Source organism: Chlamydotis macqueenii, chromosome Z, assembly GCF_036417535.1.
Source record: "Chlamydotis macqueenii isolate bChlMac1 chromosome Z, bChlMac1.mat, whole genome shotgun sequence".
Lineage (NCBI taxonomy): Eukaryota > Metazoa > Chordata > Aves > Otidiformes > Otididae > Chlamydotis > Chlamydotis macqueenii.
The window spans coordinates 732,652-844,639 of record NC_141593.1 but is presented as its reverse complement, the minus strand read 5'-3'; the positions used below and the strand labels follow the sequence as shown (position 1 = coordinate 844,639).

At 45.0% G+C, this 111,988-nt stretch overlaps 4 protein-coding genes across 13 annotated transcripts; 3 read left to right on the top strand and 1 right to left on the bottom strand.

Annotated features, from left to right (window-relative positions):
- The first annotated feature begins 10,493 nt into the window (after positions 1-10,493).
- Positions 10,494-45,990, top strand: ME2 (malic enzyme 2). Of its 4 annotated transcripts, XM_086771520.1 has the most exons (17): positions 10,494-10,600; positions 13,215-13,352; positions 17,488-17,611; positions 27,213-27,346; positions 28,690-28,839; positions 30,769-30,844; positions 31,593-31,754; positions 32,283-32,386; positions 32,733-32,842; positions 32,954-33,051; positions 33,930-34,043; positions 34,141-34,255; positions 35,217-35,359; positions 39,073-39,175; positions 39,802-39,872; positions 40,592-40,690; positions 41,057-43,577. In XM_086771520.1, the coding sequence occupies exons 2-17, from the start codon at positions 13,246-13,248 to the stop codon at positions 41,204-41,206; spliced, it is 1,860 nt and encodes a 619-aa protein (XP_086627646.1). In that variant the 5' UTR covers positions 10,494-10,600; positions 13,215-13,245; the 3' UTR covers positions 41,207-43,577. The 4 variants fall into 4 exon arrangements, with proteins under 4 accessions (XP_086627646.1, XP_086627648.1, XP_086627647.1 ...); XM_086771522.1 differs by lacking the exon at positions 13,215-13,352 and having other exon boundaries at positions 17,482-17,611; XM_086771521.1 differs by lacking the exons at positions 10,494-10,600; positions 13,215-13,352; positions 41,057-43,577 and adding an exon at positions 45,519-45,990 and having other exon boundaries at positions 16,933-17,611.
- A 724-nt stretch (positions 45,991-46,714) lies between these two features.
- ELAC1 (elaC ribonuclease Z 1) lies at positions 46,715-51,639 on the top strand. Of its 5 annotated transcripts, none has more exons than XM_086770597.1 (5): positions 46,715-46,779; positions 47,270-47,505; positions 48,191-48,369; positions 49,637-50,104; positions 50,688-51,639. In XM_086770597.1, exons 3-5 carry the CDS (start codon positions 48,213-48,215, stop codon positions 51,155-51,157), a joined length of 1,095 nt encoding a protein of 364 aa, XP_086626723.1. In that variant the 5' UTR covers positions 46,715-46,779; positions 47,270-47,505; positions 48,191-48,212; the 3' UTR covers positions 51,158-51,639. The 5 variants fall into 5 exon arrangements, with proteins under 5 accessions (XP_086626723.1, XP_086626726.1, XP_086626727.1 ...); XM_086770600.1 differs by lacking the exon at positions 46,715-46,779 and adding an exon at positions 46,821-46,935; XM_086770601.1 differs by lacking the exon at positions 46,715-46,779 and adding an exon at positions 46,997-47,133 and having other exon boundaries at positions 50,691-51,639.
- Positions 51,640-56,798: 5,159 nt separating this feature from the next.
- SMAD4 (SMAD family member 4) lies at positions 56,799-85,313 on the top strand. 3 transcript variants are annotated; one of them, XM_086770509.1, is made up of 13 exons: positions 56,799-57,154; positions 63,626-63,764; positions 66,773-67,138; positions 68,047-68,221; positions 68,635-68,664; positions 70,271-70,486; positions 72,278-72,397; positions 72,529-72,639; positions 74,469-74,519; positions 76,643-76,826; positions 77,832-78,000; positions 78,846-78,984; positions 80,185-85,313. In XM_086770509.1, the coding sequence occupies exons 3-13, from the start codon at positions 66,890-66,892 to the stop codon at positions 80,394-80,396; spliced, it is 1,656 nt and encodes a 551-aa protein (XP_086626635.1). In that variant the 5' UTR covers positions 56,799-57,154; positions 63,626-63,764; positions 66,773-66,889; the 3' UTR covers positions 80,397-85,313. The 3 variants fall into 3 exon arrangements, with proteins under 3 accessions (XP_086626635.1, XP_086626636.1, XP_086626637.1); XM_086770510.1 differs by lacking the exon at positions 63,626-63,764; XM_086770511.1 differs by lacking the exon at positions 72,278-72,397 and having other exon boundaries at positions 56,800-57,154.
- Positions 85,314-91,917: 6,604 nt separating this feature from the next.
- Positions 91,918-107,889, bottom strand: MEX3C (mex-3 RNA binding family member C). The gene is made up of 2 exons (XM_086770508.1): positions 107,113-107,889; positions 91,918-93,236 (listed from the first exon to the last, which is right to left on the bottom strand). The coding sequence occupies exons 1-2, from the start codon at positions 107,765-107,767 to the stop codon at positions 92,011-92,013; spliced, it is 1,881 nt and encodes a 626-aa protein (XP_086626634.1). The 5' UTR covers positions 107,768-107,889; the 3' UTR covers positions 91,918-92,010.
- Between the last annotated feature and the right edge of the window lie 4,099 nt (positions 107,890-111,988).

Here is a 111,988-nt window from a genome sequence, read left to right as displayed (position 1 = left end):
AGTATGTCCACATACAAAATCATCTGCCTTTTCAGCTTGCTGGAGGTGGTTAATACTTGAGTTATTCCATCCTTGAGGAAGTAGCCCATATTTTTAGGAGTTTGATGAGCCTAACCGGGTTTGTGGATGGATGGCATTCGCATCACTGCTGGGGAGGAGGACACCTTCAGCTGAGAAGGTCTCCTCAGGCTCATGGGTCAGTCATTTGGCACAGCCAGGGGTGAGGAAGGCCAGGCAAGGCAAGAGGGATGTGCGGGGTCCTGCTGACTGCCCGACGTGCATATACAGTCTCCAAGAAGGTCTAGAAACAAGAAACAACCCTCCTGGAAACAATTCAAAACAATTCGGAGGGGGCTCTACATTTTCCTTGTGTAATCTCATGCAACCCTCAGCTGTGGAAGGAAGGAATAAGAGAAGCCTCTCTCCAGAGAAGGTGGTGTATGTTGGTTCTTTGCCTGGTCTGGGTGAGCTTCTTCACCCTCCCGCAGCAGTGGGACAGGCTGGAGCAGAGACGGCGCTGGCATGTGGAGTGCCACCTGAACAGTGAGAGCCTTAGTGTCTTCTTTTGGCTGTGACTCTGTCTCCAGAGGCACCAACTGACCTTTCACACTGAACTGGCTCATTAAAAAACAGACATGGGCAAGACCTGTTCGTCATCCCTCCACCGGGCGAGGATCCCTTCCCGCAGCAGGTTGTTGCTCTAAATGATGTTCCTCAAGCCCACAAACACAGTAGCCGCCAGTAAATGCTAAGATCTTCCATCCTTTCGCCTGCCACTTTGCGTTGTTCCCCCAGGAGCTGTGTGGTCTCTCCGCGCTGCTGCATCTTCAGACGGGCGTCACTGTGCGCATACTGGGCTTCCGCTGGCCAGCTCTTGTTTCCCGACGTGGTGGTTAGCGTCCCTGGTCTGCTGCGTGCCTGGGGGTAAAATCACCGCAGCCCTGTGTGTGTGTGTGTGTCCTTAACCTCATCTGTAAAATGGGTTGGTACAAAAAACTGCAAAACCCCACCCTGGGCTGCACCTCCAGCAGCGTGGGCAGCAGGGCGAGGGAGGGGATTCTGCCCCTCTGCTCCGCTCTGGTGAGACCCCCCTGCAGCGCTGCGTCCGGCTCTGGAGCCCCCAACAGCAGAAGGACGTGGAGCTGGTGGAGAGGGTCCAGAGGAGGCCACGCAGATGCTGAGAGGGCTGGAGCAGCTCTGCTGTGAGGCCAGGCTGAGAGAGCTGGGGCTGTTCAGCCTGGAGAAGAGGAGGCTCCGGGGAGAGCTGAGAGCGGCTCCCAGTGCCCAAAGGGGGCTGCAGGAAAGGTGGGGAGAGACTCTTCAGCAGGGCCTGCTGTGATAGGACAAGGGGTCATGGTTTTAAACTGTAAGAGAGGAGATTTAGACGAGATCTAAGGAAGAATTTCTTCACTGTGAGGGTGGTGAGGCACTGTCCCAGGCTGCCCAGAAAGGCTGTAGATGCCCCATCCCTGGAAACATTCCAGGCCAGGTTGGCCGGGGCTCTGAGCAACCTGATCTGGTTGGAGATGTCCCTGTTCCTTGCAGGGCGGTTGGAACTGGATGATCTTGAAGGTCCCTTCCAACCCAAACCATTCTGTGACTCTTTGATGCTATGACAATTTGAGGCTGATTGATGAAAAGAGTGAGGTATCCTCTAGTTTTCTTCTCCAGTCATTAAGCTTTTAGAGAACCATAGAATGGTTCGGGTAGGAAGGGACCTTTAAAGATCATCTAGCGTAGGGCAATGAAGTTATCATGAGTGGGCTGAGCATCAGCCTGCAGGAAACCCACGTCCTGCACCAGCTCACCCAGCGGAAGGGCAGACACCGAGCCCACATGCTCCAGCCCCTGTGACTCCCTTTCTGGCTGAGGTTCTTGTTGAGATGTTTGCTTATCAGCAGTCATAAAAGAGCTGGGATCTGCTCTTTGAGGTGATGGGCCAAGAAAAGAGGGAGTGGAGAGAGAAACCCTGGGAGATAGGAAGGCATGGGTAGGGAGCTGAGCAGGCAGATGGAAGAAGTGGAGCTGAGCGGTGGATTCAGGGACTCCCACCAGGTACTGGAGACCTGTTTGAATCTGGGGTGCACAACTGCAGCCAGGCAAAGGTCTCCTTTGGGAGGATGTCCCCAGGCCATGGCTGTCGCTCTGGAGGGAAGCTCTTTCCCACCCACTGGGCATGTGGGAAGAATTGTGTTTCCTGCTTAAAAGCCTGTTTGACTTCAGACTCGTGCAGCTCTTGGAGCTGCGAGGATGGACTGCCCTCTGCAGAGGAGCTGACGAAAGCGGGGTTCCTGGCCTCCGTAATTCACTGCCCGGATTAAACCCTCCAGATCGACCCCACAGGGGACTCAAACTGGTGACAGCAGCCAGGGCGAGAGACCCGCCATGGGCTTACCTCCTCCGGCCAGCTTCCGTTTTCAGTCCCCGTGATGTGCAGAAGAGCTGCGGGGCAAGGGTGTACTGGCGGTCGGCGATTTGACACCAAGCTTTTCCCTCCCGCAGGGGGAAATAATGGGATCACACTTCTTCGGGATACGTGTGAGCAGCGAGGAGCGGCTGTCGGTCTGGGCTTGCAGGGCGGCAAGCGCTCCCCGCTCCTGTGAATGAACCCAGGAGGTGCTTTCTCTTGCTGGATCGCATCTGGGAGGTTTTTTTTTCCAGCGAAGGATTTAAGCACATCGTCATCGAGCAGGTCAGTGGAGTCACTCAAGTCAATGGGGATTACTCTTGCGCTTCGTTATGTGCATGCACGTGGCTTTGTTCACCTGGTTTGGTATTTAAGTAATTTTAAGTATTTAAGAGGTTAGAATAGAAAATGAAATTACACTATTTGTGCTGACCTGAGTCCACGCCACGCATTGAGACCACCTGGATTGCATCTGTGTCTCTAAAAAAATATAAATTCCCATCTTCAGCTTTGACAGCACGTTCACGGCAAGGAAGGCAGAAGGGAGGAACCTCTTCCCACGTGGGATGGAATGGAGAGGTGCACCTGCTGAATTAGGCGGCTTTTAAGTCCCCAAGAGGCTCATGCTTTGTAGCAATATTTAAAAAATTAGGTTGGAGACTGCTTTTTCTCTCAGAGAGAAGCATGTCATCTACTGGGGGAGCTCAAAATAAGAAGTCCAGATCTTTCCAAACAGTAACCTGGTGCTGCCACTGGTTTGCTCATCAACTCTGCACCCCTCCCCAGATATTTGGGACAGGGGTAACGTACAGCTCACACCCACACGAGTTTATCAGCAGTTGAAAAAGTACAGTGTCTTGTTGTTCAGGCCGTTGTATGCACTGCTGGACAGTAAAACATCCAAAAAGCAACACATGCAGCTTCTGTCCCTCTGAGTGCTCTCCGACGGCTGCGATGTGCAGCCTGCAAGAGCTGTGGGGAACAACGGAGACCATGAACTGACTCTCCTGGGCTCAATCATGCAGAAAATACGCGCTGACGGCAGTCTCGCGTGCCCGCTTCCAGGCCTGGCTGCACACTTTCCCTGGGGACTGCTGAGGCGAGGTATGGCATCTGGAGGCTTTTGGTTCTGACAGCATCTAACAGCTTCTGCCGGCAGTTTCCCAATTAAAGACTGCCAGCATCTTTTGTCTTCAACTGAGTCCCGGAGCGGTGGAGGAGCAGCCCTGGGAGTGCGTTAAAATGGGGAGATTATATAACAGCAGGGGTGCAAAGGGATCCCCAAACTCTCCTCAGGACAGAAGGGACTGCTCGAGCCCACAGGTCCTGCGAAGAAAAAGGAGCAAATCCTCCTGGATACCGTTTCCGAGCGCCTGGAGTGGGTAAAGGTGGTGGGGAACAAGCAATATGGATTTACCAAGGGTAAATTGTTCCTAACAGCTCCCTGTGACAGCTCTCTGATGGCTTTCTTCTTCCAGCACGCTGCCTTTAGCAGGCTCAGGGCAGAGGTAAGAGCTCTGGCTTCTGCGGCTCTGTGTCATGCCATCTTTTATCATAGAATCATAGAATCGTGGAATCTTTGAGGTTGGAAAAGAACTCCAGGATCACCAAGTCCAACCACCAACCCAACACCACCATGTCCACTAAACCATGTCTTGAAGACATCCTCAAATGCCTTTCGGCAGTGGCTTCATTCAGCCTCAGCCCGCCCGATCCTTACATTGAGGAAAATAATCCTAAACTGGAAAAAAACCTTGTGAGCTAAATAGGTCTGGATTTTCAAGAGACTCAAGTGTCCTCGCTCTCAGAAAAGAGAAAAATCTTGTTTGTGAAAGCGGTCAAGAATCGGAGACTTCCATTCACAGCAGTGCTGATGAAATCTTGATGGAGTCGGGTTCTCTGTAATTCAAACTGCAGAGGAGCTTCTGAGTAAGCGCCAAAGCTCGCTTTATAGCAGGGGTTTTGTAGCTGCCTCGTAACTCTCTATCTGGATGCCTCATAACAAAGACATCTGACACTGTTCCAAATCCAGATGTCTGTGTGTTCTGGAGAGTGATGTGATGCCCAATCAATGTGAACAATTTATGGCTTTTATTGCTTATTGAGATACAAAAACTCACCATGTAATTCTTTCTCCTTGATGATGTTTTTAATACCAGCCTCATTCTGCGGTAGGAGCTAGATTTGATGATTCAGCTGGCAATCTGTGGCCAGTGAGAGTACGGCGGATGACTTGAAATGCAAAGGCGTGCAAGCAGAACACGGCTGTGACGTTGTGGGTCAGCAGCTGTAACACTGCTTTAGCATGGTCCCATGGACCACTTTGCCTTCAACAATGTCCAGCGGGCAAACTGAAGCTCCAAAAGCCAAAGCTGTTTCTCCTTAGTGCCAAGATGGTGCTCTGCTTATCATCTCGTGGTCTCTTTTCTCACTTTTTCCGTAGGAAACTAAGCTGATCTGCACTGGTTAGGATGCTATTCTTCGTTAGCTTTGTAGAGAAGTCAGGGTGGAGGTGATGATGTTGTGCTAAGAAGTACAGAAAATTCACTCTTTGGCCTCTCAAGCCAGTATAATTTGGAGACCCATGGATCTTTGTTGGCAGGTTTCTCTATTATTTGTCTCTGTCACTGCCATATGGAGACAAAAGCACGCTGTTTCAAGAGAGTTTCAAGCCTGAGACACCAGTGTAATTGCCTAAGGCTGAGCGTGGGTGTCCGCCGGTCCCAAGCAGAACCAAGAGTCATCGAGTGTGCATACACTGATGGGACTCATCCTTCCACTTTCAAGCCCTGACACTGGCCCTGACTGGTCCCCATGAGGTTCGTGCTCGTTCTGCAGTATGCTGTATTACACATGCCGTATTAGATGAGAGACAGATGGAAAAGCGCTACATGCTGATTTCAAGATCTTAAACTCAGATGCAGTGTCACCAAACCCTTACTGGTGGGGTTAGACTGTCCCCTGAGATGTCTGAGTGACACCTCTTTCCAAGTTTGACAGAAGTCAACAGGATTTTAGGACTTCTGAATTCATAGCAAGTTTAGTGTTAAGTTTTTGGTGCTTTTTATACTCGGTTTGGTCAACTAACAGCAAGATAATCCCAACTTGATATATACAGAGCTATCAGAAGAGGGCAGTCCTTCCCCTCTGCTTCATGCTGGAATTAACAATCTCAAAGCTGCAACTCGATGCCGCAGGCTTGTGCTGATGCGGTGACAGCCGCAACCCCTGAACGACACTGCTGTGCTGGCGTAGGGCCCACCGCCAACACCGTTCTACCAACAAAGCCACTTTCACCTGGCTTGCTATTTTCACTGCGGAGCTGCAAGTATGGAGTATCTGCGAGGGTTACGCAGAAAGGTAAGAAATGTGATGTCAAGGACGATGATCTCTGGAAGAAAGCTCGCCGTTACGAGGATGGCGTAGGAAAAGGTCGCTGCGTGTCTGCGGCAGAGCTGAGAGTTGAGACCGCAGCACATACAAATCTACTTGGTTTTAATGCAACGACAACAACCGGCAGCAATGGAGAAGAGGAAGGGGTTTACCCCGATTTCCAGCAGAAAAGTAGATTTATTAGGGAAGGAAGGCACCAAAAAGGCTGTGGCCTCCCCCCATGAAGGGTGCTCTGTGTGGTGCCTGTGATCTTTGCCCTGAGGGGTGAGGCAGGAGCTGAGCAGTGTTTCCTCGGTGGTGCCCTTGCTTCTGGCCCCACCACGGTGGCCAGATCAGCTCCAGTACAGATAAGTCAAGAGGAAACGGCCTCAAGTTGTGGCAGAGGACATTTAGGTTGGTTATTAGGAAACACTTCTGTACTGGAAGAGTGGTCAGGCACTGGAACAGGCTGCCCAGGGCAGTGGTGGAGTCACCATCCCTGGAGGTGTTCAAAGATCACGTGGGCGAGGCACTCCAGGACATGGTTTAGCGGGCATGGTGGTGTTGGGTTGATGGTTGGCCTTGATGATCTTGGAGGTCTCTTCCAACCTTAAAGATTCTGTGATTCTTTGATGATTCTAAGTTTGTGCCAACTGCAACCCTACCTTCTTGCTGTGTGGCTGTAGTAACGGAGCAAAAATGAGGAGGGAGGAGATAGGCATTGGTGAGGATAAGTAAAGTAGTGTGAAGGTGGGCTGAAGAAACGGAAAACTGAAGGAAGTGGAGGAAGAGCCAGAGAACCAGGATGAAATACCAGCTGGTTAGACCATCTCAGGTTTTGTCACCATGTCCCTGGTTGTTCAGGAGCTCAGCAGAGCAAAAGCAACAGATGATCTGAGGTCAAACATCTCACCAGCCTAAAAAGAGGCTCCAGGCCAAAAGCAGAGAAAGTAAAATATAAATTAGGAAGCAGCAGATGCCAGACCTGTTAACGTATGATGGCGGTTATATGAGTCACAGACAAAGGAATTAATCAGAAACGGGGAGGGGAGGGGGGCTTGTATCCACGCACGCCACAGCTGCCTAACCGGGAAGACCTACAGACATGTATGGATATACATTTAGGCAACATCATCCCTAATCAAGGCAGATTTAACATGGCCACAAAATGTCCCCAGGAGCTGGAGCTTTGTCATCGACACTGTTAAATCATTAGCACGATTTAGCTACGTTAGCGCAGCTCTGGATCAGGCCAGCTAGCATGTTCCCAAAAAATTGCTGGAGGCAGTGTGGGAACTGGCACAGGAGAGGCTATTCTCAAAATACTGACTGCACGTGAATGTTGGTTTGGATGGGAAAACATTTTAATAGCATGGATGTGGGCTGTTCCCACGCGAGCCGGTCTCGAAGCCAGAGAATAGTCTGGACACATTTGATTGTAAAAACACTAAATGAGAAATTTTAAGCAGAGTAACTCTGAAAGATAGCACAAAATCACTAGGCAGAAGTAGAATCAAAATAATGGAAACAGTGTAGAGGTAATTAGCAGTGTCGCTCTAAAGACAGAAAAGAGGCAAGGTTTGCGGAGATAAGTAGTATCTTTTAGTGGAATGGGTCTAAAAAAAAAGTTACTATTTTTCTTCACGAACCTTGCCTTGAGGTAATGATCATCGTTACAGCCTAGTTTGTGCTATAGTCTCATAATGTAAATGAAAAGAGTCACTAGGGTCATCTCTCTATACAGGATTAGTCCAACCATGTAGTTAACCCTCAGCGCTCTTTAACAGAAATACAGGCTGGAAGGTGAAGATGCCAGTTTTTACCAAGCCGCGGAAACTTTCTTCCTGAGAGTTGGCTTGCCTGCCAGTCTGTCCTGAAAAATTTCTGAGATTGGAGGTAGATAAAAACTCACATGACTGCTTAAATAATTATTTGTTCAGTAGCTGTGTACATATACTGACATTATCAGCGTATTTCTGGGAGTGACAGTGTAGGTGTTGAGGCAGCACTGTGAAGGGAAGGAAAAAAGCCCTGCATCTAGGTGAGTAGAAGAGAGAAGTTTTTTTTTTTTTAAACTCACATTAAGAATCAGTGATATAAACAACAAGAACACCGGGTTAAGCTCTGGTGGTGTTGCTTTAAACAGGATATTTGAAAAACCGGAATCATTACAGAAAAGAGAGATAAAATTATCTCAAGGATGGGCAACAAAAGTCTTCTGTTTGATTTATCAGATGGATTGGGTTACAATCAGTAAGGTTTAGCATGAGAAAAATGAAGTATCTGACACTGTGATTTAGCAAAGAGAGGCAGAACCAGCAGCAAATGATCAAAAATCCAGGAAAACTCAAATAGGGAACACAGCGTGGTTTTAGGAGAGTGGAAGTGATTTAAGAAAACCACCTTGATCTATAACTTCAAACTGTGATCGGATGCCCTTTGGGAGATACATTTCACTTTGGCACAAGCAGAGAGCTTCCTCCGGAGGGGTACCCCAGTAAAAGGCAACGGCTTGTACGTGTGGGAAATACGCTATGATAATCAAATAGTCTCCTGTTGTCTTAAAAATTTCTGAATGGATTTGCGCCCTGTAGCGAGCAAGCTGTAAAACTGCCTGAGGCTGGTCCTGTACAGCCAAGAGAGAGGGCAGAGCCGTCACAGTTGGCTTTAAAGGGCTGAGGAATGCCAAGGGCTCCCAGTTGTTCTCTTGGCAACAGCAAAGCAACAACATCACGTGCGCCAAAAGAAACTCTTCCGTGGCCAGGACCAAATACGGCGATAAAAGTCCTCAGGAGGAAGAAGAAACAATTGCTTCTCTCATTCTGTAGCACAGGCGGTTGCATTAATTAGTTATGAGTGTAACAGTGAAAAACAGGCTTGAGAAAGCAGGGTCCCATGTTAGACGGGATTGCTCCCCGTATGGATCAGACGTAAAGCACCCCTGATGTCTTAGGACAAGCCAGGGTTGGGTTACCAGGAAGCAGGTGTCACTCCAGGATGCCCCTGCCCATCGGTACAAGACTGGGGTTGCGTTAAGGCATGAAGCACGGTCCAGACCTCCTGGCCACAACGACCTGTCACTCGGAAAAAAAGCTTTAGTGGATGGGAGTCTGGGTTTGAGAACGAATGTAACCAATACCAAAGAGCTGCTGGAAGAAAGCGCCGGTACGAAAGCAGTGGGTGGGAAGTCTAGAAGGGAAAGCGCGCCCTCCCATTAAAAATTGTTGCTGGGAGATTCAGATCCTGCAGCCCTGCCAAATCGTGTTCTTTGGGGTGGAGGTTTTTGTCTTCTGGGACTAATTACAAGACAGCTCTCAAGACAGTCGTTCTTTCCCAAGGAAGTATGGATTTCAGCAAGGCGTTAACCGTTGGCTGGAGATTGGTCAAGATCCCAGTCTAAAATGACACAGGCTTGCAGCAATACTGATTTATGTTATTTGGGTAAGTCTGGCGTTTTTAAATGCCTTTAATTTGGGCTATTTTTAGCCAGGCACAAAGTCGTGACCTTGCATGTTATTTTAGCAATCTCCTTTATTTATAGGTGCAGCACCACGTTATTCAGAAATGTTTCAAAGCCATGCTGATGGGGGGGAAGCAGCAGAGTATGCACTTCATGACAGGCCCCAAAATCATGATCAGAAGAGGAGGTTTTGATTAAGTGCCTTTACGTATTTATTGTTACAGTCACTATAGCAACTCTGCTTCTTTTAATGGCACGGTGCTCATTCGCACATCGAAGGATTTAAATCACGTGAAGTGCCAGCAGAGAATTAACGACCTCACCATTTGCCACGCTGGAAGACAGCATCTCGGCGTTCCGGCTGGAGAGGAGACGAAGTCTTCAGGCGAGCCGAGCGGTCAGCATTCTTGCCATCGTTACCTTCCCTCTCCAACACCGTGAAAGCTTAGCTGGGGAACGGTATAATTTATATTAAGAAGGTGAGAGCAGGGTTTGGACAAACAGCCCTACGTTGTTATGAAAAGTGATGGTTTTTCAGCCCACCATTCTTTTCTGGGCCTGGCAATTTTGGCACTGGCCTGCAGCATTAGCTGCGTCAAACTTTTGTTTTGATCTGTTTTTGCTGTATGTGATGGGTGTTCCAGCCCTCTGAGACAGAGGTGGTGCTTTGAGGAGGGTGCAGGGGATCCATCACGGCTGCCCCGGCCGTTGGGCAGCGTCCATCTTATTTCAGGTAACTGTACCCAGCGGGGACCCCACTTCCCCACCACCAAGATATGGAAGATACTGGCTTTCTGCCACCTTCCTCCCGCCCTGCCCTTCCTCCCTCATCCTCCTCCCCAGTGGGCTGCCCCTTGGGAGCCGCGGTGCCACCCGGCCCCACCATGGCACCCAGTCCCATCATGGCGCCCATTCCCCTCATGGCGCCCACCCCCCCATGGCCCCCATCCCCTCACGGCCCCTCGCCCCGCCCCCTCGCTAGAACACCGCCCCCCGCGGCTGCGGGCACTTCGCCCCGCCTCTCCGCGCTGATTGGCCAAGACGCCCGCCCTCATTAACATACAACGGGCCGCGCCGGGCCCTCTTTCCCCTCTGCCGGGGTGGGGAGCCGCGAGAGAGAAAGCTCATTGGCTGAGCGCGGTAGTCGCCGGCGAGCTGGCTTCGTTTCCATTGGCTGCGTCGGTTATCAGTCCCGCGGAACGCCCCACCCCCCGGGGTGCCCCTCCCTGGTAGCTCCCCTTTGGCTCCATTCAGTGTCGGGTTCCGCAGCGGTCGGAGCTCCGGCGGAGGGGAGCTGCTGTGGCACAATAGAAACGGGTCCTCGGCCAGCACCGCTCAGAGGGCAGCAGCCGCAGGAGGAGGTAGATCCCGTTCTGGTAACAATTTTGCAATTGCAATGGCGTACGAAAGGCCTCTGTCTCTTTACAAATCCGTGTCTGGGGGGCGTTTTCTCCAGAGCCTCTACCCTTGCTGCCTTCCCTCCTCCAGTGCCTCCTCCCCCCCACCATCCTTTTAAATCTCTCCCCCGGCCCTGCCGGGGGTGAGGAGGTGGCGTTCGCTCCGCGCCCAGGCCGAGGGTAGCACGGAGCTGTGCGGTGGACAGGACGGGGAGGGTCTGGGGCCCAGCCCCCCGCCACCCATTCCGTCAGGGCGGCACGGAGCCCACCTGGGAGCGGGGAGAGGGGATGGAGGCAGCTCCCTGTCCCTCGGTCGGCTCCCCTGGGCCCGGCTGAAGTCGCACCAAAGCAGCAGCTCGGCCCCCGTCCCCGCTTTCCACCATCACCCTCGTTTGCTGGGAGGCACCGAGGCTGGGCCTGCAGCGGGGAGACCCCCGGGGGGCAGCGGGGGCCCCGGGATCGCAGGTGGGAGACACCGCGGGCGGGAGTTTCCCTTCGAAGGAAACAAGGAGATGAGCAGCCCTGGCCGTGCAGGGGCGCGTGTTTACCCGGCTGTCAAAATGGGGGACAAATTTCACCTCCCGAGAACACACCCTCCACCCGCTCGTTGGGTAGCAGCTCCTCAGGGCCCAGCCTGGGAGGACGCACCCCCAAAACTCCCCAAATTCAGCGGCTTCTGCAGCGCCTCAGCGTTGGCCCACGGTCCCCTTGCCGATGACTTTGAACCTGCCATGAACTTTTATGGCGTGGGCCCTAAAAACGTAAAAGTTGGGAAGTAGCAGAGCTGCTGGTGCGGTGTCGGAAGAGGAAACGCTGTCAAGCTGCCTGGTGTTTTTAAAGGTAGTCTCTGCGCTCCTTGAGTTTTTCCTCTTGGCTCTTTGTTAAATAATAGAAATAAATAAAATGTGTTTAAAAGAAACAGCTGTTTGAAATGCCACCGTCGCAGGTCCCACGCTCCTCTTGGCTTCACTGCACCGTAACGTTAACTCGTGCAAGAAATATGCTGTGGTCTCCAAGCAACTTGGTGTGTTATGCCGTGGCACGAATGTCTGCCTGCTCGCAGAAACCCAGAAACATGCAGCAGTGTTGATAACGGGCTGATAAGAAAGGAGGATCATGTAGCCAAGCAAGCTGTTAACTATTTGGCATCTTTGTGGTCTCAATTCCAAAAAGTTAGTAGTGAACAGTGAAGGGAAATTTTGTGTATATATCTCTATACACATGGGTAATAGAGCTAGGCAGAATATGAAACTCTGCAAGGAATCTATGCGTGCGTGCAGCCAGCAGTGTCTAACGTCGTGTTGGCTCTGTTAGACATTACCAGCTCTATAGACATTTAGTTGGCGCGTGTATTTTAAGAGAAAATGTGTGTTCAAGTCCCGGGACAAAACTTCTGATAATCCTGTGCGGTAGCATTTGTGAGTCAGCAGCGTGAGCGCAGTCAAGATTTGAAGCTTTTTCTCCTGCAAACTGAGAAAGACGCTGTCAAAATGCGTGGTAGGGTGGCGTGCTTGAGTGAGTACTGGTTGAATGCTCATCCTTACTACTGGTGGCAACCACTTTATTGCAACAGAAGGAACACGTTGCTGTTGCTTGGGCCGGTAACTAATTGTGTATGGATAGTTTTTCAGATTTTTCAGTGATTTAAGCACGACATTTTTTTAGGAGCCCACACTTCTTTGTACACCAAGGTTTGTAAGCAGTTGACAGGCTTATACTTTGGGTGATCTCCACTAAAGGTAATTCTGAATTAGCTGCCAACTCACTTTCTCTGTGCTTATGGCTCAGTTATTCTCCAGGGAAGAACTCACTCTTTTAAGTGTGCAGCAGTTGTTGAGAACATCCTTGTTTCTCTCTTTCTTACATCCAAAAAAATCGGTATTTTTGAACTGAAGAAAACAGCTCTCATATACAGCTGTGTACCAGTTCTCCAAAATAAAACAACAGTGGCTTTCTGTTGTTTTCTGCAATCTTCCTGAGAATTCTGCAGGATAAGGCCTTTGTCCCGCATATGTAGATGTGCTTACCTAACCCTCCCAGTTAAACAAATGGAATAAAATGAAGAATGTGAATACATCTTGTTGGAGTAGGCCAAAAATGCTGCTACTGTGGTTTCCGCAGTACAAGATAATGGACTTTCTGATGCTTCTGATGTGTCGGATCCATTAATGTGTAAAAAATAGCTCCCTGATGCTGCGTGGTAATAGCTTTTATGAACAAAAACTGCAGCACCAAACAATTTAGTCCTGCTTTCTAGTTGTGCTGTGAGAAGTTTGCTAAGATTGTAAGGTGAAGTAATGCAGAGAACATAGGCTCTTTTTACAAAGATGTTTTGAAGTTAGTCTCATTTTAATTCACCTAAGCATGCTTTATTTGCTGAATGCCTTGAGCCTTGAGTTGTGAGCTTACTTCCTGTGCTTGAATGCTTTACACCTACCTTTTCTCCTTGTTGAAGTGGTTGCCTCAGAATAAGAGGGAAGAAAAGTCATTTCAGCATGCTTCCAAAATAACCTGCTCGCTGCTGCTGAGCCTTTTATGAGTAACACCTCCTCATGTGATTGTTCCTTTTAATTTGCAGATCTCAAGGTACCTTAGAAGTGAAACTTAAAATGACAGCTCAGGACTTTGCTGGAAGGAACCCGAAATACTGTTACCACCATTTTCTGCTAACTTCCCCCAAGAGCTTCTGGTCGGCTCGGGGAGTCAGAGGTGCTGAGTTGCTGTGCAGAGCTGCGTCCGCCAGCCTCGTCTCTCTGCTCCTTCCTCCGCGCATGTATGCGCCGGCGTGCTCCCCGTGCAGAATGAAAGTGCCTCCCTTCCCCTTTCCTCTGCAAAGCACCCACTGCAGCGCTGCAGGGTGGCGGGTGCGGGGAAAGCTTGCTTGCTCTACGTACAGCTCTCACCAGGAGACGCATTTATAGTTGGTGCTTGCCTAATGTAGTGATTTTAGACTACTTTATCATTACTGAAGTGATGAAGCCAGCTAGTGCGTGCCTGCTTTGTGTCATGCTGGGGTAGGCAAGGCTTATCTGTTTATTAAAAAAAAAAAAAAAAAAGAGAGAGAGAAGAGAGTGCAATGGTGCATCCACACCAGACTCAGGATGGTGCAGCCTCACAGGATAGATTGCTGTGGTTGTGTAAGAGGAAGTGTTTGTTGGCCCCAGAGCGGTGGTGCTTAAAAAACCAAAACCAGCTGAGGCTGGAAGGATTGGAAACTGTGTGGTCTTGAATTAATAGTCCCAGCTTGTGTTATCAAAAACAAGTTTCTGTCAGCACACAGGTTTTGGTAATTTCTGTACAGGAAAGAAAGACTGGAACTGCTAATGTATGCAGGATTTCAGGATTACTTGAAGTATATTGGCGCTTAGCCATCCTTCAAACTGAAGGAAGACTGCAAAGTCATCAAGCACAAGTTGCTGGCCACTGAGAGATACTCCTTAGGACTAAGGAATAATCCACAAGTCAGCCAGCCTGTGCTAAAGCAGGCCTTGCTTTAATTGACACTGAGCTTCCTGGCTCTCTGAGCGGTCCAGTTGTACCTTTTAGAAGTATGGTGAACCTTTCCCTTAAAAGTAGCTTTTGCAGTTTAACAAATCCATAATTACAGTAGTGAAAGTTTGCTCCCAGATAAGGGCACTTGTGCAGTACTGGTAATGAGTTTGACCTGGCCAGATGCCTCCTGATAAGGCACAGCAGAGACCTGTCATCTGGTGTGCTGAAGAATTTAATTCTCTTAAATTGTGACACAGCATGTATGTGGTAATAAGTAAAAAATTATCAGTTGTATTTGATTAAGTCTAGTGGTGCACCGCAGTTTAGTCCTTACCACTGTCAAGTACTGAAAGAAGAAAAGAAATCCTTGTTCTGGTTGTGCTGACATGTGTTTTAGCAGGAATTTTATTCCTCTTTCAATTCCTCTGCTTTCTTCCTAATTCCTCCTCACAGGACATCGCACAACCTCAGTTCTCTCTGTATCTGTTCTCACATCATTGCAACCCCCTCAACCTTCCTTCAGTTGACATCCTTCCCCCTTCTCTGTCGGCCTCTACTGTCAAAACCATCTCTCCTTTTTTTGTTACGGTTAAAGTACCACCGTCTCAAGCCTGACCTCTTTTTAGATACCACAAAACCTGTCATAACCTTCCTTTAGAAACCTTCCCCTAAAGCAGCACGACCCAGCCTTTTCACGTCCTTGAAACCAGGTATCGCTCTGGGAACCTTTCTTGCAGACCTGTCCTTGCAGCTTGAAAGGAATTTTTTAATCATAAGGGTTACTGGATTGTCCTGTGCATGTGTTCTTGAGGAGGAATTAGGACTTTTAAAGCGGAAGGACCTGGGCAGATGGGTGGCTTGTTCTTGCCAGGCTGGTGGCCAGCAGAGCTGGGAGGAGAGGGTGGGCGAGTCACGGACGGCCATGGCCACGTGGGCAATGCGCAGAGCTCTTGGCCGTCCTGCAGACGAGTACGGGCAGGGCGTGGGGAAGGATGCTTGCTTTGAGGCTTCAAGGTGAGTCATGTTATGGTGAGGTCTGGAGGCAGACTCTTGCTAAAACACACTTAAAAGTCTGCAACAAAAGGCGTTGGAGGAGATGTGTGAGATGGGAGATGAAACAGAAATAGGAAACAGTTAGAAGAGCAGGGCAAGGAGAGCTCAGGACTGAGTAACCGATCAGGTTTTACGCTGGATATAAATTAACTGAGGTTGTATATCTTGGATCTAAACAGAGGGACTGAGAGGGAGACAGAGCCTGATGTGCCCATCTGAGATACCTCCACCGAGAGAATAATTTTAGGTGCCTGCATGGCACCTCAGAGGAGAGGAGCAAGTCTCATCTCTCACAGAGGAGAGAAGAAAGTGAGATTTAAATGACACCCCTGAAAAGCCCCTCTCCCTCTTGCTGATAGGAGAGTTAATGGATCAAGTTAGGAGAAATCTGGGCCACAATCTTGTTTGGTTCTTCAATGTGCATCAATTCCGGCGAAGTAATTTAAATTTAATTAGAGTAAGCTAAAGTGTGGTGTTCGGCCTACTTCATAATTCCTTGTTTAAGGTATTCACTCATGACAGATTGAAGCCAGCCTAACACCAGACCGATGGGCTGCGGGCTGAGGTTTGCTGGGACGCTGTAATCACGGATCATTTTTAGCCCCATGTGCATGAGGAGATGGACTGGCAATTGGTTAACGATGGCAAATGAGCATTCAGAATTAAGAACAGTTAAGGCTGAATTTGCTGTTCCGAAAGGCTGGTTGTTTTGCAGCACAAATTTAATTTTGCTTATGTGATCCTGATTTTCAGCTGCCCTGAGTTCTGGCAAACCAGCTGTGTTTAGTCCACCGCTAGCTGGTTTACGGAGGAATTATCATGTTAAGAGCAACATTTGTTTGTAGTGCTGGCAAGGCTTCCATTTGTGCTGTCTCCACACAGTAAATTTATGTTCTTTAGCACTAAGCAACTAAACACATGGGTTTTGAGTGGAATTTTTTTTCAATTGCAAAGCCTAAACAAACAAGTAAAGGATGAGAGAAAGTGATCCTGCTGAATGTCAGCGCTGCTTTCCCCTGTGCTTTGTAATGGGTAGAAGAGAAACTTGGATATAACTGATGATGAAAAATATTCAATGTTTGCATGTCCTTTTAATGCTTGGAAAGATTTTGAAGGAAATCCTCAGATTGTAATGTGTAAGATCAGTCTGCCATCTTAAAAGCTGATTATGTGTAAATTTGATTATAGAGAGGTCTTCTGAAGTATTCAGGCCCTATTTAAGGTAATGAAGTTTTGGTCCTTAATCTAATTTTGCCTTCCATCTGGAAGAAATTAAAAATCCAAGCAGTGCATCATTTTCATTCCATAAAAACGCCTCATACCTGCTTTTACTGCCCTTGCATGTGTCTTGGACGTGAAGGTATACAGCTGGGACAGGGGATGACCGAGCACTGGCTGCAAACGGAAAGGGAGAAGGCTTCCCCGCCGTGCTGACCCCAGGTCTCTGCCTTCCCCCACTGACTGGACAGGCTTACTGCTAAAGGGATCTGGTTTTTTCCTCTCCCCGTGTCAGTAGTGCTGTGTACACATTCCCTGGTGGTACTGCATTATGCAAGCATGTAATAAATTATAAGTCCTGCTCCGAAGAGCTTGCAATTAATAGTTGAGTAAAATGGGCTTGAGAGTGGTTATCACCTGCCGAGTTTAAGTGCTAAGGTTTTGAGTAGGGCTAACAATTTTTTTTTATTTTGTTAGGGAAACATATCCTTTATTGAAAAGGATATATTATCTCTGAAAAGAACCTTTTTTAGGTTTGGAATTAAAAAAAAAATCTAAGGCTGGAATCCAGAGTTCAGTGAATTTTTGACCATTTTAATACTACGTTTTATTCTAATCTAGTTTTGATGTGCCAACAGACATATATTCTTTCCTTTCTGGTGTCCAGGCCACAAGATTTGTCAGAAAGCTGTTGGAGAAACAGCTTTTATTTCTTGCTGCGCTAGCCCAAGCCATTCTGTCCCTCACCCCAGAAGGTTCATCTTCACTTACGGCAATTCTGCGCTGAGTTTCTGGTGCAGCTGTAAGACAATCCCTAGTGAATGCTGGCTGACTGCAGCCCACAGCACAGTGCTGGCTTACACTGGTGTCCCTGTATGCGATCTCCTCTCATTCATGCACTCTCGTTGTTGTAAAGCCTTCCTTTCTCTTCCTCCTAGCTGCCACAAGGCAATTTTGGGTTATTATCAGGGTGTTAGAGCAAAGAATCTTGTCTGTGTACCTGTTTCTTTTACAACAGATGGCCTACAGATACAAACGTTACTGCTGCTGCCTCTGAGTGATTTTTCTTTTCCCTTTCCCAGGTACAGTATAAAACAAATAAAAATGTTCTCCCGACTACGAGTAGCTGCCACTCCCTGTGCGATGGCATGTCGCAGCGCACACACGAAGGAAAAAGGCAAACCGCTGATGTTAAACCCACGAACAAACAAGGTTGGTAGCGTGTGATTATCAACTATCTTATCTTCATCCGGTAATGGTCCCGTGGACCTTGTTCCAGGGTTAAACCACCTCCAGGAGGTGTACTGGGCCACAGCCAAAAAAGGGTACAGAGGATGGCGGAATTGGTGATCCCTTCAAGTTTACCACATGGATGCAAGGAATGCCAGGAACACCTCCTGCTTCGGTCAGCCTGCGCTTTCCCTGGTTTGCTGCGGTTTACACAATCTATGCTGCTGCTTCCTTCTACCAGATGAAGAGTTGCTGGTTCTTGCTGATCACTGGCTTAGTTTTTTGGGCTGGCTGGATTGAAATAAAGCTTTTGCAGATAGAGTGTCTCATTTCATAGTTTGCAGAAGTTAATTCTGAATGTTAATTCCATGCATCGTGAGGAACTTCACCTAAGAAAGTAGCTTTTTTTTACCCTCCACAAAAAAAAATTTGCTATTTTTTCCCCTATTTTCCACCTTCCCATCCCCTCTATCTTTTTTTCCCCCCTCCAGATTAATAGTAGCTTTCAGAAATACTGAAACAATTAATGTAAACTTAAATTAGTAAGAAGTGAGAGTTTGCTATTTGATCGAAGGTGTCTAAAGTGGCCAAGGAAGGTGACAAATCCAGCTTGCCTCTGACAGGGTATTTCCTGAGCAATGGAGCTGTGGAAGCTGGACTTCCACAGTTTTGTCCTAACATTTTAATGCCTGGCTTTTCTTCTCTTCCTCATTCTCTGATTTATTTTTTTTCCCTTCCTGTAATGCCTTGTCTTTCCCCTTCACTGTAAATTTCCTTCCCTTCCTTTTCTGCCCATGGCCCTGGCTCCTTCTCTGCCCCTGTATTCTTAGCTCCTTCCCATGTCCCCTTTGCCTGGACACAAAGAAGCATGTGCTGCTATAAATTTGCCAGCTGGCAAGCCAAACAGATAGCCCCAAGCCTTTCTCTCAGCAGAAGGGCTAGGCTGTCTCCTTCCTCTGCACAGAAAAATATCTTTCTTTTTTTTTTTCCTCCCTTTTATTTTCTTTGTCCCTCTCTTTTTTGTCAGAATTACAAATTCGCCAGTGGGCTCAAAATATCTGGGGGGGATATCAAGCTAGGAACTGCAAACTGCATCTCCTTGTGCCGTGCCCATAACTACAGGGGAGAATTGCTCATGTTTCTTTTGGCAAAATTGATTCCTGAGTGTCCTGAAAGAAAGGAAGGAGCCACAATGTAGACCTGTAGCTGAGTTTCTTGCTGTTTCTTTCATAGTATAGCATCGTGTGAGATGCCTTGATGCCACTGAATGCAGGTTGCGTAGATAAGCTGTAGAAGTTAGAGACTGGCTGACTGCAAAAATGAAATGGGGATTGCTGTGTTGGGGAAGGAGAAAAGTATAGGTTGGTGTGATTTGCCAGGATCAGATTGTCTCAAGCTATAAACACTTTGACGTGCCAGTGGAAATTATTTCAAGCCATGTAAGCTTTTCCAAGTGCTGATTATGCAACACTGTTCAGAAACAAAAACAACAGGTCATTTCTCATTGTTTTTCTAGTGATAATTGTTTTTTTTTTTTAAGCCTGGAGCTCTCTAGTGGGCTGAGCACAATGCAGTATTTTTTCCGGGTTTTCTTGAGGAGAGGGAAGAGCAGAGAGCTGCTTATTAAAAGCAGTTGATTTTTTTAAAAGTGTTTTAATGTCTCCACTTGTGAGAGGAAAAAACTTTCCACATTTGTTCAGCTCTGTCGTTAAGGCCGACACGTGTTTGAATGGATCTGTGAGGTAGTTCAGTGATACTGCTTGGTGGTGGGGTGCAGTGTCTGTATAGAAATGTATTTTGGAAATTCAGCAGAGAAAGAAATGACTGAATTTGCAAAGTACTTGACCCTTTGCGCTTTCCTTGCCCACAGTGCCTGATGTGTGTTTGTATATCATATACATACAGGCACAAGATAAAGGGCTTTATCTCTTGCTGACAGCTTGTTGAGATTGTAATTTCGTGACTTGTGTTTTAGTTGCTTGTGTTTAATTTTTACAGTCCCTATCAACTCTACAGAACATTTGGTCTCCTTTAACATACGCGTGCCCCAAAATAAGAACGGCGGGATAGCAGCATCACTGACGAAAACCACTCCTTCCCCTTGTGCAAGTTAATCTGCTCCTGCTCTTTGCCATTGGAACAGGTTTTTCTCTTGCCATTTGTTTTTTTTTCTTGTCTTTCCCATCCTTACCTGTCTCCTGCAGCTGCATACTACACCTACTTCAGCTGGTTTAGGTTTTCGTGTTTGAAGGCCAGCTTTCAAGTGTTTATTGTCAGGGCGACTCAGAAAAGGTCATGAGCTATATCAGTAATGCCCTTGCTGTTGCAGCCAGACAATTACAGAACATACTGTAACTGCATTGCTGGCATCCGTGTGTATTTGCGGCCTTCCATGATGCTGGATTTCTGCTCTGTGACAGGGATTCAAATTACAGTTAATTGGCTTCAGGACCTTTTATTCTGTTGGAGATTCCTTCTGTGCCAGTGCAGCATTTTAAGCTTGTTGGGCGTTTAGAACAGTTAGGACAACCTCATTCATTTAGTACTGGCAGTTAAATTGTTATTTATCTTGTGGTAATGCTTCAGGCTCTCCCTCAAGGACCAGAACTTCTTCCAGCACAGAACGGACCATGCATGAGTAGGTGATCTCTGACTTTGGTGAGGTCCATTCCGCCATGTAGAGTGGGATCAGTATGCCTTTATCTTCACTCAGAATATGTGACTTATAACACAATTTGTATGTTTGCTTTCTGTGTAATAGCAGGAAATTTGTGACTCTGAATAATTTATGACACTTTCTGTATTTTAGTTGGTGATTTTTCTACCTTGTGGCATCAGTTCTTCTTGTTACTCTCTAAGTGCATGACTGTGTTTTGCCCATTTGGTTCCATTGCCCCTTTTTCTATTACTCTATTCCTCAATATTGTTTAGTTATTTCATTCTTTAATATCGTTCTCCTGTACTGACAGTGCCTCCCAAATTTTTAGTTTTGGCAAGTGTCTTCAGGACATTGCATTAAGCACACACACGCATGCATACATGTTTGTATGTGTGTGTATGCCTGGGCACATGTGTGTGGGAATACCTGGTAAATTTAAAAAAATAATTCACTGACAGTGTCACAAGTGGCAGTTTAATCCCAGACCGATTCCTGAGGAACTGCCCTAGCCCCTACCTTCCATGTGGGTGGTTCATCTTCTCATATACTGTATTTAGCTAGACCATTAATTACCGTTTCATTGTATTCATTCCCAGCTCTTTCTGCCCAATTTATTTTCATCTATGCCTTACTGAATGGAATCATAGAATCATAGAATGGTTTGGGTTGGAAGGGACCTTCAGAGGTCATCTAGTTCAGCCCCCCTGCAAGGAGCAGGGACATCTCCAGCCAGATCAGGTTGCTCAGAGCCCCGGCCAACCTGGCCTGGAATGTTTCCAGGGATGGGGCATCCACCACCTCTCTGGGCAACCTGGGACAGTGTTCTACAGAATACTTTGAGAAACTCTGATAAGATTACCTTTGTTTAAAGAACCAGTTCTCTTAACAAAGATGTTACATGACCTCACTGACTTCTGGCAAATAGCTGAACGGTGTGTTTCCAATTCAGAATAAAAACAAAAAAAACCCAACCCAAAGTTAAAGCTGGTTGGACAAAATAAATAAGGTAGGACAAGAAAAGGTGAAGAAAGATTGTATGGACTTTAAGATCCAAAAGCAGATGCTCCCTTTTCCCTTCCCCTACCCTTTCTCACCATGCTGGTTTTTGACAAGTTTGATTTCTTTTGTTTTAGTATTTTTTTTTAAGACTGTGTCAGTTGAGTTGAGCAGCCAGGGTGTAAAATACGCAATGCTCTTCTGCCTTTCTGGCAAAACCAGGATAAACAGCATGTGAGAGGTACTGCAAATGGTAGTTGTCATGTCGCTAAGAAATGCAGTCCTTGAAATACTACCAGCACTTCCTGATCACTTGTGAAGAAAGATCATAGAAGGCAGGAAACTGACAGAAACTGCTAGTTTCCGCGCACACACACACCAAGCCCAACAGTCCCGCCACAAGTCTTTTGTCCTGCCCAAGTGATTTGGAAATGAAGGGATTGCTGGATGGAGGTTGCATGGCTGTGCATCTGCAACTTTTATCATCTTCCTTGAGATCTGCATGCTTTTACAGGGAATTAAATGTGGAAAGATGGAACTGTTTAGTCTGTAACCAGCTTTTATCATCTGTCTGAGAAGGTGCTGTAAGTGCCAAAGGTGGGAGGTAGCATTGCACCTCATTTAGCTTAGATCAGCTATTCTGCTCAGGACTCGTGAACTGCTGGGGTGCTGGGTGGAGGATGGAAGGAAGCTGTTGTTTTTTAAACTTTTTAGTTTCTTTTTTTTTATTATAGGATAAGTGCCATTAAAGGAGAACAAAACCAGTGACATCTGCTGAGTTAGAAAAATAGCAATTTAATTAAGTATCTCTGAGGTGTTCAGTGATGCTATATGGTGTAGGTGCACCTTTTGGTCATCAAGCTCATGATTTGCGATCTGCAGCTTTACCATAAACCATTGGTGCTTGGAAACAAACCCCAGAGAGGCTGGCTCCTTTCTTGCTGGTTTGTGAAGGCTTTCTGTTTCTGACTTTTTCCCCTCTTCTGCAGCAGAATGCTTTTAGTTGAAGCTACGTCGTTAGTAAATGAGAGCTACTGCAGGTTAGCTAAGTCTGGTTCAGCAACCAGAGTGATTTACGTCTGGTTCCACACATACAGAGGTGGTACATCAACTGCTGGCATCTTTCCCTGCAGAGAGGTGTAAGGTCTTTAAAGGCTTAGTAGCCTGGGGAAGGTCTGGGGCATTTCACCATTCAGCAGGGAGGAGATTGCTGTGCTGTCCCAGCCGTGCCTTCCAGTATATATACTCTGCTGGTTTTGGAAGAATAAAGATAGGAAAGTGAGTTTAGAAAATGAAGGAGGAGAGGAAAAAAAAGGGAAATTTCCATGTTCTACACTATGCTCATAAACTCAGAGAAACTTTGAATCTGTGGTTGAGATAGCAAATACACCTTTGATTCATATGAGTGAGCTGTATTAATTTGCAGTGGAGACATGTTGTGCAATAGTGAACTTTGTGATTTAGAAAAAGGAAGCGGGGTGAAGACAAGCAGCCCACAATCCAATGTAAGATATACTTTATTTGAAAAAAGTTTATGATGCTGCTTCAAAGCCTGCAATATACTGCTGGATATGTTAGAACAGTGATTAGAAGTGACCTGAAAACCATTTGATTAAGTCTTCCGTGCGAAGCAGGCTAACTCATTTTCCAAACACCGGCATGTTTGGACGTAGTCTGCCTTTATGTCTTTATCAGAGACTTTGAATGGTTTTTTTGGGATCAACTACAAGTTTCCTATTTGTAAGCTTGCAAGACTTTGCAGGTGGAGAAGTAAGTATCCCAGCTAATACTCCTGTGCTTAGAAACCTCTCAGTGTTACTCAGTGGTGCTGTAAAAGTCACGCTTGCAGGGTTCAGGTCTCCCGGTCACCTTCCTGCAAAGCAGGCAACCAGAATTTTTGCATGCTGATATTTATAGCACCGCTCGCTTTGTGTAGTAGAGCCCAGCTGTTAGGGCTGCAGCAAGGTCCAAGTGCCAGCTAGTTTGTGGATTAAAGGCACAGTACATGGTGATTCAATGACGAGCTTGTCTTAACTAAAAAACTGTCAACACTTCATTGTACTTGCCTTTTTTTTTTTTTTTTTTACCACAGCAGTACGTTGGTTTTGTTGCAATGAATTTGTCCATGTGTATTAATTCATTTGTGGTGTTTGAAGTGTGCTGGGTTTTCTCCTAGATGCTCTCCCTGCTTTGCCTGTGCTGTCTTCGAAAGGACACCTGGTTTTTCTGAGCTGTAAAGAGGATTAAGGAAACTAATCCAAGTGAAAGTCAGTGGATAACACTCGGAGAAAGGACACCTAGTGCTGCGGGTCAAAGGAAACCAAAGAACGATCCCTTGTGACTTAAACCCAAGTCGTTCCAGTATGTAGTCGTTTAATCCCAGTGGAAAACCAGAGAGAATTTGGCCCTTGACTAGATTCTGGAACGTTAAGTACCTTTGAGAACATCAGTCCCGGTGCTGTGAATTGCTGAATGCCTCCTCTGTCACTGGCACCTGGTCGCTGGTTCTGTCAGACTGTCCTGGGGTTTATAAAACGAGGGAAGTGGCAAGGAAACGGGTAATACTGCAGCTCCTAGGCTAAGGAAAATCACCGTCCCGCGAGGTGCTTACGGGGAGCAAACCGCAATCGCGAATCCAAGCCAAGAGGCAGCTGATGGTCACGGGCAAAGATAATGGGAGTACAGCAAGTGTTGGGAGGGCTCTGGGTTTTTTATAGTGCCGCTCTGGGCTAAACTAGTTCTGTTCTAGTTGGAACGAGGATTAAGTTTCTGCATGGAGGCTGATGGCATTCAGGTTCCTGAGTCAGGCTTGGGCAAAAAGTAAAGCGTCTTTTAATGTGTTAAGATCTAATTGTCACGTAAATAAGCAGCTGGAAGTACTTAGTACCACTTAGAGAGTTCACTGTGTTTGGTGTTACTGTAACTCCAGACACTCTGAGAAACTAGGTTGTCTCTAGGCTGGAAAAAAATGTGAATAAACTGAATAAAGATGGGTAGCTGTTCTGCTTCGTAGTAACCTCAGGGCACGCTTGATGTTACTAAGGACCCAGGTAGTTTAAGGTCACTGGTTTCACTGTACAGGGAAGTTAGGGAAAAGCCGTGTCCCGGTGTCATGCTAATAATGGAACTCAGAAATTAGGTAGACTTTATTTTTTCAGGGACTGGAGAGTTTCTAAGATGTAGGTTTTTCTAGTGAGTGTTTCAGCTAGTTTAGAGAAAAATGTCAGTGTAGCCAGTACGGCACCACTGAGGGGGTTCTGGCCTTTGACATGCCTTAAACTGGTGACATTCGTGGCTTTACCGACCAGTGTTTATATATAATTTTCTGAAAAGAGACTACGCTGTTTTTTTTTTTTCTTCTTCGTATCTGGAATCTTTTGGCATCATTTTTGTTTTTGTAGTGCCTAAAGCAACAGTCAAAATATTACAGAAGTTTCCCAGCTGTACTCAGCTTCCTATCTTATATCGGTTGCTCTGCAAGTACAGTGTGTGTGCTGAGAAATGGTTGTTTTAGAACAGCAGAAACAGCTGATGGTAACAGATTTAGGGGCTAGGTAGGGAAAAGGAGAAGGTAAGTGATATGAGTTTGCGTGGTTTGCTTCCATGCAGCTTTGGAAGATGCATTTACGTTCCCAGAGCATCTTTCAGTATTTGTTGTGAAGTATGTAGAAGTGAAACTGAAGCAGATTCTTTGCACTGTAGGAAAAAAAGTATGGCATGCAGTGTGTATTCCTCGTGTTGGTTTTTTTTTTTCTTGTGATGGTGGTGCTTATAGGTTATGTTCTCAGCGGAAATTTTGGATTATACAAACTGGTTTTCAGAAAAAAATAGTCATGTGGGTAAAGTGACTGTTACACTCGGCAAAAGACCAGCAGCAAGGGTAAAAAGTTCAGGAATAAGCTGTCAGCTGAAATTCATTTACAGACGGTATTGGAAGAATACTTGAGAACAGCAAGTACATTAGGAAAGAAAAAAATGGTTTGCGAGTACTCACAAATAGTAGAAAAAGGTATAGCAGAAAAACTAAATTGAGTCTGGTATTTGATGTCAAATCTACATGGAGGATTGTCAGAAATTTGAGGCTTTGATCTGTTTTAGGGTTAAATACTTACACTTTTCTGCAATAAAGCATTTTGAAGTATTTTTTTTTGCAAAATACTGAAGCTTTTTTTTTTCTTTTCTTTCTTTTTTTTTTTTCTGTAAGTACTGTAGTTTGCTTTTTAACTCTTCAGTTATTTTATGACTTTAGAACATAGTGTGGATTTGCTACAGAAAAGCAGGTGGCCTGCTTAAATCAGTGTAGTCCAAACAGCTGATACTAAATGTGATTTAAATGAGCAAAGAGAAAAAAAATGTTAAGGTATTAATTATTTTAATTATGTTTTTTTTTCCTAAGGAGTTGTTATGTTGGTTCTAAACTCTTCGTGTGCTACATTACACTGAGTATAGACTCTAGAGATTTTTTTTTGTTAATGGACAAACTTTCTACGTATAGCTGTGAAAGTCTATTCAGACATAAGCAGAGGTGAAAAAATATGTATTCTAATCTCAATTTGCATCTTTTATTCTGAAGTGGGAAAATATTATTTTTTTCTCTTGTGATTTTTCTGATTGTAGGAGGAATTTGGAGTGTGATTACAAGGCATAAAAGAAACTTTAGAAAGCTTTTTTAAACTTTTTTTTTTTTAACTTGGGAGTAAGAAGCTGCTTCCAGCCTGGGGAAATTTGAGAGAATGTGCTCTTGTTTTTTAATCTGGCTGCTTTAGTAAACAAAGGAAGTGTTGTTTGTGAGCAGAACTGATGTTTCTTGTTTCCCTCTCTTTCAAAACGTTGCTACTAGCAGACCTTTCCCTTTCCAGTTCGGCTTTTGCTCACGTTGATGCACAGCCTTGGCACAGCAAAGGCTTTCCTGGGTTTTCAGCTCCTGCGTCCGCAAATATTGATTTAATCATTCACTGAACTGACCCAGTTGGATAAATTCAAATAAGGAAAATTTATCGTTGCTCTCTTGGAAGGGGCAGACTTACAGTGGGGTCAGTTGTTGTCGGAAGTGGGATCAGCACTTTGAGCCAGGTTGGCTGGGAACCTGGACTCAGATGGTCTGGTGTTTCGCGAAGTTACGCGGAGGAGTTAACTGCCCTGGGAAGCTTCCTGTCTGTCTGTCTGCACTAGCAGGGAGCTCACAGCTGGCTGTTACGTCTCTTACTGAATGTGATTCTTCAATAATTCAAGTTGGTGTTTAAATAACAATAAATGAAACTCTTAATCCACTTTGGAACAGGAAAGAATGGAAGTCACGGCATTTTTTTGTGGTTTGACTCTTCTGAAACTTAATTTGTTACAAATTAGGCCTTTTGGTGGTGCACCACTAGAGTTGAAAACAAGAGATAAGTTCTAGCCGTAAGTAAAAATGAAGGACTTGGGTTGAATTCTGATCTCAATAGAAGCGTTAGGGCAATTCACTCCCTTTGGAGTCTGGCTGGGTTACTGAAAGTGTGTAGAAAAAAAGCAGCAAATGGAGCAATTCGGGTAAACTTCTGTGGACTAAATGTTACTGTCTGTGATTGTTGGGACCAGATTGGGTGACCCACATGTTCCTGGTCAATCTTGTGTTCCTATGAAATAATTCAAGAAGCAGCTGTTCTTTTACTTTTAAACCTTAGCCTGTCTACAGTGGGATATCTTAGTTATTCTCCAGTTTCACAGAGGGAAATGAAATCTCAAATATCTCAGAGATGTGGAAAAGCTGTGGTCAAAAGGAATACCCGCAAAGGATGAGGAGAACCCCAGCAGAGGCAAATACATCCAAACCCTGCCTGCTGTGGCACCTGCCATGAGAAAAGGATGCAGTAGATAGTCAGAAATGGTAAAGAGAAATATATTATACATGAAATGCTGCTAATTATTTCTCACCTCTCTTGTTTTCAGGGTATGGCCTTTACATTACTTGAACGACAAATGCTGGGGTTGCAAGGACTTCTGCCTCCTAAAATAGAGACACAAGACATTCAAGCTTTACGCTTCCATAAGAATTTGGCAAAAATGACTGACCCCTTGGAAAAGTAAGGACTCTGCTGGCCTTGTTTTGTCATGCAAGTAAATGGAAGTTGCTGTAAAGTACTGCATGGGGATAACCAAACGACGTTTCTGTGCCTCCACTGGGTTATTTTCACTTTTGCACAGAAATCTGCTTTCACCAATTATGCATTCACCACATGACTAAATGAGGTTGGGGAGCTTTTTTCTTATATATCACAAGGTAACAAAAAAGAACGTGCACAAGTTACCCAGTAACAAAGCTGCAAACCTTGCTGTAATATGTATTTATGTAATATGTAAGATTTGGTTGGCAGGTTGTTAGAGCACAGAACTCGTAGAGGGGAGGAGGGTGCAGCTAGCGCATGCTAGAAAAGTATGAGAGAATGAAGGTAAATTGAGGGTTTGCTAATTAGATATGATATTCATAGACAGTAATTACTGCTAGAAAGGAATTACAGGGTTAGAATTTTGACTCTTATAATGTGTAATTTTTTAATATTAGTCTTTTTTTTTGTTTAACCCACTGGTTTGGTGAAAAAAAAAAGTGTGAAGGATTTTGATTTGGCTTCTTTAGAATGGTGTGTTTTTAGCATCCTAGTGCTGTTTTCATATAAGCCTATGTATATCTGAATGTGAAAATATGCAGTCTCCTAAAGGCAAGAGGAGTGCTGGAGGGGTTTGAGGCTTACTGGACCACATCAAAACTCTTTTGTCCTCATGAAAACCAAAATATGACTTCTAAATCCACATCATGTCACTTGCTGATCTGAAACACTCATGTCATCTGTACTGGCCAAGTGCCCAGCTGCTCTAGCCTAAGAGAAATCGCTAATTAATTTTGTTGGGTCAGCAAGAGTGAGTATGAATTGATACGGGGTGGGTTGGTAGGTAAATTTGCGAAAATGCAGGTTTCGTTTACACACCTAGGTAAGTCCTTCACAATGAACTTTTGGTTAGAAGTTAATTTGTTTTATGACTGTGTTAATGTTAGGATTAACGAGACCTTACTTTTTTTGGATGAAAAATGCTTTCACTGATAATTTTTTTTGTTTAATAGCAATGAGACTTCCAGCTGCATCCTGTAATAAATCTGTGGGTTATCTTTTATCACAATACATTAAGTCTATTAACTTGTTAGCATGCATGGTATGTCATATCCAGTATTTTTACTTCAGCTTTTTAGTACTGCTGCTCTCTCTTTTCCAACTTTGTTTAGTGCTCAAAGCCCAGCTTGAGTGGAAGCAGGAATTTCATGAAGAAATATGAAGCAAGTTTGTGTTTTGCTTTTACATTTTTCACACTGTTTTAAGTAAGCATAAATGTGAAACAATAAGAGTGTTTTTTTTTTTCTTTTTCTTCATTTCAGGTACATCTACATAATGGGAATCCAAGAGAGAAATGAAAAATTATTCTACAGGGTATTACAAGATGATATTGAGCGGTTAATGCCAATTGTGTACACACCAACAGTAGGCCTTGCCTGCTCCCAGTATGGACACATCTTCAGGAGACCAAAGTAAGAACAATAGATACATATATTGCTGCTGCTTTTATTATAATTTTCACTGTATACTTGTCTGAAATTTGGAAATGTTTTACTTCATTTTTGTTTGGATTCAGCTACACAAGAATTGCACCAATTCAGGGCAGTAAAAGTTCATTAAATAATATCTAAAGACCCAGTTTATACTGGAAAACAGAACATTTGAAAACAGAAGTGGTAACGTGTCATGTCAATACCACAAGTGCAGGGCTTCAGCCCCATTTCCAGCTCTTCCTAGATGCCATACAGCTCTTTAATTCTGAGGAGAGTGCTGTGGCTTTCTCCAGCTCTCAAAATGACATCTGTGAGTCTGGGGATCTGTATCAGGACAGAGCTGTATAATCCTCCTAGACGGGAGGAAAGTGTAGATTGAAAGGGATTTCTGGAGGTCATCTGGTCTCACCCTCTGTTCAGGAGGGGTAACTTCAGGTAGATTCATTTGATAGATTCCCCTGCACAGAGACAGAAACACGAGCACACGCACACCCGTGCAGCAGGTTTGCTGGAGGAAGCTCAGGCTAACTGTGGCTCTGGCAGAATCGAAGCTGTGGCCAACATGTTCCTGCTGGCGGTGAAGGGTCCCAGTGCTGGAGAGATTCTCAGGATGCTTTGCGGAGCAGCACAGCATGATGCCTTGGGCACAGGAGCGGAGGCCAGCGAGCTGTGTGTGAGAAGAGATGTTGGCAAAGCAGGAAGAGAGAGGCTTGACTTACAGGAGCTCAGCAGACCCCGTTGGGTGCAGATAGTCCCCGTATTAGAGCTGTGCTACTGGGAGTCCGCCTTCAGTTATTCTGACACAGTAAACAGGCTTGGCTGGGGTCTGGTTTGGGTTCAGCAGTGACTCCAGAACAACTGTTCAGGTTCTTAGCTCTGTGTTGAAGAAACCAGTTCAGACTGGCAGCCATTTCAGCTAATTTCCATGATAGCCTCACTGCAATTCAAAGTGTATTTCTGGAGCCCTCTCGCTTGAGGGCTTTAGCGCTGTGTGGAGGAAGGGCTCATCCTTCACTGCCATGAGCGCTCAGCTCTGTAGTGCAGCTGCTGTGATAAAGACAGTAAGAAACTCATGGTTTTGCTCCTGATCTGCGGTGGGGGATATGAAGGATGTACTCTTCTTTCTCACAAACTTCCTTTCCTCTTCCACATCTCTCTGTGTATTAGAGACCAGTCTAAAGACTGTCCTCCTTTAGAAGTTGTGCAAGAAACAGCAGCATGGACAGGAGCTGAGGAGTGCCCCGTTCTTTCCCAGAACCAGCACTTTCCAAGTGTTGGTACTTTATCTGTTACCACCTCTGCTAAGCCTTTAGTGCCCCCTTTCCTCCTAACAACAGAGGGCTTGCTCAGGCAGAAGAAATACAGACACTTCTCTTCACCTCTGCTCCTTTCTGCTCCTTTGCTTCCCATCCCACCTTCCTGCAGAGTCGCACTCAGCAATGGGAAGCACTGTTCTCCTCCTGCTCTTGGAGAAGACAGTATGCTCAGTCCCTGTCTTTCTCTTTCCTTTTTTTTTTCCTCCCCTCTCCTTGTGAACTGACATTCACTAAGGTAGAGCTAGGCTTAGGATCATCTTCCCTTCTCATGTCCTTACGGAGGAGCGTAGGTTGTGTCATGTCTGATGCTAACACCAGAGGTGTTTTACCCTAGAGGAGTATTAAAGGTGAATATTTGTAGTTGTATAAAATCCAGGTGATATCATGAAAAGTATTTTCTGTGTTCTTATCTTAGAGTGTCAAAGTAGCAATAGACTTGTGTATTAGAAATTGTCCTTTGAGTGGTTTATGTCAGTGATTGCAACTCTTTCAGTTTTAAGAAAATTGTACTGTTTGACTTGAGTTTTACAAAGCAAGGTGAAATTTGTAATTGCTACTTCTAAAATATTTCTGCTGTGTTTTTTTCTTCCAGAGGATTATTTATTTCTATCTCGGACAGAGGCCATATAAGGTCAATTGTGAACAACTGGCCAGAGAATGATGTTAAGGTAGCACCACTGTGTATTTTTTTTCCTAGTTGTTATTTAATCTCAATTCATCTTCTTAAGATTTGTAAGTATTTGATGGAATGCTAAGTAATGCATCCGTGGCTGTTCGACAATGATGGCAAAATGCAGATAGTGAAGAGAATATGTACCTTGAAGAGCACTGTTTTATCCTAAATATGAGGGTTATAGTTCGAATAAATAGTGATGATGGGAACTAGACTTGCCAAACTTTTTTTTTTAGTTCCTTGTTCCACCTTTTGGGGAGATATTTTGGGGTGTGTCAACTTACTGTGTTACATAGCAGTAGGAGAGGTGATATTGGCCTCAGATTAGGGTGCAGAAGTAGTAGTTGGGAGGCCCAAATTTTGCCGTTAAAACCTGTGTGACCCAGTTGGGTCATGAATCAGAAGGGGAGATAAGGTGAGTGACACTTACCTTAACTTTTTGGTGTCTGGATTTACAAGTGGAAATCATAAACCCAAGTTAGAAGCTGCAGTTCCATACAGTGGGTTGGATCCTTCCCACTTAGCTTTCAGGGATTTGGGCAGTGGATTTCAGCAAAGAAAAAGGAGCATAGCAGATTCTAACATTAAGCATTATTGCTTCAAGCAAAATATTCCTTGTAATCTATTCTTTGACTGTACAAACATACCTGAATTTTTGCTTGGAAAAAAAGCCACAATAGGTATCGCTCTGAAGTTTATAAATTTCAATAATCATATATAACTGCACCTGCTTTTGTTTTCAGGCTGTTGTCGTCACTGATGGCGAAAGAATATTGGGTCTTGGAGACCTCGGTGTGTATGGCATGGGAATTCCGGTAGGAAAACTGTGTTTGTATACAGCCTGTGCAGGAATACATCCAGATAAGTGCTTGCCTGTGTGCATTGACGTTGGAACTGATAATACAGTGAGTATGACAGAACTTTGCCTGCCATAAGCTATCCCTGTGAAAAGTATTTATTTAGGAGTATTTGGTACTATAAGCTAAGATTTTTATTTGAGCACCTTTATTGAGGATAAACCTAAACGTTTTATGTAAGGGTAAATTATTTGGAATTCACTATACAGTTACGTATCAGTGATTGAAAAATGCCAGTTAATTTCTCAGTGAAATGGTGTGTTTGGAAGTAATTTGAATGCTGGAACACTGTAAAACAGACAGTCAGGTTGACCTGACCGTAAGAAGCTGAAAATGTGAATCAGATTTATTAAAGCAGTTTATTGTTCGTGGTATTGATTTGTTGCATTTTAAAAGCAGACAGCACCAACCTCAAGTGCCAGCTGAAATTACGGAACATTGATATAGACTGGAGGCAGTTACAGTGGCTATATTAATGCAGTATCTTTAGTGTGAAATGTGTTACTGTGAACTCTGGGAAGTGTATATTAAGGAAGTGATTCATCCAGCTGCTATCTCTGATTTATTCTTTTTCAGACACTCCTGAAAGATCCATTTTATATGGGCCTGTACCAAAAAAGGGATCGCTCACAGGTCTACGATGACCTAATTGATGAATTTATGGAAGCCATTACAGACAGGTATGAGACTGAATATTCTGCACGGAAATATGGCCAAAACTGATGGCAAAAAAAAACTCCATAACACGCTGTCCTTGAAACAGTCATTTAAGGAATAAGAATAAGACTAGAAGTCAAGAGACATGGCTGTATTTCTGATTCCGTAATGATTTTTCTCTGTGACCTGGAACATGCTGCTTGTAGTTGTCTGTTAAATACGCACAGAACGGAGATGGAACTGTTTTAAGCAGTGAAAGGCCTGAGGACATCTTGTTTCCAAAGATAATTGATTACATGCAGGATTTCTTTTAGAAGGATTGTATTTCGTTATGTGCCCTGTGATAGGAATATTTGCCATGTTCTGTAGGTATGGCCAGAACACCCTTATCCAGTTTGAAGACTTTGGAAACCACAATGCTTTTCGCTTTTTAAGAAAATACAGAGAGAAATATTGCACCTTCAATGACGATATTCAAGGTATAGCCTTTGTTTATATTCCTTAATATATATGCAAAAAAACCTTGCCTAAACCCATAATCTGCCATGTCGATCTGTTCAGCTCACCTTCTATTTGTACTGCTTTTACAGGGACAGCTTCAGTGGCCTTGGCAGGACTGCTGGCAGCACAGAAGGCCACTGGTAAGCCACTTGCAGAGCAGAAAGTGCTGTTCCTTGGAGCAGGAGAGGTGAGTTCTCTTAAGGGCCCTAGAGCAATGAGAGATTTAACTGTGTATTTTCTGGTTCTGTAGGACTTGTGGAGATTCACTGAGTTCTCTGAGTTCCGTCGCAGAACATTTTAGATAAGACCAGTTGAAATACATTAGCAGAAGGGACTGCTTGCGTAAAGATGACTATCTGAAAGGTGTTTAACATTTGCAAGGACTTAAATTTTTCACTTTCTTACACAGACTTGAAAAAAGCATCAGAGACTTGTTTGTAGTTGAAGGGGAATTTACCATAAAATTATGATTTAGTAAGGAGGGGAGAAAGAACATCTTGTTCATTTTTATAGCGTTGGAGAGAAGTGCACAGTGGTTTTCTTAGCAAGTCAAATCAGTGTCTGTTTGCAGCAGACTCTAGTTATTTACTGGGGCAGCAGTGTCAGGACCAGCACCATGCTGCTTGGTATATCAACAAAATTGCTTCCATGGTGCTGACAAAATAACTTAATTAGCTGAAAATTTCTCCAGCTGGGGAAGGTCCTAATTGCAGTAATTGGTTGATGTTGTGTTGTTGCCTGAGCACTGAGCCCTGCTCTGTACTTCTCCCTACCTTATTTCTCCTGCCAGGCTTACCCCCTACCTTATTTCTCCTGCCAGGCTTAGCAGCATGTGCAGTGAGCCAAGAGAAGGGATGTGGTGGGCAGCACTGCCAGCATCCGCTTTCTGCCCTCTGTCTGTCTGCACTGTTGATGCAGGCAGACATCTGTCTGTCTAGGCAAACATTGCTTGCGTTTCGAAGCTGACTTAAAAATTATTTTTGTGGGGATCTTGAACGGGGTGGTTTTTGTGATGACAGACCTCTTTTGTGACTTGTTAAAAACTGAAGTACTTTTATCCACAAGGCTGCCCTGGGCATTGCAAACCTCATTGTGATGGCGATGATGGAAAGCGGTGTTTCTGCTGAGGAAGCCTACAAGAGAATATGGATGTTTGACAAATATGGTTTACTGGTTCAGGTAGGGGTGCATCATGCCTTGAAATATGACAATACAGATGGCCAGTGCTTTCCATGTTCTCCTCACAAAAAAAAAAAAATCAACTTTTTCTCTATAGGGCCGAGAACAAAAGGTCGATTCCAATCAAGAACCGTTTACGCATCAGGCTCCAGAGCAGATACCAACGACATTTGTAGAGGCAGTGAACGTGCTTCGGCCTTCAGCTATCATTGGTAAGTAAGGTTATTTTTGTTTCTGTGTTCCCATAATTTGGTTATTTGCTGCATTTAATTTGCTAACATGGCTCCAAGGAAGTTGGTGACAGTGATCTGTATTTCTGCTGGTGTAAATAAGATGAAAATATGAGATCAGTTTTCTGCTTGAAAATGTACTGAGCTGCAGATTGTCTCTCAGTACATCCTCCATTGCAGCTCTGGTGCTCCTTCTGCATCTTGTGTCTCTGTTAGGTGCTTCCTCTAGTCCTTGTCCAGCTGGTGCTGGACCTTTCTTAGAAAACTCGGAGCATGTTCTCAGGCACTGCATGGCCACAGTGAACTGAAACTGTAATGAAGGGCACTAAGAGTCAGGAAGACAAAAATATGTGTGTCTTTTTCCCAGACACATTTGCAGCAGGAGCAGCCAGTGAGAGAGCAGAGGTCAAATGGGATTACAGGTATTTCCTGGTACAATGCTGCAATTTCCTTTCCATATGATTTATTTGGAAAATAGAAGTTTTTTGGCTGGGTAGCTATCCTGAAGTTTGTAGCTGGGGTACAAATGTACACCTTTTTAATGTATTTGTACCCGTGTGTCTGGGTGTGGTCAGAAATAGCAGTATCAAGGAAACGTGCATTGCACAGTTGACACCCAGCTAGGATGAATCATCTGTGGAGAGCCTGGAGTTCCTGCTTGCTTATCCAGGGCGGTGATAAGTGTTCTTTACATAGATCAATACAAAAAAAAAAATCATGTAAAATAGGCTTTTGGAGCACATCAATTAGATGTTCCTGTGAAAACAAGAATTTTAAGCAGCTGCTAACAGAGCAGTGCCTGGTTTCCATCTCCTGCTGTTAGAAAAGCCTGCGACGCTTTGCTCTGTGTAGGAGGCTTCAGGGGTGACATGAACTTAATCCACAGTCCCTGTCATCTGCCCTGAGGCAGCCAAGTATTGATTCTATTTTTATGTATCTCCAGGAGTTGCAGGAGCTGGGCGGCTCTTCTCTCAGGATGTGATCAAAGCAATGGCCTCTATCAATGAGCGACCCGTAATATTTGCACTGAGTAACCCTACAGTGAAAGCTGAATGCACAGCAGAGGAAGCATATACGCTAACAGAGGTATGTAATGTTTGAAACTTAGTGATAGAACTCTTCACTGACTGTGAGAATGCAAGAACTCAGATTATTGTATTGTTCTTTGGATTTATTGCTCTAATAGTACAGATCTTTCTTGTTTTCTGGCAAAACTAAATGGAGATGATTTGAAAAGAAGTCTTGATTTTTTAAAATAATGACGTTTTGCAAAGCTTAAAGTAGCCTAAATCTTGTTACTGCTTTTTAAAAGAAGGAGCACTAGGTACTGTTTCATAGCTGTGATCAATTAACTGTTTCCCACCATGCTTTTAAATTATTTTGTTTTTTAAAGCAACATCTTGTGGTAACATCATGATAGAGACTAGGTGCAGCCTTTAAAATGTGATAGTTGAGTAAAATCCTTAAAGCAAGTAATGTCCTTGCATCAATCTGGGAATTCTGCTTTGCTTTCAGCCATGTCCTCGTGTCTGCAGGTCAGAACGCGTATCATTGACGGCCACGGTGGTGGCCCTCTGTCCTCCCGTTCCCCTCTCACAACGCCTGTCTCTCGTACACTGGCACCACCAAAGGTTGAAATGAGTGAACCAAGAATAAACACACCTCGTCCTGCACCGTTACCTCAAAGCCATGACGCTGTGGGGTGCTTGGGGAGGGGTTGAGGTGGGGGTTTTGGAGTGAGGTTTTTTTAATAACACTGTCGCCAGCACATCCAGACCTTGATTTTGCCTTTAATGAAGCAAGTCTTTTATCCTTCTGCACAACTTTTTGTATAAAACTAATCATCTTTGAAGAGAGCCTGAGGGGAAGGTGGTGGGGCAAGGGAGCATCAGGCAGAGCGTGAGCTTTAACACTTTGAGCTGGCTGGTAATGCCTTGCCTTTATGTTGTGGACTCAGCTCGCTGCCACCTCTCCCCTGTCCACAGGGCCTGCCTGTGGACTTCAGGGGAGGAGCTTGTGCAAAGATGTCTTTTATTTTCTTACTTTTTTTAAAAAAAATATCTGTTCTAAGTGAAGTGACTCATATATGGCAATGAGGAGGTGGAGCTCTTTCCTTGTTTCTGGATGCAGAACAATGAACGCCTTCCTTCCACTGTTAGTGTGGCTTGGTTTCCAGCATTACAACCTCAGCAGTGTTCGCTTCACGGGGTAGAACTCCATCGTCTCCAGTTGGCATCCAGATTCTCTTCCGTGTTACTGGGCCTGTCAGCTCAGAGGGGACAGGAAGGATGGGGAGAGGCTCCTCAGCAGGGCCTGTTGTGACAGGACAAGGGGTGATGGCTTCAAAATAGAGGGAGGTAGATTCAGATCAGATATTGGGAAAAAATTTTTTACACTGAGGGTGGTGTCACACTGTCCCAGGTTGCCCAGAGAGGCGGTGGATGCCCCATCCCTGGAGACGTTCAAGGCCAGGTTGGCCGGGGCTGTGAGCAACCTGATCTGGTTGGAGATGTCCCTGCTCCTGGCAGGGGGTTGGACTGGATAGGCTTTGAAGGTCCCTTCCCACCCAAACCACCCTGGGATTCTGTGATCCTATGACTCTTGCTACAGAGTTTTGCAGGTCCTGAGTGAGTCTTAGGCAGGAATAATATCCTCTGGACAAAATCTAGAGCTTAGCTTTTAATAGTAAATGAGAACACTTTTAAATTAAGATAATTTAATATCTTTCAGGTAGCTTGCATTAGCCAGGATAGTGAGTTGGACAGTGTTCCAGTATATAAAATTAAATTCCAATATCTTGGATAGAAAGTAAACAAGAGCTAGTTATACAGCCAGGCTTTAGCTGGCATAAATAAATGTAACAACTACAGGCATCTCTGATGGCTGCAGGAGGCCAGCAACACTGTCAGAGGGAGACCCAGCCTAACTTTTGCTTGCACTTCTTATAGAGTGTCAGCAGAGCAACAGATGTTTTAAGGGAGGAGGCTCACTTGTTCCCCACGGCTGTGTGTTGAGTCCCAAGGAGCTGGACCTCAGGGTAGCTGTTGCTATCAGACGCAGAAGCAAGACAGTGCTGGTTAGATTCAGGTGTCGTAACATGTCTCCAGTGAAGGAGCTGTGTGAGCGTAGTGCTATTTTAAAGGTTTGTGCTAAATGGAGAGAGCATCTTTCATTTTCTCCTGTATTGGATCCATATGTCCTTTTAGTCATTATTTTCCGTAAGTTACAATTTATAGACATGGGTTATTTGGACATTTAAATATTACTGGTCAGTAAATGAACAGGTGTAATTTTGTTCCAGTCCTCATTAATAAATTTAGTAAAGTATCTGACTTTTTAGACTTTTCTCCATATCTAATGTTTGTTTTCATAACGCTCTTCAGTTCTCTGAAACGTACTTGGCTTACCTATAGTTTCCCCTTCAAAATGTATAATACTTTTTCCTTTCAAGATACAGCAATTACCTAGAAAACCCTCTCTGACTTTAGTTACTTTGTCGCTTAACTCACAAAGTTTGTCGTGCAATCAAAGGAACAGAGCTGTCAGCCCCATGCGTCCCCTGGCCTCGGGAACAGACTGATCCTGGCTGGTGTGAAATCTGAGGCTAGACTAGGATGAGGATATCATCACTAACCTTTTATTCCTTGTTCTTTTCCCACTAGGTGGCACCTGTAAAAGCCTGAGGATGCTTTAGTACCTCTGCCACTGCCTACTGCGTGGGCTTTTCTTGTGTTTTAATTTTCATTGTCCTTTGGTTCTGTCCTTGAATGTGTCTGTATGTTTTGTTCCCTACACAAGGTTATTGTCATGGGTATGCCCTAGCATTCAAACGCAGTTCCTGAGTCTTCAGCTTCTTTGGTAATTTGTTCTCAAATGTCGTGGTCCTGGGGAGCTTTAAATACTTCAAAGTAATGTTATTAAATCTGTTACTCAAAAGAAAGTCAAGATTTTTCACTTATAGGGGTTTTACTGCTTGAGGAAAGGCTCATTCATCTGGAGGGTATATTTCACACTCCAAACTCTGGATTTGTTTTAATATTTTTTGCTGATTAAAATCCTTTTCAAAGAAAGGATAAGCAAACTGCATTATTGACTCCTCAGAGCACTCGGCGATAGAAATGTGGTACAGCAGTCCCTCCATTCACCCTCCTCGCCATCAGTAACCAAGTGACCCTTTCTTACTGTACTTCTACTCCAGTCTCCTTTTGGAAGTGAGCGCTGTTCAGCTGTCTTTGTACAGTCCCTGTGGTGGTGGGTCCTGGCTGGGGGCCATGGTTCCTGATACACGGTTATGATTCTAATAATGGGTAACACACGAGTGCTTTATTTTGTGTGTGAGTAGTTCCTCTCAGTCTTTGCTGTCTTAAAGAACAGTGGATGATAAAACAAATGGATTGCTTCCGTTCCTTAGAAAGCTGCGTAATTCAATGTGTGTGCTTTCCTCTTTTGCTTTCCAGATGTTTGCTGTAAAAACGTTGCATGTTCTGCAGCTGCAGAAACAGGCAGATGCTTACTGATTCTTGTCTCCCTTCCAGGTTCTGCTGGGAAGGGCGGGTTTAGTTCTCGTCCTTCTGGGATTATAGGAATTGAGTCAGCAAGGGATTTAAGTATGTGCTTGTATCCAGTTGCACTCAGTAAGGCCTTCTGCATTTGGCTGTGTGCTCCCGTACCTTCCTCGTTCGTAGATCCAACTGGGAGCTGTACGACTCTGGTGTCCCTGTATTTCATGACGACTGCATTGCTCCATGGTGTCGGCTCTTTAGAAGTTGCCTGACTGTGATTATTCCGCTGTTTAACAGGGCCGTTGCTTATTTGCCAGTGGCAGTCCCTTCGAGCTGGTGACTCTGAAAGATGGAAGAACTTTCAAACCAGGTCAAGGAAACAATGCTTACATTTTTCCAGGTAATAAATAAAATCGTCTTCTTTTAATCTTTAAGACTAGGCTATTAACACCGCTCCTTGGGTTCCCTTGCTACATTAGGCACAGTTAGTGAGGCAGCAGGAAGAGGTGTTACCAGCATTTGAGGCTGAGAACTCCATCAGAAAATGAATGAAAGAAAATCAGTTAAGGATGGATATTAGGCGTGTGCAGCTACATGTGTGGTATGCACACTGTGAGCTCACCCAACTGGTTATTTCTAAGAAAACACACGGGTGTTATTAAAGGCTTTGAAAGCTGCTGTATTATGGGTTCTTCTGCTTGTTTTGGGGGGGGAGGAGAAAATAATTGTCAATATGCTCCTCTTGAAGTTAGGTCTGCGCAAGTGAGGGTACAAAAGAAGCACTAGGAATATTTCCCTGCCTTCCCCTTTTCTCTCTTTCCTCCCTGAGCTGCTAAGCTCCAACTCCTTGTCAAAAGCCACACATTATGGTAAATGACTAGCACGTATGGTAATAGTTTCACAAATGTGTGTGGAAAGCAATGGGAATATTTTTTAAAATAACATTCTAGATGACTCGCAGCTTCTTGGCAGCAGGCTGCATATTTTAAAATGATGTGACTCTAATGGGCAATAATTTTATTGTAGGTGTGGCTCTCGCCGTGATCCTCAGCAGTGTTCGACATATTAGTGATAAGGTTTTCCTAGAGGCTGCTAAGGTAAGGGTGGAAGCAGAACAGGCTGTGGCTTCTGACGGTGGATGGGCAATTTCCCAAATCTTGCTGAAACTCCCTGGTTTCCTGTTTGGTTTCTGTTGGTTTTATCTCTCGCCAATGGAAAAGAAATGGATTTTGATCAAACAAAATTGTGAGAAGTATGAGCTTCCATTGCAATTTCAATTTTTTTTCACCCAGGAACCAGGCACCCAAATAGGAAATCTGTCTATGTGTAAATTGCCTTCCAGCCTCTTAGGCCTGGCAGCAGGCCTGCCTCTTCTTCCCGCCCCGCTCTGCGTGCCACAGGTGATGGTGTGGTTGGGGATGCACGTGGCCCCCCAGGCTCCCACCCTCTCCAGCCTTTCCACTCTGGAGCAGAAGTGCCTACCCCATGGGAGTAGCCGGTGAAGCAACTGGCCAAACACATGGGCAGTCCTGCAGACATGTTGCACGCTTAGAACTTCCGTGGTTATGGGTAGTTCACCCTTCGAAAAAAAATAGGGTCTTATTTTGCTGAATGCTTACAAGCAGAACTTGCCGATATGGGCTCAGATCGCAGAGTTGATCTCTGAGAAATTTGAGATTTTGAGACTGCCTTATTCTAGTGCTTTGGGAACACTCTAGTAGTAAGAGCTTGGCAATTTGTTTCTCTCAGGTGTTTTAGCATGTTGTTGGTCCCCTTTGGGATGCAGTACATAGAACTTGTTTGTTTTCTGACTCAGGCGTTGGCAGAACAGTTGACCGATGAAGAACTTGCGCAAGGAAGACTTTATCCTCCGCTGTCTAATATCAGGGAAGTTTCTATTTATATTGCTGTCAAGGTGAGTATGAAGCATAAAAGTGGACTGTACTAAAAGTGTTTCATGTGGACATTAACTTGCTGAATTGCACATGACCCCTGAACACTAGGTGCTTGGGCACAAAATACCCTGTTCTTTGTGCCTTTAATAAGAGGCACTTATAAAAATCTTGAGCTTGTTGGATGCTTCAGTTTGGCAGTGGTGATGGGCCGAAATTATGCTCCTTCGATTTCTGAAATTAAATTTTCAGATCCCTGAAGGTAAGGCACTTGGGAATTGTAAAAAGGCTTTGGGGTTTGTCTTTATCCTAAACATACTGCAGGGGAAGCGTGGGAGTTATGTGAATGTAGTAAAAGGAACAAACTGCATGGTGGTTTAACTTTCCAGGTTATGGAATTTTTGTACGCAAACAACATGGCTTTCCATTACCCTGAGCCTGCAGACAAGAACCGCTACATTCGATCAAAGGTTTGGACATACGAGTACGAATCCTTCATGCCAGATGTGTATGACTGGCCTGAATCTAAGGTTCACTGATGCATCAGAAGATCGCACTCCTCAGGCAGTATCTTCTACTCTGCAGGGATCCCTTTTTCAGACCAATTTAAATCATGATCTTTGAGTCTTGTAATTTATTCTTGCTCATTTTGTTGTCTTTTTTTTTTTCCCTTCCACCCTGTTTTTCACTTGATAAAGATTTCTCCACACTCTCCCAAGCACCTGATAAACTATACAGATGATGGCATCCATCACAGGAATCAGAGAGCTCTCCAAAATTAATTTAAATAATGTCATTGCATTTCTAGCTTAGAGCCAGCACCACACTAAAGAATTCCATAAATGAAGTTTTAGCTACGTGCGTTTGATGATGAACTGTAGCTCTCTCATCACTGCTCATTTCCAGAATGATTTATTTCTGCTTTTAATAATCAGTCTTCTAATTGTCTTGGTCTTGTCACACTGCATTATCTGTGACATCACCAGAGAGCATTTGTCCAAAAAAAAGAGGTGGCTTAAGACAAATCTGACCGTCTTAACAGGCTTTCTCTTGTCTGGTGTTCAAAGATGCCCGTGTCCAGACTTTCTTGTGGCATTGGCTGCTGTGTTTCTTTGAATGTGCTTTAAGGAGCAGCGTAGTGTGCAGCAGTGTTTGTATTTTGTGTTTTCCTCGTTGTGTGAAATCTGTTATCGGGAAAAATGTGATCTAGTTAAAATTATCCTTGGAAAGCCTGAAGATAATATTAATCACTTGATAGCTTTTAAAAGCAAAGCTAGGCTGTTGCATAATAAATTGTATCATGTAAAGGCAGGATCCGTTCTAATCTACGGAAATCCTTCAGAGATTTATACAAGGAGATTTCCTGCAGTGCACTCCAAGGTGATGTACCAGAGGATTTTTGTTTCCTTTGTTAATTTTTTTCAAGGTTCTGTTTCTTCTGAGCTACACTGGTTTCTCCCTTGCATACCCTTCTTCTCACAAAAAGACTTGTGTGTGGTGTTTTCGTGACATCGCTGACTCAGAAACTCCTCAGTGGACTCACTGGCCACTTTGAACAAACCCCTCGCGTGCAGTCGAGGAAGCTGAAACAGAAGGTGTTACAGGCAGCTATTGACACGCACATTTACAGAGGATTGAACACTTCTTGTAGTCTCGGTCCAGTATATTCAGCTTAGTTTGAACACAGGACTCGAAAGACCTAATGCTTAGAAGCTCTAAGTTGATCTAGATCAGGAACTAGATGATCTCTAAGGCCCCTTCTAACCCAAACCATTCTGTGGTTCTACAATCACTTCATCTTCCTCACTCTGTTTACAGGTTTAATTTGTCAGGGATTTTGTGTGAAAACAAAAATTGCGAGTTGAATTTTTCCTTGCAATGAGTAGTACTGCACATTTGATACAGATACCACAATGTGCATTCCTTTTTGTTCTGCTCATATCAGGTTTGAGTTATTTTGTATTAGCAGGCAAGGACACACGGCGATAGTTACAGTCCGTGACTTCTCTAAATCTGGTCTGTGTAACAAGAACAATGGTATATCAGGAACAGAAGCTGTTCCACAGCTTGCTGCATCAAGACAAAAAAAAAAGGAGAACAATAAACAGATAGATGTTCAAGTGCTATACTGGCAAACTTGAATCCAAAGAGATAAGGAAAGCTTGCTCAAGATTTAGCCAAGGCAAGCGCCTCTCTCATATCCTCATTTGTATTGGAAAATGCAGAATAGGTCCAGAATGGAACAGGGAAAATAGTTTCCGTACCCCCTTGGACATGGTGTCTGGCACTTACTGCCTAGCATCTGATTTTAAAATTATGGTCATGTATTAGATAAAAAGAACGGTACCCTTTGGGAAGGCTTTACCTAAGTGAGGAAAGAAGACTGATTATATAAATACAGAAAATAGTGATGTGGGGAAAAGATGGCGTAATCAAACTGTGGCGAAGTGCGGTTTGGTGGGGTTCGAAACGCTGCGTTGCCAGGTTGGGTGACATAGGCGATTTGCGGCTTGTATATGTAAGTAGGTGTACAAAAAAGACCAACACACAGATATCATGTTTTTACAAAGAATGCTTTTTTTCATCTATTTTTGCTATGCCTGGTTTTTATTGTATTTAAATTTGTGATCTGAGAAATAATTTATTTAGTGTACAAATTATTTTTACCTTCTGAAAATCCAACTCTAGCTGAAGCCTGTCACAGTGTGTCAGTGGAGTTCTGCATCATTGGATTCACGTATATTGGGAACGCACGCTTCCTCACTTCTGCCGACATACTAATTAGGCAGATGAGTAACTATAATATCCCATGCACTGATCTTGTGTCCCGGCTGACAGTGATCACAGAGGCAGGGCAGTCGGTCCGTAAATACAACTCTCTCTTACACAATAAAGATCTGCATCCATCTATTCAGTCTGATTTTTTTTTTTTTTTTTTCCAGGCAAGAAGTGCAGTCAGTCATGGCTCACGATCAGTGGGCACTGATAGTACGCAGGAAAACCTAGCGCTGGGGAAAATAGCATTACCTGCGCACAGCAGGAGTCTTGCTCTGGGCAAGAGTGGTTTTGGTTCCCAGAGGGAGCTCCTGTGAAGGAAATGCATGATGGCCGCTGTCAAGCGGAGGGAAGATGCCTGTTTTGTGAAGTGCAGTCCTTTCCCTTCCTGACACAGGCTCCCTGCTGCCTGTCAGCTGATGCTGAGAGGGATTGTTCAGAACGGGCCGGCAGTGGGATTTTTGCAAGTACAGATATTCCTGAATAGTTTTTCTGGAAATCCCACTGCACAGATGAGGAAAAAACAATCTTTTAAATGATCCAGAGGCTTCAGTCACAATACAACCCTGATGGGGCTGCAGGTGGGTCGGAGCTCTAGAGGGAGAAGGCCTGACTGTGTGTCTCTAACCTGTCCCAGACAGAGCAGCTAAGTGGTACCAGTTAGGTGCCATCTATGCATATGCACCTGTGGACTTTGTTAAATCAGGTTCTGTGGATCAGCGATGGCTTGCAATATGGACACGGCGTAATTTTACCTTTAATATATAGCCACTGTTTTCAGTTAGCAACAGGTAACGTGTCAGCTCACAAAGTTTTAAGTGCATTTTACTCTCCCTTTCATCTTCATTTTAATTTTTTTTTTTTATAAAATATACAGATTCATTTTTGGTTTTGTGTATTCTTCAGATCTAATTAGTCTTTGAATTAATTACAACTGCTGATCTTGCCGCTTAGTAAAGAACCACACTGTCCTTTTTTGTATTCTCCTTAACCTGATTTTTTTTTCTATTTGCTGGCTTATTCAGAAGCATTTACTGATCTTTATCTACACAGAAAATTCCCTTACACAGTTAAGCTTATACTGTTCTTTAAAAAAAATGTTACCTAAAGGATGACGAGTGTTCTAGCCACACAGCTCTGATGACTTTTGCCCACCGAATGGTATTGGAGTCTTTCTGTCTTCTGTGAGGATACTATTGGGGATATATGGAACGCTTCGGAGAGGATCAGAAACTCCCACTGAGGTCAGTAGCTCAGTCTTTTCCAGGACTGGTCCAAGACTTGCTTCCTTAAAATCAGCATGAGCAGGGCTCAGCCAGCCTCTTGGCAGTAATGTATAGAATCGTTTAGGGGAGGAGAAGAAAGGTAGCTAAGGGAGCGCAGCCTGTCTTCTATGAAATATGTGTGTTCTTGCTCAAAGATGTTACAAAAGTTCGTTCCTGAAGCATACGCCCATGTGCCAAAAATTGATATATAGAGGAAGATTATTAAAATGTTGTGTATGATAGATTTTTAAAACCCAAATGTGACTCCTGGCATAAATTCTTGGTTATGTGTATGAACACTGATGTTTCATGATGTTGTGTTTGTTTTCCAAGCCTAAAAATGAAGCGACACTTGCAGATCGGTGTTTAACAGGTTTCCTGTGTCTTCATACTGTTTTGCAGGAGGGAGTAAGTAGCCCTTTGTCACACTCCTCCGGTAGTAACTGTAAAGATAAATGATATGCCTTTTAGTTTTTCATTAGCAGCCCTATTTAGTGAGTGCTCCTGTAGGAGAGTGGGGATAACTATTGTACAGCTACAACTGTGAATTTTAGTTCAGCTGACTCTGGCCTAAGTAAATCAAAGTTGTTGTCTTTCATTTGCTCCGGGTCTTCTTGACTTCAGAGGTGCAGATTTGAGCACCTCTGTCATTCGGATAAAGGTATCTACGAGGCTCCTGGATCGGACTGTGAGAACAGTACAGTTTGGACTCCTGTCTCAGCTATCAGTGCTGTTTCCGAGTTTAAGAAAACCACTGTTATTTTTGGACTCTTTTTAAGATGATGCATACTGCTATCCTATTTCTTCACAGCTGTACAGAATAGGCAAGGGACTGGTGTTACACTGAATACTGGAGCAAGGAGAAAATCTAGAGTAAAGCTCTAATTGCACCCATGTGACAGCTGAATTTGAGCGATGTAATTCAGTTGCGGCTGATGAAGAGACATCTAATTCTGTATGAATCTACCTTGACCTACCTACCTACTCCCAAATACACGTTAACCATGGTCTCAGAAAGCCTGCAGATGTTCTGGGTGAACTGCGAGGAAAATTCATCGCGCTTTAGACCTCTGCTTCCTGCCGTCGCTTCCTGAACCGCAGCACTCGGTGAGGACGCAGCTTACTCGTGCCTTCTCTGGAGGAACGTGTGCTAACACCTAGATGGTAAATGCGGAGATACGGTACCTGGTGGCACGGTGCTCCATGGCTGCAGCTCATGTAAAAGGCACTCTCGCAACAGATGTTTTGCTTGCGGTGCAGGAACGCTACGGTGTGTGTGTATATTCCACTGGACTGAACTGAACTCTCCGAGCACCTTTGACTTTGACTTACCCATCCTTTAAGGAGTTCCTTTCTAATGAAAACGGAAATAAGAATACTTTCAGGGCTAGATGGCCAGTTTGTCAAGAAATAAAATGTCAAAATAATTTACATTGGTTTCTATCTTAAACATACCTACCTTACAGAAATAAAAGTTTGGGGGTGTTTGTGAGAGCAGTTGTAGCCTCATCCATCTGGGGCTGACTTCACCTGGGACGGCTGTTGTTCAGCTGAAACTAAAATTGTATTTAAATGTGAACTGGTTGGGGATTTTTTTTCCTGCTTTATAATGTTGTAACTCTATTGAATAATGTGTGTTCTGGTCTTCTATTTTCTTAGTAAAATGCATTCCCTTTGCCTAAACTACATTTGATTTTGTTTTTTTTCTGAAACAATAACACTCGATCTACACAGACTTGGTAAGGAATTGCCTCAATCACCGACATTATTTACCTTTTTTTCCTTTTGTCCCTTGCAAATGATCGGCAAACAAATCAGCCTGCAGGTAAAGGAATTAAAATTTTAGCTCAAAACTGGTTTTGTAGAACACCTGGCCTGACAGCCCGGATGAAGAGGTCCTTTGTGAGGGCACGGAGGGACCTACATCCCTCTTTTAACAAAAAAAAAAAAACAAAACCAAACGAGTTTGACGGCAGCTCCCGGTCCCGGCGGGGCCCGCCCCGCGCCGCCGCCCGCCCTTTTCCCGCCCCGCAGCGCCGCGCGGGGAGGCGGGCCCGGGCCCGCGGGAGGAGGTAGGCCCGGGCGGCGGGCCTGGGCCCTGCGCTTTTCCTAACCGAGCCCCTGCGTCCCCGGGAGCATCTCCCCTCGGCCTTACCCCCGCCGCGGGCCCGGGGTTGGGGGCGGGGCGGGGGGGTGGTGGAGGCGGCGGGGCCGGGCCCGGCGGGGCGGTGAGTGCGGGTGGCCGGGCGGGCGGGAGGGGTTGGAGCCGACCTGGCTGGCCCTCAGGGACACAGATCCACGGCCGAGGCCGGGTCAGCTGATAAGTTGTTCCATCTGCTTTTACACCGAGACAAAAGAGGCAAAATATTTGTTTCTGCCTTTTCGGGGTGTGATGGACCTTTATCACCCTCCCCCCGCCCCCCAAGGTCAGATAATTACTTGTGGCACCCCGGTGTGCTTGGCAGGACCCCGCTAGCACACTGGGGAAAGGACTGCCCTCCTTTGGAGTGCCTCTAAACGCAACTAAACCTGAAAAGAAATGGTATTTCTTTCACTTGAAAGGTATCTGAAGCTGTTGAGGCACCTGGAGTTTGAAATGAGATGGAAGTACATCTGAGGTAGGAACTAAGTCTAGGAAGACCAAGGCTGGAGAAGGCACACCCTGCAAGGCCAGACCACCTCAAAGAGTCGTGCAGGTGGAGGTTCCGCTCCTAACCTGGCTTTTGGAAGGTTGTCCTGCTCCTGAGGACCCGCCAGGCTCCTTGTCTGGACAGGACAGCGGATGCATAAACCACAGGGTATGGCTGCTGATTGTATAGATCCTCAACCACAACAGGTGTCCTGTGAACTAGCACAGCCTTCGGGCTACATAAAAGATCTGGTAGTGTTTAATTCTTCACTTTAGACTGATGAGGAGTGAAAGAGGGGTCTTTTTCAAGGATGCCGTTAGAAAGGTAAAGTAAATGAGGTCGCTCCTGCCTCTTGCGGTCTCTGAAGTTGTTTTGAGGGGAGTGAATCTTTCCCCTCTGCCGTGCTGCACTACCCACTCCTGACATCCCGTAACGGCATTTAAATGTCAGCAGTGGCTGTTTGGTGGTAGTCATTCTGAAAAGGCTTTTAGAGGAAAGCGCATGTAGAAAAATTCAAAGTTTAAATAAGATGAAGAAGAAAGAAATAACTCTGGGTTTAAAGATTAGAGCATTTCCAACCGGATAGGGCTATTTCCATAGGTAACGAACAAGGTCTTAGATTTGGGCTGCGCGTTCACAACCTTCTGTTGATCTAAAAAGGACATCTGCTGCTTGTAAATATTGTGTTGTCTGAGAGTCAGGTCCTGCTCCAGGGAGGTTTTATTTTTATTTTTTGGAGGGAACGGGAATTTGATCCTCGTGCTGAAGTACACAGAATGCCTTCATTTAAAGTAAAAATGTGTCTTTCCCAGCATAAATACATACGTTTAGCGGCTCAAAATCTCTCTTTCAGGTGGCGTACCAACATAATTAAGATGTCGATGGATATAACTTTCCTCGGCACAGGCTCAGCGTATCCCTCTCCAACAAGAGGAGCATCGGCATTAGTGCTTCGCAGGGAAGGAGAGTGCTGGCTCTTTGACTGCGGGGAGGGAACTCAAACACAATTCATGAAGAGCCATCTCAAAGCAGGTTTGTGCTGTTGAAAGGTATTGTGATGAGGGAAGGGGAAAAGTTTCCTGAGATCTAAACAAAACTCTTTGTCCTCGTGCTCGTGGTATTTGAATACACGCTAAACATGCATGAGCATCTGAAGGTGCTGCGTATGGGTTGCAGTTGCTGAACCTGCTGTGCAGTAAGCCTTGATTACCCTTTGGTAAAGAATTGTGTTCGAGAACCAGACTCTCCTGAGTTAATTTATTGGGCTTTGTAATTTCAAACGTGGACCACAGACCAGCTTTAAACTGGCACAGTTTAAACTGCTGCGAGTCTTCCTGTCCACAGATATTGGACAGACTTGCCTTCAGTTGCTACAGCAGCCAGAGCAGACTTCTGACTCTCGAGTTACAAAGATGGAATTCTCAGTTATAAACAGAAAAGCAACCTCCTCCTCCCCCAAAATCTGAAGCTATCAGAGGGTTTAATGACCAAGTGAATAGACTACTTTTTACTAAATTTACTGAGTTTTACTAGATTGTTCTTAAAACAAAGAGATTCTGTCCCTCCTGTTGCTCGGTCCTAACAGGTGCTGGAGAAAATGCCTTGCCATGAGGAAGTGGAAGCTCAGCTAGCAGAGGAGACTGAGTACACGTGTCTGTAGTGAGAGAAAATTCTGGGCTTTTTTAATCGAGGAAGGGCAGTGCGCAGTGCCTGAGAGCTGGAGTGAGACAAACTCGGACACAAAACAAAGCCCAAATCTTTAAGTGCAGTCTTTCACCTGTTCAAAACAAACTGGTCAGGAACGGTGGGTTCTTGCCTTTAAAAAAACCTTGAAATCAAAACTGAATGCTTTTGTTGTTTAAATTAAGGTCACTTCATGTGCTGAATTAAAAACTAGGAACATGACAGATTCCACTTCGTGTTTCTCATTAAGCTGTAGTTTCCATGCAGTGTATGAAAGCACAACCACTTTCCAGCACTTCTTTGCGTTTTAATGTGGCAGATGTCACCGCTTGATTCTGCTTCATGCTTGTAGCACGTTTTGCTTAGAAGCAACTGAAACTTCTGTCTTGGCAGTCTTTTCCTGAGAAATCCTTGGGGGGAAACTTTATCGCTACTGTGGAAAAAAAACCCACGTTGTGGTTTGGGATTTATTTCTTATACATTGGTTTTATTTTAATTTCTCTCCTTATTTGCTACCTCTTGACAAAAAGTGATCATTTTTGGCTTGCTACAGTGTTCATTTATTTCCCTGTCTTTTCCTGGTTTGTTTTTCTTTTCCTGTTATTCTAATCCGTAGGCAGAATTACCAAGATTTTCATAACTCATCTTCACGGTGACCACTTTTTTGGACTTCCTGGCCTGCTGTGTACGCTTAGCCTCCAAAGCAGCCCTGACCCAAACAAACCAGCTGTTGATATTTATGGACCATTAGGACTGCGAAACTTCATATGGAGGAGCATGGAGCTCTCCCACTCACAACTTCTCTTTCCCTACGCTGTTCATGAACTGGTACCGACACGGGACCAGTGCCCTGCAGAAGAATTCCGAGAGTTTTCTTTCTTGGACAGAGATGAGGTCTCTCCCCAGGGAACACAAGGAAGAATACTCCACTTGGATCCAGTAGAAAACTCCTACTTGCTGGTTGAGGATGAGCAGCTGGTTCTGAAAGCGTTTCGCCTATTTCACCGCATTCCTTCCTTTGGCTTTGTGGTAGAAGAGAAGCCCCGTGCCGGTAAACTCAATGTACAGAAACTGAAAGACCTTGGTAACTACTTTGACTTATTTTTCCTCTTTTTATTTTTTTAAATGCCTAAATGCATGTGTTCAAGCTGTCCAGTTTTCAGCAAATGGAACAAAATCGGGTTCACAGGTAGCTGCAATCTTTTTGATGACCGCCTTTCTAGGGATTCTAGCTGCTGTCTCTCTCTCTGATCCATTTGAATTCAATTTTCCGTTTTTTCTTAAAGACATTTTAATACTTCGTACCCACGCAGCAGTCTGAATTGGTGTGTAATGCTAGCCCAATGAGTATTGCAGACTATTCTCAAACTGAGAAGAGCAAACAAGTTCGGATGTTACGGTTTAAAAAGCATAACGCGGCTCTCAGAGAAACGTATGGACAGTTTATTTGCATGACTTTATTGACTTTAATATGCAGAATGTAGCTTTTCTTCAAACACACTTCCTGCTGACATTACAGACTCTTTATTTGTATGAAGGATGTGAAATATCAATTGCTATTTATATTGAGGTTGTATTTTTTTTTCAGTGAGACAGTTCTCTCTATATAGTGTATCTTTTCTTAAGTGATCATAATCCTTAGGGACTTTTTTACCTTTATTTACCAGGAGTTCAGCCAGGTCCTTTATATGGGAAACTGAAGAATGGGACCGCAATTGTTCTAGAAAATGGAGCAACGATTTCTCCGTCAGACGTCTTGGAAGACCCTATCCCTGGAAGAAAAATTTGCATTTTGGGGGATTGCTCAGGGGTGGTTGGAGATGCGGCCACGAAGCTTTGCTGTGAGGCAGATATACTGATACACGAAGCCACTTTAGATGATACCCAAGAGGAAAAGGCCAGAGAGCATGGTCACAGCACTCCAAAAATGGCATCGGATTTTGCAAAATTGTGTAAAGTTAAGAAACTGGTTTTGACTCACTTCAGTCAGCGGTATAAACCGGCTGCTCAGAGAGGTGAGGGAGATACGGACGTCACCGAACTGAAGAGACAGGCAGAGGCAGTGTTAGATGGTCAAGAAGTAACACTGGCTGAGGATTTTATGACAATAGAAATTCCAATGAAAAAGCAAAAATAGTAGTGTTAACAAGCTCTGTATGAAGACGTGAAGGAGGATGGTGTTGGATAGCACTTAAAAATAACGGTAGAGTTTCTGATACACAAATTTTCTCTTCTGTGTCACATTGCAAACTGGAGAGAGTACCAGCTGCAGTTAGTGTTGCTTTTGTAAAGCCAGAACAAAAAAGGACACCCAGACATCTGGAACTTAGAATAAGTTCCTAAGTGATGGTTTCCTACACTTCGCTTCCCCAGAAACCGAACGTGTAGCGTGACGCAAGCCTTCCGAGCCCGGGGGTTTTTCTTGGACCGGAGCAGAGCACTGAATCATTTGTCTCAATACAGCCCTCGAGAAGGTTTGTGCTCTGCACTAGAATTTAAGATCTCTTGCCTGTTTGAATAGCATCTATTTCAAACCTGCATACAGCATTTTGGCATCGTTACGCAATTTCTATGTAAGAGGACTATTACACTGAAACTAATAAAGTATTTATAACTCTGCCAAGTGTTTATGATTAGGGATGTTGCTGCGCTCAAATCGAGGAGATCTTAAAGTTCTCCTTTTGCATGTGAAGTTTTCTTATAAATAAATATAGCTTGGTCTTCCTGTCAGCAATGAATCGCTCTTCACAACGTGATTCATTTGAAGTTCTGAAGCGTGAGTGCTAAGTTTGCATACCTGTTCCCCGCATTAGAAAAGTTTTGGAGGTACGCTCGGGAAGTCGTCAGGCAGATGACAAGTGTTCTTTCCTAAAGTGTTCCTCCAGAGTGCATTTTCAAAGGCAAATTTTCCTGATGAGAGCGTATTTGTGTTTGTAGAAATACTCCAACGGGAGGAACTTGAGCCAGTCTGTTTCTGCAATGACGTTATTATTTCAGTTAAGGCACATGTACACCAACTTTTATCTCCTTTTCTTCCCACCTCAAAACAAGCTAGAAGTTGGAGTGTCCCAAATTTTAACTCGATTTTCTCATCAAAAGTAAAATCAGTGTTTTTGAAAAATCTGCCCTAAATATGTTCCCCGTAGCAGGGCTTCCTGAAAGCTGAAACACTTCCTCGCTTTCTAATAAACACTGAAAATTCTGGCAGGTTTAAGTACAGCTGCTAGAGTTTGTGCTTGTACTTTTGTTGAGTTGGAATTGAAAAATTCCTATTTCTAAGCCATTCACAGTTTTGATACGAAGTTTAGGGAACAACTTCAAGGCTTTGTGGAAATTCACTGGATACCACCTGCAAATGACAAAATCAAAGGCTGGAAGTAATAAGAAGGGACAACCCAGAATCCTACGCAACCTGAAATGTGCGCACCCACCGCTGCAGCTCATCTCCCCACGGTGGGATCATGCCGCTCCAGAACCGGGTTATCCGTCCCAGCGGTAAATGCATTTTTGCATTCGTGTGGTTAGTTAATTGCTGTGAATTCAGGAATATCTTCAGTTCCCATTCAAATTAGAGAGGGTGTGGGCAGATGGGCGAGATGAATCGATGGCGCAGGCTCTCGGCGCGGAGGGAGCATCGCTCCTCCGTGCCCCTGACTAACCAACCGCTTGGTTCTTGCTAGCCTGCAAGAAAACAGCCTCTGGGCTGATTTTTGGCCGCGTTACCAAGTGAAGCTGTTCTGTTGTGTGACTTATACAAGGGCTGAACAAAGAAGTGCTTGGCCAGAAATGGGGAGCTGCTTGGGACCCGCCTTTTTGGCAGCAGTGAGCTGATAACACTGGCTCAACCCTACCACATAGCTACATCCTACCTGTGTTTTAGGATCTAAATCCTAAATAAGAACGGGTCGATTTGGATAAAGAACAGCAAGGGGAAGCGTTACCGAATCAAAGCGGCAGGCCAGGTCCTCTCCAGGCATTAGATCTGGGGATTTTGTTCCGTGGAGTTGATGTGTTAGTGCATTTTTAATGGAAGTTTATTCTGTAGGGACCATCGAGGATGGAAACGCTTGTTTCGTCTAAGCTGAGAAGAAAAGCTGCGAGTTGCCTAGTCGGTACTGAAGGCCAGATTAATTACAGAGCTGTCATTTTAAAAAAGAGTTTCCTTTTGGTATGTTGGTGAAAGAGGGCAGGTTCAGTGCTGGAGCTAGGTGAAATTCCTATCTTTTCAGTTTAATATGTTTTAGTATTTGTAAGCGTTACAGTTGTCCCCTTCATAGCAGACCCATGTGTCTTCGCTTGCCGTGGTCTGCTCCTCTCTAGGTCTGGATACGAAATTACGTCATAAATCTGACTGCCAGTGAGACCTGAGTTAAATTAGTGGGAACATGTGCGCCAGTAAGGACAGAGAAATTTGGACCATAAATTGTCTGTTTTCTCAGTGAGTTTATCTTGCCATTAACCGTTTGTTAGTTACCAGAGAACAAAATTCCTTTGCATTAAAATATATTTGCCTGAGAGTATCTTGGCTGACAGCAGGTAAAGGACTCTGGTCTCGTCAGGACCGGGAGGGTGTTTTAACAAGCTCTGGGTATGTAAATGAAGACTTTTTTCTTTTTTTTTTTTTTTTAGCTTTGAACAACTTATTTTAAAAATTCTTCTGCTTTCCTGGCAGAGTTCCTCTAAATCTGGTTCCTTTTTTAGCTGGTACCAGCGGAGGGACTCGATAAACTGCGAAAGAAGTTTTTTATGTTATGGGAAAGAGGAGGAAGGAGGAAATAAGATGTGAAGAGTTTTGTAACAGCGGCGATGTTCCTGTGTTTTACGTGTAGCTGCTAACTGAATGGATGAGCACTGCTTGAAGGGGGAGAGGGAAGGAGATTTTCCTTCTTCTGAGATCTGCATGAGCTTGCAAAAAGGTTGAGGAGTAGGTTACCTACATGCTCTCAGCATGGTGCAGGCTGTGTGGAGGATGGAGAGCCCGAGATGGAGGCTGGGCTCTGAATCCCGCTGGGATCCTTGATGCTAGAGGAGGTTCCGCCACTCCCCGCGGTGCGACTCTTCATCTGTGTAGGAAAAACATAATATTCATTTGGGAGCATTTTTTATTTTTTTTTTTTTAAAACAGACTTTTAAAATAATTTGCACTTACTGAATTACGTTCATTTATAAGGAAAAGGATATTAATTATTTACCTCGGATGGTTTCACTCTAGAAATCAAATTTCTGGCCGGGTGGTAGGACTGATCCAGGTCTCATGAAAATCGGTGGCTTGGCACGAAGTCACTAGAACAACTTAATGCATTTTTTATTAATAATAAAAACATATTGATCGGGATCTTGAGGTAGAACAAGTTGCAGAAATTCGAGCAAAGTAACATTTTGGGGAGGGAGACAGGGATGGATGCTAAACCACAACATGTTACATTGATCCTGCTAGTACCAGTATTTGATATTTGAAAAATGGTTTGAATTCAAAGGAGCTTAGGTGGCTGGGAAAAGCACTGTTTCGTTGGACGTGGTATCTCTGCAGCCTTTCAAAATCACCTTAATGGCCTACAAAGGTCCTTGCTACGACTAATTATTGCTGGAGCTGTTTGGGTTTGGATAACTATGAGGTGGTCACCCCAGTCCCTTTACAGCTCCAGGACAGCCCTTTCCTTGAGTGCTGGATGCTGCGGGAATTGCCGCGCGTCCCCAACAGCCGTGGAGGCTCGTGGACACCATGCCGAGCTTGGAGCACCAGAGACCAACCGTGGCACCGGCTCAGCAGCGGGCACAACCCCAAATTCCACGTTTTGCCATCCAGTTGAGTAGGACATCGTGACGATTGATTTCTGAACCTCGGAACAGAGATGCGTATAAACACAGAGGGTTACCACAACGCGCACAGTACTTTTAAGATAATTCCGATCCTGTCAGATTTAATACACGCTATCGAAGTGAGTTACTCACGCTGCCCCGTAACCCAGCTACAGTGTCATCGCTGGGGATTTCCTTGTTGAATTTGCAGCGTCTTCGCACCTGCTTGTGAAATAAGGTGCAAGATTGCACTGAATTTCCCAATACCCCTTCACCTCCGCTCTTAAAAACCAAAATTTCTGCCTCTAAAGATGGCTGCCTGTTGAAGAGGTGTTGGTAACAGCAGTTTGCTGCATCCCAATGCGATGTGGTGCATGGAATGCCTTGCAAGTAAACTAGGGCTACTGCCAGCAGAAGGAGATTTAATATATTATATTTAGACTTATTATTTGCCATTATACAGCCAACGGGGAATCCCAAAATTCACATTTTGCAGCTTTCATCCCCATATTTGAGCACACCATCTCCCGTGATAAGGGGCTGCAGCTGGTTCTGCAAGCCCAAGAGGCGAGAGACTGTCCTTACAAATTGCAAATTATTTACCGACTTGTTGTTTTTTAAATGCTCTGTGTTGGAGAGGGAGGGTAAGTGCTGCTGCGTAACCTGCCGGCACAGAGGCTGGCGTAGGCGGCCTCTGAGGACATGGATTTGCGGCGCCGTGCTCCCTGAGTCCTGCAGGAGGGCTCTCGTCTCCCACCCGTCGCGCTTCAAAAACCTCCAGAAATAGATAATTTGCAACGCACTCAGCAAATCCTTCTGTGAAGAGGCCTCAATTACACCTACCCAGGAAAAGACGACAAATACCGCATCATTTTACATCACTTTTCATCCTTAAGTTCTTCCTAAGGATGGGGAAGTGACTATACATGACTTAGTCACGTGAGCAAGACATTTCAGTATGGCACTGGAACAATTTCTATAAATTTCCACCGTTCTTGGTTCTTCATATGAGAGGAGCTGCGGTAGCACACCAGCCCCTGCCCAAACACCCCGCTTGGTGTTTTGCTGTGGGTACAGTATTTTGTGCACCTTTTCCCTTCTACTTTATATTTCAGTGGTGGCCCAGCACCACAAAGCTGGAAAGATGTAACCTGATGGTTTTTTTAAAAAATTAATCTTTTCCTTTTCTGCAGGATTCCTTCGGAGAGCTTGCTTTTGCTGGATGAGGTGACGAGGAATGGGAAAAGCAGTTGCATTTGCGGCCCGGTGCATTTGTGGGGGTTGGATTTGTGGGGCTCTGCACTTCGGGGGGTTGCGTTTGCAGTGCTGTGAGGTTTTTGGGGTTGCATTTGCAGGCCTTGCAGCTTCTGGGGGTTGCAATTGTGGGGTTTTGCAATTGTGGGGGTTGCATTTGCAGGGCTTTGCACTGGTGGGGGTTGTGTTGCTGCGGCCATACATTTATGGGGGGTTCAGTTGCAGGGCTCTGCACTTTCGGAGGCTGCATTTGCGGGTTTACTGGGGTTGCATTTGCAGGGCCTTCAACTTCTGGGGGTTGCATTTGTGGGGTTTTACAGTTACGGGGGTTGCATTTACCTGTAAAATGTGTAAATCTGCATTTATGAGGACTGCATTTTCGTGTTTTTGCACTTACAGGGGGTGCGTTTGCGGAGCCGCGCACGCGTTGAGGGTGCATTTTTGGAGCTGTACCTTTTTGGGGCCGTGCTGGCGGTCCCAGGAGCACTGCCCGCCGCGCCGCCGCCGGACGCCAACCGCAAAAATAAACCCCGAACGCGCCCGCCCGCCTCGCTCTCCGGCTGCCGGCCGCCCCACAACCGCGGGGCGGCGGGCGCGCAGGCGCAGTAGCGGCCGGGCGGCGGCGGCGCGGAGGCGCTCGGCTGTAGCCGCGGCAGCGGCGGCGGCGGCGGGGGGGGTGGTGGTGGTGTTACCCGGATGTCGCGCATGCGCGGGGGCGGCTGGACGTGTCGGCGGCGGCCGCGGAGTGCGAGCGGCCGGAGCCGCGGCAACAACAACAACAACAACAACAGCAACAAGAAGGCGGCGGCGGCCGGCACCGGGCGGCCGGGTCCCCCCCTCCCCTATCCCGCGGGCCTGTGAGCTCCGCCCCGCCAGCCCGGCCGGGCCGCAGCCCGGGGAGGGGAGGGCGGGGGGGCGGAGGCCTGGCCCGCTCCGCCGCACCGGGGCCGGCTGAGGCGAGGGGCAGGCTCCCCGCCCTCCCCCCCCCGCCACACTCCGCCCGCCGCCGCCGCCGCCACCCCTCACCACAGCCGCAGGCCGCGCCCGGAGAGCAGCCGCTCCGCCGCCGCCCGCGGCCCAGGTAACATCCGCTCTCGGCTCCCGCCCGCCCGCCGAGGCCGCCCGCAGCGCGAACCCCTCCCCCGCCCCCCCAATCCTGCCCCCTTCCCCGCCGCCTATGGGCCCCGGCGGGTCCCCGTCGGCTTTCGCTGCGGGGAGCCGGGGCACCCCCCTCCCTTACCCCCTCCCCGGGAGCTTCTCGGCCCCACCGCGCCGGGTTCCCCTCCCCGGCTCCTTCCCCGCTTTCCCTGAGCGAGAAGAAAACCCAAACCTGATCCCTCCTCACGCCCCCAAACTTTTAGTAGTATTATTTTTTAAAAATCTTAGTGCCCTCTCGTACAGGCCGTCCTGTCCTCAGTTAAACTTTCCACTGGTGCAGACTGCTCTCTTCGTGCTGTGTCCTGCACGCTGGAAAATGCCCTAGATGGTTTTATTTGAGCTGCTTCGCGTTTAGTTCTCCAAAATCTGCCATCTTCTTTGCACTAACAGAGAACCGTGCTTTTAGCTGATTTTCAGGTACCACAGGCCTGCTCGGCGCAAGGGGTGTTAATTCAAGACTATTCCTTCTTTACTGCTTTTCCCTCCCATCCCCGTTTCTGGGGGTGTGGGTTTTTGGGGGGAGGTTTGTGACTTGCTGCATAGTTCTGTCGTACAGGTTTTTTGCCGCGGAAGGCGGGTTAATTCCTGGGGTAACCTAGCTGTGGGTTAGATGTGTTATTACGTAGAGCCCAGATTGTCCTACTGCAAACCAAGCCTTGTCAAACACATACGGCCCGAGTAGGATCGCGGTGTCTTTTACCACCGCTTCCCAAGTTGTCCTGGTTAAGAATGGTGTTCCACTGTCAGCAGGCAAGAGTGATTTCAGGCTCAGCTGTCATCTTTTACATTGTGAGACTCTTGTTACTTCGTGCAGTAGCGCAGGTAATTCCGTGCGAGGTCGTTAAAATAGCTATACTGCCCTGTAAAACTAAACGTGTTTTCACGCTCCCAACGTCATGATAAGTAGGCAACTTGTCCTTCTGGCCCTCTTCTTCTTATCTCAGCCAGATTGCTCCTGGAAGGAGTTTCTTCTCGCTTTGCATTCATGAACCTCTTTTGATTTGCTTATTGCATAAGCATGCGTGTTTAATATTGATACAGAATCTTTATTTCAAAGAGCTGGAGCCTAAAGAGAAGCAAAGTGTCTCGAGCTGATTAGAATTCCCTTTTTTAGTAGATAGCTCTTTACATAATGCACTCAAGTGCAGCGAACACAATAGGGATGTGAGTTTTGCGCGGTATCAACAGATTGAGTGGAGAACAAAGGTGCTGAGGGCAGATCGGTGGATCCTGGTGAGGAGCAGCCTTCGCCGTGCTGTTGTTAAGGTCCTGCTGGAATTTTAGGACTCTGTTTTCCTATGTTGTTAACCTTGTGAAAAACTGTCCTTTTGGTTGGGGCTGGAATTTTCCATGCTTGCTTTGCCTAGAGGTGATTTTTTTTTTTAATTTTAATTTTTTTTTTTAGCTCGGACAAATGCAGAGAACATTATCCCTGTGCAGATTACAACAAAGAACAGATGTTATCTAATACACCTATTGCTAGGGTATCAAAACGTTATGTATAAGTGAAAAATCACACCGCTTCTGCCTGAGCAAGGTTTGACTCTTCCTTTTATTGCTTGGCGTAGCCACAATTGTTTCCTCTGTTGGTGAGGTTTTGACAAATTACTGTTTGTCCTTGTTGAAGGAAGCCTTCTGCAAGAAGATGGGTCTTGCAGAACTCCTTCCTCTCTGAGGAAGAGTTCTGTTCAGGTTCGCTCTGGTGTTCTACGGCAAGGGCTTCCACCGCTTGCCCCTTTCTGAGCGTGGTCTGTCCTGCCATTCCCAGGTTTTCATCCCCTTCTTACCCCCGGGTGCTGGGATGAGGAGGGAATGGCCTCTTGTTCGGTGGGATAGACAGACACCAAGGGTGCCCTGTCGGAGGTCAGGGTGGTGCGAGGTGCTGTTGGATCCGTGTGGTGGAAATAGATCCAGCTGCAGTAGGGCAGTGTAACGTACAGTGGTCTTCCTTCTCTGACCATACAGAAGCCTGTATTGAAAAGAGGAGTTTTTTTTCAGCTGTATGCTTTCTCAAAAAGAAAAAGTAGAGAGAAGGAAAGGGAACCAAAATGAAAACACAACTTTCTAGGATTTAAAACCTGTGCATATGTAGCTACATCAGCATAGCAGCGCTACCTTTTTCATCGTCTCCAGTCCCCCCCCGCCGCTTTCAGGGGCAAGGTAAGGGTTAGGATGGGATTTTTACTGTTGTGTTAGTTTCTTGAACAAGGTGAAAAAACCTAGAACCTTGTGCAGCACAGATGTTTGCTCCGTTCGCAGGATCAGTCTGTTGCATTTCTAAAGTGCTTTTGAAAGCAGTTGGAGTGCGCAGGTGGAAGCTGAGAGGAGTGAAGACGCTGAGGGCTGCACTTGGGCAGCTACGTCTGATCGGTTTCTTCCACAGAGAAATGGCTGCTCATACTTTTTAACCTTAGATTTATGTTAAGATGAAAGAGTTGCCACTCAGCGTTGCCTTAAAAGTCTTCTCCGGCACCTTTCATGCTGTCATGTGTCTTAAATTTTTGTAGCTCCTGACAGTGAGATGAGCAGAATTGATACTGATGATTCAGATACCCGCACAAAACCGTATTCTGGGGAATGTTAGCTCTTACTGTGCAGAGCAGCGCGAGTGTGCTACCTTCTCCGTGCTCTTTCTCACGCTCTTTAATGCTAATTGTTCTTATGTCTACAGACATTTTGTTCCTGTTCACCCTTTGGGCAAGTAGATAATAGTCTAATGTGCTGGAAAGTATCTGCAGTTTAATCACTTATTCATATCTTCATCAAATCATGAGCTGCCTTTTGTTTTATCGGTTTATGGATTTTTCTTTATCGTGTTTATCATAAAACTTCTACCACTGCATTATTAAACAGCAAAACTCTGTAGTAATGTTTCGGTGGTTAAAAGCTATCAAATGCGTGTGCCGCTTCTCTGACATCTCTGTCTAATTTTGGAGGCAACAGCTTATGCAAGAGCCTTTCTTGTCCTTTATTCGTGTGAAATGTTCTAGCGAGATGTCAATTTGTGCGCTATTCTCGTTATCCTGTTCGTTAACATTGCGTTGCTGCCTGGTCGCAGAATGCTGGAAGTCTGTGACTGGGACGGCTGTTACTGGTAAATCGTGCACCCAGAGCATCAGTGGCAGCTTCAAGCAAACAGGTTTTATTTTTGCTTAGGTATGTTTTTCCAAAAATTACCTTCATATTCACAACTTGGAAATACATTTTTGGTCGTTAGGATATTTTTTGCGTTAATTCATTTCTCTCCTTGCCCTAGCGTGTGACTCCCTGGAATTGCAGGCTGTACATCTTTCTCTTTGACATCATACATGACTCTGCTCTTTCTTTGCTACTGCAATATACGTATTTTTATTTTTTTTTTACTTGGAAGCTCAGATGTTAGGAGCTTTTTTTTTGAAGACGATGGTGGTAATATCAGTTAAGTCATGTCTCATCACAAAGGATATTCTGCCTGCAGATTTGCTGACTTGCGTAGACAGTATGTTACGATGGATAATGGCCAAGATCTTAAGATTTATAGTGTAGATAGAAATGCTGTATTGTACCTGGTGAGGTTGTTAGACACACTTACTTGCCTTACGTGATAGTCTTTAGCATCCCTGTACACGCTCGTAGCCATTACACAGATACACCAGTACTAAACATTCTCGGACTTGGATATTTACGTGCATCGTAGAGCATTTCTGCGTAACTCCCGCTAAAAATCTGTGTTTGTATTATTTAGAATAGAATAGGTCAGTTGGAAGGGACCTACAGCGATCGTGTACTGACGATCATTTGGAATGCTCTAAGGTGACACCGAGCTGATCAGTGTGTACTAAAAGACGGCAAATCTCTCTCCACCGTGCATTTAGAGGCTTCCTAAGCCCCAAATGTGTCATCTGGTACTTGGCACGTGTAAAATGTATTTTTTTTTCTTTGATTTTAAATTTGCAGGCTGGTTGGATTTCCATCACAACTGTTTATTTCAGGCTTCTTGTGCATGCAGTTGCATATCCATCTTGCATTCTTCGCTCGTTCCTGATGTGTGAGTGCATGCTGCACGCACGTTCCCCTGCCTCCCCCGTTTGCCATGTCTGTCAGCCTTCCCCACCAGCATCTCTGGACCTTCACCACCGTGTCTGTACCTAGGACCTCTTTTCTGAGCTGCTTTGCAAGACTCTGCTCCCCTTTCCCCATCAAAACCTTTTCAAAGGGCTGTTTCTGCCCTGACACCTGCAGGAACTATTTTTCCAGTTGCGCCAAGGCTGTACTATATTTTTAAACTTTTGTTTGTTTAAATACAGCACTTCACAATTCTTAGCATCTTAGTTTTCAAACCAGAGTGTTACTTCTCCAGTCCTAGCTACTTCTCAATTTGTCCTGCAAAAAATGAAGTCTCCAAGAGTCTCAAGCTGTCTCTTGTTTGGAAATTATCTAGTTTGTTGTAGAATCTTAATGAATAAAATACATCCTAAGAAAGTGACGCGGGGGGCAGGGTTTGGCCTTTTGCCCGTGTCTTAAAGTAATTATCCAGTGGCATTTGGACTGCCACATTTTTAGACCGAGTTTCTTGGTGAATTTGATCCCTCTGCAGCTGCGATTGGCTTAAGCCCTACTGTAAATGAATAGGGTAGTGTATCATATCAGCGTCGGACCCGGATTAACCGTCTTGCCCAAGCTGTTGGATTCCTGATTGCCGGGATCGTATTCCTTTGGGTTGCATCCCTGACTTCCAGCTCCATCTGTAACCGCCTGGTTTCTCTGCGTAAGCGTATTATTTCCTTTTCTTGTTTGGGGTTGATCTTTCTCCCCAAATTGCCAAGTGTGGCTTTTGTGGGAGGAGAGGGGGAAGATAAGAGACTGGTGAATGTAAAAAGTATTTGTTTAAGGTTGTTCTTTGTATGTAGAAAAAGAACGTGAGTTGTTTTTAAGAAGACTGGATTTGTAACTTCTCAGCAGATTTCAACCACCTTAGAGAACTGGAAAGGGGAATTGTTTGCAGGAAGGGATTTTTCAGATAAGTCACAAAATTTGTTTGCCTGAAGGGCTAAGACACATTGACAGCTGTTTAGGTAACTTCTCAGCAAATTTCAACTACATTAGAGAATTGGGAAGGGGAATTGTTTGGAGGAAGGCATTTGACGGGATTTTTCAGGTAAGTTGCAAAATTTGCTTGCCTGAAGGGCTGGGGCACATTGACAAGTGTTTAGGTGAAGTCTTCTTATTTTTTAGCAACCTCTGCCCCTGCATCTCAGTTGAGCTTCTGTACAACTACAGTAATACCTCTCTAAAACCAAGGGAATCGAATCTATGTGTTTTTTCTAGCCATCAAAAGCAGAAAAACTTTCTCGTTTTTCTGAAACCCCTTGTGCCTTCTTCAGACTGTGTCCGTCTGTATGTGTCTGCATGCGTTTTTTTGGTGAAGAGTTTCAAACTGAAGTATACTTCAGCAACTCTTGGGCCTCGCTTGAAGCCTTCCAAATGATCTTATCTCTTAAATACCTAGTGTGCTGCCTGAAGGGTTGCTACAATTATTTGGAAGTCATGGGTCATGCTGTTTTTGGCATGTAAAAGCACTTGTTTCTTAAGCCATGCTGGCTTATAGTATTATCTTGCTGGAGCAGCTGAAGAGACACTGGCAAACAAGGTGGAATATTAATTTTCTCTTCCATAACTGCATTGATTATCCCTTTGGGCGAGATCTCATTTGCTTTTTGTACTTTGCTCCATTTTGTCCAGTTAATCAGGAGCACCTTGCTTTCACAAACGGGAATGCTCTCCTGGAGCTCTGAGCTAGCTTTTGCAGAAGGTGCTGAGTGTTGAACTTGGTCGCTGTTTTCTGGTCACGCTAGTAAAATGATCACTGTTTTGAGAGAAGGAATGTAGCAGTTGATCTGAGAACAGTGGAATAGTTTGGGTTAGTACGGTGCTTATCTTGCTTTCCTGCCCGTAAGATAAATAACTGCAGTGAGGGCACTAGTGTGACAGCTCAGTAATGTTACTTCCACGTAGATAAGTCAATAACATGTTTGATTTTGGTTATATATGAGGTAGCATGCTGTTATAGGTGCCTGCGTTAGAGTATTTAAATTGTTCAGGTAACCATTTCTGGCAGAATTATCCACAGACATGAAAATGAGGCATGTGGCACCAGTGTTGCATTTTTAATTTTAGGCAGCTGCTTCATGTTTTGCATTTCATTGCACAGGCTAAAAAGATCCATCACCCTTCAGCGAGGCAGCCGTGGGGAAGTAGGACGTATGGAAGAATTATGGTGTTTGCTCAAGTCTGCATCAGTCTCGAAGGAAGAATTTCAGTTAATGGTTACTTATCAGTGCAAGAGTAGCTTGTTTGCTACAGATCATCGGAGCTGTTTTTAATTACCTGGCAATCTTTTTTTTTTGTCTTTCAGATATATCTCCTCTCCAGAGGATCTTGCTCTTGTTCCAATACTTAGACTATTGCAGGACACTAGTTGTCGTTCGCTTGATCTGTAACGTGCCTGTTAATGCTTAGTCGCTGACATAAATTACTTTCTATAACGTAACGAGGTACTCCTTGATAACTTTTAACTTGTTAACATTTATGTTAGCCTGACCCATTTTTTTTTTTGTCTTCTGTGTTCTGCTGGCCTCACACTATAGCAAAAGGGAGAGAAATACCTTTCTGTTCCTTGGTAGGTGAAGCTGAGAGCTGACTCCTCCTGCTGCTTTTCTTGTGTTCCCTGTCTCTTCTCCCTACCCCTTTCCCCCCGAAGCACTCTCTTGGCCATTGCTGTTTCCATGAAATTGCTGGGTAGAGGAAAGTAAGATCTTTGCTCAATGTATTTGGCACTACCTATTCCACTCTAAATCTAAGCTTGAGCTGTAGCGTGGGGTCGCCTCCTTGGGCGAGGAGCCTGCGAAGGAACCAATTTGAAGTTTCGTGCTCACATCAAGTAAACGTTGAATTACACAAGCACACTGTTGTTTTGCAGAACATTTAGCACTCCGTGTCTGAGGGCATGCTGGAACTTTATCTTCAAAGGCTATCTTCTAAAAATACAGCGCATTAAGATTGCATTTTGCTTTTATTTGCACACATGGAAGTAATATAGTAAGAAGGTGCTAAGGCACCACTTGAATGTGTGACTCAGTCAAAGATAGGCTTGTAGAGCTGTTTTGTGAAAAACTAAATTTGTAGGGTGTAAAAACTTGGCTTATCTGCAAAATATACTAATGCTTCTGGTGCTTCAGTAGAAATACATCACAGCATTTACCTATGTGTGCCAGCTTGATAGCCGCTGACCTCACCCCCTTTTTCTGGGGATCGAAATTGTGAGATTAAATACAGGATTTCTGTAGAGGGGACTTCTAAAGGGAGGCTCCTGAATTGCCCTGCGATTACGCACCGGCAGTGCGTAACAGTATTCAAAATCCCAAACAAGTGGCCGGCTTTCAAAAGTGCTGAACAGTCAAAAGCTCCTATTGAGCGCAGCGGCAGCTGAGGGGTGACTCAACATTTCTAGAGATCATTCCACTTAAATAAGGATTTATTTGCTTGGTCTTAGTCTTCTGAAAGGTAGCAAGTGAAGTTCTCATTCATAGTTTTAGGGGTGAGGAAGATAGAGCTGCATGTCTAATTTTAAGCATCCCTTTATTTAAAGCTCTTTTGGCTAATAGCTTTATCTAGTCACTTATTTATGATTACTTATGCATATCTATCTGGGATGCTGTTTTGTATTTAAGGAAAATGATGTTCTATTCTGTTTTAGCTGGCAAGCTTTTATGGATTTATGCGAGTGCGGGTTGCCATGGAGAATGACTGGCAGGTTAAGCTTGACTTTAAAAAGAGGCTTATTGAGTTGAAGCACAAAAAAACCTAGCGTAGAGGGAGAAACTTTAATAGCTAGATAAAGTGATCTTACTCAAACTTTTAGGTAATTGTTTTCCTTTGCGAGAAATTAGGTCCAAAAGCATCCTTACAAAAGAAGAAAACTATTGAAAATGGAGCAGGGGGAAGATCTGTGATGTATTTTCTCCAAGTATACCCAAGCATGCTGAATTGAAGTTGGAGAAAATATTAAATAGGGAAGACTTTGTTTCCTTTTATAATTCTGCTGTGTTTGTGTTACAATATTCCTGTAACAAGAAGGGAAGCCCTGCATTCACACTGTAATTTGTGTGATGTGTTAACTTTTTAAATGAGCATCCCACTCTTATTTTTGTGCAACGCATTTGTTTCCAATGAATAGCTGCTAGTACTGTACCTCTAATAACATGGAAAATTCCAGTGCAGTAACAGATCTTTGACTGGATGTGTTCCTCAGATAATGTGAGCAAACCTTTTTCCTTAACTATCAAAATCAAATATGTTTTATGTACATTGCTGAGAACAACATGTTAGTTTCAGAAAGGCTTATATTTTAAGCTTACTTAGAAAATGTACATGTAGTAAAATAACTTCTGTGTGTTTGGTACTGGTGTCTTAAGGGAGTCAGACCATGCAGTTGGTAGAATGGTGTTAGTGGATGGCTGCCTGAAGCCAGAGCTGCTTGAAGAAAAGCAGCTTTTTGACAGCGTTGTCCTCTTTCTGTGAGTGCACAAACCCTGCCGTCCTATGTTTCTGGCTAAAGCAAGTGTAGGAAGTAGCTCATTCAGAATTGAGAAAATCAGGCTAGCTCTTTTTCTCGTTTGTCAATTAAAAGAAACTTCAAAAGGATGAGGTCTGCTGGCTTTGAGAGGAATGACTTCATGGCCAGAAACCACTGCAGGGTCTTAACAAATGGAGTTTAAAGGCCAAATGTGTTAGGACAGACTTGCTCCTTATCTTGTATGTACTGTGATTAAGGCAGTTCTGCTTGAGACAACTTCGAAGTGCTTTTTTAAGTGACTTCAGTTGGTTTGTCTTGATCCAGAAGAAGCTGGATCTGAACAAGTAGAGACAAATGTGCCAGCTGGGATTTTCATGTATAAAGGTAGATGCAATACTAACTCACATAAATGTGTATTAAGCTAATGGCCAGGTACGGTTTCTGCCTTTCTGATTAGCAAAGAGAAATAGAGTTAGTCTGAGATCAGAACATAGCTGAGCTATTTGAGCAGGATTATCAGATAAAGATGACCGATGATTCTGGTGTGCGTTCATGCTTCTTCACTATTCAAATTTTGTTTAAATCAATGCCCCTTGATTCCCAGTCAGTGTTTTCACTTCGTTTCATCCTACCAGTACAAAACATAGGAAATCATTGTCACTGTTCTCCTTTTCCTGATTCAGAGCCTGTTCATCTAATAATCCCTCCCTTTCTATATGTACATACTATGTGTACATGTATATAAACTATAATCTTTATTTAAATATTGTTACTAGGGGAAAAAAAAATCTTATATCTAAAACTGTGCAAGCAGTGTCTTAAGCATGTTTTAGCTATCACGGGACAAGCAATGCAGTTTTTTTCATGTGCTTTTAATATCCTGCACTTAGCTTGAAAATAAAAGAAGCAAAAAGCCACAGACTTCCTTAGAAACATGATCTGCAATTTGTTAAAAACAATTCTAATGTAGATATTTTTTCCTCCTAGGTTTTACCAAGAGACAGTACATCTAACACTTAACTTGGATCATCTCTTGTTCATCAGCTTGAAAATCATAACAGCCCCCAAAACTGACATTTGATCTGAAAGAAAAAGCTGTGACAAATGGACAATATGTCTATTACTAACACGCCAACAAGTAATGATGCTTGTCTGAGCATTGTTCACAGCTTGATGTGCCATCGACAAGGTGGAGAGAGTGAAACTTTTGCAAAACGCGCAATTGAAAGTTTAGTTAAAAAGCTAAAGGAGAAAAAAGATGAATTGGATTCTTTGATTACAGCTATAACCACAAATGGAGCTCATCCTAGCAAGTGTGTTACAATACAGAGAACGCTGGATGGGAGGCTTCAGGTTAGTACAAGTGCAAATCAGATGTTTTCCTCCTAGTGAAGCTGGAGCAAAAGTGAGTGATGCAGGATCCTAGAGTGTTGAGGAAGAGTAGCTCTTCTCTTGCATCCCCTCTCACCCCCGTTTGTAGGCATGTTTTCTGGCTGGAGCTCTGGACTGCTGCAGTAGTTGATAATTTTTTTTTTTCAAAAGGAGCAGAAGGCATGGGATCACCATAATAAATGAGCGTGTGTGTGGCAGTAAAAAGCAGGGTCATGTAACAAATTTGGCTGTTTATCCTGGTATTTTCACTACAAGCTTCTGTTAGCTCTGTGTTGGTCAGCAGTGTGAAGAAAGACCTATGATCCCTTGCTAAGGTACTCCAAGGAGTCTGCACTGAGGATTTATGTTAGCCTTACATCGTCAGTACTCAGTACCTGTACAGCTTGGGTTGCGATTTCCTTGTTCCAGGACAGATGTCGTGTTTGCTGGCTAGCTTTCTGTCTACCCTAGAAGCATTTTTTTTTTTTTTTTTTTTCAGTATAATGGATTGGCATTCTTCTACTTGTAAATTCCTTACAGTGTAGCTTAGTGCCTTGTTCCTCTTCTTCTGGGGCAAAGGTCCTTCATCATCCATGGTGGGGAAGGTGACCATACATACTACATTAAGCACAAATTCTGCTTCTGCCATTTTATATCCAGTATTTTTTCTTAAGAGTCACAGTGTTGACTTAACTGTAGCAAAACTCTAGTAGAAATTTATTTCTGTTGAGTACAGAACTTGGGTAAACTGTAAACCACCTTTTTTTTTTCATATTTTGATAATGGAGAGAGGTTGCGTTGTTGTTTGTCCTCTTCCAGCTTTGCTCCTCACCAAGTAAAGTGAAATGTCTTGCTACTTTCCCAATCAACTTTTGTGTCTGACTTTTTAGGTGGCTGGTCGCAAGGGATTCCCTCATGTGATTTACGCTCGTCTTTGGAGGTGGCCTGATCTTCATAAAAATGAACTCAAGCATGTTAAATATTGTCAGTATGCTTTTGACTTAAAATGTGACAGTGTCTGTGTAAATCCTTACCATTATGAGCGTGTAGTATCGCCTGGCATTGGTAAGTAGACTCTTGATTTAAAATGGAACAGTGGGAATTAAATGTAAAATGTTTTCCTTTTCAGTGTAGAAAATACAGGCCTAAATTAGAAACATTAACTTTTAATGATCTAATTGTAAATTACTCTCATATGCTCTTGTCTGTCTTCTTAATGGAATTATTGTTTTACCTTTCTTCCAAATTTGAAAGAACAGTTTGTGGCTTTTGTTTAAACCTTTCCGTTGGCTTTACACGCAGTTCTTAACGTGTATCCTAGGAATAACTTAGCATCGAGACTTGTGTCGTGATGGGGGGGTGATAGATATGTAGAGTCTGTAGTACTAGTTTGTAAAGGCTTGTAAAGTTAATGTTCGAACATTGTTGGAGATTTCTGTGTGTATAATCGTCCACGCCTCTTTTTCTTCTTTTTAAAGATCTGTCAGGACTGACACTACAGAGTTCTGGTGAGTAGTTCTGTTTACTGTTGCACTTCTGTGGGCACAAACTGTGTTAAACTCTGCGGTGTGTACACGGTTTATTCCTGTGTATCTCCTTGGGAGGGAGGGTAGAGAGCAGATGGAAACGCGTTTGTCTCTCCGGTTTTGGAAAACCAGCTAAGTAGCGTGTGAGAGGCAACTCTTGGTTAGCTCTTTAAATTGAGGCTTCCACTCAGCTTGTAGGTGTGTTCTGATTTCATTGCCTGCAACTTATAAACCCCAACAAAAAATAAAAACAAAGACTTCACGGTTGAATGCTGCTAATTAAAAAAAAAAAACCAAAACCAAGACCCCAAAACTTGTCCACCTGTATAGTGTACTAATTAGTGGAATTGGGACTAGATGCTTATGATTTAATAAGTAGTTTAACAGCAAAATAATAGAAATTCTGTGATTAATATGCAAGTGAATGAAGCAGTCTAATATTCTTGCTCTCACTGAAATTTGAGAGAAGTTGAACTTTAAATGTCCAATGAACATTATTCAGAAATCTGAGATTGTGCAGCTGGTAACTGCTTTATTTCAAAACTGATTCTTTTTTTCCTTGCAGAAGAAATTCATAAGAGAAGGAAATTTGGGTAATCCAGTGTTTTAAGCGCATTATTAGAAGTATTCAAGCAAAAATGTCTTTAAAAATCCCAGACAATCCAACAAACTGTTAACTTCACAAGCTTTAACTTGTGTGCTCATCTCTGCTAATTTGCGTTGTTACCTGTGCCTTCTGAAAAATGATCCTTTTGTACAGAATCAAAGCTTGCTCTCCAGCAGTTAAATACATAATAAGTGTTTTCTTGTCGTGCTACTGTTTTTGCAGCAGGAAATAGATAATTACTGCCAGATTTTAATATATTTAAGGCTGCTTTAAAAATGAGCGTGGGAGCTGATGTAGTGTAAGAGTTTTCCATGAACATGCTCAGTAGGGTATATAGGAATAAATTGTTGTAGTAGCGATGGTGGTAATTTCCTTACATTGTACGTGGAATATTCTGAATTAGGGGCTACATTGCTAAATGTAGAATAGTGTTATATTGTCTTTGAATGTGAATTTGATGTTTCTGGTCAATTCAGATGGGAGCTGCTTGAAATTACTTAAGGGGTGCCTGAAGTTTTTCATCTGCTGTGTTCGTGAATTAAATTTTTTGTAGGAGGTTTATGTATGTTCTTACTTGTGTGCTGGGAATTGGTTTGTGAGCCGCTGCATTAACATACATTTAGGTGCTTGGCAAAAAGCATGTTTTCCCCTTTTATTAACCATGTCCAGTCACCCAGTGATGGACTAGAAAACAAAATACTTTTGGAGTCTCCTACTGTGGGCCTAAACTGCTTGTCTTGATAGCAGTAAGGAAAATAAACAGTTTGCTTTTCCATCCAGTTATGCTTCAAAATTTCCTGCTGCTGACTGGAAGTGTTTATTTGTAATTTAGAGGAGTGCTTTAGCAATGTTTATGTAAGTTAAATCCTTCCCCCTACTAGTTTTAATAGCATTGTTATTGCTTGAAAGTGGTAATGCCATTAATAGTTAAACCCTGAAAATAGATTTGCTTTGCATGTTCAACCCTTTGCATCTTCACAGCTCCATCAAGCATGTTGGTGAAAGACGAATACGTTCACGACTACGAGGGACAGCCGTCATTGTCTTCTGCCGAAGGCCATTCGGTCCAAACCATCCAGCATCCACCAAGTAACAGGGCATCTACAGAGCCTTATAGCACCCCAGCCATGTTAGCTCCTACTGAGGCTAGCACTACCAGCACCACTAATTTTCCCAACATTCCTGTGGCTTCAACAAGTAAGATCATCGAGATTATATGAAGTGCTAAACTGTGAAAATGTGAAAGCTCAAAGATAATCCCTGTTTTTCGCCAAAGCAGATCTTGTTTTGGACCTGTGCTGCTGCCACGCTACGCTGATGAAGTGTGTGGCACTGTGATCTAGGCAGTCTCATAAGTGTTAATGGAAGGTTTTAACTTGGAACATAATTTCAGTAGCTTTTCCTGCCGGTCTAGTCTTTTTTTCAATGAGACTGACACTATGTGAGTGTTACAAGACTGTTTTGGATATGCCAAAAGTTCAGTGATACGATGTTAAAACAATTGACCACTGACAAAACATTATGGCTATTAGTGGAATAATTGCTGTAGGAATGGAAGATTTTTTATTTTATTACAACAGCAAGCAGGACAACAAATGATCTACTGTAAGGTGGCAGTGTCGAGAGGTTTTCATACAATTCTGTAGTGTTCCACAGCTAACAAAATTAGTCTTCCAGTTTTAACTTGATTATTTTTATAGCGGCCCACTGTACTACCAAAGTGACAGCCCTAATTAATATTTTCATAAGTCCGTTGGAGAGCTGCGTTGAAGTTTTTCTTAATTTCTGTGTGTGTTGGGTACAAGCAGGAGAGGTTTGGTTAACCAACGTCAAACCTCACACTTCCCTCCAGCAGGACAGTAAAGCAGTTACGTACGCACTGTCCTGCAGCCCTAGTGTAGGGAAACCATGAAGTTTGGAGGGGTTTCACGTGCATTTCATCGCTTTAATATCAAAGATGTGTGAATATAATGGGTTTCATGTTATTAAATTTGAATTAATGGTGGCGTGGCATTTTGATAATGTTCTTCAATTTTAGCTGATGATTTTTTTGCTAAAACTAATGATGGTTTTGCCAAGCTGAGATACGATATCTGTATTTGTCTCCAGCAAATATTAAACTAGGCAGTTTAATTTTATTGCATTTGCACAACAGTTTATAGTCATAACTTTTCTCATCAGTGCTGTAATTGTTGGAGCCAAGTGGAGAGGGAAAAAGCTTGTTTCTAGATTTTAGTTCAAGTTTTCCATGTGTAAAATTCTGCTAGCCACACTAATTTGAGAGTGCAAGTGTACTTGTGAAACTGCTGATCAGTTTAGTATTAATGGCTGAGCTGAAGCCTTTTAAAATAAAATTCTGTTAACCTGTTCTGAAATACCTGTAGTTTAACTTTAAAGCTTAGACAATTCTTGAAATATTTATTCGGGAGAAAAAAACCCCAGCAGCTTTCTCAAGGAGGAGTCCAGTGATGTATGCAGCTCTATTCAAGCACTATTTTATAAAATACAGTACTGTTCAGTGTGTTTTGGAGGAATGTAAATTTAAGTGAGTGTCCTCCTTTGGAACAGTAGTTATGACATGCTGAAAATGAGCACCTTGTTGGACCTGCTGTTGGCCTGCTGGGATTCATACCAAGTCTGCTCCAGCTGTGTTATTCAGTAAAACCTGTGACATCTCTTCTTCTTTCCTTTCGAGCTAAAAAACGAGATGCAAACAAAACAAAGATGTGGCTGATAAACAGAGTTCTCGGCATACTTCTACGCCTAAAATACTAAGGGTGTCAGAGTAAAAAATTAGCCGATGCCGAACGTCTTACTTCACGTTTCCTAAGACACTCTGGTGGGTGGAAAAAAGTACTGAAACCAGACTTGTAGGAACTGTGTATTGCAGTGCCCTTAGTTGGGTGTATTTTCCTACCCAGTAGTGCTGAGCTCTTCTTAATTAAAATTTTGGAACGTTCATGAATAGGTAGTGTGTTCTTTTACCAGGTCAACCTACCAGTATATTGACAGGTAGCCATAGTGATGGACTCTTACAGATTGCTTCAGGGCCTCAGCCAGGAACTCAGCAGAATGGGTTTACAGCTCAGCCAGCTACTTACCATCACAGTGAGTATATACATATGTGCACTCTTCTTAGTTTTCTAAAACCAGTTTCCAAATGTTCAGGAGAAATAGAGGATTAGACGCGAGATGTGGAAAAACTCCCTTAAAAACCAAGCACTCCTTTCTTTTTCTAGATAGTACTACAACTTGGACTGGAAGTCGGACGGCAGCCTACACGCCTACCATACCTCACCACCAGAACGGCCATCTTCAGCACCATCCACCTATGCATCCTGGACATTATTGTAAGTACTGCAGACTTTCAAATTACTGACTTTGTTTTCGCTTTTGTGGAAGGGTGGGGGCTCCTTCGTGATTATTCTTTACCCTCAAATTCTTTTTTTTTCTCTTTATAGAGGTACCATTACTGCGTTTAGTATAATCTGACAGTTAAATTCAAAAGCTTGATGGACTCTCCTCCGTTAAAGCAGCAGAGATGAGAAATTCAGATCGCTGTAGTGATACCATCTGTATTATAGATGTCTTGCTATGCCTAACAAAACTAGCATTTCCTTTCTAAACCTCTGTTTTTAAAGCTTTGCACTTTTGTAGTAAATATTTGCTTTGCAGAAAAGGAAATTGATTCAGAATGTGTGGCTGGGATATTTTTCTTTCAAAACTTGGAAGTTCCTGGCTGTTTTTATTTTCTAGAAATTTTGAAGCCTTGTCTTAATGATGTAACAGTCTGCATTAAGCTTTATAAGACGTATGTTCATGAACGCTAGCCAGTTTAAAAGAATTTTGTGAAAGTTCGTGCAGTGAAGTACTAGTCAGCAAAGTGGACTTGCCACAGCCTGATGCATGAGTATGTTTGGCATACAAACTTGAAAATCTTTCATCTATGAAATAGGACCACAACCTCTTGTTCTAAGGTACAGGAGATCAGAAGGGGAAAAAAAAAAGTGATGAAACTTCTAGTGTAAGTGCCTAGCACAGTATATGCATTCTAAGAGTATAGTGCAAAAAAAAAGCCACCCAAATTAAAGATTTTCTAAATTGTTCTAGCTTTTTGCCACAAAGTTCTTTGTCTTTATAGTATAGTAACTAGATCACCTGTTTGCAGCAGTGGTTGTTAGTAGAAGGGAGAATATTCTGTAAGTTAATGTTGGGGTGATTTTTAAGCTTGTCTCTGTCAAGAAAATTGTGGTTTAGATACAGTCATTAAGCTTCATTATTTTCTTCTGGTAGGATCCTACTTCATTTATCATCTCATTTCTCAGAAATATCAGGATGTAAAAACTTCAGTGGTGCTGTACATACTCTATAAGGTTTTCTTGGTGTATGTATCTTTCCATCGTTAATATTTGTAACTGGCTGGTGATACCACATAGAGCTTTTCTTGGCTGCTGCCATTTCTCACTTCAGAAAAGCTGCATGTTTTGACACCTACCGACATTGTGCCTGTTCTGACGTCTTGTTGCAGAAGCTGCTGTTACTTGGAATACCATGTTTAAGTCTTTCCTCCTTATTCTCTGCTGCCTGTAAGGGACCCAGTTTATTTTATAAAAGTGGAGAGAATAAACTGAGCAATACCAAGACCATATTCAGGATTTTTTTTTTCTGTGACAGAATGAGTTCTCTAGGGCTTTTTTCCATCTTCAGGGAGTGTTTCTTGTGGTCCAGTCCAAGCATGCTGAGCAACTTGTTCTGTGATTGGTGAAACTAATGAAGTTTCTGACAGGTACATATCACATGCCTCTATACAGTGATTCTCCCCTTGCCCTATTTGGGGGCAGATGTGAAGCCTAAGTCCTATTTCTGTTGCATCTCCATGCTACGTCTGGTTTCCACTCTCTCCTGGAACTGAGTCTGGCTTGAGCAGCGTGCAACCTTTCTTCCTGGGATGCTGATGGAGCTCTTTCCTCAACTTCTGAATTTTTAGGAAACCTCTAAGTGTAATTCTTCAGTGGGCATTTTTCTCCCTTGTCAAATTTGTCCATTTGACTCAGAAGTTACTGTGGTTTATAACATCTGGCATCCTCATAAGTCTTTTTTTTTTTCCCCAGGAAAAGAAATTAAGAAAGAAAACCTTATTTTTCCTTATGTAAAACAAATTGCATGTTTTCTTTTAAAGGGCCAGTTCACAATGAACTTGCATTCCAGCCTCCTATATCAAATCATCCTGGTGAGTAAAATCTAACACATAATGCTAAGTATTACAAAAATGCATAACTTTCTGGTTTGAGTCTTTTTTTTTTTTTTTTTTTGTCTTGTATCAAGTACACTGAAATTTGTGAGAGATATATTCAAAAGAGGAGGAAATAACAAGAGGAACCATTTTATGATAAGTCTTCTTTTGAATTCAGACCTCTGTTTTGAAATAGTGATGTGCTCTGTGAACTGAAAGTAGTTTAGATGCCCAACTCAAAAATTGCAATCCCAGACTGAGCTAGTTCATACCCTGGAGGTGTCTCAACCCCAAATGTCCTCAGTGCTAAACTTCGCAGGGTGCCTGAAGTTGTACTTTTCGCCAGCTTGGAAACGTCATGGAGTTTAGGTCATGACAAAGCCCTCTTGGATCTGTGATCTGGAAGTTCATCATCACAGCCAGATACCCTGAAAGATCAGTATTGCCTTTCTTAGCTTTTGGTGTTGGAGTTCCTGTTTGGACCTTTGCATACAAGCTTGTTTTTTTCCAAGAATTTTCATTAATGGTAGCAGTTCGTGGAACCAAAGAAGTCTTGTCTTGTGGTCCAGGCAAGCTCCCTTGCAGGTGCAAGGTGGTATTCTGTTTTTAACAACAGTAAAGGTGTTGCCTGCACAGAGAGAGCTGCATAGCTGAAAAGCCTGAAAGTGTAACTCATTTATTCATTGGCAGGTGATAAATCAGTACCAGAAATACAACTGTTGATAATTGCTGGCTGAAGTTAACTGTGGCTGAATCGTATTTCATATTATTTAGTGTGTCTCTTTCACCCTATTTGATTCACCTGTTGATTTCACCCTGTTCAGTCCTCAGAAATATGAGTATTTATTTGAAGATAAAAAAGACTTAAGGGAATTCATGCAGCTTGGTTTATTCTTTTCTAATAAAAGCAGAACTGCAGTTTCTTAAGACAAGTAGGCGTGCTGTTGGGTGCTTGCAGCTTGTAATGAACGAGTACCACTTAGGGCACTGGGAGAGCCCGTTTTCCTGTTGGCTTATCAGGCTGCTGCGTTTGGATCCTATCGCGTTAGCTCTTCTGCTTCCCCTGTTTTGAGTACACTGCTGTGCTGATTTTCTTTACCCAACCCAACAAGCTGCTGGCTGCGTTACCCTTTTGTGAAAATGGGCCCTTGCAGTCAGCCAGGGTGCTGAGTCCCCAAAATCCCCAGTGACTGAAGCTTAGGGCAACTTCAGGCTTAAGTGTGTCTGTAGAGAGAAACTCTAACACTGAAAGCACACACAACAGACTCTGCAGAAGGCTTGACAAGCCCGTTCCTCCCAGGTAGCACACAAGCAGCAGATAACACATACAAAATCACTTTGTGTGCTTTGTGAGATTTCCTCGCTTGCTTGAGTGTTTGAGTTTCAGTAGCACACTCCGGGGAGTCAGGGTTTCCTTTCCTCACGTGGTAGCTTCTTCCAAGTACCATCTTTCCTTTGTAGCCAGCTTTTCTTTTTAAAATAACATGAGTTGAAAGGCACCCCTTTGCTATTAAAACATCCCGTTTTGTTCTGCTCCCTGGCTTAACACTTCCTTGTTTTATCCCATGCCTGACTTCCTTGCATGCAGACAAAATCAGTATGTCATCTTTGATGTTTTTCCGCCGTTGCCCTGCTTTCCAAATCCAATTTGCTTTGCAGGGAGGACAGAGAAAACTGACTTCTCCTAGGAGGTAGTTACTCTTACACCTTAGGGTAGATCTGTTTGAGAGTTAGTTTCTATCAGCCTAGACATGAGTAGGCATATATCTATTACTTCTTTATGCTAAAGGAGGACAAAATCAAGTTATAAGGTGCAGGAAGGCAGATGGTTTACAGAATTGAACTGGAATTATAAACTGTGCAAAGACTTGTAAGATCTTAAACTACAAAACCCCCTAGCATTGGTGTGTACTGAAATGAAAGCGACAAGCCCACGTTCGTTGCGGTAGGTAGTGTTCTTCTGTGCTAGCAGAGATGTCTTTGTCTACCTGAACTTGCTTCTGTGACTCTGCACTCTGAATGACAAATGCAGTTGCAGAAGACTTAATTGATTGTCTGTAATGGTTTTATAGGGTTTTTTTTTTCTGCCTTTCAATCAGTTAATTGTATATATCCTTCAGCTCCAGAATACTGGTGTTCAATCGCATATTTTGAAATGGATGTGCAAGTTGGGGAAACATTTAAGGTCCCTTCCAGCTGTCCAATTGTCACCGTTGATGGATACGTGGATCCTTCTGGAGGAGACCGTTTTTGCCTGGGCCAGCTTTCCAACGTGCATAGAACAGAAGCCATCGAGAGAGCAAGGTATTCTGCAGATCCCAAGAGCTCCAGCTGTCTGTGGTATTTGACAATATTTTGTCTGGGCTCCTGCGTGATAATATTTTGTTTTGGCTTCAGCGTGTGCCTCCCTTTTGAAATGACAAGTATGGTATGTTTCTTTTAACTGAATTATCTATAGCAGAGTGTGTCTTTCTAGGCCACTACCGTAACGCATTCAAAATGTGAACTGTGTGACAAAGACCCTCGGTGCTTCGCAGTAGTGCCTTGCTTTTCATTACTTTCAAAGGCTGTGCCTTCAAGGATAAAATTAGCAACTCGTGCCATTATGTATGCAAGCTGAATATTCCCTGTCCACACTACAGCGGGATGTGAGAATAACTGCAATATATAGATTTGTCAAAGGAGCAAAGGAGGGTTGGTGGAGAGCTGGTTGGATTCGCATTCATTCTCACCATGCGTGTGCTGGGCTTTGATGTGGAAGCATAGAGAACTGAAGTAATCTTGCAAGTTTTTTTTTTTTTCCTCTGAAGTGAAAAAGAAGAAAATTACTCCGTGTCTTCAGAAACGTTGCTTTGTGACAATCAGAATGCTAGATTGCCATAATGTGATCCAAATGAACATACAGGTCTGCATTGCAGTGTGGCTCTGTGTATGTACTTGAGTGACTTTCTGTACTCAAATGACTCGTTGGGGTTTTTCCACTTCGGAACAGAACCGAATGCGTTTGGTAACGCAGCTCTGTATTGTCAGTGAGTGCGTTAGTCGCCACTTGAGAATGATTGCTTCTGCGTTCTGTTGTTTCCCATAGATCTTTACATGGTATTACAGATGGCTTTTTACTTCACAGATTTTGTGTAACTGTATACTGACTTATACCTAAGATAATAACTACAATTTCAAGTAGGAGTGGAGTGTAAATTAAGGTATCACAGATGACTGAGAGCAGGAGACTTGTTTGTGGTTTACTCGGTAAAGGTTGGACTTACAACGTGTATACACAAGTGCATTGGAGCTGTTTTTCTTTTTAAGGTTGCACATAGGTAAAGGGGTGCAGTTGGAGTGCAAAGGAGAAGGTGACGTGTGGGTTCGATGCCTCAGTGACCACGCGGTCTTCGTTCAGAGTTACTACCTGGATAGAGAAGCGGGCCGTGCACCAGGGGATGCTGTTCACAAGATTTACCCAAGTGCATACATAAAGGTTGGTTTGATGCTCTGAGGTGAAAACTGGGGGGGCAATAGCATACGTTTGGTTATTTTAAATGTTAGGGAAGCTATGAGACACTGAAATAACTGTAACTTTGCTTTTGATTATCCTTGAAAAAACCTAAAGCTTTCCATTTTACAGGTCAGGTGACTTGAAAAATGACTCTAAACTGAAAGTATCACCTAGATGCTAAGACAGTAACTAATTTTGTATCTTGTCACAAACAATCTTGATGGCAGTTTTTTGTATTTTTAGCCTCACAATTTTAAATTAACTGATACTAGAGTTTTTAGCATAGGTTATCTGTTTTTTTACTCTTTTTCCAAAACAAGAATAAAATGCCACCAACCTGAAACCTGCCAAAACTTCAGACCTATCAGTTACTGGTGTTTTAAATAGACTAACACATTTCAGTAAAGCAGCAAAGGAGAATAAAGCCTGACGCAGTTAAGCAGGTCTTCTTGTCTTCCATTTTTATTTAAATGCCTATTTCCTGAAAATCCTGGGATTTAACTAAAAAGACAGGATTTCATCAGCCTGTGTCATCCTTCAGATTTTGATCCTGCAGCCAGTTCCAGGCAGTGTGCTGCTTTAGCCAGGTTCTGGTATTGCCGGTGGTGGTAACGTCATATGAGAAGAGTCTCTTAAGAATCAGCTTTAATGGATTGTTTCTGTTAGAAATTAAGCAGGTCAGGGATGGTTTGCTTTTACCCAAGCGCACGGTGAGACTGTAGGAGAGCACAGAGGTCCGGATTGCTGAGGATGGGAGTTGAGGAATTCTTTCCTTCTTTGTTTTTGGTAAGTCTACCTAGTTCAATATTTATTCTTTTTTTTTAAAGGTGTTTGATTTACGCCAGTGTCATCGTCAGATGCAACAGCAGGCTGCCACTGCCCAAGCTGCTGCTGCTGCTCAAGCTGCAGCGGTGGCTGGAAACATCCCTGGACCAGGATCAGTAGGTGGAATAGCCCCAGCCATTAGTAAGTACATTAAGTGCTCGATCTACCTTTTTTCCTTACCTGAAAACCGGTAACAGAACTCTCCCTCCTAACAGCACACCCTCAGCCGTGCACCCCTGCCCCTGCAACAGTACAAATGAACTCGGAACGCGGTAGCAGGGTTGGGGCGAGGTGGGGCTGGGGTGGCATCGTGGTACATCTGTTTTCATTCCCTTTGTACCCGCTCCACACACCAGTTTTCACTCTGTAGTTCTCAGGGGATGCTGGATATGCAGTACGGCAGAAAACATTCATATACAAGGTCAAACAGCATAACTCCGTGACTTTAAACAGAGATAGTTTTATCTGCTTGGACTCAAGTTTGAAAAATACTCTCTGAGACATAAAAACATTACTGAAAACAATGGAGATTACTGAGCGACAAAGTCCTTGACGAGGTCAGGGAAACTTCTTATTAACATTCTTGAGGAGAGGAAGAGGAAAGTGTGAGAGTGTCTTTATCTTTCTTTTTCTTTTCTGTTTTTGTTTTCTTTTTTTTTTTTTTTAAGTTGTTCTAGGCTAGAGTTTTCTTAGTTGCTAAATTCTAAATCCTTGAAATTATATCTGAGTACTTCTCAAAGTGTAAGTACTTACATGTCTCAGGCTGCTTTATGTGCTGTAGTGTTTTCTGGATTCCTGGTATTGCCATGCGGCTCTTTCCAGCTGTCCTACAAAGTGCTGAAGGCATTTAGGGGAATGTATGTAACTTCTGTCTTAGCCATATGTGTGATTTGAAGTTTGCCAGCTCTATTCATCTTTTTATTTTATTAGCTGTAAGTAGTGTAATTTGTTAATCCAGCTTCCTGCAGGTGGTCAAGTCTTGAGTTCTTACGCTGAAAGCTCAGCGTTCGGCAAGCCTCAAGAATAAGCGTTTTTCACCATATTTCCTAGGTAAAGTTTATGTGCCTTGTATTGCATAAGACATTAGGTTTCATCATATCTGCTTTATTATAAGGAGTTTTAAATTTCAACAGCCTTTCAAGATTGCAGAATGATGAAAAAAAAAAATTAATGGCAAGAAATGCAAAATAATTGCTGCGTTCATTATAGCAGAGACCTAGAAACATGGATTGGCCTTGGCTGTCGTGAGAAGGAACTGTACAAGAAGCAAAGAGCAGTAGTTAAACAAACATGATAAAAGAGCGTGACTGTGAACGTTTACTTGAAACCTCTCCTGTTTAGGTTTGTCAGCTGCTGCTGGAATTGGTGTAGATGACCTTCGCCGCTTATGCATACTCAGGATGAGTTTTGTAAAAGGTTGGGGACCTGATTACCCGAGACAGAGCATCAAAGAGACACCGTGCTGGATTGAAATTCACTTACACCGTGCCCTCCAGCTTCTAGATGAAGTACTTCATACCATGCCTATCGCAGACCCACAACCTTTAGACTGAGATCCCTCTGCTGCACTGCCGTGGGCCATTATATTGTGAGGATGGTGGATTGTAAAATACAATTCTGTTTATAACCTGAAGATATATTTTACTTTCGTTCTGCTTAATCTTCTAAACCCAGGTTTTAAAAATGTGTTTGCCGCCTTGCTCTTAGCAGAAAGAAACTGAACATGCAGAATTTGGATTTCAGTTATTTTCAGAACTTAATTGTCATAACACATGGCTCAGGGCTTAAAGCGAAAGGTGAACGCCTTACAAAGACTTCACAGTATTGGGTTTGTTCCCTTTGAACCTTTCCTTCTCTATTACGGCATCTTGGTGATAAGCCTCACAGGAGCCTTTTGTATGCAGAATATATATTATATATATATTTATATCTGAAAATTCCTTCTAATAGTTATAAACATTTACCTTATAGCAACTTTAAAATTCTGACTGATTTGTGATGTTCTTTTTAGGGAACAATAGTTGACAGGAGACTTCTTTATTTTGTTGACTATCTTGTTATGATTTTTCCAGATTAAAACATAGAAACTGCCAAAAAGTGAGGGATGAGACGTAACGTGGTTGGCATTGGTTAAAAATAGCGAGGAGAAGGAACATGGCTTTTCCTTCACTAGTTTTTAAAAAAAAAGATATCTTAGATTTTTATTTATATAGACAAGTGAGTTTTAAAACACTAAAGGAAATGGATACTTTCAGTGCTGGCACTCAGTTTAAGTATAACATGAAATACCCACTCTGCAAAGTTGCCACTGAAATTGCGTGATGAGTACCTAATGGCAGGAAGATATTTTCATAACTACTACTGACTTCGTGATTTTACTCAAGTAAAACTTGGCAGGTATTTTAAAAAGTTGCATGACTCTTTTTACTTGCATATACCATTAAATCACGTAAAATAAATATCACGTCGGTATTTAGGATCCAGTTTTTGTATCTGTTCACCATTTCCACTCAGGGCAAGATGGCAAACCTGTTTTTATACCTCTTGGTTATTTTAAGCCCTATGCCATCGATGACCGTATCAATTGGCAATGACTTTGTATAGAGAATTTATAGTGGAAAAAAAAAAAAAAAATGCAAATGTATTGACTGTATGACAGATACAATATGTATGCTTTCTCTCTAGTTAATAGCATAAATAAAATAATGAAAACCCTGATTTTTATAAATTTAGTTTGCTTCTATTAAGTAATTCTGCACCTTGAAACCGTTGATCTTGAGTGATGGATTACTCTGCTTCGCAAGACCAGCAGCAGCAGCCAGTAGTGGCAGGAATTTTTGTTTGTGTAAACTTGCCAGGAAGCAAGTCCAATTTCTCTTACTTTCACTCCTTCTCAATAAAGGCACGTCCTGAGGATATCTTTTTTGGCTACTGGAACGGGGTATGAAGGGGGAGCAGGAATTCCTTATTTTCCAGCGTGCGTGTGAGGAGTCGGAGCTTGGTTAAACGGGCTTAGAAGTGCGTAGATTCCAGGTTAAGTCCTTCGCGCGCTGCGGGTTCGGTCTGCCTGCCCTGCTCAGCACAGTTCTGATGGTGAACGTAAGTAGGATCTTGGAAGAGATTGTTCAGGAGCTTTTTGCCAAGTTTCTTGCATAGTTTCAGGCATCCGTAGAGGGCTGTGACACACAGAGTTTAGGTATTGCTTCCCCCCTGCACTGAAATTCTTCTGAAAGAGTCAGCAGTTGTCGTTTCTGCCTTCGGCGTGGAAGCACAGAAGATGGATGACTTTGGAGCGACAGCCAGAAATGGATGGGTTTTCTCCGCATTTTCATTAGCAGTGCTGCCTTCTTCAGACTAACTTCTAATGAGATAGCTCTTTTTTTCCCTCTTATGTGGCAACTTCTTGATGTTTGAAAACGGTTTGCTTTCCTTAAGGTCCTTAGTTTAAAACCTTTTTCGTTTTCCTTTCTCTCCTAATGATCGAGTTTGTCCAAAAAGCAAGCTGCTTCACATTCTTGAGGAACGCTTTCAGTAGAGGATTCTGACTAGCAACTTGGTTACACTTCATCCACAACGGAAAACTTAATTTTGGGGAAGAGACGAAGAGCCTGACCACATGTTCTTCTTGCCAGCCTCCCTTTTGAATGTTTCTGCTCTTACTGCTGCATTCGAGGTGCCTCGGCTTTTGTGGAGTGCTCGGCCTGAGTGACGAATTGCTGTTCATTTGTTGAGGAGTCCGTGAGCTAAACTCCCTGTTTAACTGTGTGGTTTTCCGAGGTGCTTATCTTGGTGGGTGACTAATCTGTATGTGGCTCCTTTACAGAAAAGCCTCTGTACCGGTTGCTTACACTTTGATTGGGCCAGACTTTGATAAAACAGCGAAAGATTGCTTCCACCTGTTATCTTGCCTGTGTTACAGTCTGAAGGAATTCAGCTGTGAAGCCTTGGAGTTTTTGCAGATGTTTTGCAAGTCTCTAACTCTCTGCCTACAGTACCTGCAGTGTAGTATTTAGATGGCCAAAAATGTTTGAATAGAGCAACCAAATAATGTCAACAGAGTCTGTCAGAACCAACAAATCACAAGCTCCGTAGCGGGAGAAATCTGAACAGCGTGTGAGGCAGTAAAAACACTGAAATGGCGTTCGTCTCACCCACCAGGCAGTTTCTGATAAGATGCAATCATCTCTGCTAAAGGGCAAAATGAGAGAATCTCATTCTTCGTTTTTAATATGCCTTTAACTTAATTTTTGTACTTTTATGACAAGACATAAAAGGCAGCGCATAATGGGTTGGAAACCCTTCAGCAGCAGCACATTGTGTCTCTGACAAGCCTTACATTTATGTCTTTTTCTGAGAAGTGGAAAAGAGCTGCCGCTCCTTGACAGCCGTGATGATCCCCATATGCGCTGCAGGCGGGGATGTCAAGAATGCCAGAATCGCGTCTCCTCTTCTGCTCTGAATGTCTAAAATTCGTATTTTTTTTCAGGTAGCAGTCTCTTGCAATCCCGTTCCCGTGTCTGCTCTGCTTCGTTCTTTTGATGGAGTAATTACCCCCGTGTTTCTCACCCTCCACTATGCGCTCCTCAAAAAAAGCATTGTGCTGGAGTACTTTGTAATTTCACTTCGCGTCCTGGAGAGCCGGGATTAGCTCCGGAAGGTTTAGACGGCTTTAGCCGTCTTATTGTTAGCTTGGGAAGCGAGGGCATTTCAAGTTAATGCCGCAGAGATGTAGGAGAGGAAACCTTTTCGTTGGAATGGTTTAACAATACTGAATTCTAACGGGAGTCCCTTGGAAGGAGCCTAACCGCTAAGCGGTGCTGGTTGGAAAACGGTTCCTTGCATCATTTTTCTCGGCTGGAGAAGGATGAGTTTAGGGCCCTGGCTGCTTTACAGAGAGGGACCCGAAGTACACAGGAGACCGCGATCTCCCCCAGTCATGAACTGGCAGCAGTAGTCTTTGAACCCGTGTCCAGCTCCTGTGCCTTACCTTTAAGACTGTCCGACTTCTTGTGACACTTCTGAAGACGATGGCGTCCTCTCTGCGTAGCTCAGGAACGAGTGCCTCAGTTGTTTTGCTAGGAACCGTCAGAAAAATGCCTATGCTTCTGCCTCTGAGCCCTTCACCTGTTTACATCCTGGTGGTGATCTTTATTGAGACGTCTCTAACCCCTTCTTTCGAAGAGCGAGCGCTTTAGAAAGGACTTTCTCCTTGATTTGCATTTTTACTCTGCTCCGCGGAGTGACTGCGGTTGCTGGTCCCTTTTTAATGCACCCAGTTAAAGACAGCCAGATGGGTCTTCCTCTAAGTGGGATTCAGACTTCGTCGAAGAAATCCTCTTTCCTCCCTCCCCTTCTCCTTCCAGGCCCCATGCTACTTAACATCGGCTCTGCAAAACTGTAAGATGCTCAGTTGTCAGGTGTTGTTAAGGACACGATTTTTGAGAGGTGAACCTTTTTTTTTTGGTTTTTTTTTTTTTTTTAAGTAAGACTTACTTAAAATGTTAAAAGCGACGGTCTTGCCTGTTCCTGCTGCTAACAGGCACGTTTCCATGACTGGTAGCAGGTTTTTGAGGCCCATGGCATTGTTCTTGGGACTGAAATTTGGAAGTTGCCTTGGGTTTTTCATGAGTGCTAAGCTGGTTGCTTCTACCCCTGATGTGAGCGTTTGACGCTTTCGTCCCTGGGCAGGGAAATGAAACCAGCGGAAAGCACTTCACCAGTCGTGTGGGAGCTGGATGCTGAATCGTGTCATCCACCTCCAAAACGCTCTTCTGGCTTAGAATCATAGAATCACAGAACATTTTGGGTGGGAAGGGACCTTCAAAGCCCACCCAGCCCAACCCCCTGCAAGGAGCAGGGACATCTCCAACCACATCAGGTTGCTCAGACTTGTGTGTTTTCTGCAAATCTTCTGGGAGGTGTGACCGTGCCGACTCAAAAGCAGCCACGTTCCATGCCGCCGAGCTGCCCAGGACTTCTCAGCGCTGCGAAGGTTTCACTCGGTGAGACCTGGTGGAAAGCAGAACTGCTGTCCACCAAACCTCCAGAGGTTTTGGCACTGCTGGCTGCTGCTATGCCTTGTGAGTGACACATCGCTCCGAAATTTACAGGACTTCATTCTTTCAAGCTCACCAAAATCACCTAGCGCTTTCTTGCTCCGGTACCTTTCTGTCTCTTTTTGGTGAAGTGTGGTAGCTCTACCACGTTGTGATTCAGCTGGATTGAGAGCTGTGAAGTACCCATAACCCAGAACTCGCCGTGAGAGGGTTTTTTGAGCATGAAAGCAGAGTTAAGCGTTTTCTTCTTTTAGCCATTGCCTTTTGATAAGCGGTCAACAGAATTCCCAGTAGTTCCTCTGTAGCTTACTGTATGTTTTTCATTAGACCTAGTTTGTGGATAATATACTGTAGTTAACTTTCCTGAAATTCTGTAACAGAGTATGTTTTTGATTAAAAAAGGTAAAGATTCAAGTCTTTGGCTGCTTTATTTTGTTCAGTGGAGAGCTTTTACCCTGATTCTGGCCGGCTGTCAAAACTGCTAGCTGATGTTCTCAGCTGCGTGGTGGCTGGGAGAGCTGGCCGGGGCAGGACTGGGGTTTCGGAGGGTCCTCTTCTCGCAGTCCCGTGTATCAGACACTTTGGTGCAGCCGGCATCGAACCCACACCCAAGTCCAGCGTTGTAACCTCTCTGGGCACCTGAAGGCACAACAGTTTTGTGGGTATTTGTATTAATGGAAATTATTTATTTTAAACCATCAGCCAAGCGCTGCGTGTGTGCGTTGTGGTCTCGGAGGAAGGAGCAGAGTACCAGGTCTCCGGAGCCGAATGTGCTGGTGAGTGATTGCCATCCTGTGTTTGAAAGTGTAAAGTGGAGCTCTGCTCCAGCCGCTCCCGCAGTCGCCATGCTGCAAAACTTCCCAATAAATGAATAAAATTTTAAATTTTCCAAATAAAATAAATGAATAAAAGCACTGCCAGCCACAGGATCTAGGAGTAAAGCAGGAGACGCAGCTGCATCCCGTGGTTAAAGGGAATAAATCAAATTGATCCTCTGAACCCCTGTGATTTATGAGCATGAGGCAGGGAGAAATTTCCTTCTTCACTGCAGAGCCGGTGGCTTGTTTACTTTGGAGCAGGAATGGGGATGTCGGAGCGGCTTCAGCGCACACCCGCTGCTGGGAGTCACAGGTCGCTGCTACCTGGACGTACGGAACCATCAAATGCTCAAGTTCTCCCCCAAAATTAACTTCTCATCACCAAGACTCTCCTGTTTAGTGGCGCAGTCCCTCTGGAAGCTCACCAATTGCCACCTGAAACCAGTTTTAGCGCCTTACCACGCCAGAAAGCTTTCCAGGCTCTGCCTCCCACTGCTGTTAGCAACCTGTGTGCGAATGCCGGTCGTGGCCAACATAAAACCGTCGTATTTCCTGTCGGGCACTGAGCAACCGTGTCCCAGCACACGACGCTGAACGTTTAACTCCCCTGACGCGACCACGAGGTTGCAGGCTTGGGCTTAAACCCATGCCACAAAGCTAAAGCAGGACCCAGAAAGTCTTGGTCTGAGCGCCAGCTCCTCACTCATCACCCTGTGGGTGAAGTGTCAGCTTCTCCTGGGCAAAAAGATCACAAATCTGGCGTGGATTTGTTTTCATTTTTTCCGTGGCCTGCACACACAAACATTGTAGGAACAAGTAAGTACTATATTTATAATATATATTTCTTTTCTTCTTCTTTTTCCCCCCCTCTCCCCTACTGATGGCATGTGTGCCATAGAGGATGTGGGAGATGGAGGGTTGGGAGGGATGCAGCACTGGGGATAAACTGCCCAGTTTTTCACAACTAAGCCCTGGCCCTGTTGCCAGCTGCTGGTATGGAGAGTTCCTGGGGGGAGGGGGGGGAATTAAAAAAAAAATCATAAAAAAAAAAAAATCCCTATTTCCGCCTCCTCTGTAGCCTTGCTGTCGATCGATGCCGTTCCCAGGCCCTGCTGATCCCACTCCCCAGCGGCAGCTCCAGAAAGGGGGGGTGGTTTGTGCTGTCAGCTGTCACCAGTGCTTGAACCGTGACCCTTCCTAAACGAGCTCGCGTGCTAACGATGTTTGCCCTGGCAAAGGGTGGGAGCAGATGGCCGAGCTGGCTGCGAGGCCTCTGTGTCCCCTGGGTGTCCAACAGCTCCTCAGCAGCGGCTCGAGCCCACGAGCACGCCCGGTTGCGTGCTTACCCGGCTGCTGGGTTTGGGCAGGACCTGGCTGGGGAAATTTGAAGGCTTGCAAAAACTAAAGGATTTGAGGTTTGTTTTGCATTGATTTTAATTTAATTTTTTTTTTTTTTTTTTTTTGGCGTTACATCATAGCTGCCCCTCATAGATGTGCACGTGCAGAGATGTCACACGCGTGTGCCCTCACAAGCCTTTGAGGGACAGGGCGCTGGTGGGTCCCGCCGCTGCTGGCTTGGAAGGGTGGGGACAGGAGCCATCGAAGCTGTCTGGCAAGCTCTGCTGTGACGTCACAATGGCTGCAGCGCCGTTTCGCCTCACATTTGTGCCTCATGACTGGGTCGAGGGCCCCTGCACTGCCCGAGGGGCTGGGAATGTTCCTGTCCCCGTGCCAGGTCCCCTGCCCACCCGCCGGTGCCGTTTGCATTCCAGTGGGAGCACTGGGGTGACCCAAGGGGCCGAAGGCCACCGTCCCGGGACACTGCAGCCCCCTGGGCCTGGCCAAGGGGGCTTGTGGGGGGGGGGGGTGATGGCAGGGTGGGGACCTCATGGCTTCAGGAGCGGGGGCACTCCACAGCCAGTGAGGCCCACGTCCCCTTTTGGTCACATTCTCCAGGACCCCAGGATGCTAGCAGGGGACGGGGACACCCCAGGTCAGCGCGTGACGATTTGGGGCGCTTTTGTTGATTTCAGGAGTCAGGATGAAGCTCTTTCTAAGCATCATGGCTGTGCTGAGGGTGGACAAGCTGCTCCGCAGGCCCAAGGGTGATGGGTGAGGCTGCCCCAGGCGCAGGGTCATGACCAAGGCCATCTGGCATGGCAGTGGCAGAGGGGGGAATGGCAGCTGTGGGTGGGGACCCGTGGAGACAGCTGGGCAGTGCCTGGCAGAGGGGGCACGCCACCAAAACACCACGGTCAGATTCGCATGGGCTGGTGGAGCAGACTGCGAGGAGAGAGCAGGCACGGAGCATCCCAAGTCGGAGACGACGGAACGAGAGGAAACAGCCTCAAGTTGCAGCAGGGGAGGCTTAGATTGGATATTAGGAAAAACGTCTTCACTGGAAGAGTGGCCAGGCGCTGGAACGGGCTGCCCAGGGCAGTGGCGGAGTCCCCATCCCTGGGGGTGCTTAAAAGACGTGTGGATGTGGTGCTTAGGGACAGGGTTTAGTGGTGGACGTGGCAGTGCTGGGTTAAGAGTTGGATTTGATCATCTTAAACGTCTTTTCCAACCTAAATGATTCTATGAACCTCCCTGGGTGCTCCTGGGCAGCTGCCACGATCAACTTCATCCAGATATATATCTGTATGTGTGTGTATATATACATATGTTTATTTTCCCTTGGATTATGGACACATGCTTGGTCCATTACCCAGTTTCACTCTTTCCCTGACTTGGGCTGTGCTGACCCCCAGCCTCCACCTGCGCATCGCTCCTCCTTGAAGCACTGCGTTCAGAGAAAAAAGCTTAGAGTTTTCTTTTGCCTTTTGCAGCTTTGCACTTCCCTTCCCTAACGCTCCCATGCTCTATTTCATCCCGCGGAGCAGTCACCCACCAGCCTCACTGCCTGCGATTTCCCACAGCCCCTTGGCACAGCTCGTATTTCCACAAACTCATTTGTTTTCTTTGCAACAACCTGCACCCCGACTGCTTCAGCATTTATTTATTTCAACCTTTACCCCTGCAGCTTTGGAAAAAAAAAAAAAAATGGACCCTTCCATGCACAGCCTGCACCCCTTCCCACCCCGAGGTTCGTACGCCTGCACGCAAGCAATGCCTGCAGCACGACGCAGAAAACCCCGAGTTCCCTCCCTGGCAGCTGGGCGAGCTCTCCCATCCCTGTTTCCCCCTTGCTCCCAACACGGAGCCAGACATTTCCCAGGGCAGAGGCTGGGCTTTCAGACCAGCCAGGAAAGTGGCTCTGTGCTTCAGGGGCTAAAAGGAAAAATTAAAGCGGAATGCTTCCTTAAAACTTCACCTTGAAACAAATAAAAAAAATAATAATAAAAAAACCTAAAATAGTTTAGCTCTCCTAACTAGCCCAGCTCATGCCGCTGCCCGGTGGCGAGTACTTCCCTTCCCATGACCAAGAGTTAAAAATTCCAGGCGAGTTACTCACCCATCACAAGTGCTCCTTGAGCACGGAAAAATAAATTCACTCCAGCAAACGCAGAACTGGAGGTTTCTGAAGCCCGTGCCCGCCTTACGCAATGCCGAAGTCACCGCAGCGCTACTCGCTCCGCTCAGTAAAAGGTGTTGGAGGGGCCGGGACTGCAGACGGTTGGTGTACAGCTGGAAATGACGAGGTTACGCCTGCCCGCTGCCTGAGGTTTTACTTCTGAGGCCTCTTGCTGCAACACTCAAACCGCTCACAGACCCAAGTAAAGGAAATTTAAATACTTTTTGATCTCCTCCCAAGACTTACTGTGAAAGAGGCAGTTAAATATTCTGCGTTCTCCTCAAGAGAGTGAACAGCAAGTTTAGATTTGAGGACAGGAGCTCCAGGGTGGTGGCTCTGAGGACCACGGGCTCCACCACCTCCCGCCACCTCAGGGACGTTTGAACCGTTCCTGACAGAGAGGGTGAAACGTGCCTCAGGCAAAGTGGCCCTCGAGGATCCAAAATCCTTGGCCAAGCAGGAGAAATTCAAGTCAGAAACTTGAGGAGCGGCTTTTTTTTTTTTTTTTTCCTTCTTATTTTTTCTTTTCCCCTCCCAAAGAATAGTCAGAAATAGGTTCCAGGGAAAAAACAAAACCACCCACGAACTTCGCAGCACCCATCATTATCTGCCTCACCACGGAGACCAAGAAAGGCTCCTTCACTCCCACCAGGCTGCAGAAGACAGCCCCCAGCAGCGTTATGTACACACACACACCTTTGGAGGCAGAAGGCCTTAAAACACCAAATCTTTCACACTGAGGGAGGAACGCCAGCCGGCCCCAGCCCCCACGGGCTGCTCCAGGCGACAACCGTGAAGACAGCAAAACACTCAAATTAATGGAAACAAGTCTTTATTAAGTAACTTTTAATATCAGAAAAATAAAACTCTTATAATTCTCTTTACAGCAAATATATAATATCAGTGCTTTGGCCATCATAAGTTAAAGGCCCTTTATCATAAAATATATGGTTCTTAAACTTTGCTCAAATTGAATTTATAATCCCTACGACCTCCCTACATATACATAACAAAAAGTGTAGTAAAATTAGCAAATACTAAACTATACCGACAGTTCATCATTCTTAGTCTGTGGTTGATAGAAACGGTACACGCACCTAACGTCTGCCGATTCCTTGGCTGATCAGCTGCGGCGTACGACGCCGTGAAATACAGAACACACGCGCGGCGGACGTTTGTCCGTCTGTACAAGGCTGCAGCTAGAGGTTAGGCTTCAATACTGACACGTAACTACCCTACAAGCACTTACAGCATTAAAGTTACGCAGTACGCAATATGCCCTCAAGGCAACTCTTATACTGAAAATCATAAAATAAAAACCGTTATCTGTAAACTTTTATAAGAAATGTAACTCTTCAAGTGGAAATAAAAAATAAATTTTTCTGTATATTTACTGGTTCAATACACATATAATTTCTTTTCGTTATACTGAGAAAAAAAAGCTTTGTCTCATCTTGGGAAAATAATGCTTAAAAAAAAAAAAATAGAAAAAATCCACCAGAACTCCACTTTGTGTCTTTTTTTTTTTTGTTTGTTTGTTTTTGTTGTTTTAATATATGCCAGCACAGATTTGGGAACATACTGAGGATCAAAAAAAAAAAAAAAAAAAAAAGCTAGAAACATCCACAGGTTGAAATGTAAGAAGCGCATTCCAAAGACTTTTTTTTTCTCTCCTTATGATTGGAAATTCAGATTTGAAATGAAGTGAACTGATTGCAGGGCCACTGTCACAGCTGCTGCCATGAATAACACCAGAGCACGCAGGCAACTCCCCCTTTTTCCTTTTCCTTACTAAAAATAAAGTATGTATTTATATATGTGCAAGACAAGTATGGACTGAACATAAAAATGCTTCACATTTTGAAACTCTGTACTCTCTAAAAATGTACGTTAAGAACAGCTTGATCGGACTAATGAACGGAATGTCAGCATCCTCACCATCAGCCCAGGTATGTGCATCCCAAGGCCCTTACCCGAACGGGACGAAGCCAGCCGGACTTTTCCACGTGGCGTTAAGAAAAGCAGTGGGTAGGAATTCACAAATCGAGACGCTCCTGATCCTCTGGGCATACTGCCCCCAACACATCGGGCGAAACGGACGTGCGTCAGCAGCTTCTCTCCCTACCCTCACCGTAATTTATTATCTCAACCTGCCAATAACGTCATCCATTGCAATAAATCGAATGAGGCTTTAAAAAAAGTATTTGCAACGCTGAAGAATTAGGCATAAGTTGTTGCAGAAAGCAAAAAAAAAAAAATAATAATAATAAAAAATATATATATATATATTTCCCCAAACCTGTTTTGCAAAACTGGCAGTGTAAAGAAGGCAGCGCTGAAGTGTTGTTTGATATATTGATAATGCCACAGACCCTCCGCGGCACACCAGCACTTCTGCGTTCAGGCGACGAGGTTCAATGCTGCCGGCACGCAGAAGGCAAACCCTTGAGAGATCCTTTAGAAAAAATCTGTAAAATTTTTGTGGTTTTGTTTTCAGTTGTGTAATCGATGAAAGCTTCCCCTTGCTGTGCCGCAGGGTCACAGCAGATGGGTCTCGCTAAACCTGCCACCTGCTTACACTGAAGCAGACCGAGACCGCCTCGGCTTAGTGTTACCGTAGCAGCCGTTTGAGAAAGTAGAGATTTATTAACAACTTCAGCCTAATCCCAAGAAAGCCCAACAGTCAGAATTCATTAGGAAGTTTACTAGAGGGTACCATTACACCCATGCCTTTAAAAGTTTTAAAAAGTCCATATATAATAATATCTATGTATATTTAAGAGTGAATTTGGATTGCCTGAGTAACAGCTGTCTGGCAAACGGGACAGGATGGCGCCTCCTTCTCACAGATTTTGTTGGCACACTCCATGCAGAAGAGATTGTGGCCGCAGGGGACCAGGGCCGCAATGACTTCGCTCTCGAAGCAGATCACGCAGTCGTGCTTCCGTCTCGACTCGGGGGGCGAGCTGGATGTGGAGCCGCCGTTGGAAGAGGAATAGCTGTTGGTACCATTGGAGAAAGCGGGGATGTATATGGGAAGGCCGGTTTGGTGGCCGGTGCTCGGTGGGTCGCTCCTCACTCTCCTAGCCAGCGGATGATCCAGACTTTCCTGAAACGTGGGTGACAGGCGAGGAGTAGATGGCTGGCTCCCTTGGCATTGAGGCTTGGCGTTACCAGCAGGGTCGCTACCGAAGCCGGAGAGAGGGTTTACAGGTTCAAAAGGAGTCCAAATGGTTTGGGAAGGCGCCGGTAAGGAGTCATACGCCGGGGAGTCGACCGCGAGGTCTTCCGTGCCCATCGAAGGCAGCGTTTCTCCAAACCAGAAGTTGCCTGTGCTGAATGGACTCGTTGGGCTGAAGTCAGCCAATCTATTGCTTCCAAAATAGGAATCTGTGGAGCCACTTCCCAAGGAGCTGGAGCTGTCATTTCTATAATTAGAAATCATTCTGGTGCGGCCAGGAGGGACAGGATTAGAAGCAAGCCACGCAGATCCCAGAGTGCCTCCTTCGAAGCTCACATCCGTACCGTTGTAGTGGAAATCGTTCTCTTCGTTCAGCTCGATGTAGTTCCCGGTACGCATGGCTATGTGCATCTCGATCTCCTCGCGCGCGCGGTCGACGTTTTCGGGCATGCCCGTAACTTCGAAGACAGGCTCCTTGTCTCTGCTGGGAGTGACGATGTAGGTGTGGGTCTGCTGCTGAATTCTCTTGATTGTAGCTCCTTTCGGTCCAACCACCAGCCCAACTACCCGGTAAGGCACCCTGACTTGGACTGTTGTCTGACCCGGCAGGTTGGGGGTACATGGCAAGCCTCCCAGGGCAGGACCGTTCTTGTTACGTGACGCTCTGATCATGGAGAAGTGTTCAGCAGCTGAGAGAATTTCCCTTTTGGCCATGGCTACGTCCTCTTTTCGTCCAGTGACGACAAAGATGGGTTCTTCTCCACGAACAGGGGTCTTAATGTAAGTATTTGTCTTGGCCCTCAGCGCTTTTATTTTGCAACCTGTTTAAAGGAAACACATGCAAGTTTAGCAAGGCGCCTAAGTTTAGAAAGCCACAAGAAAGCCACCTATTTTAAGCTGTTTGAGAGTTTCAAGAAACCGTAGGGTGAAACCAGAAGCAGCTGTTTTTATCTCTGCAAGCCACACTAGAGAAAGCGGTAACAGCTTCTACCTATTATTTCCAAACAGACCTCTGAAGCTTACAGCCACAAACTATTTCAGCAAGGCTTCTTGGACCGTCACCTCCTCATCTGCTATTAGACGGGGAATAAACGTGGATGGCTTTTTCTCTACGACATCCGCGCTCACGATTATCCCACAAATACTGATGGGTTTATACTTTTTTTTTTTTTTGCATTGATTCGTTATCTTTCAGTTATTTCTAAGGTCCTGCAAAAGGAGTAAAGGCACACATACACACACTGAAGTCTGCTGATACATTAGCCTTCCACTGACAAGCACGGCCTAAAAGAAAACTCAACACTTCTAAGTGAGAGAACAGTCTGTGTTGCAACACATGCAGGATATAGATAAAAATATTGATTTACTGAGAACTCATTTGCTTCCTGTTCTCCATAAGTGTTATTTAAGCCTTCCTCTTCCCTGTGAGATGGAGGAGCCACTCCCTGAACCATCAAGTAGGGGTTCAAGAGGTTGGTCTCATGCAAATAGGGCTTTCTAGGTAATACTACATGCCTACGTGGAATTTCTCTCGTTAACGGGGTAACTACAGCGTGAAAGAGAAGCAGAAAAGTTAATGAAGTGTTTGTCTTTGATTTTGGGGACTGAATTATAAAGTTTGCTAGGACACAGCGGCAGCAGGCTCTTTCCTCAGACGCTTGAGGCATTTTGGCACAGCGTGCACAGAAGCACCTTTCACCCATCACAGGACTGGAAAAGCAGGCAGTGCAAATTTCAGAGAGAGAAACAGGTCCATGAGAGGCAAGACAGACTGCTGGACTCAGTCTTAACTGAATTTAGCCTACACCAAGACAAATTCCAAAGCATGTCGCGCTCAGCATCACATTACAGCGAACCTCATCTTGAAACGATGACAAGCAACACTTGCAGGCCGAGCGTTTCAAGCATAATTTCACTTGCAGAGGGAAGTTTGTCCCCATTTTCCTCATTTACATTCAATATCTCATAACTATCTGAGCACACAAAATGGCCTCTTGGAATAGCGTTTTGTCAGTCCCTCGCACCTGAGGTACCACTAGCAATAATTTTTACAAGATGCACTCTATTCAGGATTATCTACTAACAAATAAAAAAAAGGCAAATATGCAGATGCCGGTGGGAATAAGAGGGTAGAGTCTCTCCTTGCAGGGCCCCTGCACACAGCAAGCACAAAGGCTGAACACAACAGCCCTTTGTTTCCAGGACACAGCTGGAGAGGAAGTTCATTACCTCCAACAGCTCGCTGGAGGGCTCTCAGAGGCCCTACCTCCACTAGAACGTGCACAGCGGAGCACGGGAGGGCTCCCCGCAGGGGAAGCAGTGAGGCACAGGCAGATCTAAGGAAAGGATGCAGAACCCAGAGCTCAGTAAGAAGTTCAGCACGAAGAGAGAACCTCCTCGGCCTTCCACTGCCACCCACCGAGAAGGGCATTAATGCTCTACTAGGTGAAAAAAAGGAAAAACCACAGGCATGAGGTGTCTTCCGGAAGCAGCAAAGCACGCATCCGTTGAAGCCATGCCACTTTCCTGCTCATAACAGACACCAGCACCTTGTTTTGGCAATTCACCTTCACTCCCTCCATCTCTCTGTTCACATTCCTCCCTATAAGCAAACCTGCTTGCCCGCTCTGCTTCCCATGCCTTCACAGCCGCTCATGAAAAGATGGTGGGCCCAAACCTTAAACCCACAAGGATCCCCAAAAACCACGCTGCTGAAGCCTTCACAGCAATGAAGCCCTCTTTACTGGAACACCTAAAACCAGAGTCAGCCTCCTGATGTGTATGAATTATTCTCCAATTTACACAAGTCACTTTCATTTGGTCCGTTCCACCCAAGTATGTGTTCTTATCACCTAGAAATTAGAGAGGCAGCATTTAAAAGAGCATACTACGAGGATTTGGCGTAAGATTTTATATGTATAAAAATATAATTCATTATACACCACAATTCAGAGCCTACTTAATTCTGGTTTCCAAAGTTCCTCATAAATTCTTATAGTTTACATTTTAGACAAGACTTTCAGAACATTTTAGAAACTTAAACCAAATCAGAAGTCTGCAGGTTCTGCTTCCTTCCCCATTTCAGCTGCAAACTCCCAGAGAGGGCTTTGCCAGAGCCACATTTCCAAACTGCTCTGGTGTGAAGAAAAAAAAACGGTCTCACCTTTTCTCCTCAGGCTGCAGAATGGCACAGACCAAGGGGGGCAGAGCTTTTCTTTTAGGGTCTGACTCACATATCTAGAAAGCGGAGGCCAAACACTACCTCAGCTCCCTGCAGCGGTAGAACAAGACTTTTAAGCATCGTAAAGCCGTCTTCAGTGGAAAGGTGACTCCACAGACTGACAAGGTCAACCCTCAAACTTCGCCTGAAAAGTCAGAAAGAACCGAAGAAAGTCGCCACATATGAAAACAGAGATTTCCAAATGAGTCAGCTGGGTTTTGTCCGCACGGAGTGCTGGAAACCCCCACAGCAGTCACGTCAAAACACAAGGTCAGTAGCCCACTATACCACGGCAGCAGGATGATCTTTCTATTTGCTTTTACTCAGCTGCTCTGGTTTCCCACCCTCCTCCATTAGTCATTACTGAGGCGATGATAGGAAGCACGGCTGATCCCATCCCCTCTCTGGACAATTCACGGCATCCAGAGGCACTGTGGCCACGATGACATGAGGTTGGCCAGCTATGAAGTCACACGGCCAATGGATGACTCAAGAAGTTTCTCAGTCTCCTGAGGTTAGATGTAGAAAGACAAAAGGAAAAAAAAAAAAATACACCACCATACACTTTTTCAATAAACCACCAGATTGTTGTATCCAAGATTTTGAAGTACAGAGACAAAAAAGCCTGCAGAGTTCCTGACTTCTGGACTGGAAATTCAATTTAATCGCAGTGATTTTAGTTCTGGTATGATAACGGAAGTCTATTCAGCACAAGTTACCGTACTTGGTTCAGCAGTACGAGCATTCCTAAGCGGCACACTCAGTCATAAGCACATACCAACACAGTTAAAGCAAAACCCTTTGGTTTTGCTTTCGTTCAGGCACAGATTTAGTACCTGCCTGCCCAGGCAGCCGACAGGGAGCCAAGCCCTTTCTGAGCCCTGCAAGCAGTGTTCATCCTGTGCCGGCTGATTTGCATCATTCTCCTCAAGCCTCCTCCCCATTTTTTTTCCCTTAAGAGGATTGTTTGAATGAACAATTGTAACACACCACGAACATTATACTCCCCAAGAAAGTTAAGGGCAGCTCTGAAGGAATTGTTTACCACATACACTACCAATTTCAAATGACCAAATTCTTCCTTATTAAAAAAAGGTGATAGGAAAATAGATTTTTTTTTTCCCTCCCCCTCTTGAAGTGAGAGTTAAGTGTAGCAGTCACAGCACCCACAGCCCTCACCCATCAAGCAGTGACAACCAGCTTTCACTCTGACTTTCACCTTTCATCATCGCTAACAGGACGAGATACACCAAACCCAGTCTCAGGCCATTTATTCCACGAGGGAAACTCCCCAACGGAGCCGGCAGAGCCAAGCGACCGCAGCAGACACCCTGCGTGTGCCTGCCTTGCACCACGCCAGCAACCCTGCTGCTGGGAGCCAAGAACCATCCGAAAAAACGTCCCACAGACTCCTCTGCACAGCCACACGGTGGTAGCCCAGGAGAAACGGCATCTTCCCCCAATTTTTCTTCTGATGAATTCACCTCAACTCCACAGGCTGGGAACGGGACAAGGAGTGATTTACAGATGAAAATTCCTCTGTGGTGTGGTCTCTTCTCAACAACTACATCGCGGAAGGGAATCCTTCACGCCTCTGAGCACCAGCCTTAGGAAAACGCAGCCTGCCAAAGCAGAGACACACACCTCGGACCCACGTTCCTCCTGCAGCTCCTGCCAAGCACTGTGAAACTGCGGCACATGTGGGAACCCAGACCTCCTTACCATCACGTCTGTTTGACCTTGTCTTCCCAATTACATAGGGCTTTGGGGAAAAAAAATATATTTTTCAGGGTTTTTATCTAAATAGAAGCCTGGGAGTCACGGTGGGAAAAATTCAGTGAACAGCCCCGCTGAACCACAATCAAATGGCAACACCAGTTTCCTCTCCTTCCCTGCCCCTGATGGGTACCTAGCTAAGGGGACCAAAACAGAGAACCTCCCGCAGCTCTTTAGCACACAAACCCTGTGGGAAGACACCAGCACTGCTCGGGCCATAAGAGCAGCAAGCAGAGTGAAGGGGCATCGGCACAAACGCAGGAGGCTGGGCTTCTGAGCGGCCCTCACCAAACCTGGCACCATCCAACTCCGCCCCAGAGCAGAGATCTCACAGGCTGGCCTCTGCGTGTTAGCACCGAAGAGAAAGGTGTAGTTCACAGGAATGTATTTCTCAGCAGCTTCCCGTTATCTGATAAAAGACAATACTGTATTACAGCCTCCACTCAATGCCGTCTTTAGCTCTCTGACTATCGACTCTGTAATACTCACCCACTAAGGAGGTGGTGACAGAATAATTAGCAACATCAACCTGGAACCATGAGCTTCTAAATAGAGACCACGGTTAATTCCTTACCTACAAAGTAAGGGCAGGGTCTGGGAAGTCCCCGCAGCGGATGGTACGGCATCCAAGGAACGCCAAGGAGAGAGGAGGCTCCACAGGGATTTGTCTTCCATGAACCTGCAACTGTCGTGTGCGGACACAGCTCTGAAGGCAGAGCCTGTTAATCTGGCACAGCCCTTATTTCATCGCTAGGTCAACACAAGCTCTTAATTGGAAAGTGCAAACCCCTGCAGCTACGGTAACAAGGGATTCGCAGAGGCTGAAACGCTGGACGTACCGTAAGGCCAACGGCTGCTGGGTCTGCAGGGCCTAGCGCTGCCCACCTGATTAATAAACAAAGAAAAATTGAGCTACTTCATTAAAAACCACCGCTCTACGAATTTTTCAGAAGAGCTGTTCGTTCCCACTGGTGGTGAAGGCTGCTTTCTTTTGCCTAAACATACACAGTGCTTCCTCCTGCTTGTGACACAGCTAAAAATATCCCTCCGGTTTGTGATCATACAGTGGAAAACCGATATATGCCCCATTTATTAAGCACACAGAGATGAAGGCATTGGGACAGTAAATGAAACCCTATTCTAAACTGTTTAATGGCTAAACCTCCTTAAGCAGGCCGGCTACACAAGAAAATCACGAGCAGAACATTTCTGGCACTTCACTGTGTTATTAAACTCATGAAATACTACCTGTGGTCCAGCCAGCTGATAGACTGACTCTGGTTACTATTGCCTTTCACCTACCATCAATTAATTCATCTCACACCTCGCTTTAATTCATAGGCTGGAAAAATCTCAACTATTGACTTTTTTTTTTTAACCGACTGTTGAATACAGTTTGTTGATTCAAGGCAGATGAAGAAAGTAATTTCTCCACACTTGCAGAAGATGCTGATCTGCAAAAAACCCGTAGATCTACATACTTAGACAGTGATTTATCACCCCTCCAGCATTTTGATTACAGGAATGAAGGCCGTAAAAAATATTACTTTTAAATTTTGGTTTTTTTTTTTTCAACAATTTCAAGAGACATCCTAAGCTTGGAGAATAATTATCAAATAACATTTTTTGAAAGCAAGTTTCCCTTTATTTTTATGCAGCCTTCTCTACAGCCAGAGGTAAGCCAAGAGAAATCTCACAGAGCACGGCATTCATCCTGAAGACAGGACCAGACCAACCACCAACAGCTTGAACAGCTCCCCATTAGCACTCTGTAGCACAGAAAACAGCCTGATCACTGTTTGGGTTAATCACCTAGTAAAATCAGGGCTCCCGTGTGACAACCAGACGCGACACGTGCCAGAGAGCTAACAAACATGAATACACCAAGAGACGGGCACAGCTTGCAGCTGGGATTTGCTCGAGCTCCCGGGGCAGGTCGCTGGCAGGTTTGGAAACAGGAGATGACAGTCCCCAAAGAAGGGACCAGGCTAACTGCTTAAATGGGGACACGGACATACACAGATTTTGAGCAACAGCTGTTCTGTTCACATAACAAACCAAAGCGATCTCCTCCCTGGTGGTACCCAAGCTGCGGTTCCTTGGAGATGGCCACGTAAAGCGCACACGTAGAGCTGCGAGATCAGCATCACTGGGAAAGGCTTCTCCCACAGGCTACCCAAGCACTACTCCTGACTTTCATTAAGTTGTATTTTTGAGGAAACTTTCCATTTATCACAGTGGGGATGCTTCATAACGAGAACACACCAAGCAGAGCTTCTTCTCAAATTTATAATCCAAAATGCGATACCGATACAGCTCAAAACTTGGGAGCAAAGTTCTGGCTGTCTGGAGTGCGGCTGTATTAAAGATTTCAGGCAACGACTGCACCTCGGAAGTGCTGAACGTGGGTAATAACCATCTCTCACTTCTAACTGTAACGACACTACAACAAGCAATGCTGCAAGTAGGCAGGTTAGTGAGTGGCGCAGAGGAGAAAGGAAAACCCAGCTGACAGCCACTCTGATAAAGCTGTTTCAAGAGAGGAAAGATGACATACAGGTCTTTCAAGAGAAATAAAGATTAGAGTGGTTTATACCGAAGACATTTTTCCCTGCCTGCTGACCCCCTCACTACCTTAGCGCTGCAATCAAAGGCTTCTCGCTAGGCTGCAGTTCCCAAACGCCCGTGCCTGCCTGTGGAACATTTCAATATGACTCAGGCTATATATAGCGACCGAGGCTGCTCCCATTATAATTCCATCACACTTACCCATTTCTGAGGAGCAACTGGCCACTTATTCCGCTTTGTATTTCTTACAAGTACAAACACTAAGATGATACATGACCTTCCTACTTGTCATCATTCAGCTAGAACCATAGAAGGGTTTTTTAGAGAAGATACTCTCCACACAAGCACTTCAAGCTTGAGTGCACCACGTGCTGGAGCCGCACGGGCTCAGGCTTGTTGAGGCACCAGGAAGGAGGAAAACCCGGAGATCTCAAGTACCTTAACCGAAAGGCAAGGAGTCCCAGTCAAGCACTCGGCTGTGCCAGACCACAGGGAGCAGGACTTTGTCTGGCCCTACTGCTGTCCAGCTAATGGATGGGAAAAGAGTGGAGCTCCAAGACTCGGAGACGCTGGAGAAAGCTTCCCAAGGGAAGGCTGCTCACAAGCTCTCAGGGACAGTTCCCTCTCTGGAAAAGGAAAGCCCTGGTTCAAGAACCATGTACAAACTCTTTAATAAAGATTTCCTAGGTAGATACCAATTTATTTATATATCAAGCCAGCACAAAATGAAGAGTCTGTACACTCTATATGTTTCCTTCTATATGTCAGGCTAGGACAATCTATCACATCAGCAATCACACAGGTAGAGGAATGCTCCAGTTCCCAAGACAGACGGCAACTTGGTAAACAAGTCAGACGCAGCAGAAGAGCCAGAGGGCAGCAACTCATATTATTAATTACTCGCACCACTGCAGCACCAGGACTAATGTAACAGCTGCTGAGCAAAATCAGAAAGATACAGTAGCAGAAAAGCAATAGTTATAGAAGAGGGGGATTTTGTCCAACAAGTAAAATAGTTACAGGAAATAACTTGTTTTCATGACGAATATCGATCTAGTGAGCGAAACAGATCAGTGGGAGCAACAGTGCTGGGAAATCAGACCTGCACAAGGAGGATATTACGAAAGACCACCGTTCAACATGCCATGCAGCATGCAAAGGTGGTCAATGAAAGGAAGATTACAGAAAACCCACGCAAATCTTCACCCACACCCAATCTCCGATTCAAAAAAATGCTGTTAAGAGCTGTGTTTTCATATACAAAAATCAAATGTAGAATGAACCAGAAGGTAAGAAGGGAGAGATGCTGTGTCTTTGTTCAAAGGAGCAGCAGAGAACTTGGTGCAGGTCACAGAATTACTGACTCACAGCGAAGGAAACCGAGATCTTGGACACAGGCAAGATCTCACGAACTTAAAGGAATACCTGAAAGAGAGAAAAAAAGGAAGACATTCTTAAAGAGTAACTGAAATTGGGAACAAAAGCCTGGTTTAGAGCCTTTTGGCCTTTTCTTTTGATTAAATGAAAATGTTCTAGTGCTCAGCCGCCTTTTTTTTTTCCCTTGTTACAGAAAGTTTGCAACCCTATCCCTGCTAAATTCTTTGCCTGCAATGGGGAATTGACCCTGTAAGGGTGGAGGTATTGCATCAAAAAAACAAATTGAACAATTTTGAGATATCCAACACTTTTTTTTTTGTTTAGAACAAAGTTTCTCTTCCAGAAATTCAGACCACGGTGTATTAGAAGAGAGGGTAACAGGGGCTAAGACAGGGAAACACACAACATCTGCTGACTTTACTAACAGCTTGAAAAAAAATCCATCACCATTTTCTCCTGCCACAGACTGGTTAATCCAGCACAGTTCAGAAGCACATAAATCAGGGCTTCTTCTGTACGTTATAAACTTTAAAAACATACTCTTTTCCTACACAGCAATTTTACAAGAAAAACAAAATGACCGAAGGATTAGAAACATTTTATGTCACAAGATTTTTGTTATTTTAATTTCAGCTTCATCCAAAGATCTTAACTTACCACACTTCTGGCAGGCTACACAAAAAGAAAAATCTCTCAAGTGCACACCATGTTCAGTGCGCTTCCCACCCAACAAGCCAGACAAGAGCAGCGTTTATGACTGAGGATTTACGATCCCAGCTGGACAGCCTGCACCCTTCTGACACACTTTGCATCCTGAGTTGAATCTGTGCACAGCACAAGTGACAAACAGCAGAACTGAAGAGTCTGTCACACAGCACCAGAGCAACAGGACACCGAAACTTCAGGAGCGGTTTCAGACTGCGCCGGGCCACAGTACGCTTGCGTGCTTCAGTTCCTGGAGTTCCAGGCTCTAAAAGTGACAAGGCTTCAACTTCTCAGAAAAAAACAGTCTTTATCTTGGATTTCAACGAATTGCTCAAGTTTTCTTCCTGGCTTTCCATTTAATAGACCACTTAAGAACCTGCTTGTTACAGAAGATGAAAAAAACAAAAAAAACAAAAAAAACAACCAACCAAAACCTGAAGTGTAACTGCCTTGTCAGCTTTCACTTAAAATTAAGTCAGCTGAACCTTTTTGTCTGTGGCAATCAACACCACAGAGATGTGTGATGACTTAGTAATGCAAATTAAACTGATTCTTGAGAGCGGGGATCTTAAGCACCCAGTTCAGACAAACCAACAGACAATTCAGACTGTGCTTCTCCTGACCTCTCGCAGGTCAGCAATTAATAACCAGTCAAGGCTCCGTATGCATCACGAGTAATTTGGTAACATTATCACAACACACTGAGACATAACACCAGACGCACAGCTCTTTGTGAGAGCACTATAATTATCCTACCATAGGACATCTACGTACTGTACTCAGCTAACACAACTATTTGCTCCAGGACGGTTTTAGCACTGTTTCCACTCTCCAGGACTGACAGCTATCATTTTTATCTGGCTCTTCAGCTATGGCAGATAGTTATCAGCTACCAACTTATCAGAATTATTTTGTTTCAAGTCACAAGACTATTTTGAGCAAAGTAATATTTTTGCTCAAGAGCCCACATTAAAAAGCAAAGAGCAAAAAGGAGTTCAAGACCATTAAATATGCATTAAAATGTTATTTTAGTTGCAAGGCCGCCTCACACAAAGCAGACTTGTCATTATTGATTTTATCAGTGAAGTGGGATGATATCATTCCTCCTCCTCTTACTCATCTGGGGTTTGGAGACTGCCCTGCCCGTTTCAAGTTCTGCAGCCATCCACCAAACCATTCTTACTGAGGAGAGAGAAGCGCCAGGCTTTACAGCTAAGCAGCTCCAACGTGAGTGATGTCTTAGGGAGAAAAAACACCAGTGTCAGCTTCACCAAGGATATAAACACTTGGAAAATCACGTTACTTGGAGAGTCACAATGCTGGAATGCACTGGTAAATATATTCCAGCAATAATTAACTGAAGACAGTTAATACACTCCAGGATGCAGCCTCTCTCCACAGGACAGTCTTCTGTCCCTTTCGGCATCTCTCAGGCTTTCTGTTAATGCCTCTGATGCCACCTGTCCTTTTCGCATTATTCAAAAGAGCTTTTATACACGCCCTTTTTCAGCATTAAAAAAGTAACAGGGGGCACTGAAGAGTCCAGTTACCCCTGTCAAATCCCTACAAATCCCTGTCAAGGCCTACTAAGCCACGGCAGGATTGCTACAGAGTCACCAAGTTTACCTGTGTGAAACAGTGTTCAGATGATCCACAGCAACCTGTGCAAGTCCTTCACATGATTCAGAGATTAAAACAAAATCTCCCAAGTTAGTTCTCCAGAAGCTGGTTGTTTGTTTGTTTTTTTTTTTTTTAAGTCTGGATACGTGCTTATATAATTTTGGGTATACGCCCTATACCAGCTTTTCTCAGGCAAACAAGGTCACCTCCTCAGCAATGCAGCTTTCTTGCTGCTGATTCTCCAGAGCACTTTCTCCAACTTCATGTTGTTTAAACCCATGCAACTTCCTGGTTTTTAAGCTGCTGACGGCAAAGGAAGTCGCTCTTCTCATCAGCACGACGACTGGCCAGCTTACCAGGTTGGCCAGGGTTGGATGCAACAGCTAGTTCAAATTCATACAGGAAGCCTGTACAATGCCACGCACGGGATCTAGTTTTCCTGGCTCCCAGTCACAAGCCTTAACAAGAATAAAAGGATACAAATATCTTTTCCTTTGTTGTTCACCTTTGAGATTCGAAGACTACAAAGAATTCTATTAAACTACCCCCATCACTGTTTGTCAGCTTCATTTTTGGGGGGGCAAGAGCAGTAAGAAATGGTTGAGACTGTTTTAGTGTTAAAAACAACAACAACAAAAAAAAAAGCACAAAAACCTGACAGGTTTCAGAAATACTACAGGAGTTTTTTGTTTGTTTGTTTGTCTGTTTTGTTTTTTTTTTTAAAGAAGGAACATCTACTGTTCGTTATAAGAAAATCTTACTTAAGCCTTTTTCCAGTGATTTAAATGCTTCCAGCAGCACCACACTGAACTACTGTCACAGTAACCCCGCAGCCTCCGACGCAGCTTCACAAGAAAACCGTCAGCCACAAGGTACGTTTCCGGCACTCCACACCTTCAGCAGCTGCGACGTCCCGCATCCGCGCACAGCAACCAGCACAGAGCCGGTACGCACAGCCACCCACGCGGGAACCTGCAATACAGCGACTGAGAGCGGGGCTGTGGGAGCACCACTTCACTGCCTCAGGTGCTTTATTTATTTCAGAAACTTGCACACGACTGAAAAAAAAAAAAAAAATGTTGAATGCAAGCACCAGAAAGGTTTTTGCTTGTTTACAGCTCTCTTAGTAATCAGGGGCTCCTTCAGTCTAGTAAAGTGTCTGGAAATTCTCTTCCTCTGTGCAAAAAAATTAGATATGGATAAAGAATACCGTGGAATTCCAGTTATCATTACTCTTTCAGTTAGGGGGCTAGGACTTAGAACAAACATGCTTTCAGGCACAGCCATGAGGCCTCCTGCAAAGCCCAGATCAAACTCAGCATTCCTGGTATTTCAGAGACAATTTTTTTGTACTGCAGACATTTCAAGTTCTTTTGCTACCTCACGAAGACGGCAACAGAAATAATATAAACTTAATCTTTGTGAAAACCCACCAGAAGTAACATTCCAATTACGTAATTGGACATTAAAGTATTAGAGCACAGAGGAGTCTGGCATAAAACTTCAGCTGAATTCGTTCCAGATAATGCAACCAGCGGGTTACGATGCGTGCGCAGTACCTTCATTTTCAGAGAGAGCAGAGCCATCAGCCAAGGATGCAGCCTTGCTCGAGGCAGACCAAAACGCGCTACAGCTGATGACACTTTGCTGGGTGGAGAACAGACACATGCAGAGCAGGTGGATGAGCGAGCCGGCACAGCTCTGGGTCATAAAAGGAGATGCAAGGACTAGTATTTCTAGGAAATGTGACAAATATTGAGTGGAACTAATACAACTTACGTAAGTCGGTCTCTGACTTCGGTAACAGTTTTTTTAGCTCTCCCTCCACTCCGTCTGCTCCTTCCTCTTTTGTAGCCCTACTTCTTTTTATGACACAGTCCCTCCCCACGGAAGCTAAATATTTTATCACAAACCAAACAGAGTGACATCAGATAAGAAATCAAAGCAGAGGCAGCAGAGGAACCCTTCAGGAACAACGACCCTATTTTTATGCAAACTCCATTATCTTGTTTTTAAGTGACTCAAAGCACTGAGAAATACACTTCAGGGAACAATCCTGCTCTGGTGGAGAATAAACACGGCAGCCTAATCTGACCTGGAAGCCTAATAGTTTGTATTTCTCTTAGAGGACGGTAGCAATAAGTGTTTTCAGTTCTGTTCCCCCCCCCCGCCATCCCCAATGACACACGAGCAAAGTCTTAAAACGTTCAAACATTATTTCTTGGAAAAGATGTTTTCTGCTTCGGAACAGAACGGACTTGTCTACACCAGAGGAAGCTACCTGCCAATTTCTGCAGCACAGGCTTTGGTTCTCCTTTGACACACCCAGCAAAAAAAAAACCACCCTCGGCTGCTAAAAGCCTAAAATAAACGTAGGAAGAAAAACCAACAGTCTGCCCAAGCATCGGTGCTCACTGGGCATTTCTTTAGCTCCACACTGTTTTAGATCGATTTTACCATTTATTCCATCATAAAAAAAAAAAAAAAAAAAAAGAAACAAAAGCCACATTGATGTCTAGACCAGACAGCATAACCGCTTGTTATTTGAAACAATCGGCAAACAAGACACACAACCCCCAAACCAATAAAAAGTAACACAGAAAAGGGGGGAAGAGGAAGACAGCGGCGACTTCATTGTCTGCACTTCCACACCTACGCCTGACACTGCTCGGCGCGTCTCCCGATATATAAAAAGTGCTTTTAAAATTAGGTTCGCTGCCAGAAAGCCGGCGCGAAACGTCGTCTTTCTCACTCCTCCGAGCTCCGCTCCCAGGAGACGACACAAAAGGTCAACAAGGAATGTGACATCACAGACGTGACCTTATCCTAACGGCGTAAGCGAGACCCACGGAGTGTGGCAACGGCGATCAACAGGAAGCCACAACCCCAGCAGCAAGACAAGGGCTTTCACACAGGGCTGCACGTGGCTCCTTTCTCCATCTCCGGAGGTCCCAGTTTTGTTTCACCAAGCGCTGCAAAAAGCTGCAGGAACAGCGTCAGCCCGTGCCCCGCTCTGCAAGGCAAGCAAGTTAAAAGTCCTTCGCCCAAAAGTCTTGGTAAAACACGGTCCAAAGTTCCTTCCAGCTGCTTACTGAAGACACACGCCGGCTGTCACCAAAGACCAACCACTACCTGTTTGCGGCCAGGCTCCACAGCGTGTTTTAACCCCTCAAATTAACCACGAGCGAAGGTCCCAGTTAACCCAGAGACGGCTCCCGGCTTCTCAAGCAGGGCCAGCACCCTGTCCCCCGTGGGGAAGCCGGGCTTTGGGCGAGGAGAGCTCAACCCCGGGGGTGCACGAAGCCACTCCCGAGGCGAGGGGATCCCGCAGCCCGTCCCCGGCCCCGGGGTCGCGGGAGCAGGGGTGCAGAAAGAAGGGCGGCAGGCCCAGGCCAGGCCGCGGCCCACCTCCCCACGTTACCCCAACTCACCCTGCCGACCCACGATCTCGGCCACATGCTCGGAGCTGGGCACGGGCACGCACTCGGTGGTGTTGACGCTCTTTCGGCGGAGAGCCGCCGCCTGCTCGCCGCTCAGGCCCGCCGCTCCCCCGCCGCCGTAGGCCAGCACCGCCGCCATCATGCCCTGAGGATCGGCCGCCCCGCAGAGCGGCCCCGCCGCCGCCTCCTGCGCATCGAAGGAAGGCGAGAGCAGGACGGAGCCCAGCGCCGGCAGCAGCGGCTGGGAGGGCGAGGAGAGCAGCAGCAGCGCGGCTCGGTCTTCTTCTTCTTCTTCCTCCTCCTCCTCGTCCTCCCCCCCCAGCAGCTCCTCCTCCTCCTCCAGGTCTCCCGCCGCCTCCTCCTCCTCCTCCTCCGGCTCCCCGGGGGGGTCGGGCGGCGGCACCACACCCGCCCGCTGCCGCCGGGCCGCCCCTCCTCCTCCTCCTCCTCCTCCTCCTCGTCCCCCGCCGCCGGCGGACAGGCCGTGGAGGCCGAGGCCGGCGAGGCGCTGCTGGAGTAAAAGCAGCGGGGGGTGCGGGGAGAGGCGCGGCGGCTCGGCGGCGGGGGAGGAAGAGGAGGAGGAGGAGGAGGAAGAAGAGAGGGGGGAGGCCGCCGCGGCGGCGGCGGCGGTGCTGCCGCTGGGCATGGCGAGGGGAGGCGCTGCGGGCCGGGCCTAAGGGCGCGGGGCCGCCATGGCGCGGCGGGCTCCGAGCGACGGCGGGGCGCTGGGGGCCGCGCTGCTCACGGCGCCTTTCGTCCCATGGCCGCGCTCCCTCGGCGGCGGCGGCCGCGGGCAGCGGCGGCGGCGGCGACGGCGGCGGCGGCAGCGCCGGCAGGGGCGGGGCTTCGCCGCCCGTTCGGCCCCGCCCTGCGGTCGCCGCCGCGCCATTGGGCGGCGGAGCCGGTTCCTGGGCGGGGCCGGGAGCGGGCGGGGCCGGCGGCGCCGCCATTACGCTGCCGTGCGGAGCGGTGGCTCCGGGGCCTGGCAGCCCCCTGGGACGCACCGGGGGCCCGTGAGGGAGGCTCGGCCGTGGCGTCCTGGGCTTAAATTCGGCCAGTTCCGTAAAACTGTGAGACCGAAGGAGGTGTAGGTTCACGTCACAGGTGGAAGTTTTCAGGCAAATCACTGAATCACAGAATGGTTTGGGTGCGAAGGGACCTTCAAAGCCCACCCAGTCCAACCCCCCTGCCAGGAGCAGGGACATCTCCAACCACATCAGGTTGCTCAGAGCCCCGGCCAACCTGGCCTGGGATGTTTCCAGGGATGGGGCATCCACCGCCTCTCTGGGTAACCTGGGACAGTGTGCCACCCCCAAAATGTGATGATGCTGTCAGGAGGAGTCACAAAAGGACTCCTTGGCTCAGAAGGGGTTGAAGACCACTGGCTCCTGCCTCATGTGCCGAGGGAGAGAGCCCAGGGAGGAGCACAAAGCAGAGGGTGCCACGGTCCTCCACAAAAACAAGCTAGAAAATGGTCTTCGACAGCGGCCTCAGGGTCGGTGTGAGCGGAGCAGGGTTGTTCACGATGTAGTCAAGGAAAGCCGTATGCCAATGGTCGAAACGACAAGTGTCAGAGCAAGATTTGGGGTTGCGCAGCTGCTCCCTGACGGCGTTATGCTGAGAAAAGGTTCTGGGGAAAAGTCCAGTCTAGGTCAGAGATGCCGGTGGTGTTCTCAGTGCTGGCAAAGGGAGATGGGATGGGAACGTGGGCTGTCAGAGATGAGAAGTTCTCTATTCACCGTGTACCTCAGAGCTGGCTGGCAACCACGAGATGCGAGAGGGACAGCAGGTCTTTAGGTGGGGTAGAAAGGCAGAGGTCTGCAGTAGAAGGATCAGCCTGTGCACCCTTGGCAAGGGAAGGGGAGATTGCCATGAGAGAAGCATGATTTACTGTGTCACAGGTGGCTGAGGGGTCCAGGAGAAGGAGGATGGATCTGCTGAGCATGGCGAAGACCACAGAGTGCAGGGGTGGAAGACTTTTCAGAAGAAACGAGGTCTGAACCAGAGGAAAAGCTCTCCAGACAGCAGCAGTCGGACTCAGCGCGTGCTGTTCTCAGCAGCCAGATGTCCACGTCGTTGCAATCGCCGGGGGTGTTAGTTGGCACCCGGGTGGAGACCGATGTCCAAATTGCCTTGCTGCGACTGCTTCATCAGTGGGAGCCAACGCTTGTCCTCAGAGGTCCTCCTTCCAGGTGAGAGCCGAGCAGAGCTCCCGGACCTTCGTGGAGATGCTCTCTAGCTCGCCGTGCTGGGGGCACAGCACCCACCCCCACTCTGGATGTGTGAGGGCCTTCTTTTCCCCTGTTCTACTAGAAAATAGATATTGGAACACAACAGCCCCTGTATCTGCTTGTGGAAAATACTTGTAAAATTGAGGATTGGGCGCACTGGAGCCCGTAGTCAAGACAAAAAGTGTTCTCGGAAATATTTTTTGAGCAATGGAGGCTGAAAATGTCGTTCCTAGCCTGGTTCGGAGGTAAGAACCAAAAACCCTGGATGCAGTGGGAGAGGCTTTACTCCCTCTCCTCACATTTTCTCCGTTAACCTACACAAATACTCAATAAAGACTTTCCCCACTTCAGGTTTTATTTCAAAAGCATCACCAATAACCAGAGCTCTTGATTATTTTGAAAACCTCCAGTAACATTTTCCCTTTGTATATCTTTGTTTCCAAGTGTAAATTACCGGAATTATAAATGCAGCTTTGTGAAACCATCTATAACGGACTGATGTAATTGGCTTGAAACAATACGTACCTTAAAATTGTTAATTATGGTAGGAAGGGGTCCTTGTGCTGTGAGGGAGGTGCAAGTAGGGCTGAGGAACAGAGAGCTTAGAGAGATTGCTGCAGGGATGAACCCCCCCCAGGCTGTGGGTAAGGCTCTCAAAGGCTCTTATGTTCTTGCTGCTTTTTTTCCCCCTCCTTTCTTGACAAAATCAGATGTAAAGAAAGGCTCGGCTGGACCTTTATACCGTGCGGAACATGTTGTGCAGTGCCGCCACTTGTGCTTTTCTTGACAAATCCCACTCAGACTCGAATGTTTCCCTCTCCTGTTTCATTATAGGTTAAATCTGGTGTTCTGTAGCATTCGTTTTCAAATCTAAAGTCAGTCTCCGTGGGAACTCTCCCACTTGTACTTAGGCACAAGTGTTTAGAGGTGTAGTGTCGTGGGGCCTGGGGGTCCACCCGGTTTTGGGTGACCTGCCATCCCAGGGTGACCTCGTGGCTGTTCCGTGCCACTTAAAATCCTCCCCTCCTGGTGTTGTCTGCTCTGGGTGACTTCAGATTTAATGAAAAAAAAAAATTATTTGTGAAGCAGAGAGGTAATGTGAAAGGAAGGGGATGGTGAAATAAACGTGGGGTTTTTTTTATGTTTCTCTGAGCGGAAGGGCAGAGGTTTCAGGTACATGTGAGCAGAGCTCGGCAGCTCAGCTTGCCTTGAGCTGGAGATCTCGGAGCATCAAAGGGATGCCTCTTCCTCCAGCCCCGTGCATTGACATGCTGATGGTAAGGACACCTGCAGGGACCTTTTCTGGGGATTCTGGCATTTCCACGTTGTATTTTCAAACCTTCCCCGCGGGTGCTTGGGAGGTGTCCAACAGTGCAAGGGGACAAGCAGGGCAAGACAGAACAATTTCCTTACGAGGCTGGAAGGAAGAGAAACCAGAGGCTCCCTCTCTGTGATGGTTCATTTTTTCCGTGATGATTTATTTTTTTCCAACAGTGCTGATTTCTGCGTTGTCCAGGCACGTTGCCGTGCACGGCAGCTCCCTTTGACCTGTTCCGTGAGGTTTTCTTCCCATGGGAAGGGGAGTGCTGTGGGGAGCGGGCAGGGAACGAGAGGTGGTTGATGCGTTTGTAGGTCTTGCTCTGAAATAACATCACAAGGGCAGCATTTGCAAAAACATTGCGAAGAGGATTCAATATGTGAGAGTAAAGGGGAGCAGTAGAGTCTTCGGCTTTTAATGACCTGAAGTGGAGAAAAATGGATCTCTACAAGATATTTATACGTGAATTACTAGGTTACAGTTGTGGTAACTGAGTGAAGTTCTGCGATTAGATTCGATGGCCTGAAAGCTCCTTTTTTTTTCCCCCATTAACTCTGTCAAAGTGTCCGTGATTTCACCCAGTTCTACCCATCGCCGTTGGCTGGGAAACAAGCGAGGAGCACACGAAGAATAAGCAAAGGCTATTGCTAGGCTGAGCCTTGGTTGCGCAGCGGCGCATGTTCTCCAGACCATTTCCTTGCTCTCCTTCCCTCCTCTGCATTCTGCCCATCGTGTATTTTGGCCAGATCTTTGCACTAGTGTTGCCTAGAGCTTTCTGGACTGGCTGAAGGCTTTGGAGTGGCCATATCTCCAGTTCTCTGGAAATGTCTCTGGATATCGTGGTGACTTGTAGACGGTATTTTTCTTGTGTTGTTTCCAGATGGTGTACCAGATGTCCTAAGTCACCACGTAGAAGTGGAATCGATGCACCCTTTGATCTCTCACTGCAACATTTCCTCCACCTCCATTATTAAGACCCACCAATTTTTCAAGCATTGAACTAATTGCCATCCAGAAGCTTTTACTTTAAAAAAAATCTCTTGGATCTAAATCCATCGGTGCCAGCCCCTAAGCCAGGATGTCGCTTTCCCAGAGATGAAAGTTAATCCCAGTGACATCTGCCCAGATGTTGTTTATCGGCTTACAGAGGTATGCTATTTGCCCTGCTAAAAATTTTGCTGTTTTCAGCATTAACCTTGTACCTGCCTCCCTGAAACCAGTGCTCAGCGTCCCTGAGGGCTCCTAGCCATGAAAATTGCCTCCTGGGGAAGAAGAGGTTCCTTCTCCAATTTCTGTGGAGCATCAAAACCCATCCCAC

Coding starts and splice junctions, on each gene's coding strand:
- ME2 (XM_010130678.2), top strand. CDS start 17,294: ATGCACTCTCGTTGTTGTAAAGCCTTCCTTTCTCTTCCTCCTAGCTGC. Junction 27,347..28,689: donor ATGACTGACCCCTTGGAAAA/GTAAGGACTCTG, acceptor TCTTCATTTCAG/GTACATCTACATAATGGGAA. Junction 34,256..35,216: donor TCGGCCTTCAGCTATCATTG/GTAAGTAAGGTT, acceptor ATGTATCTCCAG/GAGTTGCAGGAGCTGGGCGG.
- ELAC1 (XM_086770597.1), top strand. CDS start 48,213: ATGTCGATGGATATAACTTTCCTCGGCACAGGCTCAGCGTATCCCTCT. Junction 48,370..49,636: donor GAAGAGCCATCTCAAAGCAG/GTTTGTGCTGTT, acceptor TCTAATCCGTAG/GCAGAATTACCAAGATTTTC. Junction 50,105..50,687: donor ACAGAAACTGAAAGACCTTG/GTAACTACTTTG, acceptor TTTATTTACCAG/GAGTTCAGCCAGGTCCTTTA.
- SMAD4 (XM_086770510.1), top strand. CDS start 66,890: ATGGACAATATGTCTATTACTAACACGCCAACAAGTAATGATGCTTGT. Junction 67,139..68,046: donor CGCTGGATGGGAGGCTTCAG/GTTAGTACAAGT, acceptor CTGACTTTTTAG/GTGGCTGGTCGCAAGGGATT. Junction 74,520..76,642: donor TCCTATATCAAATCATCCTG/GTGAGTAAAATC, acceptor TATATCCTTCAG/CTCCAGAATACTGGTGTTCA.
- MEX3C (XM_086770508.1), bottom strand. CDS start 107,767: ATGCCCAGCGGCAGCACCGCCGCCGCCGCCGCGGCGGCCTCCCCCCTC. Junction 93,237..107,112: donor CGAGATCGTGGGTCGGCAGG/GTGAGTTGGGGT, acceptor TCCTTTAAACAG/GTTGCAAAATAAAAGCGCTG.